The sequence below is a fragment of the Schistocerca cancellata genome, chromosome 9 (assembly GCF_023864275.1).
Source record: "Schistocerca cancellata isolate TAMUIC-IGC-003103 chromosome 9, iqSchCanc2.1, whole genome shotgun sequence".
NCBI lineage: Eukaryota > Metazoa > Arthropoda > Insecta > Orthoptera > Acrididae > Schistocerca > Schistocerca cancellata.
The window spans coordinates 70,626,784-70,770,962 of NC_064634.1; positions in this window are offsets into that span (position 1 = coordinate 70,626,784).

Consider the following 144,179-nt stretch of genomic DNA (forward strand, 5'->3'; position numbering starts at 1 on the left):
ATTCGAGTGTCCATAATAAAAATCCTATAGTAAGAGGAGTCGTCAGGAACCTAATCTAATCAGTTTAAACAAAGAAAAATAAAATAAAAACAATTGATGTATACATAACATAATAATGTAATATACAAAGCGGTATTACTACGAAGAACAATATCCAGTAGAGAAGAACTCCGATGCAGAGGCGCTGAGTCGAGCAGGTCGAGCCGCGAGCTGTATTACTGCATGAGCTGAGACCGCAGAGACCAGAGTGACACCTGAGTCGCTTTGCTCAACGCTCTGGCTAGAGTCGAGACGGTGGGGCGAGCGTTGACCGAGCGAGTTCCGAGGGTGGGGAGAGCGGTGAACTCACCCGCTCCGAGACAATTCGTCCGTTCCCTTGCGAGCAGGTTGTTGCAAGTAGTTCCTATGTTATCCGCTAGGTGGCTCTCTGTCCTGTTGCTCGCATCAACTGCCCAGAGGGCAGGACGTGCGACTGAAACGATCGCCGACAGAGTGCGATGCGAAGTTACGCTGCGCCAGACACTGCAGGCGGCAGACGACGCACAGAGACGGCACGGCATATGTGAAACACAAAATCCAATGGGGCACTGCACAATGCAGGCAGCCAAGGTAGAAGCAGGGAAGAGGCCAGCGCTGGCTGTGTTGTGTGGCGTGCACTGTGCTCTGACCAGCAGAGGCGCTGCTGATATGCTCCGTCTCTCTCTCTCTCTCTCTCTGCCGTGGGAAACGTTTGGAGCTACCGTTCTTTTTTTCTGAATCACTGATTGTTCACTCCTTTGAAAGATGCAACTCTATGCATTAGTTCAAGAGCGGATCTCCCATCTCTAGTTATTACAAATGATTGAAGCGATTTCACAGCTCTACAATAACTTTATTATTTGAGATATTTTCACAATGCTTTGCACACACATACAAAAACTCAAAAAGTTTTTTTAGGTATTCACAAATGTTCGATATGTGCCCCTTTAGTGATTCGGCAGACATCAAGCCGATAATCAAGTTCCTCCCACACTCGGCGCAGCATCAATGAGTTCGAAAGCATCGTTGATGCGAGCTCGCAGTTCTGGCACGTTTCTTGGTAGAGGAGGTTTAAACACTGAATCTTTCACATAACCCCACAGAAAGAAATCGCATGGGGTTAAGTCGGGAGAGCCTGGAGGCCATGACATGAATTGCTGTTCATGATCTCCACCACGACCGATCCATTGGTTTTCCAATCTCCTGTTTAAGAAATGCCAAACATCATGATGGAAGTGCGGTGGAGCACCATCCTGTGGTACGTTTAGCTCCCTGCTTGCTTTATTCGTCGACTTCCGCGGGCTACGCGTGAAACTTGCCCGCACGCATTCAACCGTTTCTTCGCTCACTGCAGGCCGACCCGTTGATTTCCCCTTACAGAGCTTTAAACTGCGCATACCATCGCCGAATGGAGTTAGCAGTTGGTGGATCTTTGTTGAACTTCGTCCTGAAGTGTCGTTGCACTGTTATGACTGACTGATGTGAGTGCATTTCAAGCACGACATACGCTTTCTCGGCTCCTGTCGCCATTTTGTCTCACTGCGCTCTCGAGCGCTCTGGCGGCAGAAACCTGAAGTGCGGCCTCAGCCGAACAAAACTTTATGAGTTTTTCTACGTATCTGTAGTGTGTCGTGACCATATGTCAATGAATGGAGCTACAGTGAATTTATGAAATCGCTTCAATCATTTGTAATAGCCCTGTATTTCGGCTGTGGTTGCACTACATATAAAGTAGCGTATAACGTGAGCGTAGCTCGGGGCAATACATGGGTTCTATTTCATCAAAATCGGATCACGAAATAAAAAATATCGTAACTTAAAATATATTACTGGGAAAGCGTGTTCTTCTGTTAAGTTTTCATTACTAAACCGGTAAACCAATTTCGATGGATTTTGGTACCGAGATACCTTGAATGCCGAGGAAGAACGCAGGCTGCTTTAGGAACTAGAAAAAAAAAAAAAAACAACAGAAATGTCGAAGGTTGAAGCGACGCGTCGCCAAATGTTGGGGCAATTGGAGTGGGGGCACATCGTGAGCTAAGCTTACTTTAACAGGCAGACAAGTGAGCGCAGCTGGCGTTATTGCACGTATAGCAACTTACTTACTCACAATCACTCACCATAACTAAACTATTGATGCGTGCGAGCAACCGCAGGTAACAGCTATTAATTAATAATATTTTGTCGCTCAGTGCCCGGGTGCAAGTCCTCCAATTGGATACCACATCGACGACTTACGGCTACCAGAGCTATCCAACTGGGAAAACAGAACCTGCGGTTTAACACAGACTCCTCTCATTTCTGACAGGTGAAAGCTAGATTAAAAGCAGACTGAAAATTTTCGTGTTCCCACCTAGATTCGATCCCGCGACTTCTCGGTTTCCAGGAATGCACTTTACGTATAGACCACCATGCCCGGCTTTGTATTACTTAGACATTCCACGTATCTGTCCCATCTCAATGTGACTGATTCCAATATTCTTCTAATAGGTGTATCTTTATTTATAATATACAGCTCATATTGTAAATCCTTCTGCACCTTTCTCTTTCACAGGTTGGGCCAACGATTCTTCCGAGGATCTCTCTCCCAAAAGCATCTTTTTTTATGTACATGACCAAGTTTTCGAATCATACGTAAGATCTCGTATTATTTTTAATAAATAGTTAACCTGCTGATACGAGTTAGAAACAGTTGTTATAAATCAGAATAGGCATCAGACGTAGCGACAGAAACTCTCCAGAGTGATTCTTATCACTGCGCATCTGCATTCCCTGTATGCGGTGTAAATCTTCGATAAGGTGCCTCTTGTTGAGACACCGTATTTGCCCGGATATAAGTCATACCTTTAATTCTGGGGGAGAGAAACTCAGCATATGCCATATTGCCGAATTTACAAGACACAGTTCGCCACTTTTAATTACATGTCTTTATGTTGCAATGCAGATAGTAACACTAAATGCAAGTAATCTGATGACAGTCTTGACTAAAGTCTCTGTTAACCTCACTACCCGTATTTCTTTCATCACTGGCATTGTTTTCGTCATTCTCCACTCCAAATTAGACAACAAAGGCTCAGTAATACTGAGGCCTGGTGACTATGGTGGTCAGGGGAGATTCCACGGTTCATCGTCGTGCTCAGAAAAAACCAGTCCTGAACCACACCAGCTGTGTGAGCAGGGGCACTGTCTTACTGCAACACAGCACCACCACTGGGGAACGTCCGCCACTCGTGGTCTCGCGGTAGCGTTCTCGCTTCCCGAGCACGGGGTCCCGGGTTCGATTCCCGGCGGGGTCAGGGATTTTCACCTGCTTCGAGATGACTGGGTGTTTGTGTTGTCCTCATCATTTCATCATCATCCAGGAAAGTGGCGAAATTGGACTCAGCAAAGATTGGGTAATTGTATGGGCGCTGATAACCACGCAGTTGAGCGCCCCACAAACCAAACATCATCATCATCACCACTGGGGAACAAATACTGAGCCAGGAGGTCCCCGATCAGCTAAAATGATCACATAATCATTAGAAAAAATGTCTATGAGCACTATGGGACTTAACATCTGAGGTCATCAGTCCCCTAGAACTTAGAACTACTTAAACCTAACTAACCTAAGGACATCACACACATCCATGCCCGAGGCAGGATTTGAACCTGCGACCGTAGCGGTCGCGCGGTTCCAGACTGAAGCGCCTAGAACCGCTCGGCCACCCCGGCCGGCAAATCCTTAGTAGTAAAGCGACCTTGCAGAGTAACCATTGGGCCCATACAATACTACGATATGTCTGCTCATATCATCTTCGATCCCCCGCCAGGTTTCACTCTTGGCACCAAGCAGTCTGCATCGCAGGCTAGGGCCGTCTTGTTTCTGCGCGAAGTTGGAAGTCTTTGAAACAAAACTATACAAGCAAATGGCTTTTTCCATTGCTCCACAGTCCACGTTTTATGGCTTCGGCACCACGTTTTCCTGTTCGGACACTTGCATCACTGATGACTGGTTTTGAAATTCCAGCCTGCCCTGCACTTCTACATCTACATCTACATCTACATGATCACTCTGCAATTCACATTTAAGTGCTTGGCAGAGGGTTCATCGAACCACAATCATACTATCTCTCTACCGTTCCACTCCCGAAAAGCGCGTGGGAAAAACGGACCCCTAAGCCTTTCTGTTCGAGCTCTGATTTCCCTTATTTTATTTTGATGATCATTCCTACCTATGTAGGTCGGGCTCAACAAAATATTTTCGCATTCGTAAGAGAAAGTTGGTGACTGAAATTTCCTAAATAGATCTCGCCGCGACGAAAAACGTCTTTGCTTTAATGACTTCCATCCCAACTCGCGTATCATATCTGCCACACTCTCTCCCCTATTACGTGATAATACAAAACGAGCTGCCCTGTTTTGCACCCTTTCGATGTCCTCCGTGAATCCCACCTGGTAAGGATCCCACACCGCGCAGCAATATTCTAACAGAGGACGAACGAGTGTAGTGTAAGCTGTCTCTTTAGTGGACTTGTTGCATCTTCTGAGTGTCCTGCCAATGAAAAGCAGCCTTTGGCTCGCCTTCCCCACAATATTATGTATGTGGTCTTTCCAACTAAAGTTGTTCGTAATTTTAACAGCCTTGAGAATTGTACTATTTATCGAGTAATCGAATTCGAACGGATTTCTTTTGGAATTCATGTGTATCACCTCACACTTTTCGTTATTTAGCGTCAACTGCCACCTGCCACCCCATACAGCAATCTTTTCTAAATCGCTTTGCAACTGATACTGGTCTTCGGATGACCTTACTAGACGGTAAATTACATCATCATCTGAACAAACCTAATAGAACTGCTCAGACTGCCACCCAGGTTATTTATATAGATCAGGAACAACAGAGGTCCCAGGACGCTTCCCTGGAGAACACCTGATATCACTTCAGTTTTACTCGATGATTAGCCGTCTATTACTACGAACTGCGACCTTCCTGACAGGAAATCACGAATCCAGACGATACCCCATAGGACCGCAGCTTGATTAGAAGACGCTAGTGAGGAACGGTGTCAAAAGCTTTCCGGCAAATCTAGAAATACGGAATCAACTTGAGATCCCCTGTCGATAGCTCCCTTCGTGTTGTTTAGGTGCTGAAGGTGTTCGCGAGTGGATAATCTGTTCTGCAGCGTCTTTTGCAACTGCCGTTCTCTTATTGTGCGTCATAGTCCTCTTCAATGACCGTCTCACACTATCACTCAAAACACTCTTATGTGCTCGTAGTGAGTGAGCGGAAGACGTTCTGCTGCTTTCCCTGTATGCCGTATAAATCTTCAAACGGTGCCTCTTGGAACCCCAAACACTTTGGTCACCTTGGTTCCACGATCACACACACCATACGAGCACCATCAATTTTCCCACGTCCAAATTCACATATTCCCCGTCGTTCGTGCTCAAATAGCATAGAGCAACCTGTAGGCTTGGCTAGCATCTGTTCGTATGTTCAAGCACGCATTTCTCTCTGTGTTTTCATACTTTTGTCCAACTCCTGTATGTTGTCCCAGTTACTATGCATGATGTTTGTAAACGTAGCATATCTTGCAGTGTATGTTCATAGACTCTGGTGACATTGAGCAGAAAGGGAAGAATCAATTTTGATTTCATAAGCAGTCTACCGAGCTGGGAAATTGCAACTTATTGTGAATAAAAAAAATCTAAGAATCAGTAAAGGAAACAAAAGAAAAGTTTGGAGTGGCCATTAAAATCCATGCAGAAGAAATAAAAACTTTGAGGTTCGCCGATGGCATCGTAATTCTGTCAGAGACAGCAAAGGACTTGGAACAGCAGTTGAACGGAATGGACAGTGTCTTGAAAGGAGGGTATAAGATGAATATCAAAAAAAGCAAAACGAGGATAATGGAATGTAGTCGAATTAAGTCGGGTGATGCTGAGGGAATTAGATTAGGAAATGAGACACTTAAAGTAGTAAAGGAGTTTTGCTATTTGGGGAGAAAATAACTAATGATGGTCGAAATAGAGAGGATATAAAATGTAGACTTGCAATGGAAAGGAAAGCGTTTCTGAGGAAGAGAAATTTGTTAACATCGAGTATTGATTTAAGTGTCAGGAAGTCGTTTCTCAAAGTATTTGTATGGAGTGTAGCTATGTATGGAAGTGAAACATGGACAAGAAGAGAATAGAAGCTTTCGAAATGTGGTGCTACAGAAGAATACTGTAGATTAGACTGGTAGATCACATAACTAATGAGGAGGTATTGAATAGAACTGGGGAGAAGAGGAGTTTGTGGCACAACTTGACTGGAAGAAGGGATCCGTTGGTAGGACTTGTTCTGAGGCATCAAGGGATCACAAATTTAGCATTGGAGGGCAGCGTGGAGGGTAAAAATCGTAGAGGGAGACCAAGAGATGAATACACTAAGCAGATTCAGAAGGATGTAGGCTGCAGTAGGTACTGGGAGATGAAGAAGCTTGCACAGGAGAAGCATGGAGAGCTGCATGAAACCAGTCTCAGGACTGAAGACCACAACAACAACAAAACATGAATCAAAGTTGCTGGGAACCACCGAACATATTGTATTTACCAAAGCACGTATTGTCAATGTGAATACACCAAGGTATGTACTTGTAAAATTAAACAGAAAATGTAGGAATGGAAATGCGTTAAAGCGCAAACATAAATGTGACGTGGTAATTATACGGAGTGAAATCAGAGACTTATTTATCAAAAAGAAATGATTAACTATGAGTTGTATAAGTTGTTTTTTAACTACTAACCTCTTTGACATTTGATATGTTATTTAGTGTTGTATGGGACTTTGTTAGCAGAACAGCTAACGCGACAAGGTTAAGACAAAAGAAAACTCTAGACCTTATAGGCCAACCAGAATTCGCTAATACGGGCAGCGAACAGATCATTGACTTCTATCCAAAAGTAGTTAATCTGATGAACATTGCGTTTAATGAACAGGAAAAAGCAGTGTTAGGTTTGAAGTAGAATGTGAATACAAAAACAGGAAAAGAGCTATCACGCACACACATGTGAATATAAAATATGCAACTGATACTCGAAGGGTTTTGATCCGAGTAAAATTTCTGCAGCAGTAAATAAAATCATTACGCATCAATACAAGAGGCCTACTTCCATTAAAGAAAAAACTTTTGTAGCCAACCATAACCTCAGATTTAACGGTGACGATGCTATAGTTACGAAGTCAGATAAAAGGACCTCGGTGGGGATAGTAGGCAATGTTGAAGACATCGCACAGCCTAAAAAGTTCTTCGATGAAAACAATATTGCAAGCAGAGATAGAGATCCGACATCAGAAGTACGTAAAAAACTAAATGATAAATTAAAAATATATAAAAAAAATCTTTTCGCCCAGAGAATTACTATACCTCAAACGTAATGAACCCACATACCCCAACACTTACAGCGCAGGTTTCAGTCTGTAAAGATTCTTTGTCAATCGCTGATGGTAAGAGGGCCCGTCCAATTAAGTTGTTAGGTAGTCTTTTAATTTCTCAAAGAAACATTATCACTGTAGTAGGCAATTTTCAATCAAAAATAGTTACGAATTGACCAAGAACATTAGTGGCATACAAATTGCAGGAAGTATGAAAGTGTATCTCTGAATATAGTGAACCCTCATACGTATTTAGAATATGCTGTATAATGAGGAAGTAAACGAAATTATTGATTTGTTGTCGCTAGTTTTGAAGGACTATTACTTTAAATTTAGTGGAGAAATGTGTCTTCAAAATGATGGGCTTAGCTTGGGAACCTCCACATTTGGCTTATTAGCAGACATATTCATTATCTAGCTTGAAAACAAGTTTTTTATTGAAAATCCAATTCTAGCAATAGTGTACCACTTTAGAAACGTTGACGACACTCTTCTGTTGTTTAATGGCAATGATGATGTACTCCATACATTAGTAGGTAAGTTCAGAAAACTACATAAAAAAATCAAGATCACCTGTGAAATGAAACCAAAGGTTCCGTTAATTTCTTAGACTTCAGTATCACAAAGAATAAAGGGAAATAAGAATTCGGAATTTTCAGAAAATTATATTTTTATTGACTACTATTCGGATCACTCAAATGAGCATAAGAGTTCTTTTTTCTTATTTTTCTATAAACAGTATTCTTAATCTCCTACTCTCTGTAGCTGAACGAGAAAAAGACTTAGGCACCATTCGATACGTTACTACCCCTTCCCCACCTCATTACGTAGATAAAATTTACAAAAGACTAAAAAAAAGTATCAGAGTGTAAAATAATCTGTAGGTAACAATGAAATGGAAGATACAAATGACAAAAATATTTGCTTGCCATACTTTGGCACCTTTAGCAAAAAAATAGGATCAGTTTTCTAATAACAAAACGTAAAGGTTTACTTTTCAACCACAAACAACCTTGGGCATATTTGAGCTACTGGCGTTGATAAAAGAAATGTGCACCACGAATCAGGTGTGTACAGGTTGGAATGCCCAAACTGTAATGCCTGTTACGTGAATAGGCATCACGTAGGCAGAAAAGGTCAGATCTGGTGAGTATGTAGCTTTGGACAGGTGGGATCTAGATGCGAGATCCAACTTCGTTGCCCACTTGGTTCAGAGTGGACCCACCGACCTCTTTCTGAGAACAGGTGTCGTTGCACAACGCGGAGAAGGAGAGATTCACAGGCCTGGAGGAGATGGAGAGATACTGCCATCTGAGGTCAACTTTATTGTTATTTCATCCCCCTTCTTCCATGTGGGCGGGGAGCGGGTATGTCAGCGGCACAGTCAACCCGCTCTTCAGCCAGTTGACAAGAAAATTTAAATGAGACGAAAGAATAATAAACAGAAGATGATATATTTCAACGAATTTAAAACTTTTATTAAGGTGAAAATATAATACAAGTTTTTATCTATAAGAGCCATGACTTCCTTCGCTTTTAGTTAAAAACAGTTGTAATAAAAAGGTACAAATCAGAAACATAATAAGACTGCATTTAAAAATACTGTTAAAAAACTGTGACACAGACCACTGATCTTAAAAAGGTGCACTTCACTGGCACTAAAGCCGGAAGGACCTGCCCTGTGGTAGGTAATGTGTTGTTGAAGGACAAAGTTTGGCCATTGAGAAGGGGATAAAGTAGGTGATATATGGATGGACGATTGGAGCAGATGTATCATTGCGTCAGGAGTGGCTTTTGGGATGCAAGAGGACTTTAGTAGATGTGGTATTAAAAAGGCTAAAATTTGATGAGGAAAAGGGGCTAGGCAAGGAAGGATGAAAGAGGAAGAAAATGGGGTTAGGAAAAATATTGGGGAAGGGAGGGAGAGGAAGCCCCAACGAGAGATGGAAGAAATGTTAGATGATCTAAACACAAAATTAGAAGAATATGGAATGAAGATTAACAAGAAGAAAACGAGAAGTATGGTAACTGGAGGAAAGGGGAGAAAATGCGGTGTGAAAATAGGGGGAGAGGTAATAGAGCAAGTGAATAACTTCAGTTACTTGGGAAGTGTAATAATGGGTGATGGATGATATATATTACTCAACAGAAATTAGGAAAAGAATTACAATGACAAAAAAAAGGATTCAAGAGGAAACAGAAATTACTTTGTGCACCACTAAACAAAGATCTGAGGAAAAGACTTGCCAAATGTTGCATCTGGAGCGTTGCACTATATGGTGCGGAGACCTGGACATTGAGGAAGGAAGATGAAAGAAGATTGGAGGCACTAGAGATGTGGATATGGAGAAGAATGGAAAAAGTGAAACGGGAAGACCGAGTAAGGAATGGAGAAGTATTAAGAAGAGTTGGAGAAGAAAGAAACATGCTGAAAGTCATCAGAAAGAGAAAACGGAACTGGATGGACATTGTTTGAGGAGGGACTGTTTATTGGAGGAAGGAATAGAAGGAATGGTGGAGGGAAAAAGGGGAAAAGGAAAAAGAAGATATCAAATGCTGGAATGCTGGACAATATCAAAGAGGCAAATATTCAGAAATGAAAAGACTGGCTATGGACAGACAAAAGTGGAAGAGGCTTAACCCATGACAAGACCTGCCGTAAGGCAGAATACCATTCTACTACTAATCTGAGTTGAAGCACCAGAAGCTGCAAATTTAATTTGCGAAACCGGTCGTGTTCTTCAATACGAAATTCCAGCAGTCACAGGGGCCTCGTTTATTCAAATCGTACGCTCAAGTTAACTGCGAAAACCTCATGAAGATTTGCCTAGTAGTTTTGGACATTGCTCAGATAGACAAACAGAGAGACACGACGGCCTTAGATAAAATTTTAAATTACGATATCTTTTGTTTCGTGATTCGATTTTGATGAAATAAAGCTTGTGTGTTGCCCCAAGCTACGCTGAAGTTACCTGTGGAAATCCCATGAAAATTTGTCTGGTGGTTTTGGAGATTAGCGTGTACAGACATACACAGCTACGGTTTTACATTTTTATTATTCGTATAGATTTTTCATAAGTTAGTATTTGAAGTGATATTAAATGGAAATCCAAGCATCAAAGAAAAGGGCATCGAATGAGAACCAGACAGGCAGACAGAGTCACAGAGAGCCGGCCGTTGTGGCCGAGCGGTTCTAGGCGCTTCAGTCCGGAACCGCGCTGCTGCTACGGTCGCAGATTCGAATCCTGCCTCGGGTATGAATGTGTGTGATGTCCTTAGGTTGGTTATGTTTAAGTAGTTCTAAGTGGATTGGGTTGGGGTGAATTGTTTGGGGGAAGAGTCCAACCAGCGAGGTCATCGGTCTCATAGGATTAGGGAAGGATGCGGAAGGAAGTCGGCCGTGCCCTTTCTTATTTATATAAATGATATGCCTTCTAGTATTACAGGTGATTCAAAAATATTTCTGTTTGCTGATGACACCAGCTTGGTAGTGAAGGACCTTGTGTGTAATATTGAAACATTATCAAATAATGTAGTTCATGAAATAAGTTCGTGGCCTGTGGAAAATAATTTGATGCTAAATCACAGTAAGACTCAGTTTTTACAGTTTCTAACTCACAATTCAACAAGAACTGATATTTTGATCAGACTGAATGGGCATATTATAAGGGAGACGGAACAGTTCAAGTTCCTAAGCGTTCAGATAGATAGTAAGCTGTTGTGGAAAGCCCATGTTCAAGATCTTGTTGAGAAACTAAATGCTGCTTCATTTACCATTAGAACAGTATCTGAAATAAGTGACAGTTCAACACGAAAAGTAATCTACTTCGCATATTTTCATACGCTTATGTCATATGGTATTATTTTTTGGGGCTATTCTTCTGATTCAAAAAGGGTATTTTTGGATCAAAAACGGGCTGTTCGAGCTATATGCGGTGTAAGTTCGAGAACCCCTTGTCGACCCCTATTCAATAGTCTGGGAATTCTGACATTGACCTCACAGTATATATTTTCTTTAATGTCGTATGTTGTTAGCAATATTAACTTATTCCCAAGAGTTAGCAGCTTTCACTCAGTTAATATTAGGCAGAAATCAAATCTGCATGTGGAATGCACTTCCTTGACTCTTGTGCAGAAAGGAGTGCACTATTCTGCTGCATCCATTTTCAATAAGCTACCACAAGAACTCAAAAATCTTAGCAGTAGCTCAAACGCTTTGAAGTCTAAACTGAAGAGTTTCCTCATGGCTCACTCCTTCTATTCTGTCGAGGAGCTCTTGGAAGAGCTGAAAAATTAAGCAAATTCCAGTGTTACGTTGTTGATTTTCTTTATTTAAACTTACGAATTGTCGCCTGAATACGTTTCTTGTATTTGATTTTATCTGTTTCTACTAGTGTGTTATAATTTCATGTAGTGGTTCAAATGGTTCAAATGGCTCTGAGCACTATGGGACTCAACTGCTGTGGTCACCAGTCCCCTAGAACTTAGAACTACTTAAACCTAACTAACCTAAGGACGTCACACACATCCATGCCCGAGGCAGGATTCGAACCTGCGACCGTAGCGGTCACGCGATTCCAGACTGAAGCGCCTAGAACCGCACGGCCACAACGGCCGGCCTTCATGTAGTGACTCGTTCCATGACCATGGAGACTTCTCCTTAATTTGGTCCCACGGAACAACAAATAAATAAATAAAATAAATAAAGGAACCATCCCGGCGTAGTTCTAAGTCTAGGGGACTGATGACCTCAGATGTTAAGTCCCATAGTGTTGAGAGCCATTTGCACCATTTTTGAGAGTCACGAAGAACCTGCAGAAAATGTGCTTTTGGGGGTTGGAGACTCGAGCATTAGATTGTGCAGAAAGGAGTGCACTATTCTGCTGCATCCATTTTCAATAAGCTACCACAAGAACTCAAAAATCTTAGCAGTAGCCCAAACGCTTTGAAGTCTAAACTGAAGAGTTTCCTCATGGCTCACTCCTTCTATTCTGTCGAGGAGCTACTGGAAGAGCTGAAAAATTAAGCAAATTCCAGTGTTACGTTGTTGGTTTTCTTTATTTAAACTTACGAATTGTCGCCTGAATACGTTTCTTGTATTTGATTTTATCTGTTTCTACTAGTGTGTTATAATTTCATGTAGTGGTTCAGATGGTTCAAATGGCTCTGAGCACTATGGGACTCAACTGCTGTGGTCACCAGTCCCCTAGAACTTAGAACTACTTAAACCTAACTAACCTAAGGACGTCACACACATCCATGCCCGAGGCAGGATTCGAACCTGCGACCGTAGCGGTCACGCGGTTCCAGACTGAAGCGCCTAGAACCGCACGGCCACAACGGCCGGCCTTCATGTAGTGACTCGTTCCATGACCATGGAGACTTCTCCTTAATTTGGTCCCACGGAACAACAAATAAATAAATAAAATAAATAAAGGAACCATCCCGGCGTAGTTCTAAGTCTAGGGGACTGATGACCTCAGATGTTAAGTCCCATAGTGTTGAGAGCCATTTGCACCATTTTTGAGAGTCACGAAGAACCTGCAGAAAATGTGCTTTTGGGGGTTGGAGACTCGAGCATTAGATTGTGCAGAAAGGAGTGCACTATTCTGCTGCATCCATTTTCAATAAGCTACCACAAGAACTCAAAAATCTTAGCAGTAGCCCAAACGCTTTGAAGTCTAAACTGAAGAGTTTCCTCATGGCTCACTCCTTCTATTCTGTCGAGGAGCTACTGGAAGAGCTGAAAAATTAAGCAAATTCCAGTGTTACGTTGTTGGTTTTCTTTATTTAAACTTACGAATTGTCGCCTGAATACGTTTCTTGTATTTGATTTTATCTGTTTCTACTAGTGTGTTATAATTTCATGTAGTGGTTCAGATGGTTCAAATGGCTCTGAGCACTATGGGACTCAACTGCTGTGGTCACCAGTCCCCTAGAACTTAGAACTACTTAAACCTAACTAACCTAAGGACGTCACACACATCCATGCCCGAGGCAGGATTCGAACCTGCGACCGTAGCGGTCACGCGGTTCCAGACTGAAGCGCCTAGAACCGCACGGCCACAACGGCCGGCCTTCATGTAGTGACTCGTTCCATGACCATGGAGACTTCTCCTTAATTTGGTCCCACGGAACAACAAATAAATAAATAAAATAAATAAAGGAACCATCCCGGCGTAGTTCTAAGTCTAGGGGACTGATGACCTCAGATGTTAAGTCCCATAGTGTTGAGAGCCATTTGCACCATTTTTGAGAGTCACGAAGAACCTGCAGAAAATGTGCTTTTGGGGGTTGGAGACTCGAGCATTCGATTGTGCAGAAAGGAGTGCACTATTCTGCTGCATCCATTTTCAATAAGCTACCACAAGAACTCAAAAATCTTAGCAGTAGCCCAAACGCTTTGAAGTCTAAACTGAAGAGTTTCCTCATGGCTCACTCCTTCTATTCTGTCGAGGAGCTACTGGAAGAGCTGAAAAATTAAGCAAATTCCAGTGTTACGTTGTTGGTTTTCTTTATTTAAACTTACGAATTGTCGCCTGAATACGTTTCTTGTATTTTATTTTATCTGTTTCTACTAGTGTGTTATAATTTCATGTAGTGGTTCAGATGGTTCAAATGGCTCTGAGCACTATGGGACTCAACTGCTGTGGTCACCAGTCCCCTAGAACTTAGAACTACTTAAACCTAACTAACCTAAGGACGTCACACACATCCATGCCCGAGGCAGGATTCGAACCTGCGACCGTAGCGGTCACGCGGTTCCAGACTGAAGCGCCTAGAACCGCACGGCCACAACGGCCGGCCTTCATGTAGTGACTCGTTCCATGACCATGGAGACTTCTCCTTAATTTGGTCCCACGGAACAACAAATAAATAAATAAAATAAATAAAGGAACCATCCCGGCGTAGTTCTAAGTCTAGGGGACGGATGGCCTCAGATGTTAAGTCCCATAGTGCTCAGAGCCATTTGCACCATTTTTGAGAGTCACGAAGAACCTGCAGAAAATGTGCTTTTGGGGGTTGGAGACTCGAGCATTAGATCGTGATAGTTGGTGGAGAGGTGCCGCCGAGGACAAGGTTTGCAGTGATCTCTAGAGCCACAGAAGAGGAAGAAGAAGAAGGTAGTTTGTCCTGCGGTTGTGGTGGTCCTAAATGGACGTGTGAGGACAAAGTAGTGTAGGGTGCCGTCGTCACAACGGCCGCAAGAGCAAGTCTGCCCGGTTTACACGCGCAGTAGGTGAGCGGTCCGGTACTGCGGACAGCGTCGATGGCGCGCAATCGCCGCGTACGATCGCGGCCGGAGCCGACGCACAGTAGCCAAGTTGGCCTCGGCGCCGTGGAGGAAGCGCCGGCCCCTGGCGGCGCTGATTAGCCGCGGAGGAGGCGAGGCGGTGTCGCGCGGCGGCCGAGATCAATAGCAGCAAGTGCCGGCCGCTATCTGGCCGCCAGCGCCACTCGTTTGCATACAAATCCGATTCCTCGAGCCGTCAGCGCTCCCAGCACGGCACACCGCGGGCTGCCCGTCTTATCGCCGGCTCGAGCGCGCGCCGTGCTGAGCTCCGCGCTCCGCCTGTCTTGCAACTAACCGCTGCCGCCGTGTAAGCCCGAGAGGAAGAGGTGGCTGCTACCACTGTGTAACACTGTTGCAAATCATACTTCTTTTTCTGAATGAGTGGCGCTCTACCATGTATGTAGTCCATCAACAAAGGAGGTGGCTTACAAAACACTCGTTCGACTTATACTTGAGTATTGCTCATCAGTGTGGGATCCGTACCAGGTGGGGTTGACTGAGGAGATAAAGAAGATCCAAAGAAGAGCGGCGCGTTTCCTCACAGGGTTATTTGGTAAGCGTGATAGCGTTGCGGAGATGTTTAGCAAACTCAAGTGGCAGACTCCGCAAGAGAGGCACTCTGCATCGCGGTGTAGCTTCAAAAATGGTTCAAATGGCTCTAAGCACTATGGGACTCAACTGCTGAGGTCATTAGTCCCCTAGAACTTAGAACTAGTTAAACCTAACTAACCTAAGGACATCACAAACATCCATGCCCGAGGCAGGATTCGAACCTGCGACCGTAGCGGTCTTGCGGTTCCAGACTGCAGCGCCTTTAACCGCACGGCCACTTCGGCCGGCTAGGTGTAGCTTCCTCGCCAGGTTTCGAGAGGGTGCGCTTCTGGATGAGGTGTCGAATATATTGCTTCCCCCTACTTATACCTCCCGAGGAGATCACGAATGTAAAATTAGAGAGATTCGAGCGCGCACGGAGGCTTTCCGTCAGTCGTTCTTCTCGCGAACCATACGCGACTGGAACGGGAAAGGGAGGTAATGACAGTGGCACGTAAAGTGCCCTCCGCCACACACCGTTGGGTGGCTTGCGGAGTATAAATGTAGATGTAGATGTAAATGTAGATATCCATGCATATGACAAAATGGATGTAGGTATATACATTACCAGAAAAAAAAATCACTCAAGATTTATTGTTGCAACTATGCATATGGAGTACATGAAATGAATACATTTTGTAAGGAGTCAGGCAAATCCAACACCTTCCATGAAAACCCTGACATGATAGCAAATCCGACAGTATGTCACATAGTTCTGAATAAATCCTGACATTAAATTAACTAAAGTAATCCGATCAACGAGTGACCAAATGGAATACCACAGACTAACACAAGAACCCCTAAATGCATGTCATACCTTCACACCGTGAAACAGTCGCAGTTCCGAGGGGAGAAACCAGAACAGAAGCCGAGAGCAGAGTCATGTAGACTAGGAGGCCCTACGATAAGAGACGGACACCCACGTCGCCAGCCGACCGCCAAGACAACCCCCCAACCCATGTTAAAAGATAGAGCCCTCCAGAAGAACAGTGTAGATCTTACAATAACACTAAAAGGGCCACACCAGCTGCACGTTTTAGCGTGAGACTTTTTCGCGTCTCTGTTACGTAGCAAACATTAAAAACACTGCCCCACCACTAAAAGTATAACGTTTCTCATTGGATAGACAGAATTTTTGTAGGTGGAGCTTAAGGTTAACATTGAGACCCTGATTGGTCAGTTGAAAACACAGCCAAATAGCTTTTCTTAAAACAGCTTCAGTAAATTGTAGTAAGGAGAAGTTAGAGGAGAGTTGCTTCCGAGACGGCGAGGTGTGTGGAGCTGCTCTGCCCGCCGCCCCCTGACGCTGCCTAACCAACGACAAGGTAATGAACGCACGCGATGCCGCCCGCATAAGGCTTCACTCAGAACTGCTGAAGTCTCATCTGTTACACCCCCTTTTTGCATAATACTAATGTCGATCGTCAATTAAAGCTCATGGTATTCACATTTGCTAATTGAAGTTAAAATCTGAAATGCGATGATTTTTCTGTTACATAATTATTGAGAAGCCACATCAGCCACTGTAATTTACGACAAGTTAAATAAGTAATTAAAGATAATTGAGGGTCACTGTAGACCATTTTGATAGTTTTCTCTTTTATGAAACTTAATTTAAACCTAGATTATAAATGTGATATGCCATAGGTCATCCTTCGATCCATTGTAGAACTTGGAAACCCATTCATGGAATATTCGTTCACATTTTTGTTGAACACAGTGGTTTTTATCATCCTGTATTAAAATATTTCCTTTTATCAATAGTGCAATTTATAAACAATGTTTTGTGAGTAGAATAAAATTTCCAATGGTAAACTTAACTGCTTTTTCGGCGTTGTTTTACCAGCTAACTAAAAATAGGAAAGCCTTGAACCCCTTGCACTAAATTTAGTTAGTATTAAGATTCTTTTACAGGGAGTGCAGTGGAGCTGACGCTGAAATCATTAAGTATTTGATTATATCATCGCTAGTGTCACTGAACTCTTCTGAACTCTACATGTCATGTGTGGTCTGGCGTCTCCTTACCAGCAGCAGGTCCCAGGTTCAAACTAGTCAATTCCCTAAAAAACACGCTCAGAGCGTCGTTGCGCGAAAGTGGTAGGGAGACACGACTTAGAACAAACAGCCACCACGCAGAATGTTAGAATTTGCAGATCAATAGCACAAGCGGTTCTGAGGTACCAGGTAACGACCCATGCTGAAACACCTGTATTAGTATGTGGTGTAACCTCCATATTAGTGAAGCAAAGATTCATATTAGTGAAGCAAAGATTTAAAAACCAAGTTAAGGACAGCAGATCATATCCAGGCTGTGATATGGAAAGTGACCACATACTCGTTATGATGACGACTGAACTAAAGTTCAAGAACATTAAAAGAAGAAGTACATGTAAATGGGATTTGACAAACCTGAAAAACGAAAATACACTGAAGCACTATCAACTAGAAACAGACAAGAAAACAAATACACAGGGCTGCAATGACATCCAAAGCAGCTGGGAAAAAATAAAAACTGGTATTTTAGAAGCAGCAGAAAAAGTAATAGGAAAAGAAAGGACAGAGAAAAGGAAGGAATGGATCACTAATGACCTACTAAACATGATGGAAGAAAGAAGGAAATTAAAAAATTCTGTGAAGAAGGAAGACCAAGAGAAATACAAGAGTCTGAAAAACAGAATCAACAGAGAGGCAAAACAAGCAAGAGAAAAATACCTTGTTGATCTCTGTATTTCAGTTGAGGACAACATGAGCAAGGGAAATATCGACAAGGCCTATAAATGTGTGAGACATTGCTTTGGAGACAGAAGAAACAAGTGTAGGGCTGTGATGGATGAAAATGGCAATATGTTGGATGACGATGATGAAGTTGCAAGAAGATGGAAACAATATATAGGAAAACTGTACAGCGGACCAGACCTGTCTGAAAATATCATGGAAGAAGAAACAGAAGTAGATGCACACAACATAGGTGAACCTATATTAAAGGTAGAGTTTGAACTAGCTCTGAAAAAATTGAAAAACAACAAATCGCCTGGTATAGACAATATCCCAGCCGATCTTCTGAAATCTGGAGGAACAAAACTGAATCAGGAGTTGTATAATCTTGTTTTCAACATGTACGAGCAGGGTAAAATTCCTACAGACTTTGAGAAAAACGTTATGATCCCCATTCCAAAGAAGGCAAATGCTACAAGATGTGAAAATTATAGGACACTCAGCCTAGTTACTCACGCCTCTAAAATATTAACCTCAATTATCCTAAAACGCATAGAACAAAAAGTCGAAGCTACACTCTCCGAAGACCAGTTTGGATTCCGGAAAGATAGAGGAACCAGAGAAGCAATATTTGCTCTAAAACTAATAATAGAGAAACGACTAGATAAGAACCTGAAAACATACATAGCTTTCGTAGATGTAGAGAAAGCCTTTGATAATGTTAAGTGGGATAAGATGTTTGAGGTACTCAAAAAAGTAGGACTAGACCATAAAGATAGAAAAATGATATGGAACCTGTACAAAAACGAGACAGCAGTTATCCGTGGACGGACAAAACAAGAAGAGGTGCAGATAAGGAAAGGTGTCCGACAAGGTTGCGCACTATCCCCTGTTATCTTTAACGTATACATTGAAGAGGCGCTGAAAAAAGTAAGGGAAAATTCACAGACAGGTGTAGTAATTCATGGCCAACGAATAGATATGATAAGATATGCCGATGATATAGCTGTCCTGGCTGAAAGTGAAGAAGATCTTGTAGTCCTACTGAATAGAATGGATAAAGTTATGGGTGAAGAATATAATATGAGAATTAATAAAGCAAAAACAAAAGTAATGGCATGCGACAAAGAAGATCAAGTGAAAGTCCAAGTTCATGTAGGCAATGAACTGCTTGAACAAGTTGATAAATTTACTTATCTGGGCAGTAATATTACCAGGGATGGAAGGAGCAAGGCAGAAGTGAGAAGTAGAATAGCTCAAGCAAAGGCTGCTTTTAACAAGAAGAAAAACATATTAACGTCTAAGAGCATCAGCCTTGAAACCAGGAAAAGATTTTTGATATCATATGTGTGGAGTGTGGCATGCTATGGGTGTGAAACATGGACTCTCGGGACAGAGGAACAGCAGAAGCTAAATTCTTTTGAAATGTGGTGCTATAGACGCATGCTCAAAATAAAATGGATTGACAAGGTCACCAACGAAGTGGTTCTGGAAAGAGCAGGTGAGAAGAGAAGCTTCTGGAGTTTCATTGTTAAAAGAAGAGTGCAATTTACAGGCCATCTATTACGACATAAAGGACTCCTGAACACAATCATAGAGGGATATGTCGAGGGAAAAAGACCAAGAGGAAGACCACGACTGAGGTACATGGATCAAATCGTGAAAGATGTGGGATGTGACACCTATAAAGAAATGAAGAGAAAAGCTGAAAGACGCACAGAATGGAGACAAGCTGCCATTGTAGCTGTTGCAAACCAATCCTTGGATTGACCACTACAGAAGAAGAAGAAGTAACCTCCATGGGCGGCAACGCAGGCGCTGACTATGACATGCAGCATATGGCGAATACTATCTTGGGATACGTTATGCTACGCCTGATCGACCTGTCCACGTAGATCTAGAAGGGTTGTTGGTTGACTTTCCACTTAGTTCTAGACGGGGTTATTGGTTGACGCGTCGCACGAGTCACTTCTCGTCGCATCATAACCCACACGTGCTCCATTTCAGACAAGTTCAGAGATCGTGCTGGCCAGAGAAGTTACTGCACGTCTTGCACAGAATCTTGAGTTTCACGGACAGTGCACGGGCAAGCATTAGCCTGTTGGAATAAACCATCACCTTCCCTTTGCAAGAACGGCAAAAGAGTGGGTCTAACAACATTCTGTACGTACCGAGTGCTGGTTGGCGTCCCCTCCAGAAGGTCCAAAGGTGAACGAGAGTTGTAGCTTATCGCACCCCAGACAATAAGATCTGGGATGGTGCCAGAGGGTCTTGGACGAATGCACTCAACAAGACAGCACTCATCAGGTCTATGTCGTATGCGCAGATGACCATAACTTGCATGCAGGCTGGATCTACTTTCATCGATGAAGACCGCGGCGCTCCATTCCATTTTCCAAGTGACCCTCTGACGGCACCACTCGAGCAGTACACGTCGATGCTGTGGCGTGAGAGGGAGATGGGTTAGAGGTGTGCGTGCCCGTAGTCCCACGACTAATAACCGGTTCGTGTTGACAAATCTGGGCTCAGAAGCGCTCTTATCCCTGCTGTGATAGATGTACGATATGGCACTATTGCTCTTAAAACACGATGATCCTACCGGCAGCTGTGGCCGAGCGGTTCTAGGCGCTTCAGTCTGCAACCGCGCGACCGCTACGCGTGCCTCGGGCATGGATGTGTGTGATGTCCTTAGGTTAGTTAGGTTTAAGTAGTTCTAAGTTCTAGGGGACTGATGACCTCAGATGTTAAGTACCATAGTGCTCAGAGCCATTTGAACCACAATGATCCTGGCGAGCGTCTGTGCTCCGCGGACGTCCAGAACGCCGTCTACGGGTGCGAGAATGTTCACGGGACCACTGATATCAATATCGTTGCACAACTGACGTAGCACGTCCAACTTGTGTGGCAGTTTTCCGAAAGGACCAGCCCACGACTCGAATCACCAGTGTTTGACTCCTTTGGAACTCGCTCAGTTTTCTGTAGGAAGCACGAGTGCGTCTCCGTGACGTGGTAGCCTGCATGCTTCACATGTTTGGACCACATTGAGCCTTCTGGCTGTGACCATTTCCTTTTAAAGGGTAGACACAGCAGGCACTCTGGTAGCACATAATAATTACATACGTTAAGGAAACTTCTCCTCGATGATAACCCCCCTCCCCCCATAAGGATGAAAGGAAAAAAAAATCACGTATTACTTTCATGCAGTAAAACTGCATCATCAGGCATAATGTTTTAATTTACTACTACTTTTTCACAGTGTTGTCACACACCACTGAATATACTTGCAGAACTATATCTTTTTGTCCGGCCCTTAGTTCAGGGAACATGGCTCCATATGCACTGAGATGTGTGAAAAACTGCCGCATCATGTATAACGTTTAAAATTATTACTTCTCTGTTGCTAACTGTATTGGCAACAAATTTCGCAGACACCTTCCGCACTTGCCGCTGAATATACATACAATATTTTATCATTGTACGAAACATACTTCAGAAAATATGAGACATAAACATTGAGAAGCGGAAGAAAGAGCCACATCATGTATAATGTTTTAATTTTGTTACGTCTTTACTGCTAACTCTATTCGCAACACATTTCAGAGGCATTGAAAATGTATGCTGAAAGTACCCGCAAAATTGTATCGTTGTATAAAACATTATTCACGTGATATGACATCATAGAGATTGAGTTGCCTGAAATTCAATCTGCAGGACGAAATTAGCTATAGATACAGATCAACACAAATTTGTGCGAAATGTGTTAAATATACGATGGTCACTCCAAAAAAAATGCACACTATTGTTTTTAAATCCATCTTTTACTCTACATATTTGAAAGTTTTACAGTGTGTACATACATCCTTTAGGAACAATATTTTCATTTCTCCACGTAATTTACATCCCTCTCAACTGCTTTACACCATCTTGGAACCAGTGCCTGTAAAATCATCAGTACGTAGCATCAACAGGTTAGTGTTCATCACGAACGTGGTTTTGCAGTCAGTGCAATGTTTACAAACGCGGAGTTGGCAGATGCCCATTTGATGTATGGATTAGCACGGGGGCAATAGCCGTGGTGCGGTACGTTTGTATCGAGACAGATTTCTAGAACAGAGGTGTCCCGACAGGAAGACGTTCGAAGCAATTGATCGGCGTCTTAGGGAGCACGGAACATTCCAGCCTATGACTCGCGACTGGGGAAGGCCTAGAACGACGAGGACACCTGCAATGGACGAGGCAATTCTTCGTGCAGTTGACGATAACCCTAATGTCAGCGTCAGAGAAGTTGCTGCTGTACAAGGTAACGTTGACCACGTCACTGTATGGAGAGTGCTACGGGAGAACCAGTTGTTTCCGTACCATGTACAGCGTGTGCAGGCACTATCAGCAGCTGATTGGCCTCCACGGGTACACTTCTGCGAATGGTTCATCCAACAATGTGTCAATCCTCATTTCAGTGCAAATGTTCTCTTTACGGATGAGGCTTCATTCCAACGTGATCAAATTGTAAATTTTCGCAATCAACATGTGTGGGCTGACGAGAATCCGCACGCAACTGTGCAATCACGTCATCAACACAGATTTTCTGTGAACTTTTGGGCAGGCATTGTTGGTGATGCCTTGATTGGGCCCCATGTTCTTCCACCTACGCTCAATGGAGCACGTTATCATGACTTCATACGGGATACTCTACCTGTACTGCTAGAACATGTCCCTTTACAAGTACGACACAACATGTGGTTCATGCACGATAGAGCTCCTGCACATTTCAGTCGAAGTGTTCGTACGCTTCTCAACAACAGATTCGGTGACCGATGGATTGGTAGAGGCGGACCAATTCCATGGCCTCCACGCTCTCCTGACCTCAACCCTCTTGACTTTCATTTATGGAGGCATTTGAAGGCTCTTGTCTACGCAACCCCGGTACCAAATGTAGAGACTCTTCGTGCTCGTATTGTGGACGGCTGTGATACAATACGCCATTCTCCGGGGCTGCATCAGCGCATCAGGGATTCCATGCGACGGAGGGTGGATGCATGTATCCTCGCTAACGGAGGACATTTTGAACATTTCTTGAAACAAAGTGTTTGAAGTCACGCTGGTACGTTCTGTTGCTGTGTGTTTCCATTCCATGATTAATGGCTACTCGCAAACTTCTGACGTGGATGACGCTGTGACGGCAGGCTACGTTAGCCAGGTGCCACGCTGGAACCTGCACGTCTTTCCAACGCCGTATCGTTCCTCCATACAGACAGAAGGATTTGCTCAGTATCGAACAATTTTACCAAGTTTCAGGTACCTGTTATACCACATAAATGTCACACCGGTCATCACACGCAACATTCTAATATGTCTCGATCATTGATCGAACTTTCACATTCAAACTTAATAGCTAAACCACGACTAACAACAGCATCACCTTCCAAAGTTAAGCTTTTACAGATTTCTGCCTCCACCACGAGCCTCAGAAAACCGAACTAGCACTATCCACCAGTGTTATACATCATATATCCACACACTACAAATGCTCGCCAACGACGATTTTCGGACGCGGATCCAAAACTTCTCGCACTTCCATCGCTGCAACGCATCTATTGGCGCAAGGCAGAGAAGTTTATGTCTTCTTCCAACGACCTGGAGGTCAATACTGAATACCTGTGACGTTAAAGAAGAAGGAAACGTATGTATATAAATTAAATACAGAGTATGACAGGTATAACTGTAGATATTCCTATGGGTGATTGAGGACGGTGTACTGAACAAGGTTACATCAATAGTTACGTCATTTGCAGACTAATGATAAAGAGCTATTAAAAGTCGTATGTTTTTAGGTTGGTTAGTACCTCGAAGTATGTCTCGCGAGCAAGCCATTAATGCTTATTTTCCTCTGGACAGTAGGTCAGCTGATGAAGTGTGGATTTATGGACCCAAAACGGATAATCTATACTGGCAAGCGTTGTCCACTTAGTAGTGGAGGTATGCAGAAAACATCAGGTCGTAAAGTTTGTGACGTATTTGTGGGAAGAATGTTCGATGCTGAGGAAGAGCAACCAACATACTGATGTGTGTACGTACTAAGGCAGCAAATATATTTACCCTTATACCTTCTACACTCTGTACATATAAAACAAGTCCAGTGTAAGAATACAGTCTCCTCCTGCCCTGTGAACAACAGTCAGTTGTGAGGTACCCGAATCCAAATGTCCATTATTTGCATTTGCAATTGAAAATATTCGCTTATAAACTTGTTGACATGTTCCTGTGATCGCTGACAGTAGAAATTCCCGTCAGTTTTGGAGGGGGCTGTGGGTGACAAGGCGCCATACTCATCTTCGGTCCCTCTCGATTGGGACTTTTCTGGGGCCACTGTTATAATACTCATTTACGTATCTGCGAACATTACACCATTTCTGCTAGAGACGTTGCACGGTTCGTACTGATGCACAAAAAGATCGGGAAATTTCATTAATTTTATCTTCGTTTTATTTTCATTCTGCAATTATGCACATTTTACGATCGAGCCAGCACGTAATTTCATGCGTGTAAATGCATTTGGGCTGCGCATTACAGTGTTAATTTTTAATTTCACGAAATATCGATGTATGATCGATTCTTACATTATCTCGGTGGTTACTGGATGGCGTCCTTTACACCCGCCAGCAATTACAACTTCTTTGGTCTATACAGAAATCGATGTAAAATGTTGTTTCCATAGTTACCAGGCTGGCGTCCCATCGTCTATGGCACGTGTAGAGGGCAACCGACGCTCACATGACAGGTATCATGGTTAACAAAGTTTTTATCCACATTTTAAATGTTATATATATTCGTCCTCAGTTAGCGAACTTTTATGTAATAATTGACGTTAGTGTATGTTGTTTATACACACGGTTATTATACTGGCAATGTACTCTACAATTTTATTGTATTTTAGCGCTGTGGTTATGCACATTTTATGACAGAGCCAGAATAAAATTTCATGCGTATAAACGCTTTTGGGAGCATATTGCAGTGTTATCTTTTAATTTCATAAATGATCGATGTGCGATCGATTCTTACGTCATCTCCATGGTTCCTGGATGGCGTTCTTTACACCAGCCAGCCTTCACATCTTTCGTCTATAGAGAAATCGATGTAAAATGTTGTTTCCATAGTTACTACTCTGACGTCCCATCATCTGTCTATCACCTGCAGAAGGCCGCCAAAGATCTCACTACGAAGTTTTTATCCATATTTTAACTATTGTACATCTAGTTTTAGTTTAAAATGGGAAATACAGAAGCGTCCGATCTTACCCGTCGGCTTTGACCCATGACGTCACAAATGTAGCGGAAACGACCATAAACAACAATTCCAATATGGCGGATATAAAAACATCGCATACGTATTATAAACACTGAAATACACAAGTTTCACAAAAAGCCTAATGACTCTAACGGGACAAGCGTGGGAAATTAGGGGTTTTTGGGTGGGGACAAACTAAATATACACAAATGTAGCCACCGACCGCCATACAAAACCACGCAATACAACGAAATAAATCAACATTACAAAACTGACCAAATACAAAAAAACACATTCCTATCCAGAATCGGACACTTCCCTTGACCTATATAGCTCAACAGAACCTACCGATCACATCCCCCAATACAAAACTAAAAAACCAACACTTCCCTTACACCTACATACATCTACAACAGCTCCCGATCACATAAATTACGATCGAACACTTCCGTTGACCTATGTAGCTCAACACAACCTACCGATCACATCCCCCAATACAAAACTTAAAAACCAACACTTCCCTTACACCTACATACATCTACAACAGCTCCCGATCACATAAATTACGATCGAACACTTCCATTGACCTATATAGCTCAACAGAACCTACCGATCACATCCCCCAACACCAACCTAAAAAACCAACACTTCCCTTACACCTACATACATCTACAACAGCTTGCGATCACATAAATTACGATCGAACAATTCCGTTGACCTGACCATAAACGACACAACGGTTTCACAAGAACAATCTGCTAACATTGATAGCAAACAAAGATAATAATAAACAAGTGGTACTCGAGGGCAGGCAGGGGGGGGCTGCGCCCCCCCGCCAAAAAAAAAACTCCCAACCTAACCTCGTATTCAGTGCTACGCTACAGATCAATGTGTAGGTCCCTAACGTCACGGGTCAAAGCCGACGCGTGAGATCAGATATTTCTGTTGACACAAAACATACATCAAAAACAAAAAAAAACGGAACTTACCTCAAAAAAGTTCCAGCCCCAGAAACTAGATTGGCCACCACAATCACACACAAATGCACCCTAACTAACCACTTTCGGCCTATACATTTTACCCACAGCCCTTAAAAAAACCCGAAAAATGCAATAGGCCTCTGGGACACTCTTCCGCCAACAGTACTCATCTAAATGAGACTGAAGGTTGGAAGAGCGCCTCTTCCCCCTCCCAAGAACTGACTTAACCGCCCCCCACATCCCCTCAATTGTGTTAGTGCAAGCCCCAGTATCATAATTCTTAAATTCTAGACTGTGGTTCACTACTAAATGATTAAATCCCCTGTCACCCAACCCCCTATAAGAAGAAAAAGCATCAGAAACTATTGTGGACCCGGGCTCTACATACTCCTCAATTAACCCCACTAATCCAGCCTTCGACCTCCCCTCCACAACCCTAAAAACACATTCAGTACCCCCACCCCCGTGAACAACAGCCCCCCACACCCAAAGACCAGCCACAGACTTCCCCCTCCCATACTTCCTTTTACCAAACTGCGACTCGTCCACCTCCACAAGCACCCCATGCCCACCCAACTTACCCCTGTACTTAATAAATTCCGAACACACTTCACGACAAAAGGAATACCAGTCTAAAACAGTCCTCTCACTCACACCAGTCTCAAACGCGCAAAAACTCTGTGGGCATCTATAACAAAAATAATATGTAATAAGCACAATCTCACGCATGCCCAATCTAGACTTCTCGAACCAGGTACCACGCCTTATAGAACGCCATACGCCATCTTTCCGGCAACACCACATGTATCCGTCGCTGGTCCGAGAGGCCGGAACTTTAACCAATTTCATCGCCTCAAGGCAAAGAGAACACTTAACAACTTCGGCGATTAAACCGAATAGTTGTAAGAACTTGATAAGTTCTAACGCTGTGTCGCCCATCATCGCCCTCAACCGAACACTATTAAGGCGGTCTTTCATATCCATTCCTAAACAAAAAACCACAACCAAATACACTCAATAACAAACTCACCCGACGTACAGCAATGAGCATTAAATTAAAACAAACGAAAACCATGAACACACCACCAGAGAGCACCACAAACAAAAACAAGACATCTACAAACACGCCACAATCGCAAAACAAACTCCGCGCCGTAATGACGTCACACACCACAACACGCTTACGTCACGGGTCAAAGCCGACGAGTAAGATCGAAGGTTTCTGTTGACCCCTAAAATGAATAACTATTCTCGTTATTTACTTTAGTAGACAAAATCAGTGTAATTTAGGAGAATTTTTTATTACTTTACTGGCTGGTAATGACGCCGTGCTGGGGGCAGGAGGCGGGGCTATAAGGAATTAACCATGAGCAGCTGGGCCACATTCAGCAATCGTCTACATCTCTCTAGAGCTGCCTGCTGAGCCAGTTCAGCTCCCCTCACCATAATGGTGAACTATCCGTAGTAAATATATTTTATAACTATTTCGCTTCATTTTTATAATGATTTTGTTACCTCTAAGTTGGTTTACTACTCCTTTTCCAGGGAACAAAGTCTCAAGCTGATCTAAGTACAATAGATCGAAACCAGTCGCCAGTGTAAATAAAATATTTCTGCGATCAAGACTGTTTTTAGCAAAATTTTGTTGATATACTTGAGATCGCTGTTTTCTAGAACAATGTCCTGCAAAATATTTTTTTTTTTTTCATTCGTATTGTGGTCATCGGAGACGTCCAGACACAAGAACTTTTTCCTGCCATTTTGCGTCGTCTCCATCACGACCTATTTTACGGTGGTGATTGTGTAAGGCCTATTCGTACATACGCACCATTTCACTGTCATAACTTGCGTAAGCATGGGAAGGTCCCATGAGCACCAGGTACCATTTCCATCTTCGGCTCTCCAAGGCGATCAGTGTGCTGTTTTAAAGGTGTGACGAATTATTAGTCTGGTGAGTTTATGTATATATTTATTCGCCTACTACACCCCATAGGCGACCTGTATCTTCAGTGAGACTAACCCATAACTCAACAGCCGCCGAATCATGTCAGAATGTTTGTGGAACTCTTGTTGGACAAGAGGGTAGTTATGTGGCCATCTGACCTGAGTCGTATTGACGGCATCTGGGACTAAAAGCAAGAGATGTGTGCGCCTTGTAACCAGAGCAGACCACTTTCTGAGTTGTAGGTGGCGGTTGAGAAGTTGTAGATCGTGAAGGATTCTCAAAAGCAATCGGAGTCTCGTAGGATGCATACCAAAAACCGTGTCACAAAAAAAGTAAGATTTAGTTGAGAAAGCGATGTTGATGCTAACAATGATTGTTAGAACGAGTCAGATCTTGCACCTTCGCAAACAGCGGGATCATTACACATGGTTTGTGCAGTCTGGTCACAATAATCATACAGTAGAATAATTTCCATATGTAGATGGATACTTGAGGTTTTGCTGATGGCAAATCTAGTATCCAGAAGGAACCATCCGCTGCGTGGAGGAATATAGATCACTGTACGTTAAGAAAATATCTATCACCTTTTCCCTAAAGTAGAAATGAAGTAAGAGGGCACTGAAATACAGCAAAAATGTCCTGATGAAAATGTTCTCTTTTATTTGTGAATGTTGAGCCATAAAAAATTCTATTACAACGCAGCCCGAATTCATTTCATGAATGACTTAGCATAGACAAACTTATTTCACGCAACAGTTAAATCAGGCGTCTAGATTATTTGATTCTGTACACTGCCTAAGTTTCCTATCATATAAACTAACACTTGCTCATATAAAAGTTTATGTTCTGCCTTAATGAAAAATCATGAGCTTTGAGCTTACTTGGCTCACGACTATACTTCAGAGCATTTTTCTGTAACTTAATAATATAGAATCTTCGTATAACATTGCGTGGAAGATGGCATAGCAACTATTGGTCCGAACGTGTTTGTGAAACAAACGAAACTGCACAGAAAGTTAAGTGAATGAAGAAGGTATCTACTCACCTCGGTTACGAGACTTACTTTATGGAATCCGGAAGAAATCTACTAAAAATGTTGGAAGCAATTTCAAGCGATCTAACTACCTTTGCCACTTGAAAACCAAATGTTATTGAAGAGCTAGCTGCGATGAAGGCAAAAGCGAGGGATAAGATACCATTATTGAAAAATGCACAAATCTATTGCCATACTGCACCTTGACAATAACCAATATACAGATTTGCAATTTAAGGATGGAACAGTGCACGGATAAATGCAAGAGATTTCATATCACTCGATAACTATCGAAACCCAAAAGAAACATTTACTGTACACGTTGCAAGAGGAACTTGGTAATTATGCCACTACATGACAAAGGCTTCATTTACAAAGTATTCGTGGAAAAAACGAAACTAAAAAGTAAGTTATACGAATGAAGAAAGGGATTTGCCCATCTCGGTTACGAATCAGATACGCCGTGTATAGAATACTAATCTCCGTACACAAATCACATGTACAACTCGGTCTGCAGTCATGCATCCCTCTCCTCCTTTCTCAATATAATTCAGGGCACACACATCGTAGCACCCACAAAAATCCAACTGAACGAAAACCAGTGCAGAATGGGCATTTTTGTTCACGTTCAGAATCACGGGCCATGCTTTCTACTCAGTCGATAACGTAGTTCCAGTCCGGCTGAGGCATGAGCGATTACACAGATATCGATTAGTGAGCACAGATATCATAGCAAAGACTGCTCTCGGCTATCAGATTCAAAACTTGGAAATTGACAAATACAACAGGAAACTTTCAGGTTCTGCTACAGAGCTGTCTATGGAACTGACGCAAACAACCACAGAACAAATAACAGAACAAAGAAGGATCACGGGAGGGGACCAAGAAACATATCAATGATATGCCGGTCTATCCCTTCTGAGACGAAGCAAGATAAAATCCAGGTCCGGAAGGTATCATGGCAGAGGTAGTGTGATTCCTTGCCTCTTCCCAGCTAGTTCCACCTCTTACCAAATTGTGTAACGAATTTCTCGGCGCTACAGTCCGGAACCGCTCGACCGCTACGGTCGCAGGTTCAAATCCTGCCTCGGGCATGGATGTGTGTGCTGTCCTTAGGTTATTTAGGTTTAAGTAGTTCTAAGTTGTAGGGACTGATGACCTCAGCAGTTAAGTCCCATAGTACAGATGTTGAGTCCCATAGTGCTCAGAGCCATTTTTTTAACCATTTTTTTGAATTTCTCGGAACTGGTAATTATCCTTGACTTGGTAGCCGGCAAATGGGGTAATTATCAAGAAAAGCCCAGATAAGGATCCAGCAGAAGCCAATCATATAGTTCGGCGTGTCTTCTGGACGCGTTAGGGAAACTGTTCGAAAAATTACTAGCCTACAGACTGGCGGCACACCGAGTGCTGTGCGGCATGAGTAACAGGCAATTCGACTTTCGGCCAGGGCGATGGGCCTGTGACGGAAATGCCCTTTCGGCTCAGGTCTGCGGCTCTGTCCCTCAGAAAAGACCGCAGTTGGCATCATAGCGGACACCAATGGTGCCATACCTCTGGTGACCTTCGCTGTTTTCGTACTTACGGGGGATGGAGTGCCCATGGCCGTTTTATGGTTGTCTCAGGAGCTAATGTGAGGGAGTCAGGGAAGGGAAGTCTGGCTGTCATACCCTAGCGGGGCTATCAGTGAAAGGGTTACAAAGGGGTGTCCACAGGGCTCTGTCCTGGAGCCGCTCTTTTGGAATCTTAACATGGAGCCGACGCTGGAGAACCTACAGAATAGTGAGGACGTGCTGGAGGTGATAGCTTAGACGGACGACCTCCACCTGCTTGCCTTGAGGATCTTGATCCTACACTAGAGAGGTTACTGATCCTACTTATTGAATGGTGCCAAAACACAGAAATGAACTTTGCTTCAAATAAGTCGACATAGTTGCTATTAAAATGTCAGCTCGTAAGGAATCTAACGCTCCGAACCTATGACTCGCCATTCCTTCGGCATCGTGAGACCCTGAGCGTCACTGTTGATGAGCGCTGCAACTTGGCAGCCATCGTAGATACAGTAACTCAGAGATCGCTCGAGGTATTACGTAATCTGATCTGGATTGGACGTAAGAGTTTCCAACTACCTCCAGGCTGTGGGTTACTGTTCTGGCGTTCCGGCACACAGGTTCATGAAGGTCATGCGTATCATGACTGAGGAGAGTGAAGCTCTGTTCGGGAATACAGAACATCTCCACAGGCTGGTTGGTATTGGGTCAAAAAGCGGAAACTGAGGAGGCGGCTGAAATTCTGTGGGTTCAGGCTGAGGATAAGATAACTATCAGGAGGCGGGAGAAAGAGGTTTGACAAGAAACTTGGGAAGCAGGGGAATGTGGGAGGAGGACCTTTGGATTGCTGCCAAACTTTAGGGAACGTTTGCGCCGCGCGGGATTAGCCTAGCAGTCTAAGGCTCTTGGAGTCATGGACTGTGCGGCTGGTACCGGCGGGCATGAGTGTGTGTGTTTGTCCTTAGGATGATTCAGGTTAAGTAGTGTGTAAGCTTAGGAACTGATGACCTTAGCACTTAAGTCCCATAAGATTTCACACACATTAGAACGTTTTTTTGAACGTTTGCAATTAAAGTAGTTTGAACCAAGTAGGAGCTTGCTGCATTTTCTCACAAAGCATAGACTTATCCGGGTTATTTACGTCGGTTCGGGACACAGGCTACACCTGTGTATGAATGTGGAGTGGCAGAAGTCACTCCCGACCACGTTGTCTACGAGTGGTCCACGTATGACGCTGTAGCAGCCAAACTTAGGCAACGAATTCCTCATCATGAAACGTATCACCTACTTAGACGAGAGAAAACCTTTCATATACTGAATAGCTTGACTAATGAAATCTCAGAGAAGATCTTGAGGGAATTCCTGCGGAAAACGAAAGATAGAAGACATAGCTAGGTCACACCCTTCCGTTGCCGCTGGTGCTTAGACTGGCCGCCGTTAATGATAAAATCCGCCACGTTTTGGAAGAGGAGGAAGGTGCGATTATTCGTATGAATTTGACAACAGCACATAGTCACATAGTCTAGTAGTAGTGCAGAATTAGATTTAAAGTAGGAACTACATTTTTTTTGAGAAGTTATCTTTTTCAGAAGACGTGCTCCCTGCCGCCGTTGGATAAGCAGCTGCGAACAGCAAGTCGTATACTCTTAGCTCACTTACTTGTTACATAGTTTAATTCTTAATTTCTTTGCGTGTTTTTGGGTACTTGCATTGTTTAATTCATAAATTCCGGGCGTATTATAGTATTTGAGAGTTGTAGCATCGCGCTTTAGTGTTTACTTCATAGACTCTAACTTAAATCGCGTGTGAGTTTCGTATAGGAGGTGTAATTTCGAGTTTTAGTTACTGTAATCGTAAATTCAGGCAGATTGTAACGCAGTCGTTAGGCATTTGTACAGCTTAGTTCATACATTCTTTGCGTGTTTCCGTTGCGTTATCTAGGCACGGACGCGTGTTTCAGTAACTGTTGTTCAACATCGATTAGAATGGACAGGGACTGTGATTGCTGTGTTCGGATGAGAGCTGAGTTGGCATCCCTTCGCTCACAGCTGCAAGCGGCGCTGACTTCGGTCGCACAGCTTGAGGCTGTTGCCAATGGGCACCACTGTGGGGAGCCGGTCTTGGGTATCACGGGGATGTCAACCTCGTCCCGTCTGTCCCCAGATCGGTTTGCCGCTATGGTTGCCCCGATTGCTACCCGCAGTGGGGCTGAGCTCTCGCCTGTGGTTAATTGGGAGGTCGTTCCAAGGCGTGGCAGGCAGCGAAAGACGTCCCCGGAGGCTGATCAGAAAGCCTCCCCGGTGCGTCTGACAAACAGGTTTCAGGCACTGTCTCAGGCTGAGCCAGATGCAGCTGCCTGCCCTGTTTCAGAGGATCATTCTCAGCCTTCAAGGTCCGGGCAATCGCAGAGGGTGGGCTTATTGGTAGTTGGGAGCTCCAATGTTAGGCGCGTAATGGGGCCCCTTAGGGATATGGCGGCTAAGGAGGGGAAGAAATCCAGTGTGCACTCCGTGTGCATTCCGAGGTGGAGTCATTCCTGGTGTGGAAAGGGTCCTTCCGGATTCCATGAGGAGCACAGGGTGCAGCCAGCTGCAGGTGGTGGCACATGTCGGCACTAATGACGTGTGTCGCTTTGGATCTGAGGAAATTCTCTCTGGATTCCAGCGGCTATCTGATTTGGCGAAGGCAGAGCTCACCATCTGCAGCATCGTTGACAGAACCGACTGCGGACCTTTGGTGCAGAGCCGGGTGGAGGGACTGAATTAGAGGCTTAGACGGTTTTGCGACCGTGTTGGCTGCAGATTCCTTGACTTGCGCCATAGGGTGGTGGGGTTTCGGGTTCCGCTGAATAGGTCAGGAGTTCATTACACTCAGCTGGCGGCTACACGGGTAGCGGAGGCTGTGTGGCGTGTACTGGGTGGTTTTTTAGGTTAGAAGGCCTCGGAAAAGTACGGGGTGGGCTGCAATCTCAAAGGGTGCATGGCAAATACCGGACGTGCTTGGATCAAGGAACAGTCGGAATTGTAGTTGTAAATTGTTGTAGTTGTGCTGGGAAAGTCCCTGAGCTACAAGCGCTAATAGAAAGCACAGAAGCTGAAATCGTTATAGGTACAGAAAGCTGTCTAAAGATTGAAATAAGTTCTGCAGAAATTTTTACGACGTCTCAGACGGTGTTCAGGAAAGATAGATTAGGCAAAATTGGTGGTGGAGTGTTTGTGTCTGTCAGTAGTAGTTTATCTTGTAGTGAAGTCGAAGTAGATACTCAGTGCGAATTGGTATGGGTGGAGGTTATACTTAACAGCCGAACTAAGTTAATAATTGGCTCCTTCTACCGACCCCCAGACTCGGATGATATAGTTGCTGAACAGTTCAGAGAAAATTTGAGTCTCGTAACAAATAAATACCCCACTCATACGGTTATAGTTGGTGGGGACTTCAACCTTCCCTCGATATGTTGGCAAAAATACTTGTTCAGAACCGGTGGTAGGCAGAAAACATCTTCCGAGATTGTCCTAAATGCTTTCTCCGAAAATTATTTCGAGCAGTTAGTCCACGAACCCACGCGAATTGTAAATGGTTGCGAAAACACACTTGACCTCTTAGCCACAAACAATCCAGAGCTAATAGACAGCATCATGACTGATACAGGGATTAGTGATCACAAGGTCGTTGTAGCTAGGCTCAATACCGTTTCTTCCAAATCCACCAGAAACAAACGCAAAATAATTTTATTTAAAAAAGCGGATAAAGTGTCACTAGAAGCCTTTCTAAGAGACAATCTCCATTCCTTCCGAACTAACTATGCAAATGTAGACGAGATTTGGCTCAAATTCAAAGATATAATAGCAACAGCAATTGAGAGATTCATACCTCATAAATTGGTAAGAGATGGAACTGATCCCCCCATCCCCCCCCCCCCCCCCCCCCATGGTACACAAAACAGGTCCGAACGCTGTTGCAGAGGCAACACGGAAAAAGCATGCGAGGTTCAGAAGAACGCGAAATCCCGAAGATTGGCTACAATTTACAGACGCGCGAAATTTGGCACGGACTTCAATGCGAGATGCCTTTAATAGGTTCCACAACGAAACATTGTCTCCAAATTTGGTAAAAGATCCGAAGAAATTCTGGTCGTATGTAAAGTACACAAGCGGCAAGACGCAGTCAATACCTTCGTTGCGCAGTGCCGATGGTACTGTTACCGACGACTGTGCCGCTAAAGCGGAGTTATTGAACGCAGTTTTCCGAAATTCCTTCACCAGGGAAGACGAATGGAATATTCCAGAATTTGAAATACGAACAGCTGCTAGCATGAGTTTCTTAGAAGTAGATACCTTAGGGGTTGCGAAGCAACTCAAATCGCTTGATACGGGGAAGTCTTCAGGTCCAGATTTTATACCGATTAGGTTCCTTTCAGATTACGCTGATACAATAGCTCCCTACTTAGCAATCATATACAACCGCTCGCTCACCGGTAGATCTGTACCAACAGATTGGAAAATTGCTCAGGTCGCACCAGTGTTTAAGAAGGGTAGTAGGAGTAATCCATCGAACTACAGACCTATATCATTGAAGTCGGTTTGCAGTAGGGTTTTGGAGCATATACTGTATTCAAACATAATGAATCACCTCGAAGGGAACGATCTATTGCTACGTAATCAGCATGGTTTCAGAAAACATCGTTCTTGTGCAACGCAGCTAGCTCTTTATTGGCACGAAGTAATTGCCGCTATCGACAGGGGATCTCATGTTGATTCCGCATTTCTGGATTTCCGGAAAACTTTTGACACCGTTCCTCACAAGCGACTTCTAATCAAGCTGTGGGCCTATGGGGTATCGTCTCAGTTGTGCGACTGGATTCGTGATTTCCTGTCAGGAAGGTCGCAGTTCGTAGTAATAGACGGGAAATCATCGAGTAAAACTGAAGTGATATCAGGTTTTCCCCTGGGAAGCGTCCTGGGACCTCTGCTGTTTCCTGATCTATATAAATGACCTGGGTGACAATCTGAGCAGTTTTCTTAGGTTGTTCGCAGATGATACTGTAATTTACCGTCTAGTAAGGTCATCCGAAGGCCAGTTTCAGTTGCAAAGCGATTTAGAAAAGATTGCTCTAAGGTGTGGCAGGAGGCAGTTGACGCTAAATAACGAAAAGTGTGAGGTGATCCACATGAGTTCCAAAAGAAATCCGTTGGAATTCGATTACTCGATAAATAGTACAATTCTCAAGGCTATCAATTCAAGTAAGTACCTGGGTGTTAAAATCACGAACAACTTCAGCTGGAAAGACCACATAGATAATGCTGTGTGGAAGGCGAGCGAAAGGTTGCGTTTCATTGTCAGGACACTTAGAAGATGCAACAAGTCCACTAAAGAGACAGCTTACACTACACTCGGTCATCCTCTGTTAGAATATTGGTGCGCGGTGTGGGATCCTTACCAGGTGGGATTGACGGAGGACATCGAAAGGGTGCAAAACAGGGCAGCTCGTTTTGTATTATCACGTAATAGGGGAGAGAGTGTGGCAGATATGATACGCGAGTTGGGATGGAAGTCATTAAAGCAAAGACGTTTTTCGTTGCGGCGAGATGTATTTACGAAATTTCAGTCACCAACTTTCTCTTCCGAATGCGAAAATATTTTGTTGAGCCCAACCTACATATGTAGGAATGATCATCAAAATAAAATAAGATAAATCAGAGCTCGAACAGAATGGCTTAGGTGTTCGTTTTTCCCGCGCGCTGTTCGGGAGTGGAATGGTAGAGAGATAGTATGATTATGGTTCGATGAACCCTCTGCCAAGCACTTAAATGTGAATTGCAGAGTACTCATGTAGATGTAGATGTAGATGTAGACTGCAGCGACTGATGAAGTTTTCTGGGCCATCCCAGCGCCAGGAAGATTTCCTCCCCGTGTAATGCTGGCAATCAGGCCTATGAAATGGTAAGTGTGATCTGTTATGGTGTTCAATAATAACAGACTGTTTCTAATTACGACATGTTTCTTTGTTTCCGGTATGTCCGACTGGTTTCTAAACTACATTCCGCATCTGCAGTGTGTCTCAAATCTTTTTGATCAGTTTGAAACAGATGATACTACGTCCAGAACTGCTTATATTGAGATAAGGAACCAATGATCGGAAATTCATATTTATTGCCTTATGGAAACACGTAGTGTACACCACATAACAACAACGTAGCTCGTAGTAAATGTTCGAAATGATGACAGAGAGTCTTAGTGCATGTACAGGGCTATTACAAATGATTGAAGCGATTTCATAAATTCACTGTAGCTCCGTTCATTGACATATGGTCACGATACACTACAGATACGTAGAAAAACTCATAAAGTTTTGTTCGGCTGAAGCCGCACTCCAGGTTTCTGCCGTCAGAGCCCTCGAGAGCGCAGTGAGACATAATGGCGACAGGAGCCGAGAAAGCGTATGTCGTGCTTGAAATGCACTCACATCAGTCAGTCATAACAGTGCAACGACACTTCAGGACGAAGTTCAACAAAGATCCACCAACTGCTAACTCCATTCGGCGATGGTATGCGCAGTTTAAAGTTTCTGGATGCCTCTGTAAGGGGAAATAAACGGGTCGGCCTGCAGTGAGCGAAGAAACGGTTGAACGCGTGCGGGCAAGTTTCACGCGTAGCCCGCGGAAAATTGGCTCATGCCACAACTGGAGACCGACAGCGCCGACTTCATCTTTCAACAGGATGGTGCTCCACCGCACTTCCATCATGATGTTCGGCATTTCATAAACAGGAGATTGGAAAACCGATGGATCGGTCGTGGTGGAGATCATGATCAGCAATTCATGTCATGGCCTCCACGCTCTCCCGACTTAACGCCATGCGATTTCTTTCTGTGGGGTTATGTGAAAGATTCAGTGTTTAAACCTCCTCTACGAAGAAACGTGCCAGAACTGCGAGCTCGCATCAACGATGCTTTCGAACTCATTGATGGGGACATGCTGCGCCGAGTGTGGGACGAACTTGATTATCGTCTTGATGTCTGCCGAATCACTAAAGGGGCACATATCGAACATTTGTGAATGCCTAAAAAAACTTTTTGAGTTTTTGTATGTGTGTGCAAAGCATTTTGAAAATATCTCAAATAATAAAGTTATTGTAGAGCTGTGAAATCGCTTCAATCATTTGTAATAACCCTGTATTACAACAGGGCATGCAGTTCTGCCGCACTCTCGCAGATGTCTCGGATGTCTGTTGTACACTGGAACAATCACCTGGTGATAAACAGCGTACGCCCCTGACTACCAAACAGACATACTGTACACAACTTAGCTCGTAGCACGTGTGACGCGTGTCGACCGCATGCATCAGACCGGCGAATTAACCTGTGCCGCACGCACACTACTAGCGCTGATGTCAGTTATCCATTGCATCTGATGGCTTGTGATGTGTCCATGGTGAGTAGTGGTACTGTGTTCAGTGCATGACGCATAGTCAAAGATAGAACGTTACTGGTCACGAGAGTTGGCAGACATGCATTTAATGTACGGTGCGGCAGGATGTAGTGCCTGTAAAGCAACACGATTGCACAGAAAGCCCTTTCCAAACCGACTTCATCCTAAGTGGAAGAAGTTTATCTCCACGGATACCAGCTTGCAAGGTCGTTCACGCCACAGAGAGCTGTCCAAGGTTCTCGCCAAAGGCATACCCGCACACCAGACTTTGAGGAGATGGTGTTGGATCGTGTGGCCACCACTCGTCAATAAGCACTCGTCAACTTTTCCGTGAAAAAGCATATTTCGAAGGATACGGTGTGGAGAGTCTTGATGGAACGGGCGTTATACTCTGTCATAAAGAACATATGCAATCATTGCGACCAACGGGTTTTGAGCCCCGCGACCACTTCTGTCAATGGATTATTATCGAATGGACTGCTGTAGGCCCGCATCTCGTGGTCGTGCGGTAGCGTTCTCGCTTCCCACGCCCGGGTTCCCGGGTTCGATTCCCGGCGGGGTCAGGGATTTTCTCTGCCTCGTGATGGCTGGGTGTTGTGTGCTGTCCTTAGGTTAGTTAGGTTTAAGTAGTTCTAAGTTCTAGGGGACTTATGACCACAGCAGTTGAGTCCCATAGTGCTCAGAGCCATTTGAACCATTTTTTGGACTGCTGTAGTGCCGAATTTCGTACAGTTTGTATTGTTCACGAATGAGGCCTCATTAACCAGTAACAAGTATAAACTAGACCCACTAATGCATTAGGTGGTGGGTTATATGTATCATGTACTTGAAGAATAAAGAATTTAAAAAAAATTAACCCGTGACGGTGTTTCTGACAGCTGCAACAGCCATGTCTGGACTGAGGACAATCCCCACGCCACCCACATGGGTGGCCACCAGCAACGATTCTGTCAGCGTATGGGCTTTCATTGTCCAAGATCACCTAACTGCTTATTTGCTACCTCCCTGTTTGAGTGCTCCACGTCACCTAGTGTTCCCGCGGGATTTGCTGCTACAGTTCTTGTAGACTGTATCCCTTGTTGTCCACGAAATGATATGGTTTCGACACGACAGTGCACCAGCTAACTTCGGCGAGCACCTAACAGCACGTACCCTCATGTTACTTTGGAAGGAGAGGTCCTGTCCCACGGCCAGCACCATCCCCGAATCTCACAACTATGGCCTTTCTCCTCTGGGCTTACGTCAAGACGTTGGTGGATGAAGCCCTCACAGAAACGGATGAAGACCTGCTTGCTAGCGTCTAAGCTGCCTTTCTCCTGGTACAACGGACACCAGGGATCTTTGAAAGAGTAGGGCACAATTTCATGGGCTGTTGTCAAGCTTGAATTGAAACTATCGGTATTCACTTTGAACAATACTGTGGGCTACCTTGTTGTTACGCAGTGTATGCTGTGTATGTCCATAACACAATAATTAGACATTTCCAACCATCGAACCTCCATATCAGTTTAATTGGTTGTGGACTCACTATCACTGTTTCAACTTGACCTGGAAGGTCTGAGACACTGTGTAGAACTACAGTCTGGGTTTTCAGTTTACACCGCCGGACGCTCATAGATTTGAAGGGTAAATATGGCCAGAATAATCTGGGATGCAAAAGGGGTTACTCTTACTGCCTCCGTTGAAAAGGAACGACTGGCGACTATTGAACAAGTCATCCGTACCAACTGCGTGAAGAAATTAAAAGAAAAAAATCGTCGTTCATAAAGGTAAATACCTCCCAATACAAATTTGCAATGGAAATATTGAGAGATTTAATGTGCGAATTGTTCCCATGATTTAGTACCCTCTGATTTCTGGTAGTTCCAACACCTAAGGATGATTGTAGCTGGAAAATAGTTTGATTCAAATGTACTGACGACAGAGGTAGAATAACACTTCAGGTGTGAAGAGGGAATAAATGGATTGACCCTAAGCGAGAATAAGTCAAAATGTGATTTCGTTGTTACTTACAATCTCCTTCTGTCACTGATCGACTGAGAACATTTCATGACTTCCTGGGGCACTGTAGAATTGCAGTACACGTAATTTCTGGCGCTTTAAAATGTTTGCCGAGGTCGAGCCCATCTGCCTCATTGTAACAGGAACAGGAGCACCATTTCAAATAGTATTATGTACAGAAAACAAAATTTTACAGGAGAAGCAAAAAACTGATTACTCCTAACTTGGGATTTTTTTTTTACAGATTTTCCAATATGAAGTTACAGTATTTGAGGCTTACTTCAAGAAACATGAAAAAGTGAAATGAATTTCCAATTGTGTTCTTCAGGTCTAATGAAAATGTATTGGTATTACTACTTTAAAAGCGATTAGTAACGTAAATTCATAACTAACCAATTATTTTTGTTGTTATTATAGAAGACATTTATCTTTTAATACAAAATTAAGTTTTTCACAATAAACATTTCTTGCTAACAACTGACTCTAATACCCTTTTATCAAATTAACATACGTTATTATTGAAAAGCGTATTATTACATAATAAAAATTCACATAAACCATTTTGGTATACAATTCTCATGGTGATTTTACTAAAATTCTCCAATGATGTGCTATAATATGTAAATGCTACTATGTGTGCTTATTAAACAAAACTGTTAAGGCAAAATCTTAATCTTATAGTTAAAAGTTCTGATTTATAAAATGTTCAAAATAGCCATCCTATTGGTTTCTCTTCAAATTTTGTTCACTTCTCCTTCTTCTTCGAAACAGTCTCAAGCTGACATATTAACTTCTTCCTCAGTGCCAGTTACCGTAGCAACTGAATCAATGATATTAGAATAGAAGTCTAAATCTTCTATCATCCTCCAATCAGCCCCAAAACGCTTACGTAGCAAATTATTCACACCAGACTTCTTTCAAAATGGCTCTAAGCACTATCACTATGGGCCTTAACAACTGAGGTCATCAGTCCCCTAGAACTTACAACTACTTAAACCTATCTAACCTAAGGACACCACACACATCCATGCCCGAGGCAGGATTCGAACCTGCGGCCGTAGCAGCAGAGCTGTCCCGTACTGAGGAGTCTAGAACCGCTCGGCCACAGCGGCCGGCTCAGACTCTTTGCTTCAATCAGTCTACTGTACGCTGATTTAAGTTAATGTGCGTGTTTGTTTTTCTTTTCCCCTCTTTTGGGTTCCTCTTGAATTGTTACCTGCAAAAATTTCTTCCTCCACAAACGAAAAAGCTGTTCCCTCACACACAGTGCATAAGTGAAAGATAACAATCTCTTTGAACACATAGCATTGTCGAAGAAAGCGCGCTCTCTGTCAGTGTTACCAGTAGAGAAAAGTAACTAATGAGCTTGATATAATGTTAATGTTGGACACGATACAATTTTAAACACACATCGTAGAGGATTGAATATGGTTTGAAACACAGCTAGTTTTCAGCAACTATTTGCACTGTTAGTGACTACGATCTGCTAAAATCTAACTTTACACACGAAAACTCGCTTCGAAAACTATACGAAAATGTAGCAAACTCAGTTTTGTCCATTGGCGGACATAATACGATTTGAAACGAGAATCCCCTGGTCTTCCTTCAAATGTGAGCCCCGTCAGCTGTTCTAATAGATCGATTGCCACCACATTTATCGACAAAATCATGCAAGTACATAGCTGTAACACGGCTTTATTTCCTAGAGACTGTTTTGCCATTACGTGCCGCATGCGGATGAAATATTTTCCATTTCCTGGGCACGGGAACATGATTTTATTAATGCAGGTTCCGCGTGAGACGACTCCACGGCAGAGGAACTGGAGGGCGGGAGGGAGGGGGGGAGGTGGATGATAAAAACACAACAGGTCCCGCCCCGAAAAGAGCGTCAGGCGCGCCCATTTCATTAGCCCGTATCAACTCCTGCGGCCGAGGCCTCCGACGATAATAAATAAACCTAATAAGCAGGAAAGACAATGCCCTTCACAACAATACCAACTTAGACAATCGCCGCTCCCGCGCAGCACGCAGAATGGCTCACGATAAAATTTTTTCGTTCCTAATTCCGGAAATACAACGTAATATGTGTAAGAACGCTGCAGGGCAGTATATCGCATTTTTGCCGACTGCGAAATAATTATTTTCCGTTTCATTGTCGACCGTTGCTTCCGAGAAATAAAAATAACAAAAAAAACGGAGAGATGAGTTGGAGCTGGGGTATAGCATGAGATTGGGGAGGAAGGGAAGCTGTGGCGAATTTACTTTTGTTCCCAGTTTCGTGAATACGTACTCACATGTTTTTCGCTCTGCATTATTGTTAGTAGTGCAGTATTTTTGCGGCGGCAGCGGAATGGTGCCTTCTTCGGGATATGTGGATGAAAATTCCGTGACCAGACATGCTTATTTCTTTTTTAATTATGCGCATTACGAACCATACGCTTCATCGTTAGGCACATGTACAGCGTAATTTTTTGTTTTGTTTTTGTTTGGCGAATAATATGTAAGCCTATTGCTGCAAACAACATTCACAAAAATGTAAGAAAAATGATGTCGTGCAATGGCAGGAAGGCATATACGAGAATTGTCGAAATGAGCCAACGTCCGTGCAAAAGAAATTACATTTGTCGTATGTGATAATAAAAGAAGCCCGATTCTGTCGTTACATGTACATCTACATTTACATAGACACTCCGAAAACCACCGTACGGTACGTGGTGGAGGGTACTCTGTATCACTAGCAGTCATTTTCTTTTCTATTCCACTTGCAAATACAATGAGGGAAAAACCACTATCTATGCACCTCCGTATGAGCAGTATTTTCTCGTGTCTTATCTTCGTGGTCCCTACACGCAGTATATGCTGGCGGCAGAAGTTTTTGTTTCCCATTATTGAAAACATATATTACGATGTTTGTACCTATATAAACAGAAATATATGCTTCCAACAGAGATAGAATCTTTCGATTTTGTTTGTGAATAGATCCCGAAACTAATCAACAGGAAGAAAGATAAATACTATTAATGCTTCGCCTTTTTCCTCCCATTTACATTTTGCAGTTATTTACTTCATGTCATTTGGTGCCACAATATATTAAAAGAATCAGCGTTATTTATAGCAGCACTAAACTTCAGAAATTTTGGTTCTATGAAAACTATAATTACGAGCGGCAGACATCGTTTTCATACTATTTTGTTCCATATTTTAGTGGTATTGGCGCTCTCAGACAGTTTTATTTAGTGCTCGAATCTAAATGTTCCATTCTTGTTTAGGCTACACTAACATCCGCTCTGTCTTATTTATGTAGTTCGTTTTCGTCACTGAAAACGTAAAGTAAAGTGAAAATTCCTTATTATGTCAAATAAAGTCTTATCTGTCTTTAACATTTCTGATACCTGCCGACTGCTACTATTACTTCCGGATAGTATATGATTAGCCAGAACAAACTTGATAATAGTGTATTATGATGCTGTTGGTATTTTTTAAGCAAATGCTTACACGAAATTCGAAGATAGACGCCACAATAAATTTCTGCATCATGAATACTTCATGTGTGTGAGTTGAACTGCGCCATAAAAATAATCCACACGACATCACTACGTCTGTGAATGAAAGTATGGACCATAAAGTAAATTTCTAATATCTTAGTCACCAAAATCAGAAATTACACGTAGAACAAAAGTTACCGAACACAAGTACTTTAGAAGATCTATAACATGTGGTTTCCAGTTCAAGTTCTGGTTAATACAAATGCACTCATAGAAATTTTGAACTATCAGTTTTACTAACTTTATTGTTATGTAGCCTCGTACCAAAATGTATGAAGTGTGGTTTTTTGTATGTTAAGTACAGAAGACCAATCTTATCACTTTCCAATATTTTTTTTTATTGCTCTTTCTCTTGTGGCGGCTCTGCTGAATTGCGTCATCAACAAAGATAACAGTTTCTTTCGTATCAGTGTATACACCAAAAACTACAGTGGTCCCAGAATTGAAACCTGTGGGCTTTCAGTAGCAATTTGTCCCGATTCCAAAGAAGATTCATCATGACAGCTGCAATAAACATCTAACATGTCAGGCTTTCTATCATTTAAATATGAAGTAAACTAATTACTAATAACAATTTAAAAGCCATAAACTTTCAACTTCTCCAAAAAAGATTTCACTTGCACAGCCAATTGCGTAGATACAGGGTAGATGACAAAAAGTTTTGGTATGTAAAATCTTATCATTCAGATAACTTTTCATACACATGTCAAAATGACAGATGGCGTGGTCAATGAAGAGGTCCTTTTGAAATTCAGTTGTGACCGACTAAATGTCTTACATTTACATAAACTGCAACTCGCTTAAAATATCTCTTCAAGGACTTTTGAGGATGAAGTTAATAGTGAAACTGGTTCATGGTTATTAAAATCTTTCTTAGTGAGGGGCCTGACAATGGCATACTTTAGTGTGTCTCGACAGGTATCTAGTGAATGTTTAGCATTAAATATGTGGCTATTACAGTAGCTGTATGAAAAGAATATGCTTTTAATATTTTTCTGGAAAAGTTATCAACCTCAAAAGGATTTTTACCTAAAAGAGAGTTCATTATGTTACTGCTTTCACCGGAAGAAGTTGGAGTGATTGCGAACTGATTGAATTATTGTGACACTGATTGTCGCTTATACTGCTATGCTTTGTGTTTTGAGGTGACTGTGTTCAGTCTCTCATTTACATTTCAAAAGTGATTAGTAAACAGGTTTGCTGTAAGTTTGGTGTCATGAAACATTTGGTCATTATTTTGGATTACTGACAGACTTTTCCAGTTACCTTCTGACTATGATACAGATTTTTTGATTTTATTTTCAGAATAATTAATCTCTGACAGTACACGCAACTCGTTTTTATTTTCTTGTAACTCATCACAATAAAGAACAATATATTTTATAATATGAAAGCAGTTGCACATCTGTGCTTATCTTGGCCAGTGAGTATAGTTCTCTCTTTCTGCTACACGATACTTTAACACCTTTTGTTGCCCCCAGTTCCTTTGATATACCATAGGTGTCATCTTTCACTGTCTTCATTCGGAAACAGATGTAAAAGATGGAGAGAAATTTGTTTAGGAATGCATTAAATTAGCATTTATATCCATTGCCTCATAAAATCCAATTCAGCCTTGCTTTGCGTGTTCCTCCTAAAGGTGTTTTTTCTGAGTTCATTAACTACGCTAATGGTTTGCGTAAGTAACACATTCTCTTCATTATTAGAAACATATAGCGGATGTTCCTGATAACTATGGCAGGGGATTGGGATGTAATAAGTATCCGCTAGGATATTATATTGAAAATGATGTGGAATGTGTTTGAGGGATGTAGGTGTTAGGACTTGAGTGTGATGCCAGTTGCACAAGTGAAGAGTGAGTTGGAGTCTTGTGAAAGGATATGGAGTGTTTTGACATAAAAGGAAAGTGAGATGTGTCGATAGATGTGTTGCTTATGCTGGGGAAGGCTACTGGGTGCTGGGACTCACCTTCACAGGAGATTTAGGAAAGGCGAACGTGTTCCTGTGTTTGAAGAGTTGTAGGAACTGCATGATCTGCTGCAGGATATGGATGGGAGAAAGTAATCGGATATGCAAAGTGGGGCAGAGTGTATGTATTCCAGGATTTCGAACTTGGGAAGGGAATCCAACCACAAAGCGAAAAATAGAAATAAATTTGTGAAATCATGAACAAGAGCAGACCACTCTTCACACTTAGTTTGATTCTGTTCAGTAGTCCTCTGTATAAGTAACCTGAAAATGGCTTCGTTTTCTTCTCTTAGTGTAAAGGATAAAATTTACTTCTTGAAACATTTAAACTTGGTCGTATAGTAGGTAGTAAAGATTCTGTAGCGAATTTGATCTCGGTGTTGCCTATAATCAGGGGCAGGCGCAATGACCTTTCACCTTCGACCTTGAATGCATTAAATAGCCTTTCCCCTCTCACCGCCATCCCTCCACCTCTCCCTCTCTAGCCAAACAAGGTATTAAAACGAGGCAGCCAAACAAATTGTAGTTTCAGTAAATATGTACATAAATAAAACATAAAGAAATACAGGATGGTGACTCTCTACATAACCACAACGTAGCATTAAAACTAGGCACCCAGTCGTTATGTAGTTTCCATAGATAAATAAAATAAATGTAAAAACATCCAGTATAGTGGAATAGCCCAGTCATGCTAATGAGAAAATAAACAAATGGAAGGTGGTGGTATTTGCCCATTTTAGGTTTGTAACTCCTCCTTTCTCTTCCAGTCAGAGACTAGTATTTTAATTTTCATTAAAATGAAATAGCTAATTATCTTGTAGCATTTTAGCAGCCATTAAAAAGAAGTCACAATGTAGATCCAGACACTGTATTCATTAACACTCTGAATTATTTGCCAAAATATTATGTTTAATACTTTCTCATCGAACATATGGGAGAGTCATACAGTACCGACCACCTTACAGTATCGACCATCGTTTCTAGTATTAGGTGGCAGCAGATACAAGGGATGAGCTGATAGATGCCATGATACCACTCATGATACGTCGGAAGGTGAATCTGCAGTGACCGCTGTCTCAAGAACCTATGGGTACGTCATAGAATTATGGTCCCTATTTTGACTCGACCAGAGGTGGGAATCTTCCTATACGTCGGTCAGGGGGCCTGAAGATGGTGTAATATATCACCGAAACTGGTTGGTCAATAAAACAACGATTTGGTAGTTTAGACGGCTGAAAGGTGTTTTGATTTGACGTCCTGTACTGAAGAGGTCCCGCAATCATCTGCAAAAAGATGGGCATACAGCGAATTTCAGTAGTTCATGCGAATGCTATGAAGATCATGTCATAGAGCGGGATAAGTGTGGCGCTCTGCGACGTAACGTTCGGGCTCTACGACGCTTCAAACAACAAGGTGTCGACACAATGGCAAGAAAGGCCAGGCCTCAGTCCACGTGACGTGTGAGGCGGGCTGATGACACCAAACATCACCGCAAATCTGCCCAACGCAACTGTAGCCGTGTCAGACGATGGGGAGGATTTCACACGGCATCGTGCCCACATTTCACGCCTACTTTTGACGCCTCAGCGATGGAGGTCAGGACGGCGACAACCAGCGTTTAAATCAGGCATTTTATTACAACTGGCCGAGTAAAGCATTTCAGACACCCGCCTCTCAGAATCTACAAGAAAAAAGCCTCAGGAGGTAGCGTAAATAGTGTCAGTGAAACGATCGTTTGCCTCGGGCGTTGATTGCCGCACATATCGCGGTCGAAAACGGAAGATGTCACGGCGATGTACAACAGGACGACGTTCCTGACAAACTTTGACGCCACTGACACCCCCGGATGTTTCATCCCCTCTCGAAAGACATTTCGTGGTCGCACCCCCACTGAATGCGATCGCACTCTTTCCGAGTGCAGCGCGACCGCAATTTCCGCTCTCGTGTATGGGTTGAAACCATTACGGACCGTTCAGAATCATTCGACGACATTTGAACGTAATCCAGGGAAGAAAAGCGTGATCCGCATTTTCAGCCCTCCTTTTTCGCGCCCTCCTGTGTGTGATCAGAGGGGGGGGGGGGGGAGGGGAAACTGTAACATCAACGCGTGTGAATTAAATGGCAAAGGATCCTCGTTTTAGACATCACCCTCCATGGCACCAGCCCAGCTTCATTGAATTAAAACTGTACCTTTAAAGAGACAGGCTGCGTTCATAGGTACAAGACAGGAGAAAACTCCTTGATACCCCTCCAATTCCAGGTGCCTGCCTGCAGGCATCTAGAACTACTGTGCAAGTTTTTCAGGAAAGACACATTATTAAATTACTCAAACGTGAGCGGGTGCCACCGAGGGTATTGTCAACCTCGAGGGGTGGTGGTCTCAGACGGACCCTTTGCCGTTTTGTTCACGCCAAACATGAGGCCCGAAGAAGCATAAGTCCCTTTGTTGCTTCGGGGCACGTTCAAATTTTGTCGAATATTTTTGAATACTCCCTAACGGTTCCACCCCTGTACTCTTTCCACTTTTATGTTTTCCTTTTTTTGCTTAGGACTGGTTTTCCATCTCAGCGCTTGATGTTCACGCAGATGGTTCTCTTTTCTCCAAAGGCCTCTTTCATTTTCCTGTAGGCAGTATCTACTTTACCCCTAGTGAAATTTGCTTTTGAATAGTTACATGTGTCCTCCAGGGTGAACACTAACGAAACCTACAAACTGAAGGGACGGGTTCCTGACTAGAAAAGGAAGAAAAAAGAGGTCCTACGAACATGTGCCCGGAAATGCATCGTTGCCACGGTAGATGGTGCTGACGAATGACTGTTCCTCTGACCATGTGCCGTGTATTTCCTGTGTGTTGCAGGCTGTGTGATTGACGTAGCGTACTGCAAGAATCCGAATGGTCCGGTATTCGTGTGCGAAACAAGCCTAGATGGTGTTTGTGTACGGCCAAGCAAATGGAAACGGTGGAGAGTGAGCAAGGCTATACCAGAACAAATTTCCTTACGGACACCAACCACATCATACAACATTTCAAGCCCTTTTTGAGCGTTTGTGTGATCATGGGTAGGAAAATTGAAAATTTGTGGTAAGTTCATATGGGACCATACTGCTAAGGTCATCGGTCCTTAGGCTTACACACTACCTAATTTAACAACACACACACCCATGCCCGAGGGAGGACTCGAACCTGCGACGGATGGAGCCGCGCCGGCTAGGGTGGCCGAGCGGTTCTAGACGCTTCAGTCTGGAACCGCGCGACCGCTACGGTCGCAGGTTCGTATCCTGCCTCGGGCATGGATGTGTGTGATGTCCTTAGGTTAGTTAGGTTTAGGTAGTTCTAAGTTCTAGGAGACTGATGACCACAGATGTTAAGTCCCATAGTGCTCAGAGCCATTTGAACCATTTGATGGAGCCGCGCGAACCGAGGCAAGGCCCCTGAGACCGCACGGCTACCCCGCGCGGCAGATCATGGGTCCTTTCAGACCAAGGAACGTGCAGAAAGGCGGCAGACTGTGCGTACATCAGATTTGGAGGACTTGGTTCTACAGGATATTGAAACGAAGCCTAGTACAAGCTGCAGGCAAGTGGCACGCCAACACGGTGTAAGCCAAAGTACGAATATGTGCATTCTGCATGACAATCGCTACTATCCCCATCACCTGCAACGGGTACTAGGATTATCAGTAGCGGATTTAACTCTACGGGAAGGATTTTGTCGATGGTTTTCGCACCAGACCATCACAATTACGGCATTTCTGTCGTCAGTCCACTTTACCGACGAAGCAACTTTTACCAGAACTGGCATAATTAAACTGCGTAATCGTCATCTGTAGGCTACAGACAATCCTAAGGAAATGCCTGAGGCACATCATCAGCATCGGTTCAGCATCAGTGTGTGGGCAGGGATTCTTGGCGACGACATATTTGGACTGGTAACTATTCCACAACGCCACCACGGAGGAACATACCCCGACTTCCTGCGAAATACTCTACCTGTGCTGCTTGAGAATATGTCTTTGGCAGTATGGCAGGTTTTGTGGCCCAGAATGATATTTTCACTCTGCAGCGGAGTGTGCGCTGATATGAAACTTCCTGGTAGATCAAAACTCTGTGCCGGACCGAGACTCGAACTCGAGACCTTTGCCTTTCGTGGGCAAGTGCTCTGTCATCTGAGCTACCCAAGCACGACTCACGCCCCGTCCTCACAGCTTTACTTCCGCCAGGCTGTGGCTAAGCCATGTCTCCGCAATATCCTTTCTTCCAGGAGTGCTAGTTCTGCAAGGTTCGCAGGAGAGCTTCTGTGAAGTCTGTAAAGTAGGAGACGAGGTACTGGCGGAAGTAAAGCTGTGTGATCGAGGTGTGAGTCGTGCTTGGGTAGCTCAGATGGTAGAGCACTTGTCCACGAAAGGCAAAGGTCTCGACCTCGAGTCTCGGTCCGGCACACAGTTCTGATCTGCCAGGAAGTTTCAGGTTATGTGGTTTGTGTATGACGGAGCACCACCCCACTTCTGCATTACAAAAAATGGCTCTGAGCACTATGGGACTGAACATCTGAGGTCATCAGTCCCCTAGAACTTAGAACTACTTAAACCTAACTAACCTAAGAACATCACACACATCCATGCTCGAGGCAGGATTCGAACCGGCGACCATAGCGGTCGCACGGTTCCAGACAGACGCCCCTAGAACCGCTCGGCCACACCGGCTGGCTTCCACATTACACTTTGGCAATACCTCAACATCTTCCCCGGACATTACATAGGACTTCGAGGCCTTTTAGCTTCGGCTTATTGTATCCTGAGTTCATGAAGAAGATCGCTACACCAATCTAAAGTCGACGCAGCTTACATACACAGTACACTGTTTACATTTGTCATCTGAGTTGCGCGCGGGGTAGCTGCGCGATCTGAGGCGCGTTGTCACGGTCCGTGCGACTTTCCTCGTCAGAGGTTCGATCCACCCTCGGGCATGGGTGTGTGTGTCGACCATAGCGTAAGTTAGTTTGAGTTAGATTTAGTAGTGTGTAGGCTTAGGCACCGATGACCTCAGCAGTTTGGTCGCATAAGGCCTTACCACAAATTTACAAATTTCCAAGAAAATCATCTGAGTTATCCCGTTGACATTTAAGATTCTTTTCCTTTGCCGTAAGGAAGAATATACTACTTAATACAGCACAATATAAAATCTTAGAATAATTACTTCGCCCCATTTCGCGCCAAAGTTTCCGCTCCCAGACTAGTACTTGTTAACCCAATAAGCTGACCCCGGAGGCTAAATATCTACGCAGTCTGCAGTCACGAAAATTTCACCTCCCTATCTTGCCGAATGCGCATCCCCGCGTCACTTGAGATCTTGTGTCCAGCAGATATGGATACCGGTAAAATTCGATACCTCGTAGCGGTAACTACGTCCGTATCCTTACAATCGAGACGCACAGGCACTTGTAGATCCTCTGGATACATAGTTTTTATATGCAAGCACTTCAGTGTACATTATACAATACAATGTTTTGAACCAGGAGTACACGGATATCTCGGAAACAATGTTGATGCAGCGACGGGAACATAGAGATCACTGTGCATGCACTATGTGAGTAAGAGTATCCGAAACTCTACTGCGTAATGCGGTGAAAGGGTCCTGTAGCCACCTTTCATTAGTTGTTTCTCTTTTCTCATAACTCTCATAGTGGTGTGATTGAATGAATGTCGTTGTGTGTCACGTTGCTAGACTGTGGCGTAGTCTGCTGCAGAAAGTCTGCGATAGTCATACAGATTCAGCAGCAGTTGTAAAGAGTAGCCAACTCTCGTAATGGTCAAGTAGGCAAAGTGGTTTGCGCTACTTGTGAGAAATCCACCTGCGTTAGGTTGGTGGCGGAAATGGTATCTTTGGGTTTTCCGGGCTACGAGGAGCGTGGGAGAGGCTGGAGAAGAAAGCGGGAGGCAGTCTGCCGCCGGTAGGGGAAGCGTCCACAGTTGTGCTCCAGTCGAAGAAGGGTGAGTTCGACTGACCGCGTGGCGCATTGTTACTTGGCCGGAGGAGTGCTGTTAGCTTTTGGTCTCGCTTTTCAGCTCTGAAAGATTGCTTTGCCTTGTTGCAGCAAGCAATGCAAAACTTTGGCAGATTTTTCATTTGGAAAATTTCTATAGTAGACTTGGATCCGCCGGAAGAGCACCACACAAAGGTGTAGATAAGAAGTGAGCACTCGCTCCTGTATGAATGTCTGTTTGCCTTCAGCTGTGCCTGTATGAGCTTTTATTTTCCTAAATATCAATAGCTTTGCCTTCTCGTAAATTTTTTTGCTTTATGTATCTTTCGTCCGTGGTGAGCCATCCACGTGGTTGAACTTTAGAGTTCGTTGTTCTACCGACATCACTAACTGTCCGATCTCATGTTTGTTTTAAAGAATGTTAACTGTTCATGATTGTGTGATGTGATATTGTTGCAACTTGGCCACGATACCTAGAAATTGCGTCTCCACAAACCACGTGGTCACGCGGGTGTACTGCGAAACGTGTACCGTTTCACAAGTTATTGCGATTAGTTATCAGGCAACAGCAGTTGTATGAACGATTCACACCAGTGATTTTAGGTGTAGATTATAACGGTGAATGTATCGATGCTTTTCTTTAATGTTTTAGGAATTAATGTTATCAGAACTTGTGTACATGCCTCATATCCATGTCTTAGGAATAAATGATTTTATCTACAATTTTCTCTTGTGTTCCGAGGTTACGTTTTTGCACCTAAGCCACTCACCTCGTAGCTTTCCCGTTAGCACATCCAACGCATTTCCTTACGCACAGGTTGAGTGATTAGTTTCCCCTTTTATTTTAAAACAAATGCTTTAGATTAAGTCTTATTTTCAGGTGTGTTGCTGGGAGCTGATCTTATGCACAGTGTTGATGCATTTTCTATTTTATTTTAAATGTTTGATTCTCGTCAACAGCGCACGGGCAATACATCGCATCCCCCATGAGCGATATCATGACGTATACATTTTTATAAGTTTTTGGACTGTGATCGAATTAATTTATTTTCAGACTCGGCCAAGCCTTTGATTAGTTGTATGGTTAGAGTCGGTGGCGACCCTAATCTTAACGTAATAACTTGTAGAAACAGATTAGTTACAGCGGAATGGCCCGTTAGGTACCACGAGAGGCAGATCCGCCTGTATAAAACAAGACAAGAGGATTTTTTGCTGTCGTTAGAGAAGCATTAACAACAGAATGTGTGGGTCAGGAGAGCTGAGTGACTTTGAACGTGGAGCAGTCGCTGGATGTCACCTCAGTTACAAGTCCATCACGAACATTCCAACCCTTATAAAGTTTCCCAAGTCGGCTGTTGCTGATGTGACGGTGACGTCCAAATGAGAAGGAGCTGCCACAGTTAAACCACGACTTGGCAGACCTCAGATACTGACGAATAGGGAGCGTCGGGCACTGTGGAGGGTGGTTGTAAGAAATCGCATGAAATCTACCGAAGGAATTACTCGTGAGTTTCGAAGCGTTACCAGCTGTCCAACTAGCACGATGACATGGACAAGGAGTTGAAAACAGTGGGGTACAATGGTCAAGCATCTCTTCGTTAGCCACATGTTTCAGTAGTCAATGCTAACCGATGTTTGAAGTGGTGTAAAGTGCGAGGCCACTGAACAGTGGACGGTTGTTGGCTTAGTGCTTTAGGTAGTTCCGGGGTCGTTCCTTGTAGTCCAACCTGAGTCAGAATACTTCATGAGATCTGTCACCCTACGTAATCTTTGAAGTATTTACCTTTTTATTTTTATCTGGTCTCCGTAGTTGATTCTCTTGAAGTAAAGGTCCTTCTGATAAGTGCCTCTGAAAACCCCTGTGTAACCGAGGAAAGGCTCGACTTCTTCACCTTCTGCAGCTGTTATTGAAGCAAAAGAAGAAAACTTCTGCTCGTATAACGAGAAAGTACGTCCTCTATTTTACTTTTACCAATATATACACTGCTGCGCCAAAGAAACTGGTATAGGCATGCGTATTCAAATACAGAGAAATGTAAACAAGCAGAATACGGCGCTGCGATCGGCAACGCCTATATAAGACAACAAGTGTCTGGCGCAGTTGTCTCCTTTCTCTCCCGCCGTCCTTCCTATGTCACCATCCATAACACAGATTCCTACACCTTTTTCCCCTCCGCCGGTGTGCCACAAGGCTCCGTCCTCTCCCCCCTTCTGTACCTTTTGTACACGGCGGACATGCCGCCGCCGTCAGCCCCCGTCCACCTTCTCCAGTTTGCCGATGACACCGCCTTCCTTGCCCTTGCCCCCACCCTACAGCTCTCCCAACACCTTCTCCAATCCCAACCGCTTGGTGCAACCAGTGGCTGCTCAAGGTCAATCCCTCCAAAACCCAGGCGATCATTGTAGGCAAAACCACCCCTTCCTTCCGCCTCCTTGATTTCTACATCACCATCTATGGCCGTCCTATCGCCCTCACTCCCACCCTTAAGTACCTTGGCGTCACCCTCGACCGTCGCCTCTCCTGGACTCCCCACCTCCGGACAATCCAAGCCAAGGCACGCTCCCGACTCAGTCTCCTCAAGCTCCTCTCCGGCCGTACGTGGGGTCTGGACCCCTCCACCATTCTCCACACCTGTAAATCCCTCATCCGCCCTATCCTTTGTTATGCCCATCCGGCTTTGATCTCCGCCCCCCCCCTACTTTTTACAAATCCCTCCAAATCCTTGAACGCCATGCTCTCTGCCTCGCCTATCGCATCCGTCTCCCCTCCCGTACGCGGCTCCTGTACGATCTCATCCCCTTCCCCCACCTCCTCCTTTTCCTTTAAAGGATACGGATCCTGTACACCTCCCGTAAACTCGATCCTCCTCACCTGCTCGTCTCCCCGATCCTCTCCCACCCCCGCCCGCTGCCGCGCCTGTATTCCCACGTCCCACCCGGTCTCCATCTCTCCACCCTCCTTACCCTCTCCCAAGGTGGCTTCCGCCAGCTCCCCCTCCCTGATGATGTCCTCCTCCCCTCCATCTACCCCTCCTACCAACTTTGATCCTCCCTCCCTCTTCCTGTATCTGTTCCTTTGGGCACCCTCCATCCCTCCTCCCCTTCTCCCCACTCCTCCCCCAGGCCTCCCCTCCCCTGTCCTTCTACTCCTCCTCCCATCTCCTCAGCCATTGGCATCTCTGTTCTCCCCTCTCCACCCTCTCCACCCACCCTCACCCTTCATCCCCTCTTGGCAGGTCCCCGGACTCGCACACGCTACGTGGACTTTCGCGCGCCGGAGATCATCGCCATCTGTGTCTCGTGTGTGTGACGTCGTTTTGTGTTTTTAGTGTCCGCCGTCCCGCTTCTACGTTCACTTGTGCCGTCGGATTCATCAGTGTTATGTGCGCCATGTCAACGTGTTTTCAGTGTTGTTATCGTCGCGTGTGAACGGCTCCGTGTTTTTTGTGTCTCTGTGACCCCTATTTTTTGCCCATCACTCTATTCATTTTAATTCTCCTTTCATGTACTGTTATTGTCAACACTATGGCTGAAGAGCGGCGTAGAATGCCGCTGCCAGCCTACCTGGTTGTTCAGGTGTTAAAATAACAATAAATTAAAAAAAATGGCGCAGTTGTTAGATCGGTTACTGCTGCTATAATGGAACGTTATCAAGATTTAATTGAGTTTGAACCAGAGATGGGACACAGCATCTCCGAGGTAGCGATGAAGTGGGGATTTTCCCGTACGACCATTTGACGAGTGTACCGTGAATATCAGGAATACGGTAAAACATCAAATTTCTGACATCGCTGCGGCCGGAAAAAGATTCTGCAAGTACGGGACCAACGACAACTGAAGACAGTCGTTCAACGTGACAGAAGTGCAACGCTTCAGCAAATTACCGCAGATTTCAATGCCGGGCCGCCAACAAGTCTCAGCGTGCGAACAGTTCAACTAAACATCATCGATATGGGCTTTCGGAGCCCAAGACCATCTCGTGTACCCTTGATGCCTACACGGCACAAAGCTTTACGCCTCGCCTGGGCCCGTCAACACCGACAGTGGACTGCTGATGACTGGAAACATGTTGCCTGGTCAGACGAGTCTCGTTTCAAATTGTATCGAGCGGATGGTCGTGTACGGGAATGGAGACAATCTAAAGAATCCATAGACCCTGCGTGTCAGCAGGCGACTATTGAAGCTGGTGGAGGCTCTGTAATGGTAGGGGGCATGTGCAGTTGGAGTGATATGGGACCCATGATACGCCTTGACACGATTCTGACAGGTGACACATACTCAAGCATCGTGTCTGATTATCTGCATCCACTCTCGACCGCTGTGGATTCCGACGGACTTGGGAAATTCCAGCAGGACAATGCGACACTACAGACGTCCAGAATTGCTACAGAGCGGCTACAGGAACACTCTTCTGAGTTTTCACTGGCCATGAGACTCACCAGAGTGAACATTATTGAACATATCTGGGATGTTTTGCAAGAGATCTCCATCCCGTTGTACTCTTACGGATTTATGGATAGCCCTGCAGGATTCATGGTGTCTGTTGCCTCTAGCACTACTTCAGACAATAGTCGAGTCCATGCCATGTCGCGTTGCGGCACCTCTGAGTGCTCGCTGGGGCCCTACACGATATAAAGCAGGTGTACCAGTTTTTTGGGTGGACAGATCACACTGCTCGACAAGGGTTCTATTTCTAATATTAAAGTGTGTGCTTCTAAACCAGTTGGACCATGGGAAATTCAAATATGTAAACAAAATATCGTTGTCAGGGATAATATATATGGCCGAGCGGTTCTAGACGCTTCAGTTTGGAACCGCGCGACCGCTACGGTCGCAGGTTCGAATCCTGCCTCGGGCATGGATGTGTGTGTCGTCCTTAGGTTAGTTAGGTTTAAGTAGTTCTAAGTTCTAGGGGACTGATGACCTCAGATGTTAAGTCCCATAGTGCTCAGAGCCATTTGAACCATTTGACAATATATATACAATTCATGGCAAACACAGGGACGTTATAGAGAAATACGGGTATGTTGACGCATCCAGCAGTGATGGAACGTGACAACTTTTCGTTCAACAGACATCACTGGATTATCCTCCGCCACAACTATGTCATTAAGACATTAACTCGAACGGCGACAGCCGGTTGCTCCCTCGGCAGTAAACCTTCGCTTCCCAGAGGCAGGAGCATCGAGTTTACAACAGTGGTGTTAGCGCTAATTTGTGTCAGTCTTAACGAGTGGGTGTTTTGGCTGACAAGTAACCGTCTCTGTCATATTTCCGAGCACAGTTGAACTTATAAGTTCCTGTGTTTAAATTGATTTAGTCTGGTGCACAAGGTAAATTGACTGCTTGCTTTTACATATCAGCGTTTCTCTAGTTCTCTAGTATTAATATAGTACAGGTGTGTTACTGAAGAGGTATTTTTAAATTTTCAGACATGTCACGTCGTCGTGGATGTCGATATAAGCCAGACAACTTCTGCCATATCTGTGGGAAGTTCACCTTTGTCAGAAATAGAAAGAAAATTTCAACAGACCTAAAGACAGCATATAAACATTACTTTGGAGTAGAAGTAGAATGGGCGTCACATTTCTGTTGTGCTATATGTTACTGCAAAATAATTCAGTGGTGGAAAGGTAAAGAGGAAGTGGTGTTGTTCGCGGTGCTCATGGTGTGGAGAGAGCCCGAGGACCACGTTACTGATTGTTATATCCGTCTAAAAAATTTCAGGGTTTTACAAACAAAAAATCGAAGGGGCACATTGTTTACCCCGATCTGCCTTCAGCGACAATGCCAGTGCAGCATTCTGACAGCCTTCCAGTACCTCAGGTCAAATTTGGAGTGACAGTGAAGTAAGTAGTATTGAAGGAATCACAGATGATGATCCTTTATGTCACTGCACAAGTGAGTCATCGCCACATTTGTTAAGACAAGCAGATTTAAATGTTTTAGTACGTGATCTAGGACTAAGTAAACAAAACGCGCAGCTGCTTGGTTCAAGATTGCTAGAGTATAATCTACTCCACCAAATTACTAAAATCATTGTCTTCAGGCACAGAGAACATTCCTTTATTTCCTATTTTGCAGCTGACATAGCACTAACATTTTGCAATGACGTTTCTGGCGTAATGAAAGTGCTGAACTTCACCTGTATTTTACAGGAGTGGAGACTTTTCATAGATGCCTCGAAAACAAGTCTCAAGGGTGATATGAAACTTCCTTTCGCAGGAGAGCTTCTGTAAAGTTTGGAAGGTAGGTGACGAGGTACTGGCGGAAGTAAAGCTGTGAGTACCGGGCGTGAGTCGTGCTTCGGTAGCTCAGATGGTAGAGCACTTGCCGGCGAAAGGCAAAGGTCCCGAGTTCGAGCCTCGGTCGGGCACACAGTTTTAATCTGCCAGGAAGTTTCATATCAGCGCACAGTCCGCTGCAGAGTGAAAATCTCATTCTGGAAGTCTCAAGGGTGTTTTGCTCCATAACGGAAATAAAATACCCTCTGTTACGCTAGCTTACGCCAGCTTGACCAAACAGAGTTACGAATTCGTACAAAATGATGCTAAATTCGTTACAATAAAATGAGTACAAATGGAAAATACGTGCAGATTTGAAAGTAATTGCTATGGTAGTGGGAATGCAACAAGGCTACACGAAGTGTGCCTGTTTTCTTTGCGAGTGAGATAGTCGAGATAGAAATTCTCATTGCGTGAAAAAGGAATGACTAGGCGGAGATGGAAAGTGGACGAAAAGAATGTACGACGTGAAAGTCTGCTCGCTCCTGAAGATATACTACATCCACCGCTTCACATCAGACATGGCTTAATGAAACAATTCGTAAAGGTCGTGGATCCAACAGGTAGTGTGTTTGCATATCTAACTACCAGATTCCCACGTCTTTCAGCTGCAAAACCAAAGGAAGGAGTATTTGTGGGCCCACATTTCAAGGAGCTGCAGAAAGATGCAAATTTGAAGCACGTTTAACTGGCAAAGAATAGACAGCATGGGACTGTTTCAAGATGGTGCAGCAAACTTCCTCGGAAGAACAAGAGCTACTAACTACAAAGCAACGGTAAATGACATGATCAAAGCTTATCAAGATCTGGGGTGCAACATGTGTATGAAGGTACATATGACGGACTCTCATCTGGACTATTTCACAGAGAGTTGTGGTGGCGTATCGGATGAACGTGGCGAAAGATTCCATAAAGACGTTTGTACCATAGAAAGGCGTTATGAAGGGAAGTGGGTACATTCTATGTTAGCAGATTATTACTGGAATATCATTCGAGAACAGAAAGATTCACAGTACAGGAGAAAAAAGTGATTTGCATTACAGTACACTGGCTCATTTTTTGTCAATTTTCTGTAATTTCTCATGTCAAATAAACGCTACGAAGCGTATACAAAAAGATTATTGTGTTTTATGTTAAATCTAACCTTCCATTAATGTGATGAAATTATAACATTATAATAACGTGGATTTGTTTATCGAATTTCATCTCAAGTTTGCTGCACTATATCAAAAACAGAAAGGACAAATAAAATTGCTTTTACTCATGAACTATCAGTGACAGAAAAAAACTAAAAACAGTTTTGAATTCAGAACTCGAAGTACAGCTAGGATCACAATGTATATTTTCAGAAATAGAGAAAAGTTTTTTTTTTGTAGAACAGTGATCATTAGTCTGATTCGTGAATTTGAGTAGAACACAACTATACATACGATATGCGCTTCGACAGCTCAAAATGACACTCACGATTACAATATATTTCGTTTTTCACAGGAGCACCTTTTGTTTTGTTTTCATTCTTGGGCAGCGTGGTTGCTCTTTCGCGGTCAAGCAACCGCTAAGCCGCGATGTCAAAACGTAAATGGCCCTCCCACAGCATGTGAAACAGTTTATTTGTCGTCACATCTTGCCGTTTTCTCGTATTTCATACCTCCCGTTTAATGTCTGCACATACGAAAACAAAGATCCACGCACAATATATGTTCCACAACTTGCTCCCTACTTAATATTATTCCGTCACGATCACCTTTCCTTATACTACACAAGGAGTGTGAAATATCGTTTGCCTAAACGGCATGAAACACTTCAACTGGAAACTGGAGGTCTGGAGCGATGAGTCGCGCTATACGCTGTGTCAATCCGATGGAAGGGTTTGGATTTGCCGAATGCCTTGAGTGTAGCGCCAATGTGATTCCCTTTTTGCTCTTAAGAAAATGTGAATTGCGGAAGGATATGAACAAGTTTTAGAGCACTATGTGCTGCTTACAGTACAGGAACAGTATAACACAGCGTGTTAGGAACCCTCCGAAGAACACCGTGAAGAGCGCGTGAGTAGAGGTGCATAACTGGAGACAAAGGATGACTCCAGGAGTAATTACTGAATATGAAATCAGGTGAGACATTCGGATTCTTCCGATGACGAACAAACTGCTGCTCTTTCCATAATTTGCATATCAATTTTATTTCGATTTTTTCAAATACTAAGCCATGAATTAAAGCATCAAAATAGTTACTGAAAGGAAAGAAACCGTGCAATAACATTTTCCTACACACAGAGGAACCGAATTTGTAAATAGATTTCGGCTGCTGCCGTGGTTTTGAGAGCAGTTAATGATTTGTTCAAGGTGGCGGCGACCGTAAAAAAGATACAAGTGCAAACGGAGCGTCTTCTTGGTCTTGAGATGCGCACAAACACAGAGAAGCCCACCGTCCCAACGGCCGTGTCTGCGCCAGGTTGGGAAACCTTTGATACAGAAAGGAAACGGCCAGTTCTATGATTAAGCAGGCGACAGCTAGCCGCTTGGTCACCCAAAAAGATGGCACCAGCAGCCGTAGGCACAGTAATGTGAGGTGCCGGCTAGTTAACGAAACCCCTGAGCACCGCTGCTCCAACACATTCTGCAACGTCTTCTTGGAAGGTCCACCAGGCGCCATCTCGCCCGCGACCGTCTCTTGTCTACAGATACGCTCCGCCATGCCACAGCAAAGTTTAAGGGTTCGCTACTTCGGCACGGATTCGATCGCCGTTCCGTTTGCTTGGCGATCACGAGAATTGCGCGATACTACGGGGTAGCAGCGGTGCCAGCCATGCAGTAAGATTCACCGAAGCCTTTTGTTGGCGTAACCTGCCTCTCATGGCTCAGTTTCCTTTTTCCGAAGTGTCCTCACTTAAACTAATGTAGCTACAGGTGAATGCTATTTCTGTATGTCTGTCTGTGAATTGGTCTACGTCAGTGAAGGCGACCCTCAAAATGGTTCAAGAAGCTCTAAGCACTATGGGATTTAACGTCTGAGGTCTCAGTCCCCTATACTTAGAACTACCTAAACCTGAATAACCTAAGGACATTACACACACCCATGCCCGAGGCAGGATTCGAACCTAAGCCCGTAGCGGTCGCGTGGTTCCAGAGTGAAGCGCCTAAAACCACTCGGCCACACCGGCCGGCGAAAACTGTAGCCAGCAGCTTAGGTGAGGTAGCGCAACAGTTCGTAGACGATGACTGCTTCAGCATGACAACGCATCCTGTCATGAACCAGCATCTGCAAAATAGTGATGAGGAAAACTAGATGGTTAAAGCCGACACCGGTATTTCTGTTTTGAATAACCGGTATTTTTCGGTATTTTTTTGCTCTCGGTTATAAAAGATGTTTAGTTTTTACTAATAACTGAATAAAAAACGAAACATTAATTAGTCATAGTAGCTGTGCTAAAATTTTTCGGTTTTAAGTAAACTTGTTTTCAAGATGGAGTAATTTTTATCCTTAAGATTGGCACTGAAATACTGAGTTATTATAGAAAAGGGGAAAGCGATCAATGCTATTTTAGTAACAATGCCGACGGAAACGAGCAACAAACACATGGCATAGGAATTTGTACAGCATTGCTGAGATAATAATGTTATTTTTGCTGTGTGTCGCAACTGAAGATACGAATTTACTTTCAGTGTGCAGGACTTGCATCAGCTGGTTTATAAGGCGGTTTCTCACTGTAATAGCCGGACAGCCGTTGTATTGCAGAATTGCACCAACCCTAGTTTGGAAATATTTTTAATGATGTGACGTACCAATGAAAGTACACTGCTTCATTTGCTTTAAGAGATTAAAGATTTGTCTGCCATTTATATGGAACAATAAAAAAGGAAGCAAATTATGGTAACAGATGCTGTTCACTCTATTCTTCAGTCCAAGGACTGGTTTGAGGCAGCTCTCCATGCTACTCTATCCTGTGCAAAACCTATTCATCTCCGAGTAACTTCTGCAGGCTACATCCTTGTGAATCTGCTTACTGTATTTATCTCTTGGTCTCCTTCCACTATTTTTAACCCCCACGCTTCCCTCCAGTACTAACTTGGTGATCCCTTGATGCCTCAGAATGTGCCTGCCAACCGGTTCCCTTTTCTAGTCAGGGTGTGTCACAAATTTCTTTTCCCTCCAATTCTATTTTCTTCTTGTCTAAATCGGTAATCCTCCATGTTTCACTTTCCTACATGTCTACACTCCATACAAATACATTAAGAAAAGGCTTTCAAACACTTAAATCTATATTCGGTGTTAACAAATTTCTCTTCTTCAGAAACGCTTTCCTTGCAATTGTCAGCCTACATTTTATATCCTCTCTACTTCGAACATCATCAGTTATTTTGCCACCCAAATAGCAAAACTCATTTACAACTTTAAGTGTTTTATTTCCTTATCTAATTCCCCCAGCATTATCTGACTTAATTCGACTGCACTCTATTACTACTGTTTTGCTTTTGTTGATGTTCACCTTATATCATTCTTTCAAGATACTGTCCATTCCGTTTCTCTAATCTTCCGAGTCCTTTGCTGTCTCTCACAGAGTTGCAATGTCATTGGCAAACCTCAAAGTTTTTCTTTTCACTGGACTTTAATTCCTACTCCAGGTTTTTCTTTTGTGTCCTTTACTGCTTGCTTAATGTACAGATTCAATAACATCAGGGATAGGCTTCTCAATAACTGCTTCCCTTTCGTGCCTCTCGACTATTATAACTGCCATCTGGTTTCTGTACAAATTGTAAATAGTCTATCGCTCCCTGAATTTTACCGCTGCCAGACAGTTTTCCAGTCAACATAGGCAAAAGCTTTCTCTAAGCCAACAAATACTATAAACGTAGGTTTGCCTTTCCTTAACGTATCTTCTGTGAGAAATCGTGGGGTCACTCGCGTGTTCCTACATTTCTCTGGAATCCAAACTGATCTTCCCCGAGGTCTGTTCCAACAAGTTTTCCATTCTTCTTTAAAGAATTCGTGTTAGTATGCTGCGATGGTGATTTATTACACTTACAGTTCGGTAATTTTCACACCTGTGAGCATCTGCTTCTCCTTTCGAATTGGAATTATTACCTTCTTCTTGAAGTCTGGGGGTATTTCTCGTATCCCATACACTGAAGTCCAGATAAACTGTTATAGGCATGCATATACAAACACAGTGATACGTAAACAGGCAGAGCACGGCGCTGCGGTCGGCAACGCCTGTGTAAGACAACAAGTGTTTCGCGCAATTGATAGATCGGTGACTGCTGCTATAATGGCAGGTTATCAAAATTTAAGTTAGTCTGAAGGTGGTGTTGTGGTCGGCGCAAGAGCGATGGGACATAGCATCTCCGAGGTAGCGATGAAGTGGGGATTTTTCCGTACAACCATTTTGCGAGTGTTTCGTGAATATCCTGAATCCGGTAAAACATCAAATCTCCGACATCCCTGCGACCGGAAAAAGATACTACAAGAACGGGACCAACGACGACTGAAGAGAATCGTTCAACTTGACGAAGTGCAATCCTGATTCAACGCAACATCATCGATATGGGCTTTCGGAGCCGAAGGCCCACTCGTGTACCCTTGATGACTGCATGACACAAAGAGTTACCCTTCGCCTGGGCCCGTCCACACAGACACGGGACTGATGATGACTGGAAACATGTTACCTGGTCGGACAAGTCTCGTTTCAAATTGTATCGAGCGGATGGACGTGTACGGGTATGAAGACATTCTCATGAATCTATGGAACCTGCGTGTCAGCAGGGGAATGTTCAAGGTGGTGGAGGCTCTGTAATGGTGGGGGGCGTGTGCAGTTGGAGTCATATGTGACCCTTGATACCTCTAGATACGACTCTGACAGGTGACACGTACGTAAGTAGCGCGTCTGCATCCATTCATGTCCATTGGGCATTAGGATGAACTTGGGCAATTCCTTCAGGACAATGCAACACCCCACACAGCCAGATTTTCTACAGAGTGGCCCCCGGAACTCTCTTCTGAGTTTAAACACTTCCGCTGGCCACGTAACTCCCCAGACATGAACATTATTGAGCATATCTGGGGTGCCTTGCAACGTGCTGTTTAGAAGGGATCTCCACCCCCTCGTACTGTTACGGATTTATGGTTTCAATTCCCACCATCACTACTTCAGACATTATTCGAGTCCATGCCACGTCGTGTTGCGCCACTTCTACGTGCTCACTGTGGCCCTACACCATATTAGGCAGGTGTACTAGTTCCTTTGGCTCTTCAATGTATATCTTGCTCGCCAGATGGCTCTCTTCTTCACACAGTATCATATCTCCTATCTGAGCTTCATCTACGTCCTCTTTGATTTCCATAATATTGTCCTCAAGTACAGCTCCCTTGTACAGACCCTCCATATACTCTTCCATCTTTTCGCTTTCTCTTCATTGCTTAGGACTGGTTTTTCCTCTGAGCTCTTGATAATCATACAGTTTCTATTTTCTCGAATGGTCTCTTTAATTACTCTATGAGCGGCATTTATCATACCCCTCCTGATATATGCTTCTACATTCTTACATTTGTCTCTAGCCAGTCCTACTTAGCCATTTTGCTCATCTTGTCTATCTCATTTTCTAGACGTTTGTACTCCCTTTCGCCTTGGACTGGAAACAGTAATAAATTGCAAACTTAACAACAATTCATTCGTAGTATATAATGAAAATAAAAAGTAGCTGGTATTCTGCCTGTGTCTACATAATATGCCTCTGTCTGCTTGAAGCCCTTGAAAACGGGCAAATTAACAAGAAAAACAGAGTTCTTCAACCTCAGTTTTCACCCTTTAGCGCTGTCTATTCGCAATACCCATTTTATGGTATGACTTCGAATAACAAGATGATTTTTGATCAGAAACAAAAAATTTGATTCAAGAGGAAGATACTGGTGATTTTTTTGTGGTATTTAACTATTTATCACTTTTCGAGAGAAGTAGCGAACGGCGAATGCACTAAGTTTTGTTTTATTTGCCTATTTGTTTAATATTTTGATTTGACGTATCTTGGAACTGAGAGAGTCTTAATTACAAGAAATGATAGGAAGAAACAGAAAATCGGTTACTTCAGAAACCGGTTATTTTGAGCGGTTTAACAGGCGGGTTAAACTGGGGTGGAAAAAAATCGATATAACCGAAAGCTGGTTGTTTCACTGATGATCACCATCTCTATTGTCACTGTAGCCATCGTACGTGGAGCTACAGGAATACCTATTGTTCCTGGACTTGAAAGTTTTGCCGATAGAGACATTATTGCCTATCGTACCTACCATATGACGGAACTTGCAAATAAAGACTTTGGTAAATCTGCTTATATATCGCCTTCTGCATTGTCTTTGTATACTCGTAATAAGAGAAAAATATCTGTAAATAAGTCTGTATTCATTTGGGTTAAAGGTAAACGAGTATGTGAATATGTAAAGTTTGTTGGTGACTGTACTTTCTATTTTCATAAATAAATTCATCTGCATGCTTTGTGGACAGTAACATTTCTGTAATGGACGCGACTGTGTAAGATCCTGATCTGAATCCAATGGAACCCGTTTTGGATGACCGAGCGAGGTGGCGCAGTGGTTAGTACACTGGACTCGCATTCGGGAGGACGACGGTTCAATCCCGGGTCCGGCCATGCTGATTCAGGTTTTCCGTGATTTCCCTAAATCGCTCCAGGCAAATGCCGGGATGGCTCCTTTGAAAGGGTACGGCCGACTTCCTTCCCTGTCCTTCCCTAGTCCGATGAGACCGATGACCTCGTAGTTTGGTCTCTTCCTCCAAACAACCCAACCCAACCCCCCTCCCCCGTTTTGGATGAATTAGATCGGTCCAGACTCCAGCGTAGAGGATCACTACCTTCTCTTGCTCTTGAGCAAGAAGGGCTTCCATTCCTCGACAGACACCTCACTGAAAGTGTCCTTTGGAGAGTTAAAGCCGTCATAAAGGCAAAGCGCGGGTACATCCGCTGTTACTGTCCTCTATGGGGTGTGAGGATGCTTTCGATCTGATAGCGTAAGCCGCCATATCGATATGCCGTTTTGTCTGTTCCTCGCTCGGTACGGTGTCGACCAAAAGTGCCAACCGTCGCTTATGTGACACAGTTTAACGTCGGAAGCGCCGGCAGCGCATCGGGAGTCCGTTCGCCCCCACCGGTTATTGCGCTCGTACGACGGGCCTCGGTAGTCGCCGGCACGAATTGAATTCACGGGAAGGAGCTGGGCGGATCGCCAGCGCTGACCGACGGCCGCCGGTCACGCACCTCTGACCTCCCCCCCCCACCCCCACCACCCCCACCCACCCTCTTTTTCCGCGTCCACTGCGCTGCGGCTCCGTTCGGATCCGGCCTGCGCTGGCGTTTCCGTGACCTGTTGGCCGCGCGATAAGGCGGGCCGCCTCCCGCCTTTGTTTCTGGCAATGAGTTGTGCGATCCCGGGAGCCGGAAGATGGCCGGCAGATATATTAGCAGCAGCTGATAATGGCCGACCGCGGCGCTTATCCGCGCCAGAAATTATGTAAATCCGCGCCCCCTATTTCATCCGCTCTGCCTCCGCCTTCCACCTTCCCTTTCTGATAGAGTAGGGACAGAGGGGCGCCCGATAAAGGAGTGGCGGGCGAACGAGCGACAAATGCCGAGGCCACGAGGAAAGTAGGATCATAAGGCTCCCACCCTGACACTGAAAGACTGCGTATATCACTGGTATTAAAAAGTTGCACTGTTTCTCACTGAAGTATATTTCGTGTCCATACTTTTCCTAGATGAATTATGGCTATTAAAATTGCTACATCACGAAGATGACGAGCTACAGACGCGAAATTTAACCGACAGGAAGAAGATGCTGTGATATGCAAATGATTAGCTTTTCAGAGAATTCACACAAGGTTGGCGCCGGTGGCAACACCAACAACGTGCTGACATGAGTAAAGTTTCCAACCGATTCCTCATACACAAACAGCAGTTTACCGACGTTGCCTGGTGAAACGTTGTTGTGATGCCTCGTGCAAGGAGGAGAAATGCGTACCATCACGTTTCCGACTTTGATAAAGGTCGGATTGTAGCCTATCGCGATTGCGGTACATCGTATCGCGACATTGCTGCTCGCGTTGGTCGAGATCCAATGACTGTTAGCAGAATCGGTGGGTTCAGGAGGATAATACGGAATGCCGTGCTGCATCTGAACGGCCTCGTATCACTAGCAGTCAAGATGACAGGCATCGTATCCGCATGGCTGTAACGGATCGTGCAGCCACGTCTCGATCCCTGAGTCAACAGATGGGGACGTTTGCTAGACAACAACCATCTGCACGAACAGTTCGATGACCTTTGCAGCAGCATGGACTATCAGCTTGGAGACTATGGCTGCGGTTTCCCTTGACGCTGCATCACAGACAGGATAGCCTGCGATGGTGTACACAACGACGAACCTGGGTGTATGAATGGCAAAAAGTCATTTTTTCGGATGAATCCAGGTTCTGTTTACAGCATCATGATGGTCGCATTCATGTTTAGCGACATCGCGGTGAACACACATTGGAAGCGTGTATTCGTCATCGCCATACTGGCGTATCGTCCGGCGTGATGGTATGGGGTGCCATTGGTTACGCGTCTCTGTCACGTTCGCATTAGCGGAACTTTGAACAGTGGACGTTACATTTCAGATGTGTTACGACCCGTGGCTCTACCCTTCATTCGATCCCTGCGAAACCCTACATTTCAGCAGGATAATGCACGACCGCATGTTGCAGGTCCTGTACGGGCCTTTCTGGATACAGAAAATGTTCGACTGCTGCCCTGGCCAGCACATTCTCCAGATCTCTCGCCAATTGAAAACGTGTGGTCAATGTTGGCTGAGCAACTGGCTCGTCACAATACGCCAGTCACTACTCTTGATGAACTGTGGTATCGTGTTGAAGCTGCATGGGCCTCTGTAAGTGTACACGCCATCTGAGCTCTGTTTGACTCAATGCCCAGGCGTATCAAGGCCGTTATTACGGCCAGAGGTGCTTGTTCTGGGTACTGATTTCTCAGGATCTATGCACCCAAATTGCGTGAATATATAATCACATGTCAGTTCTAGTATAATATGTTTGTCCAATGAATACCCGTTTATCATCTGCATTTGTTCTTGGTGTAGCAATTTTAATGGCCAGTAGTGTACTACATCCCTTCATCCTTTAGTCGACACCACCTTAAAATTTTGAGAGAAAAAAATAGGAAATTAGTGGTAAGGTATTTTGGGACCAAACTGTTAAGGTCATCGGTCCCTAAGTTTACACACTCCTTAATCTAACTTAAACTAATTTACTCTAAGGACGTCACACACACCCTTACCCGAGGGAGGACTCGAACCTCAGAACGGGCGAGCCGCTCAGAACGTGACAAGACGTCCGTGACCGCCCGCCTACCCCGCGAGGCTGAGAAAATTTATCTTACCGTGTTGTTCATTTCCCAGTTACTGGTGCTTCTTGATTGTAAGGCATTGTTTATATAACTTTATTTTACACTGAAGAGCCAAAGAAAGTGTTACTCTGCCTAATATACAGATACACACCCCCACGCGTAATCAGACGCCGCCGCTGCCGCAGCAGAAGGCTTCGCAATCGACACAGCTGCTGCTCTCCCAGCCAGAACAATCCAGTAAGGAAACCGTTGTACAAAACTTTCAATAAAAGTTATCTTATGTAAAAATGCTGTTTCATTCTACCTCATACCCGAGACAAGGAAGAACGCACCCTGCCCACATGTTCTTAAGAGAGAAAAAGTAATTTATTTAGTGTTTTTCACCGTGTCATAGTGCTTTAGAATCAAATGCCCTTTGCAGTAATGCTCATCCTGACAATTGACCAGCATCAAAAGAGAAAACCCAGTTACAGATAACACCTAAACTGGACAGAGGACTGTACTGGGCACCAATTCGACAGAGCCACAGGCCTAGACTACCACAGAATACACGTGTGATTTGGAAATGGAACTGTAGTCGTTTTAGTCATGAACGCGGCATGAGGTCGCTGCCACGAACGCTCACGCTGCTGCCAATGATATCCAAGCATCCCCTCTCCGGAGACCCAGCAGCGGTTCTACGTGAGCTCAAACATCGACATACAGAGCCCATTTGGTGTGTTTACCATTTCATAAAATTTCAGACTTTCATAGTGGTCGGGCCACGTCAGTCATTGTAGTGAAGAATGACTCAATTGTAAACGTTTGTATCAGTATATATCTCAACATTCAGTCCCACTGTTAGCAACTGACGCAGCAACTACAGGAAGCAAAGTTATGTATTACTTTTACTATCTGATATTAGAGTAGACTAAGTTGATATTAGAATTCTCTGTACACGAATGGCATCTGCTCCTCGCTGTTGTATCCACTAAAGAACCACAAAGCGTGCAAAGGAAGTTACAACATTTTCCAGGCAACTTTAGGAGCTGACTGCGCTCAGAACTGAAAAGAGTGACGTTAATCGATCGACAGGCATACTAGATACAAGGCCTAACACACTGTTAAAAGCTACTTCGAATTTTTCACTACTGTATCCACTTCCTGAATAGTCCTTAAGGCTTACCATTTCGGACTATGCAATGTACACTAACATGTCACAACCAGCCAACTTTCTATTTTTCACAGTTCAATTGCGAGTGAGGGACCCATTTCTCATAGGCTTTGTCACTCAATTTTTTATGAAACATACATGTTGTGGTTATTGTTGTTGTTATGGTCTTCAGTCCGAAGACTGGTTTGATGCAGCTCTCCATGCTGCTCTATCCTGTGCAAGCTTCTTAATTCCGAGTAACTACTGCAACCTACATCCCACTGAATCTGCTTAATGAGTTCATCTCTTGGTCTCCCTCTACGATTTTTACCGCCTACACTTCCATCCAGTATTAAATTAGTGATCCGTTGATGTCTCAGAAGGTCTCCTATGAACCGATACCTTCTTCTAATATGGCTGTGCCACAAATTTAGCCGGCCGTTGTGTCCGAGCGGTTCTAGGCGCTTCAGTCTGGAACCGCGCGACCGCTACGGTCGCAGGTTCGAATCCTGCCTCGGGCATGGATGTGTGCGATGTCCTTAGGTTAGTTTGCTTTAAGTAGTTCTAAGTTCTAGGGGACTTATGACCACAGATGTTAAGTCCCTTAGTGCTCAGAGCCATTTGAGCCACAAATTTCTTTTCCCTCCAATTCAATTCTCTTCTTGTCTAAACCGCTGATCATCCATGTTTCACTTTCCTACATGGCTACACCACGTGCAAATATTTTCAGAAAAGACTCCCTAACACTTAAATCTATATTCGATGTTAACAAATTTCTTATCTTAGGAAACGCTTTTCTTACCGTTGCCAGTCTACATATCCTCATTACTTCGGCCATCATCAGTCATTTTGCTATCCACACAGGAAAACACATCTACTACTTTAAGTGTCCGGTTTTTTAATCTAATTCCCTCAGCTTCACCTGCTTTAATTCGACTTCATTTCATTATCTTCGTTTTGCTGTTGTTGATGTTTCTCTTGTATCCTCTTTTAAAATTCTGTACATTTTATTCGTAAAAATAAAAGAGTTTTTTTAAGTCCTGAAAGGAATTAATTGCATGTAAGAAACACACTGTCGTTACGTGCATTGAAGTGCCAAAGAAACTGGTATAGGCATGCGTATTCAAATACCTTGGATGTGGCGTCCCAGTGTTTCTCTTCTCTAAGCGGCCGCGTGTGTTGTGCGTCGGCCAGCGGAGCGGCGCGGCGGGGGAAGGCCAGCGTCCCGGACTCGAACAACGGACTCCAGCTTGCCAGTCTTCGGCTGTCAGATCTTCATCACCAGCTCACAGGTGACAGCTGATGTGAGGCCGTCTCCTTCCCGTCCTCACGAGTCACCCGGGTAGGTGAAAATCAGTCTTCAAATACTTTCTAACTTCTGTCTTCTGGCGGCGAGGCTGCTGCTTGCTATTCCATTACAGCGGCGGACTTGATGCTTCTGTGTACGATGTAGTCTCTTCCTGCAGCTCCGAAAGTGAACTGAAAACTACTCTTGTCGGGCCCACTGGGTCTCGTGTATTTATTCACTTCAATTCACTGGAGGTGAACGACTTCACGGTCATTGCCTCTTCTGTCACGTTGAATAGCTTCTCGAAGAATATTCTTAACGTCGGTCATTAGCTCTTGGAGTGTAGGCGAGGGCCTTTGACCACATGTGACAATTGAGAAACACGTGAGCCGGTCGGGCGATGTCCTGACGGATGAATCGACAGCTTCTACTTATGTGGGGAGGGCGATGGCCTATTCTGTCACGTGGTGACTTGCAAGCGCCGGCTGTTGCCACTGCTGCTCTGTCCGCTGTTTGCCAGTGTCTAATTCTTCTAAACTAAACTAAGTTTTTCATTTATTTTCTAATTTCTACTTCACATTGATTTCACTAATTTATTTACCTTTCTTAAGTACCACCCAACATATGGAAGAGCAGAGGATCCTCTTAGAACAGGAGAGCTGCGATTACTGGGCCTGTAGCAACGACTGCGACTTGAACTTTAGAGCAGACTCTCTAGGACACTGCGCGGGATCACTCGCAGTAATACTCTGCCAGTTAAGCACGGAACGCGACTTATACCGTAGTGCACAGTGATACTAAAACTCCCCACCGTTTTTTGCACTCGATGCGTGACGTGGAATATAGTTCCGCGCTGTTAACCTCTGCAGACGGCTATTAGAATGTGCTAATGCGCTCGCTTCGCCTGGGAGGGTAGGCTGATCCGCTCACCTTGAGTTGCTAAGGGAAGTTATGTTATGCAGGATTGCGACTCGGGGACATAACGTCACCCTTCAATCTCCCAAAGCTTCATACTCAGCTTCTGTCACATTCCTCTCCACTTCGTTGCTTGATGCTCCCTTTAATACTCTCAATAACTTATAATTTTTCCAGTTTATCTAGATCCTAACTCCTTAATTTCTTAATTTCCTACTGTCGTGCAATTCCTTCGGTTTCTGTAATGTCACCCATCAATCTGGACGTATTCAAGTTACAGTACAAGAACTCTGACATAACACAGCGGTGTAAATTTGGTGGTTGGCTGTGAGGCATGGCTCTTTGTATTGCTCCTGTCTAGAGCCTGTGTATCGGGAGAATGACTCATGCGTGCACAGTGGCAGATGATCTGAAGCGGGTTCAGACTAGTACGTAGTTCTAATTTTCATCTTCTAGAGGACCGTAGCGGACAGGACTGAACAGAAAGAATTATAATGTAATTAAGAATGTTGACCGCAGAGTCCAGTAGTACTCAGATACATTCAAGAAACAGGTTCAAATGGTTCAAATGGCTCTGAGCACTATGGGACTCAACTTCTGAGGTCATTAGTCCCCTAGAACTTAGAAGTAGTTAAACCTAACTAACCTAAGGACATCACAAACATCCATGCCCGAGGCAGGATTCGAACCTGCGACCGTAGCGGTCTTGCGGTTCCAGACTGCAGCGCCTTTAACCGCACGGCCACTTCGGCCGGCAAAGAAACAGGTCAAGCGAACCTTTTTGTGAACTGTTCTGTTTATTTCTTGAAGGCTTTCCTGTTTACCTATGTTTGTACAGTTTTGTATATGTTTTTAGTAGTGTTAATGGTGCGTGAATGTGGTGAAAAGTAAATATGTAGCTCACTGTTCTACTGATAAACGCGCGACTGCTACGGTCGCAGGTTCGAATCCTGCCTCGGGCATGGATGTGTGTGATGTCCTTAGGTTAGTTAGGTTTAAGTAGTTCTAAGTTCTAGGGGACTGATGACCACAGATGTTAAGTCCCATAGTGGTCAGAGCCATTTGAACCATTTTTTTCTACTGATAAACGATGTACGAACTAGTGTGAGAAAGTTTTAAGACAGTGTGAATGCAGACGACAGGGAATTTTGTATCATAATATTTAAGTAAGTTTATGGTAAAAGGAAAGCTAATTCGAATGCAAATGAAAATAGTTAATAACGTAAAGTATAAACAAAATATTAGAATGTTAAATACTTATTTCGGGAAAAAGTACAGTTAGAAAGTGTGTTATTTGTTGATTGGTTAGCCATGAAAAGCGCGGAATAACGCGGGAGAATAATGTTTTTCTATTAGCCGCAAAGAAAAATGACAAATCAGAACGTCTTTTCTCTTGGAAATGGAGAATGCTGACAGCAGTCTAAGGCGTCGGAGCCCAGCCTTTCAATGGTGCGTTCGTGTGTAGTATGAGCGCCGAAGGAAGTTGTAATTTGCCGGTTTTAGTTGTGCTTCATGTTTCAAAAGTGTTTTTTTTAGAAAGTACGGATTTTTAAAGTAATTTTGTGTATGAAAAAAGACAGTAACTCCTCGTGGTATATTGAGCAGATCGGTGACTGAAAACTTGAGTGAATTAGACACTGATAAAGATAATAGTATGGCGAAGATTTTCATTTAAGAACGATCCGTGTTTATTAGCAGTACAGATTTCGGGAAATACGTTACCATAAACTTGCTAATGCGAATGAAAGGATTTGTGCACATGACTGTGTTAAGATTAGCATGGGCTTGGCAGTGAACGAGTACATCTCAAGGTTCAGAATATACCGACGTTTTGCCATTATCACCTTTCATTCAAAATTAAGACCTTTTTCCCGATTCTTAGAACAGTTACGCTGTATGCAGCCTAGTGCGAGTTGCAGTACGGTAGGTTTCTTCTTGGCTTTCCTACCGGTGATCTGCTGCAACGAGTTCACATGCAGGTGCAGGTAATGAACGAACGTAACCGCGCCGCCGTAGCTGGACTTCAAAATGGAAGAGATGAAACATAGGGTGCCTAAAACCGCCGTGACATACAAGGGCTGCTCGGAAAGTAAGACCAGATCAGTCGCGAAATGGAAATTACGCTGGAATCAAAAATGGTTTACAGTTAACTGCACCTTCCAGATACTTCTCTACGTACTCGCCGACCCGACTTAGGCTTTTGTCGTAACTTTGTACCAACTTTCGAAAACCCTCGTCCCAGAGGGCAGCCATGTACGCTTTCCGCCAATTCTCTGCGCTGGTCTACATCTCGTTGTCTGTGCCAACATGTTGTCTTCATAGTCAGCGGTTCGTGCTAGTGGAGATGATACTCAGGGGGAGCCAATTACGGGTTGTTTGGTGGATGATCAAACATTTAAATCGAACAAGCTGGAGGAGCACCTTCAACGCCCACTACCAGTGCGGTCGAGTATTATCATGAAGAAGGAAACGCAACAACGCATGACAGCTATGCTATGTGAGCTGCATGCGAAATCTCTCACCAAGCCTTCAGCCCTTGCCGGAGATACTATATTCTCCGGTATCGGCCGCCATCCGTTCGGCCACATTTTAAAATTTGCGCTCCGCCGGTCACGCCACCGCGTTTCATGCATAATGAGAGTGAAAAACGCAGGCAGGATGTACTGAGTTTGAGTGACGAAAAGAGAAAGTATAAAAGTTTACCAAACGAAGCAGGCGAGATGGGAAAACATCTGGCACTCATTGTCACTATCCTTCATGCTTCCCAATACAGTGTCATTATGCCTTAATTATGGTCACTTTGTGTTTTTAGCTCTTTCAAACGTTCATGATCAAACTATGTTTATGACAGACGCAATAGTCTGTAGACGACGCGGTGGAGATCTTATACACCTGGGTGGCCGAACATCTTGTCCAGTAGTCAAGACGAATACGGCTACTGCTTCTCCTCTCGGGCCACCAGGTACTAGTGAGTGTTCCAAGAGCTTCTGCTGATCTTTCCCTCACATGAAATTTTATTCTACCGTTTTATTTCTTTTTGAAATACACTCGTGCTCATAAATTAAGGATAATTGCAGAATGTGGTGCCACAAAACGTGGCCTACACAAAACTGGCGCTAATAGCATAGGCACATAGGGAAAACACACGACAGAGATCTGTAAGTCCACGGTATTGGCGATAAGTTGAGAAAACCGTCCCGAAACACATGTGCCACAAAACGTCCCTGTTTCCTGCGCGTGTACCCCGACTTCAATGTGGGATATGATCACCATGCACACGTACACAGGCCGCACAACAGGTTGGCGTACTCTGGATCAGGAGGTCGAGCAGCTGCTGGAGTATAGCATCCCATTCTTGCACCAGTGCCTGTCGGAGCTGCTGAAGTGTCGTAGGGGTTTGAAGACGTGCAGCGATACGTCGACCGAGAGGATTCTAGACGTGCTCGATGGGGTTTGGGTCTGGAGAATAGGCAGGCCACTCCATTCGCCTGATATCTTCTGTTTCAAGGTACTCCTCCACGATGGCAGCTCGGTGGGGCCGTGCATTATCATCGATCAGGAGGAAGGTGGGACCCACTGCACCCCTGAAAAGGTGGACATACTGGTGCAAAATGACATTCCAATACACCTGACCCGCTACAGTTCCTCTGTCAAAGACATGCAGGGGTGTAGGTACACCAATTATAATCCCACACTACACCATCAAACCACGACCTCCAGACAGGTTCCTTTCAAGGACATTAAGGGGTTGGTATCTGGTTCCTGGTTCACGCCAGATGAAAACCCGGCGAGAATCACTGTTCAGACTATACCTGGACTCATCGTGAACATAACCTGGGACCACTGTTCCAATGACCATGTACTGTGTTCTTGACACCAGGCTTTACGGGCTCTCCTGTGACCAAGGATCAGTGGAATGCACCTTGCAGGTCTCCGGGCGAATAAACAGTGTCTGTTCAGTCGTCTGTAGACTGTGTGTCTGGAGACAACTGTTCCAATGCCTGCGGTAGGGTCCAGAGCAAGGCTACCTGCAGTACTCCATTGCCCTCTGCGGGCACTGATGGTGAGATATCGGTCTTCTTGTGGTGTTGTACACTGTGGACGTCACGTACCGTAGCGCATGGACAGGTTTCCTGTCTGCTGGAATCGTTGCCATGATCTTGAGATCACACTTTTTGGTACACGGAGGGCCCGTGCTACGACTTGCTGTGTTTGACTAGCCTCCAGTCACCATACTATTCTACTCCTCATAACGTCATCAATATGAGTTCTTTTAGCCATTTTCAACACACAGTCACCATTAACATGGCTGAAAACGTCTGCACACTTACTCGCTGCACCCTACTCTGACATGCACCAACACACCCCTACGTATGTGGACTGCTGCCAGCGCCACCGTGAGACGACCGCAGGTCAAATGCACCACATGGTCATACCCCGAGGTGATTTAAACCCGCAAACCGCCCACCAGAACGTTGTTTCACCATGTATCAGCATTATCCTTAATTTATAAGCATGAGTGTAGTTAATAGTGTGCTTCACTGCATAGTGTGTCATTTTAGTTTAATTTTTTGGTTAAAATCTGGTTTTTCTTTACCATCCAAGCCACAGTGAGATGGTATTCACTGCAATGTAACTATCATCTTCTCAGTTGCAGTAATCTTGGACTTCTTTAACTTAACCCATAGAGAAAAGAAGAACAGTTGAATAAATATCAGATGCTCAGAAGGCAAGCCATATTAAGTGAAGAAGAAAAAGCTGAAATCAGAAAAGAATATATAGATACAGGGAATAAGAACTTCAAGACATTATTATAAAAAAGAATGGGACAGTATATGATGATGACATGGGAATTTGACAGAGCACTGAAAGACTTAAACTAAAGCAAGGCACCTGGAGCAGACGATACTCCCTCAAAACTATTGACATTCCTGTGAGAACATATGATAACAAAATTATTCCATCTTCTATGCAATATATATGAGACAGCCGAGATACTGTGGGAGGTCCAGAAAAATCTAATAATATTAAGTCCAAAGACATCAGGTGTTGACAAGTGTGAGTATTAGTAATGTAACAGTCTGACAAGACACATTTGCAGAATAATGACATTAGTTATTTATAGAAGATTTGGAGAAGGTCAGTTTGGATTCCAGAGAAATCTAGGAACACACGAAGCAGTACTGACTTCACGATTTATCTTAGAAGAAAGGTTTGTTGGAGTGCAGAATTATTTACTAGGAACAGCCGAGTGAAACTGAGGCACTTGCCACGGCTGATGCAAGAGGTCGCTGGAATAGGTCAGACCAGAGCCAACCAGACGCTGTTACATCGGGGGCCGCCTGCTTATACAGCGAGGCCAACTGAGGGGCCAGGGTTGTAATATCAGCGCGATGCAGCAGAAGGGCAGAGCAACTGCAGCGGTGGTAACCTGATTCACATCCAAGCCTGGTTTTATTGTGGCTTACACGATAGAAACTGCTCTTGTAGCAAATCAAAGACGAGGCAAGTCCTTGCAAATACTCGTCATTTTTCGTCAAAACGATAACTGTCAGCCAGCCACCAGTCCCAAGGAGGGGCCTATAACGATATAATACTCTACGAGCCTACGTAGATCAATCGCTGAGCACCCTGTTGCTGCTGTCTGCGACTCTGCTGCTTGCATAAAGCCGGTGCTGCGGACAAAGTGCTCTCCAACCACGGGGCCACCTGTGGGCTACCCCAGCTGCTGCCAGCCTCCTACACTGGAGGTCAAGAAGTAAGAGCTTTTTTATATTTTTGTAGGGCATGGATAGATGCTGATGCTTTCATGAAAATTGTAGTTACGTGTGGCCGGCCGATGTGGCCGAGCGGTTCTAGGCGCTACAGTCGGGAACCGTGTGACCGCTACGGGCCGAGCGGTTCTAGGCGCTACAGACTGGAACCCCGTGATCGCTACGGTCGCAGGTTCGAATCCTGCCTCGGGCATGGATGTGTGTGATGTCCTTAGGTTAGTTAGGTTTAAGTAGTTCTAAGTTTTAGGGGACTGATGACCTCAGATGTTAAGTCCCATAGTGCTCAGAGCCATTTGAACCATTTGACCGCTACGGTCGCAGGTTCGAATCCTGCCTCGGGCATGGATCTGTGTGATGTCCTTAGGTTAGTTAGGTTTAAGTAGTTCTAAGTTTTAGGGGACTGATGACCTCAGATGTTAAGTCCCGTAGTGCTCAGAGCCATTTGAACCATTTGTAGTTACGTGCTCAGTCCAGTTTATACACTCCTGGAAATGGAAAAAAGAACACATTGACACCGGTGTGTCAGACCCACCATACTTGCTCCGGACACTGCGAGAGGGCTGTACAAGCAATGATCACACGCACGGCACAGCGGACACACCAGGAACCGCGGTGTTGGCCGTCGAATGGCGCTAGCTGCGCAGCATTTGTGCACCGCCGCCGTCAGTGTCAGCCAGTTTGCCGTGGCATACGGAGCTCCATCGCAGTCTTTAACACTGGTAGCATGCCGCGACAGCATGGACGTGAACCGTATGAGCAGTTGACGGACTTTGAGCGAGGGCGTATAGTGGGCATGCGGGAGGCCGGGTGGACGTACCGCCGAATTGCTCAACACGTGGGGCGTGAGGTCTCCACAGTACATCGATGTTGTCGCCAGTGGTCGGCGGAAGGTGCACGTGCCCGTCGACCTGGGACCGGACCGCAGCGACGCACGGATGCACGCCAAGACCGTAGGATCCTACGCAGTGCCGTAGGGGACCGCACCGCCACTTCCCAGCAAATTAGGGACACTGTTGCTCCTGGGGTATCGGCGAGGACCATTCGCAACCGTCTCCATGAAGCTGGGCTACGGTCCCGCACACCGTTAGGCCGTCTTCCGCTCACGCCCCAACATCGTGCAGCCCGCCTCCAGTGGTGTCGCGACAGGCGTGAATGGAGGGACGAATGGAGACGTGTCGTCTTCAGCGATGAGAGTCACTTCTGCCTTGGTGCCAATGATGGTCGTATGCGTGTTTGGCGCCGTGCAGGTGACTGCCACAATCAGGACTGCATACGACCGAGGCACACAGGGCCAACACCCAGCATCATGGTGTAGGGAGCGATCTCCTACACTGGCCGTACACCACTGGTGATCGTCGAGGGGACACTGAATAGTGCACGGTACATCCAAACCGTCATCGAACCCATCGTTCTACCATTCCTAGACCGGCAAGGGAACTTGCTGTTCCAACAGGACAATGCACGTCCGCATGTATCCCGTGCCACCCAACGTGCTCTAGAAGGTGTAAGTCAACTACCCTGGCCAGCAAGATCTCCGGATCTGTCCCCCATTGAGCATGTTTGGGACTGGATGAAGCGTCGTCTCACGCGATCTGCACGTCCAGCACGAACGCTGGTCCAACTGAGGCGCCAGGTGGAAATGGCATGGCAAGCCGTTCCACAGGACTACATCCAGCATCTCTACGATCGTCTCCATGGGAGAATAGCAGCCTGCATTGCTGCGAAAGGTGGATATACACTGTACTAGTGACGACACTGTGCATGCTCTGTTGCCTGTGTCTATGTGCCTGTGGTTCTGTCAGTGTGATCATGTGATGTATCTGACCCCAGGAATGTGTCAATAAAGTTTCCTCTTCCTGGGACAATGAATTCACGGTGTTCCTATTTCAATTTCCAGGAGTGTATTTTCATCCATTACGCTTAAAGATGGTAGGGGTTTCCGATGTTTTGGGGTTAATGGGTCTAGAATGACCAACCAGTACCACCTGGTTTTTGGGTGGTTTGAGCTTTAACCTGATATCCTGTGCCCATTTTCATATTTAAAGTAGGTCAGTATAGAGACTCTAGATAGCAGTGTTCAGGTTAATTGGTTTTGCCCTTAGATACAACTGGAGATCATAAGCGTAAAAGTGCTATTTGCAATGCGACAAAGCTACTGACAACATCACTGAAGTACAGTGGAAAGAATACAGGACCTAATTTCGAACCTTGGGGGGACGCCTGATACTACCTGCCAATTGCGACTTCAATGGTACCGGACATGACGCTTAGCCGGCGAAATGTAAGGTATGAGCGAAACCATTGCAGTGCACTCGGCGGGAAATGTAGCCTTCTAAGTTGGGCAAGTAAAATGTCGAAGCTGACAGCGTCAAAGACCTTGCTGAATTCTAGGAAACACACGATTGTCACCTCTTGCGGATCCATGGCAAGCATCAGGTCATCTGTCACCTTCATGAAGGTAAAAGTTGTGCTACGATGTTTACGTAAGCCTGATTGGTATTCGTCTATTAAGCTGTTTTTAGTTAGGTAGTTTGTTAGCTGACTGTGGAGTAAGGCCTTGGAGAGCGCAAAAAGAGTGCAAGTAGATTGGTAATAAGAGGGTGCCATTGCAACGTCCTTTTTAGGCTGTGGCTTAACTAGTCCCTGTTTCCAAGCCTCAGAGAAAGCACTTGTGGTTAATTTATAGTGGCCACTAGACGGTAATAATAAGCTTCGATATCAGATGCTGATAGGATAGGCATGACAGCTTTTCTGGCATTGAAGCAAATGGACACATAAGCTACTGACTTGCCACAAAGCTCCGTTAACGTAAAGAAGGAGTGATGTTTCCGTCCGTTTACTCTGAAACAGTCGAACAACGATACAGTCTTAACGCGTCGGCGAGCGTCTGCTGATGCCACTATAATATTTTCTTCCAACAGGTACGGAGGAGGGGGGATGGGAGGGATGTAGACGGAATCACTCCGCTAATCTGTATCGGAAATCAATGCTTGTCCCATCACGGCGCAGAGCGAATCACCAGCGCAGCGGCTCACCGCCGCCCTAAGGGCCCGAGACGCCGCGAGAAGAAAGAAGGGCCGGGAAGGGCCGCGCGCCCTCCCCCTCCCGCGCCTGCGGCCTTCGTGCCAGTCGGCTATTACCGGCAAATACAAAAATTTTAATTCGGCCCCGCACCGCGCCGGGCGCTCCGACGAATAATGGGCCCGCGATTTAGCACTCACGACCCGATAAATCACTCCTAATCTGATTTCTTTAATTTTCCTATCAGAATGAAATTAGTCTGCGCGTGACATATTAAAATACTGGCCATTTATTCCAAATAAATCCGGCGCGCTCTTAATTCGCGCCGGCTGCGGCGTTCCTAATGATTCCTTCCTCCGTCCGCTGCGCCCGTATCGGGCCGCCGGCCGTCTCAGCCCTTTCGCCGCTAATGCCGACCGAAGGGACCAAAGGGTGAGTGGCCGACTGGCGTTCGCTAATTTTAAGACGACTGCAAATTTACCCGTCCGAATAACTGAGATATAGGCAATGCTGAGCACGTCAGCGCCGAATAATTCTGTTATACCATACACAGACATAAAGTGACTATTTTTAGGTTTCCGTACCTCAATAGATAAACACGGAACCTTATAGGATCACTTTGTGGAGTGTCTGACAGTTTGAATGTCTGACAGCTGAGGCACGTTTTTCTCATGAAGGGGTGGAGGTGACAATGTGAAATTTACGGCACATGCTAAGGTGTGCGGTCTCTCGCCGATACGAAAAATTTTAAGCTTCTTCGTCAGAGCAATCAAAGGATACGGCGATTTACGTCAAATATTTCGATACTCGCAAACTCACTCATCAAAACCTTTAACGTACTTTACGTTTACCTTGTATCATGAAATTTGGCAAGAAGAAGATTCAAATGGTTCAAATAGCTCTGAGCACTATGGGACTTAACATCTGAGGTCATCAGTCCCCTAGAAGTTAGAACTACTTAAACCTAACTAACCTAATGACATCACACACTTCCATGCCCGAGGCAGGATTCGAACCTGCGACCGTACCGGTCGCGCGGTTCCAGACTGAAGCGCCTCAACCGCTCGGCCACAGCGGTCTGCCAAGAAGAAGGTTTCACAGTAAGAGAAAAGAAAAATATCCGAAAATTGTTAATGTGTAATTATGCCACACAAAAAAATAATTTTTCGCCGTTTGTCGTCCGTCTGTGTCTCTGTTCGTTTGTCAATATTTTTTCCTCAGGAAGGTATAAAGTTGAAATTTATGTCACATGCTAATGTCTACAGTCCCTTCTGGCGTGAAAAATTTAAGGAATCAAAAGATACGGCCATTTGTGCCACTTATTTCGACAGCCACTCATCAAAACCTGAATGGTACTTCCTCTTGACCTAGAGTCATGAAATTTGATAAGAAGCAAGGTTTCATAGTAAAAGTAAAAGAAAAAAATACGAGAATTGTTAATTTGGAAAGGTACCAGTTAGTTGAATGTAGTTAATTACAGTCATTGGAAAAGGAATGGACCATGTACAGGGACACAGTACTAGAAGTGGCTAAAGAATGTCTTGGAACAGTAGTGTGTAAAAGTAGGATGAAGCAAACAGCTTGGTGAAATGATACAGTCAAGGCAGCCTGTAAAAGGAAAAAGAAGGCGTATCAAAAATGGCTACATACCAGAACCCAGGTAGACAGAGAAAGTTATGTTGAAGAAAGAAACAAAGCCAAACAGATAATTGCAGCATCCAAGAAGAAATCGTGGGAAGACTTTGGAAACAGGTTGGAGACTATGGGTCAAGCTGCTGGAAAACCATTCTGGAGTGTAATTAGCAGTCTTCGAAAGGGAGGTAAGAAGGAAATGACAAGTATTTTGGACAGGTCAGGAAAACTGCTGGTGAATCCTGTGGATGCCTTGGGCAGATGGAGGGAATATTTTGAAGAGTTGCTCAATGTAGGTGAAAATGCGATCAGTAATGTTTCAGATGTCGAGGTAGAATGGGATAGGAATGATGATGGAAATAGGATCACATTTGGGGAAGTGTAAAAAATGGTCAATAGATTGCAGTGCAATAAAGCGGCTGGGGTGGATGAAATTAAGTCTGAACTCATCAAATACAGTGGAATGTCAGGTCTTAAATGGCTACACAGGATAATTGAAATGGCCTGGGAGTCGGGACAGGTTCCAACAGACTGGACAAAAGCAGTAATCACACCAATCTTTAAACATGTAAACAGAAAAGATTGTAACAACTACAGAGGTATCTCTTTAATCAGCGTTGTGGGTAAAATCTTCTCAGGTATTGTTGAAAGGAAAGTGCGAGTATTAGTTGAGGACCAATTGGATGAAAATCAGTGTGGGTTTAGGCCTCTTAGAGGTTGTCAGGACCAGATCTTTAGCTTACGGCAAATAATGGAGAAGTGCTATGAGTGGAGCAGGGAATTATATCTATGCTTTATAGATCTAGAAAAGGCATATGACCGGGTTCCTAGGAGGAAGTTATTGTCTGTTCTACAAGATTATGGAGTAGGAGGCAAACTTTTGCAAGCAATTAAAGGTCTTTACATGGATAGTCAGGCAGCAGTTAGAGTTGACAGTAAATTGAGTTCATGGTTCAGAGTAGTTTCAGGGGTAAGACAAGGCTGCAACCTGTCTCCACTGATGTTCATATTATTTATGGATCATATGTTGAAAACAATAGACTGGCTGGGTGAGATTAAGATATGTGAACACAAAATAAGCAGTCTTGCATATGCGGATGACTTAGTTGTGATGGCAGATTCGATTGAAAGTTTGCAAAGTAATATTTCAGAGCTAGATCAGAAATGTAAGGACTATTGTATGAAGATTAGCATCTCCAAAACGAAAGTAATGTCAGTGGGAAAGAAATATAAACGGATTGAGTGCCAAATAGGAGGAACAAAGTTAGAACAGGTGGACGGTTTCAAGTACTTAGGATGCATATTCTCACAGGATGGCAACATAGCGAAAGAACTGGAAGCGAGGTGTAGCAAAGCTAATGCAGTGAGCGCTCAGCTACGATCTACTCTCTTCTGCAAGAAGGAAGTCAGTACCAACACTAAGTTATCTGTGCACCGTTCAATCTTTCGACCAACTTTGTTGTATGGGAGCGAAAGCTGGGTGGATTCAGGTTACCTTATCAACAAGGTTGAGGTTACGGATATGAAAGTAGCTAGGATGATTGCAGGTACTAGTAGATGGGAACAATGGCAGGAGGGTGTCCACAATGAGGAAATCAAAGAAAAGCTGGGAATGAACTCTATAGATATAGCAGTCAGGGCGAACAGGCTTAGATGGTGGGGTCATGTTACACGCATGGGAGAAGCAAGGTTACCCAAGAGACTCATGGATTCAGCAGTAGAGGGTAGGAGGAGTCGGGCCAGACCGAGGAGAAGGTACCTGGATTCGGTTAAGAATGATTTTGAAGTAATAGGTTTAACATCAGAAGAGGCACCAATGTTAGCACTGAATAGGGGATCATGGAGGAACTGTATAAGGGGGGCTATGCTCCAGACTGAACGCTGAAAGGCATAATCAGTCTTAAATGATGATGATGATGATGATGTTAATTTGGAGTTATATCACAAAAAATATTTTTTTGTCTTTTATTGTTCGCCTGTCGTCCATTTTTCTCAGGAACATGTGGAGGTATCAAATTGAAATGTATGTCAAATATTAATAGTAGCTATAGTATATTAGGTATGTAAATAATTTAAGCTTCTAGGTAAATTTTGGAAATTTGTGATAAGATCCTAAGGGACCAAACTGCTGAGGTCATCGGTCCCTAAGCTTACAGACTAGTTAATCTAACTTAAACTAACTCACGTTAAGGGCAGCACACACACTCATGCCCGAGGGAGGACTCGAACGTCCGACGGGGATAGCCACGCGGACCGTGACAAGGTGCCCAAGACCTCGTGCAAGCTTCTAGGTTAGTGCAATAAGAAGATGCGGCAATGTTAATGTTGTGATCTTCAGTCCGAAGGCTGGTTTGACGCAGCTCTCTACGCTACTGTATCCTGTGCAAGCCTCTTCATCTCCGAATAACTGCTCTAACTTACACTCTTCTGAATCTGCTTAATATAAGTCTCCCTCTATGACTGTTAATGTGGTGTCACCGCCAGACACCACATTTGCTAGGTGGTAGCCTTTAAATCGGCCGCGGTCCGCTAGTATACGTCGGACCCGCGTGTCGCCACTGTCAGTGATTGCAGACCGAGCGCCGCCACACGGCATGTCTAGTGAGACGTCCTAGCACTCGCCCCAGTTGTACAGACGACTTTGCTAGCGATGCTACACTGACAACTACGCTCTCATTTGCCGAGACGATAGTTAGCATAGCCTTCAGCTACGTCATTTGCTACGACCTAGCAAGGCGCCATTACCAGTTTATATTGAGATTATATAATGTATCAACAAGAGCGATGTTCTCCAATTATGGATTAAAGTTAAGTATTCTACCAGTTACCTCCTTTTTTTACTAGACTCAACTCCTATAACTGTTCCAGACCTCACGCCAGCCTGCGTGAGCTTAAACGCTTGAATTTCGGCCTCCTCTAGCTATACGGTGTTGGCTCTTCTGCCAACACATCAGTTAACCCACAACACCTCCCCCCAAAACGAAATTCGTGATCCCTTGATGTCTCAGAATGTGTCCTATCGGCCGATTCCTTCTTTTCGTCAAACTGTGCCACAACTTTCTTCTCTCCCCAATATTCAGTAGCTTCTCAGTACTTTCGTGATCTAGGCACCTACCACTCGGTAATATACGTCACATAATTCGATGCTCGCAAACTCAGTGGTAGGAAAGCTATAGATGAACTATCTACATACAGGTCGGTCCTAGGAATCTCGCTGTAAAACGCGTGCTTTTAAACCGAGAGGTTGCGGGGTCGAATCTCGGTCGGATCACGGTTTCTTCAGTATTCATTTTAACCTAGTCTTCACTCCTCAACTACGTGAGGAGTTGCAAGAACAACACGTGTTTCTTATTCCACAATGAACTGCAGATCCCGTTTCCGTTGTTGGATCGCTGGATTAGGTTAGGGACATCCATGTTACCGAAGTGGCGTCCAATAAAAACACTTGCACCAGGCCATTGAGCCACACGAAATTATTATTATGTATATACTTCATTAAATTTGCACGTAACCCTCACACAGCGAGTCATACTCGCACTTGCCAGTTTTTTTATTTTTTAAATGCAGTGTGTATCAGAAACAATCATCCTATATCATATGAATGAAGGTGAAAATTTGGGGTGTGTTTACCTTCGCCCCGGCTGTAAGTTGTTGGTTCACGTGGCTGCCAGTACCGGTCTCCCTCGTTGAGTTAAGTGGCTCGCTGACGCGTTCATTATCAATTTTGCTTATTGATGAATGCACCCAAATGAAAGTGGGTTTCGTCGCTAAAACAAGCCATACAGCGCATACTAATCATGCCCCGCAGCCAACCACGCAGTTCGAAAGTCTTAACGAAAACCATTCAGTAGTAATTCAATAACAATTCTCACCCTGTAAAAAGACGTGACTGTGACAAGCAGGACACTACTAATACTGAATCCGAACATATTTCTGTTGTTCATCCGCATCAACTTACGTTTTTCTAAATTTCGAACCAGCTGCACTCGTCGCACCATCTGGAGTTTTGTTAATCTTTTATCCTCCCACAGTCACTCAACTTCAAAACCTTCCCGTAGACTACAGCCTCATCAGCAAACAGCTGCAGATTGCTGCCTCCCCTGCCCGCCAGATCGTGTATGTATACAGAAAATAATAGCGGTCCTGTCACACTTCCCTTGGCACTGCTGACGATACCCCTGTCTCTGAAGAACACTCCCCGTCGAGGACAACTTGCTGGGTTCCAGCAAGTCTTCAGCGCCATGGCACTATGGAAACCAAAGTCAAAGTGCAACCCCTCAACAGCTCGAACACCTGATTGACCAAACATACTGAATAAATGCATGTAGTATTTTTTTTCTCAATGACATACACTCCTGGAAATTGAAATAAGAACACCGTGAATTCATTGTCCCAGGAAGGGGAAACTTTATTGACACATTCCTGGGGTCAGATACATCACATGATCACACTGACAGAACCACAGGCACATAGACACAGGCAACAGAGCATGCACAATGTCGGCACTAGTACAGTGTATATCCACCTTTCGCAGCAATGCAGGCTGCTATTCTCCCATGGAGACGATCGTAGAGATGCTGGATGTAGTCCTGTGGAACGGCTTGCCATGCCATTTCCACCTGGCGCCTCAGTTGGACCAGCGTTCGTGCTGGACGTGCAGACCGCGTGAGACGACGCTTCATCCAGTCCCAAACATGCTCAATGGGGGACAGATCCGGAGATCTTGCTGGCCAGGGTAGTTGACTTACACCTTCTAGAGCACGTTGGGTGGCACGGGATACATGCGGACGTGCATTGTCGTGTTGGAACAGCAATTTCCCTTGCCGGTCTAGGAATGGTAGAACGATGGGTTCGATGACGGTTTGGATGTACCGTGCACTATTCAGTGTCCCCTTGACGATCACCAGTGGTGTACGGCCAGTGTAGGAGATCGCTCCCCACACCATGATGCCGGGTGTTGGCCCTGTGTGCCTCGGTCGTATGCAGTTCTGATTGTGGCGCTCACCTGCACGGCGCCAAACACGCATACGACCATCATTGGCACCAAGACAGAAGCGACTCTCATCGCTGAAGACGACACGTCTCCATTCGTCCCTCCATTCACGCCTGTCGCGACACCACTGGAGGCGGGCTGCACGATGTTGGGGCGTGAGCGGAAGACGGCCTAACGGTGTGCGGGACCGTAGCCCAGCTTCATGGAGACGGTTGCGAATGGTCCTCGCCGATACCCCAGGAGCAACAGTGTCCCTAATTTGCTGGGAAGTGGCGGTGCGGTCCCCTACGGCACTGCGTAGGATCCTACGGTCTTGGCGTGCATCCGTGCGTCGCTGCGGTCCGGTCCCAGGTCGACGGGCACGTGCACCTTCCGCCGACCACTGGCGACAACATCGATGTACTGTGGAGACCTCACGCCCCACGTGTTGATCAATTCGGCGGTACGTCCACCCGGCCTCCCGCATGCCCACTATACGCCCTCGCTCAAAGTCCGTCAACTGCACATACGGTTCACGTCCACGCTGTCGCGGCATGCTACCAGTGTTAAAGACTGCGATGGAGCTCCGTATGCCACGGCAAACTGGCTGACACTGACGGCGGCGGTGCACAAATGCTGCGGAGCTAGCGCCATTCGACGGCCAACACCGCGGTTCCTGGTGTGTCCGCTGTGCCGTGTGTGTGATCATTGCTTGTACAGCCCTCTCGCAGTGTCCGGAGCAAGTATGGTGGGTCTGACACACCGGTGTCAATGTGTTTTTTTTTCCATTTCCAGGAGTGTATTTTAAAATTTTAATTCGCAATTGGTTTTGGTTGTTTTCTGACACAGTTTGATTAAAACAAGGGATAGGTTTACAGGACACATACTGAGGCGTCAGTGAATAGTTAACATGGTAATGGAAGGACGAAGTGGGAGCTCAACATTCTTGAGGAAGATTATGGCTAGAGTGCGGTAAGCAGGTCCAGATGGATGTGGTTAGGAGAAGTTGTCAGAGATCATGAAACATGCACAGGATACGCAACAGTGGAGAATTACTTCAGTCTAGTCATTGCGTTGTAGTCTACAACAACAATAACGTAGTTTGTGATTGATTTCACAGAACTATGTCTTCTACATAAAACAAGATAGAAACTTGGGATGATTTTTAACTTATATGACAACAACAATTTTATTCTGAAAAGAACTATCCGTCTTTACGAACATATTTTTTTGCTTGCAGGGACGTACAATATTTTTTACAATTACACTTAGGATCAACGTTTTCGTTTACCTCTACAAATGTTCAACTTTCCCTCCACCAGACCATATACAAACTCGTCCAGTACTTTTGCGAGCACGTCTGGAGTTCGTAATCTATATAAACCATAATGAGATTTTCACTCTGCAGCGGAGTGTGCGCTGATATGAAACTTCCTGGCAGATTAAAACTGTGTGTCCGACCGAGACTCGAACTCGGGACCTTTGCCTTTCGTGGGCAAGTGCTCTACCAACTGAGCTACCGAAGCACGACTCACGTCCGGTACTCACAGCCTTACTTCTGCCAGTACCTCGTCTCCTACCTTCCAAACTTTACAGAAGCTCTCCTGCGAACCTTGCAGAACTAGCACTCCTGAAAGAAAGGATATTGCGGAGACATGGCTTAGCCACAGCCTGGGGGATGTTTCCAGAATGAGATTTTCACTCTGCAGCGGAGTGTGCGCTGATATGAAACTTCCTGGCAGATTAAAACTGTGTGTCCGACCGAGACTCGAACTCGGGACCTTTGCCTTTCGTGGGCAAGTGCTCTACCAACTGAGCTACCGAAGCACGACTCACGCCCGGTACTCACAGCCTTACTTCTGCCAGTACCTCGTCTCCTACCTTCCAAACTTTACAGAAGCTCTCCTGCGAACCTTGCAGAACTAGCACTCCTGAAAGAAAGGATATTGCGGAGACATGGCTTAGCCACAGCCTGGGGGATGTTTCCAGAATGAGATTTTCACTCTGCAGCGGAGTGTGCGCTGATATGAAACTTCCTGGCAGATTAAAACTGTGTGTCCGACCGAGACTCGAACTCGGGACCTTTGCCTTTCGTGGGCAAGTGCTCTACCAACTGAGCTACCGAAGCACGACTCACGCCCGGTACTCACAGCCTTACTTCTGCCAGTACCTCGTCTCCTACCTTCCAAACTTTACAGAAGCTCTCCTGCGAACCTTGCAGAACTAGCACTCCTGAAAGAAAGGATATTGCGGAGACATGGCTTAGCCACAGCCTGGGGGATGTTTCCAGAATGAGATTTTCACTCTGCAGCGGAGTGTGCGCTGATATGAAACTTCCTGGCAGATTAAAACTGTGTGTCCGACCGAGACTCGAACTCGGGACCTTTGCCTTTCGTGGGCAAGTGCTCTACCAACTGAGCTACCGAAGCACGACTCACGCCCGGTACTCACAGCCTTACTTCTGCCAGTACCTCGTCTCCTACCTTCCAAACTTTACAGAAGCTCTCCTGCGAACCTTGCAGAACTAGCACTCCTGAAAGAAAGGATATTGCGGAGACATGGCTTAGCCACAGCCTGGGGGATGTTTCCAGAATGAGATTTTCACTCTGCAGCGGAGTGTGCGCTGATATGAAACTTCCTGGCAGAGTCGTGCTTCGGTAGCTCAGTTGGTAGAGCACTTGCCCACGAAAGGCAAAGGTCCCGAGTTCGAGTCTCGGTCGGACACACAGTTTTAATCTGCCAGGAAGTTTCATATCAGCGCACACTCCGCTGCAGAGTGAAAATCTCATTCTGGAAACATCCCCCAGGCTGTGGCTAAGCCATGTCTCCGCAATATCCTTTCTTTCAGGAGTGCTAGTTCTGCAAGGTTCGCAGGAGAGCTTCTGTAAAGTTTGGAAGGTAGGAGACGAGGTACTGGCAGAAGTAAGGCTGTGAGTACCGGGCGTGAGTCGTGCTTCGGTAGCTCAGTTGGTAGAGCACTTGCCCACGAAAGGCAAAGGTCCCGAGTTCGAGTCTCGGTCGGACACACAGTTTTAATCTGCCAGGAAGTTTCATATCAGCGCACAGTCCGCTGCAGAGTGAAAATCTCATTCTGGAAACATCCCCCAGGCTGTGGCTAAGCCATGTCTCCGCAATATCCTTTCTTTCAGGAGTGCTAGTTCTGCAAGGTTCGCAGGAGAGCTTCTGTAAAGTTTGGAAGGTAGGAGACGAGGTACTGGCAGAAGTAAGGCTGTGAGTACCGGGCGTGAGTCGTGCTTCGGTAGCTCAGTTGGTAGAGCACTTGCCCACGAAAGGCGAAGGTCCCGAGTTCGAGTCTCGGTCGGACACACAGTTTTAATCTGCCAGGAAGTTTCATATCAGCGCACACTCCGCTGCAGAGTGAAAATCTCATTCTGGAAACATCCCCCAGGCTGTGGCTAAGCCATGTCTCCGCAATATCCTTTCTTTCAGGAGTGCTAGTTCTGCAAGGTTCGCAGGAGAGCTTCTGTAAAGTTTGGAAGGTAGGAGACGAGGTACTGGCAGAAGTAAGGCTGTGAGTACCGGGCGTGAGTCGTGCTTCGGTAGCTCAGTTGGTAGAGCACTTGCCCACGAAAGGCAAAGGTCCCGAGTTCGAGTCTCGGTCGGACACACAGTTTTAATCTGCCAGGAAGTTTCATATCAGCGCACACTCCGCTGCAGAGTGAAAATCTCATTCTGGAAACATCCCCCAGGCTGTGGCTAAGCCATGTCTCCGCAATATCCTTTCTTTCAGGAGTGCTAGTTCTGCAAGGTTCGCAGGAGAGCTTCTGTAAAGTTTGGAAGGTAGGAGACGAGGTACTGGCAGAAGTAAGGCTGTGAGTACCGGGCGTGAGTCGTGCTTCGGTAGCTCAGTTGGTAGAGCACTTGCCCACGAAAGGCAAAGGTCCCGAGTTCGAGTCTCGGTCGGACACACAGTTTTAATCTGCCAGGAAGTTTCATATCAGCGCACACTCCGCTGCAGAGTGAAAATCTCATTCTGGAAACATCCCCCAGGCTGTGGCTAAGCCATGTCTCCGCAATATCCTTTCTTTCAGGAGTGCTAGTTCTGCAAGGTTCGCAGGAGAGCTTCTGTAAAGTTTGGAAGGTAGGAGACGAGGTACTGGCAGAAGTAAGGCTGTGAGTACCGGGCGTGAGTCGTGCTTCGGTAGCTCAGTTGGTAGAGCACTTGCCCACGAAAGGCAAAGGTCCCGAGTTCGAGTCTCGGTCGGACACACAGTTTTAATCTGCCAGGAAGTTTCATATCAGCGCACACTCCGCTGCAGAGTGAAAATCTCATTCTGGAAACATCCCCCAGGCTGTGGCTAAGCCATGTCTCCGCAATATCCTTTCTTTCAGGAGTGCTAGTTCTGCAAGGTTCGCAGGAGAGCTTCTGTAAAGTTTGGAAGGTAGGAGACGAGGTACTGGCAGAAGTAAGGCTGTGAGTACCGGGCGTGAGTCGTGCTTCGGTAGCTCAGTTGGTAGAGCACTTGCCCACGAAAGGCAAAGGTCCCGAGTTCGAGTCTCGGTCGGACACACAGTTTTAATCTGCCAGGAAGTTTATATAAACCATATAGGAGTCAATCTGAGCAGTCCTCTTAGACTGTTTGCAGACGATGCTGTCGTTTGTCGCCTACTGAAATCATCAGAAAATCAAAACCAATTTAAAATTACTTAGACTGGTTTTCTGTAACGTGCAAATGTGGAAAGAGCAATCAGAGCTCATAAAGAAGGAGTTAAGTGCTAATTTTCACCAAGTGCTGTTCGAATCTGGAACTGTAGAGAAATAATCTGAAGGTAGTTGGAAAGACTCTCTGCCAGGCACTTAAGTGTGAATTGCAGAGTATTCATGCACAAGATGTAGTGAATTTACTGCTGTTGCTATGCGGCGTCGCAGTGCGCCGGAAGTTGTTGCAAGGAGAGGCGCACAGACGGAATCTTTCGCAACCCCATACATGAAGAGAATCTTCTGGTGACGTTGGAGTTCAACGGTGCAATGCTATATCCTACTCCTGTTAAGCCGCTTGATAGTGAGGCCCTACTGCACATGATAGCCACAATTTGTCAACTATATATGACAGTAGTATCTGTTCCCGAAAGAGCAGTTACCGTGGATGACCATGCAGCTTTGCTAGAAATCAAATGATAATTAAATGGACACCCTAGCTGCAAACAGGCGTTGATGTACTTCATTGGGGACATGTTGAAAATGTGTGCCCCGACCGGGACTCGAACCCGGGATCTCCTGCTTACATAACAGACGCTCTATCCATCCGAGCCACCGCGGACACAGAGGATAGTGCGTGTGCAGGGACTTATCCCTTGCACGCTCCCCGTGAGATCCACATTCCCAACACGTCCACACCACTACATTCGTAGTGCGCCTAATAGATGTTTGCCCATCATACTCATTACTCGTGGCAGATTAATCTATCAAGTCCCGTACGAGTTCGGGCATAGCGTGTGCGTTCGCACAAGAAGGTCAATGGTCGGGAAGCCATATTTTTTAACTGGCTCAGATGGATAGAGCGTCTGGCATGTAAGCAGGAGATCCCGTGTTCGAGTCCCGGTCGGGGCACACATTTTCAACATGTCCCCAATGAAGTACATCAACGCCTGTTTGCAGCTATGGTGTCCATTTAATTATCATTTGATTTCTAGCAAAGCTGCATGGTCATCCACGGTAACTGTTCTTTCGGGAACAGATACTACCGTCATATATAGTTAAAAAATATGGCTTCCCGGCCATTGACCCTCTTGTGCGAACGCACACGCTATGCCCGAACTCGTACGGGACTTGGTAGATTAATCTGCCACGAGTAATGAGTATGATGGGCAACCATCTATTAGGCGCACTACGAATGTAGTGGTGTGGACATGTTGGGAATGTGGATCTCACGGGGAGCGTGCAAGGGATAAGTCCCTGCAGACGCACTATCCTCCGTGCCCATTTAATTATCATTTCACAATTTGTCAGTTGTAACGGAATTTCATCTGCTGGATTGGAGAACAGAAAGTTTTCTGTTGCTGCGCGTCGCCGTAGCCATGTCGACTCGACCTGCGTCCCTGGAGGAAAGGCGATATTCTTTTCGACAAACACAAATGAAAAAAATTAGAAAACCGGCGTTTGAAGCTCAGTGCAAAATGATTCTACTGCCCCCAATATATATTTCGCTTAAGGAGCACGAATATGGGAAACGCTAGGGCTCATACGGTGGCATATAGATAGTCGTTTTTCCATCGCTGTCTTTGCGAGTGGAACAGGAAAGGAAATGACTAGATGCACACACCGTATGCGGGCTCGCGGAATAGTCTATGTATGTAGATGTGGAGATAGATGAAGACAAATTTCGCCAGTGAAAAAGGTATTAATTTTACGGCCGCAGCTACAGGTGAACGTGTATATCTCATCCAGAACCGCAGGAACTGTGAAAGTGAGAGAAAAATTTGAGCTCGTGAGCATGTAAATCAGAGGGACCTATCTAGTTGCGCGTAGCATCACCTTTCCTCGTGGCGTGGACTCCACGAGACAAAGGCTGGAGAATAATTTGGAACCATCACACGGAGACCATCGGTCGTTGGTCGGTTCACGGTGCTCGGGTCTCACTCGATGGCGAACCACGTGACCTATGGGGACACACGAGCACTATCACGTTTTAATATTGTCAGGGGTATCGATCTGTTCATCACAATATTTCGAGACAGGAAGGTATCTGTTTGTTCATCTATTTATTGGGACGGGGGATATCGGTCAGTCCATTTATAATTTTGGAGAGGCGAGACATTACGTATTCCTTAGTTGAGTGTAGTTATGTCAAATTCAAGCGAGTTTTGTGACATAAACTGCAAATGATAATTGTTTACAACGTACCACAGTGGAGTTGAGGAGGTAGAGACGAATAATTTGATAGAGTTGACGTTAAATTGAGTTCATGGTTCAGAGTAGTTTCAGGGGTAAGACAAGGCTGCAACCTGTCTCCACTGTTGTTCATATTATTTATGGATGATATGTTGAAAACAATAGACTGGTTGGGTGAGATTAAGATAAGTGAACACAAAATAAGCAGTCTTGCATATGCGGATGACTTAGTTGTGATGGCAGATCCGATTGAAAGTTTGCAAAGTAATATTTCAGAGCTAGATCAGAAATGTAAGGACTATGGTATGAAGATCAGAATCTCCAAAACGAAAGTAATGTCAGTGGGAAAGAAATATAAACGGATTGAGTGTCAAATAGGAGGAACAAAGTTAGAACAGGTGGACGGTTTCAAGTACTTAGGATGCATATTCTCACAGGATGGCAACATAGTGAAAGAACTGGAAGCGAGGTGTAGCTAAGCTAATGCAGTGAGCGCTCAGCTACGATCTACTCTCTTCTGCAAGAAGGAAGTCAGTACCAAGACTAAGTTATCTGTGCACCGTTCAATCTTTCGACCAACTTTGTTTTATGGGAGCGAAAGCTGGGTGGATTCAGGTTACCTTATCAACAAGGTTGAGGTTATGGATGTGAAAGTAGCTAGGATGATTGCAGGTACTAGTAGATGGGAACAGTGGTAGGAGGGTGTACACAATGAGGAAATCAAAGAAAAACTGGGAATGAACTCTATAGATGTAGCAGTCAGGGCGAACAGGCTTAGATGGTGGGGTCATGTTACACGCATGGGAGAAGCAAGGTTACCCAAGAGACTCATGGATTCAGCAGTAGAGGGTAGGAGGAGTCGGGGCAGACCGAGGAGAAGGTACCTGGATTCGGTTAAGAATGATTTTGAAGTAATAGATTTAACATCAGAAGAGGCACCAATGTTAGCACTGAATAGGGGATCATGGAGGAACTGTATAAGGGGGGCTATGCTCCAGACTGAACGCTGAAAGGCATAATCAGTCTTAAATGATGATGATGATGATGACGGTGACTTGTGGCCCTCAAGTCGGGAAACCTACTAGAAACTGGCCTATAGAAACCACCTAAGCTACAGCGCATGCGCGGTGCGCGAGATTTTCAGTATTATCTGTGTCTCTGCGCACCAACTACTGGTACTAAAGAGAAAACCAGTAGCACCTGTTTAGTAGTGAATTGTATGTTGTTTTTGTACTGGGCTACGATTTCGCTACAGGCCTCGCTTTTAGAGTTATTCAAGAAAAATGTACAAAGGTGGCCATCAAACGGTGGCGGCCCCACACTTAAATGCAACCTGTCAGGATTTTTAATGTGTTATTCATGGCACTCCCCCCTGTCACCGTACAAAATTTTGCAACTACATGAGGTGTTCCCCATAATCAAAATTTTTTCATCTTCATTGACTGCATTATTATGCCACCATCTGCCACCACTGGGCTATTTCGTTAACATTGTTAATTTAAACATACCCGTGAGGGTGTTGAAAGAAGAAAAGTCTTTTCTAAACGTGTGTATAAACTAAGTACGTTTGCCAGACAAAAAAAAGATTTAATTGTTTTTTATGCTTTTAAAAATTACAAAATTGTGAGGTAAAGTTCATAGGAACGTCTGTTTTACAATTTATGAGTGGACAATGAAGTTGGTGCGTAATAACAGCCTTGAAAATGAAGACCAAAAAAGGTGAATATGGGAAATATTTCGTGCAGTCGCAAATTTTTGGATAGCGATAGGAAGGTGTGTCATGAAAAACGTACTAATAGCTCTGACATGTGGCGGTAAACATCCTATAAAAAAGGTCCTATTCATGTTTTTCTCTAGGACCAATACTTTTATGTTCAGAGAGCGACAGAATAATGAAAATCTCGCGTACCGCGCATGCGCGTAGCTTAAGTATTTGTCGTAGGCCAATTTGAGGAATTTTTCCGACTTGATGGACCACGTGTGTCGTATATCTAATTGTTCGTCTTGACTTCTCCTACACCAGTGTCGAAGTTGTAAACAATTATGGTTTACACCCCATAAATCTTTGTCGAATAGTAATTCATTAAAATACATAAATTTAATGGACTACTTTCTTCTGTAACATCATATATTTGACGGAATTTTTTCTATTTATTACATAAAATTTGAAAATGTACGTTTTAGATCGGAGTTGTAAATGTTATTTCTGCTTTAACGCTAACTTTGGCAGACGCTTGCTTTGTACAGTTACGTTTCAGAATTCAAGCAGAGTAGAAGCGGTATGTGAGATGTCATCTGGAGATCTTTTATATCCGTAAATAAAAAAGTCATCAATGAAAAATATGTTAGAGAAAAAGCTATTAATTGAAATACCTGATGGATCTTCAAAAAATGTATGTCACACTGGATGACTTCAAAAAATATCAATTTTTTTCTGGTGCTCCCGATTTCCTTAGCTAATATCATTTATTCAAAGTGCTGTAAATCCGTTTAACTCGCGAATACAGCAAAAAAATTCATTACTGGAGCACTGACTGCAAACTGGGAAATTTCGATTGCCGTGCAGCGATACATAAAGCATTATCACAGTATTCTGAGACGATTGAGCGATGCATTATCTTTCAGAAGGGGCATGCCACCAGTGGGTTTCTGTAGATTAACAAACGGATGAACAAGATACGACTTCAGTTGAATTGAAATAAATCGAATGTATTGTTACAGTAATATAGTCTACAATGCTTAGAGTTATGGTGTCTTGCTTAGAATAGTCTGCAGTTTAAAAACTACTGTAGATCGCATTTTTCTAAATACGTAATTGAATTTTCAATAAAACGTGACCCGCTGTTTGTTGCCTGGTAGCAGTTCTCTTATTCTCTTTCCCAGATGCCCTACCTTTTCACTTTCAGGAAACAATATTCCTTGGCCCAAAGAGTTTTTTCTGACGTCAACATGTTGGGTGATTCTCATACTTAATGTACAAAATAGGTAGAAAACCAGATGAAATATATAATTAAAATGTTAAATTAATATGTAAATTAAAAAAGAAATATGATCTAGTAGCACTGCCAGTACTAAATGACCGCCGATATTTCAGTATAAAAGGAAAGCAAAGATATTTTCCAGTCTTCCAGTTTTCCATACGTGATTATGTAACATTTCAGTTTGTTAAGAATCCAAGGAATGGAGGTAAACCCCCAAGGGAAAGTTGTGATAAGAATATTATAAATTTAATTTCAGTTTTTACATTTCTTGCTGAGTAAATTTGATTTATCAATTACCCCCTGTCTTGCAGGCTGTGTTCGTTTCCGGCTCACAGAAAGCAAAATCCAGGAAACACATCCATGCGCAGATGGGCTAATATCGTTTTCTTCCACATCTCTTCGGTCAGGTTCTGTGCGTAGAGCTTCAGGACACGTCCCACGCCGTCTCCGTGTTGGCGTTCTATAATTACGTCAGTAGCGTAGCTTTTTCTTCTACTTCAACTTCCTGAGCTCTTCATCGTTTTTGTGTGAACAGCTTCAACACGGTAAATGCAATGTTTTTTCGGAGGCTGCTCCAATTTATCTTTCCTTCTGGTAGATTTATAATACCTTCAAGGAAAAATTATTAGTCATTTCCTTAAGCCAACAGTGTTCTTTCCTCAATAGCATAGAAACTGCTTTATTCTGAAATAAATTTCTATCATCATCTGTCAGAACTGTCTGTCCATTACGTTTACAAACCACGTGATCCAGTATTCCTTCGTAGTTTTAGCTTAGCTATAGCGATTTGTGAAACTATGAAATTCAGTAAAATTTACTTTCGCAAAACCTATATATCATACTATAATTAACTAGTTTGTCCGACTAATACAAAATATAAAATTAAACTTTAATGAGTTTAATATCAAAATTCCTTCCCTAGGGCAAAAACGATCCTGCCGTATGAAAGCTAGGTATCAAAAACATTTTGTCGTTATACATTAGCACACACCGTACGCAGCCACCACTGCTAGTAAAAGGAATAGGTCGTATTGTAAGTAGTTTTCTGGTTTTTATGCTGTGCTGCTGTTTTGCAGTATTCTGAATGAGCAACGTTGAAACATCAGTAGTCGCACAGCGATAATTAAAGACAAGAAAGTAGCGAATCATTAAATAAGTGGTACCCTGAGAGCGCTATTAAGGAACGAAGAGTGATGTCACATTCGCAGCTCCAAAGCCTTGTACCAAATTCCTTGAGTTGGTGTAACATGGGAAATAAAATTTTACATGATCAAATCAAAAGAGGTATTCAGCTTTCAGTTAAAGTGAAAAGTTAGTTATAAATTGTTGGACGGTTACTCTGAAAGCTACTTTTGCGAAATGTGAGCCCAGCATTTTTACCGGTGTGTGGTACTTCTTGGTCTGGCCAAAGGCGCTAAGCGTAGAGATGAAGACAGTAGACTTTCTCTAGGATGTCTGGCGTAAAAAAATCGCAGTCGTCCAAGTGGTTTTTCTTTAAAAAGTGACACATCGTGCAGTTACGATCGGACCTGAAGATGACAGCATAGTCTGTTGAAACCGACTGTCTTGAACTAAAAGAATATTTTACGCGTTCTGGGCTGTTGAATGTTTTTTTTATGTCGGTATGAATGACAGTATATTTAGACGTGTTCTGTAATAAGAAGATTAATAAAACTAATCATTAAACATTGTCTTCTAGTGCAGAAGTCACACGGTTTCTTCATTTACCCAGCGTGATATGTTTGTGTCGCCTTTCGGAAGGTCCAATTACTTGTGAAATAAACGAACTGTTGTATTTCGAAGAAGGAGGCGGAGCTTACAATGTGACAACACGAGAAGGTCATAGATAAGAAACGCTGCAGAGGCGGACAAAGATCAGAAACAATAAAACGGTAGAAGAGGTAGATGACGGCATGAAAGTAACGGACTGACTAATGACATAACAAAAAAAAAAAAAATTGAAGCAACTGTCAAATTTAAAGAACCAACAGGCTGACACTTGCTGAAGTTCCAGCTCTGTCTCAAAATGTATGCAAATGCATTACCTGAAGTCCTTACTCCTTTATTTATCTGTACTAATTAGAGAGCAAAGGTACACATATTATTGTTACACGATGTGCTGATTTCGGCCAAATTAACCATTTTCATGAGATCCTAAAAAAAAGAAAAAATACACTCCTGGAAATGGAAAAAAGAACACACTGACACCGGTGTGTCAGACCCACCATACTTGCTCCGGACACTGCGAGAGGGCTGTACAAGCAATGATCACACGCACGGCACAGCGGACACACCAGGAACCGCGGTGTTGGCCGTCGAATGGCGCTAGCTGCACAGCATTTGTGCACCGCCGCCGTCAGTGTCAGCCAGTTTGCCGTGGCATACGGAGCTCCATCGCAGTCTTTAACACTGGTAGCATGCCGCGACAGCGTGGACGTGAACCGTATGTGCAGTTGACGGACTTTGAGCGAGGGCGTATAGTGGGCATGCGGGAGGCCGAGTGGACGTACCGCCGAATTGCTCAACACGTGGGGCGTGAGGTCTCCACAGTACATCGATGTTGTCGCCAGTGGTCGGCGGAAGGTGCACGTGCCCGTCGACCTGGGACCGGACCGCAGCGACGCACGGATGCACGCCAAGACCGTAGGATCCTACGCAGTGCCGTAGGGGACCGCACCGCCACTTCCCAGCAAATTAGGGACACTGTTGCTCCTGGGGTATCGGCGAGGACCATTCGCAACCGTCTCCATGAAGCTGGGCTACGGTCCCGCACACCGTTAGGCCGTCTTCCGCTCACGCCCCAACATCATGCAGCCCGCCTCCAGTGATGTCGCGACAGGCGTGAATGGAGGGACGTATGGAGACGTGTCGTCTTCAGCGATGAGAGTCGCTTCTGCCTTGGTGCCAATGATGGTCGTATGCGTGTTTGGCGCCGTGCAGGTGAGCGCCACAATCAGGACTGCATACGACCGAGACACACAGGGCCAACACCCGGCATCATGGTGTGGGGAGCGATCTCCTACACTGGCCGTACACCACTGGTGATCGTCGAGGGGACACTGAATAGTGCACGGTACATCCAAACCGTCATCGAACCCATCGTTCTACCTTTCCTAGACTGGCAAGGGAACTTGCTGTCCCAACAGGACAATGCACGTCCGCATGTATCCCGTGCCACCCAACGTGCTCTAGAAGGTGTAAGTCAACTACCCTGGCCAGCAAGATCTCCGGATCTGTCCCCCATTGAGCATGTTTGGGACTGGATGAAGCGTCGTCTCACGCGGTCTGCACGTCCAGCACGAACGCTGGTCCAACTGAGGCGCCAGGTGGAAATGGCATGGCAAGCCGTTCCACAGGACTACATCCAGCATCTCAACGATCGTCTCCATGGGAGAATAGCAGCCTGCATTGCTGCGAAAGGTGGATATAAACTGTACTAGTGCCGACATTGTGCATGCTCTGTTGCCTGTGTCTATGTGCCTGTGGTTCTGTCAGTGTGATCATGTGATGTATCTGACCCCAGGAATGTGTCAATAAAGTTTCTCCTTCCTGGGACAATGAATTCACGGTGTTCTTATTTCAATTTCCAGGAGTGTAGTTACTAACGCTTAAGCATGGTTTTATTACCATGTCATTGAGAAGGATGTCAAAGATTTTAACCGTTTGCCTACAATAGATGAATTTATTTCACGAATATGCACATAATATACAAATTTCATGTGCATCTGCACACAAAAATTTTAGCTGATCTTGCAAGACTTGCAGACTTCTTGCTAGTTAATAAAGAGAAGGAAAGGAACACCTAATCAGTTAATATTTCTATTTGGAATCTCTACTTTCGGTTATAGTGTGGCTGCAAGCGAGGGCAGAGAAGAGTGCAAATGACCGCCCGAGAGTGAAGTATTTCTGACATTTAATAAAACAAAATATTTTTTTTCATTATCGAATGCTACAATAATGCGTTCGCTACGCTAGTCAAGATAGGCACGGAGCCCACGCCCACCACACTAGTAGAAATTTATATGCCAACCAGCTACGTAGATGCCGGCCAGGGTGGCCGAACGGTTCTAGGCGCTACATTCTGGAACCACGCGACCGCTACGGTCGCAGGTTCGAATCCTGCCTAGGGCGTGGATGTGTGTGATGCCCTTAGGTTAGTTAGGTTTAAGTAGTTCTAAGTTCTAGGGGACTGATGACCTCCGAAGTTAAGTCCCATAGTGCTCAGAGCCATTTGAGCCAGCTACGTAGATGATGAAGACATTGAGGAAATGTACGACGAGATAAAAATTATTCAGATAGTTAAGGGAAACAAAAATTTAGTAGTGATGTGGGTTTTGAATTCGACAGTAGGAAAGGGAAGAGAAAGAAAATAGTAGTTGAAAATGGATTAGGGGAAAGGAATGAAAGAGGAAGCCTCCTGGTAGAGTTCTGCACAGAGAATAATTTACGTGGAAGAGACCTGGAGACACCAGAAAGTTTCAGACTGATTATATATTGGTAAGACAGAGATTTAAGAACCAGATTTTAAATTGTAAGTCATTTCCAGGGGCAGACGTAGACCCTGACCACGGTTTACTGGTTATAAACTGAGAACTATAACTGAAGAAATTGGAAAAGGGTGGTAAAGTAAGGAGATGGGATCTGGATAAGTGAACCGGAGATTGCTGAGAGTTTCAGTGAGAGCATTAGGCAACGGTTGACAAGAACGGGGGAAAAATACAGTAGAAGAAGAATGGGTAATTTTGCGAGATGAAACAATGAAGGCAGCAGGAGTAAATGAAGTAGGTAAAAGGACGAGGGCTAGTAGAAATCTTTGGGTAACACAAGAGATAGTGAGTTAAATTTATGAAAGGAAGAAATATAAAAATGCAGTAAATGATGCAGGTGAAAGGGAATACAAACGTTTAAAAAATGAAATTGAAAGGCTATGCAAAATTGCTAAGCAGGAATGGATAGTGGGCAAATAAAATGATTTAGAGGTATATTTCACTAGGGGAAAGATAGATACCGCCAAAAGGAAAATTAAAGAGGCCTTTGGGGGAAAAGAGAAGCAGCTGTATGAATATTGGGAGCTCATATGGTAAGCCAGTCCAGACAAAGAAGGGAAAACAGGAAGGTGGTAGGAGTATATAGAGGGTCTATACAAGGGAGATGAACTAAAAGCAAAATTATGGAAGGGAAAATGGACGTAGATGAAGAGGAGATGGGAGATATGATACCGAGAGAAAAATTTGACAAAGCACTGAAAGATCTAATTCCAGACAAGGCCCCGGCAGTAGACGATATTCCGTCAGACAGATAGTCCTCGGACAGACACCCATGAGAAAGGTGAAATACCCTAAGGCTTCGAGAAGAATGTAGTAATACCAATTCCAAAGAAAACAGTTGTTGACAGGCGTGTAAATTACCGAACTATCAGTTCAACAAGTCACGGTTGCATAATACTAACACGAATTCTTTACAGGAGAACGGAAAAACTAGTAGAAGCCGACCCCGGGGAAGATCAGTTTGGATTCCAGAGAAATGCAATAACATGCGAGGCAATACTAACCCTACAACTTATCTTACAAGAAAGGTGAAAGAAAGGCAAACCTATGTTTATGCATTTGTAGATTTGGAGAAGGTTTTGACATTGTCGACTGGAATACTCTCTTTGAAATTCTGAAGACAGCAGGGGACAAATACAGTGAACGAAATGCTATTTACAGCTTGTACAGAAACCACACGCAGTTATAAGAGTCGAGGGGCATGAATGGATAGCAGTGGTTGAGAAGGGATTGAGACAGGGTTGTAGCCTACTCCCGATGTTATTCAATCTGTACATTTAACAAGCAGTAGAGGAAACCAAAGAAAAGTTTGGAGTTGGAACTAAAGTCCAGGGAGAAGAAATAAAAACTCTGAGGTCTGTCGAAGACATTGTAATTCTGTCAGAGACAGCCAAGGACTTGGAAGAGAACTTGAACGGAATTGACACTGTTTTGAGAGGAGGATATAAGGTGAACATCAAAGAAAGCAAAACAAGAATAATGGAATGTAGAATAATTAAACCAGTCGATGCTGATGGAGTTACATTAGGAAACGAGACACTTAGAATAGTAGATCAGTTTTGCTATTTGGCCAGAAAAATAACTGATGATGGCCGAAGTAGAGGGGATATAAGATGTAGACTAGCAACGGTAAGAAAATTATATCTGAAGAAGAGAAATTTACGAACATCGAATATAGATTTAAGTATTAGGAAGTCTTTCCTGGAAGTATTTGTCTGGAATGTAGGCATGTTTGAAAGTGAAGTATGCGAGATAAACAATTTAGACAAGAAGAGAATAGAAGATTTAGGAATGTGGTGCTAGAGAAGAATGTTGAAAATCGGCTGTGTAGATCACGTGACTAATAGGGAGGTACTGATTAGAATCGGGGAGACAAGAAATCTGTGTCACAGATTGAGCAAAAGAAGGGATCGGTTGAGAGGACACATTCTCAGAAACAAGGGATGACGAATTTAGTATTGAAGGGAAATGTGGGGGGTAAAAATAGTCTAGGGAGACAACGAGATGAATACCGTAAGTAGTCTCAGAAGGATGTAGGTTGCAGTAGTTATTCGGAGACGAAGAGGCTCGCACAAGATAGGGTAGCGTGTACAACTGCATCAAACCAGCCTTCGGACTGAAGACCACAACAACACATCAACAACAATTATCAAATGGTCTTGTGTCAAACAGGTAACAGAAACGTTCAGAGGTACCTGTAGTTTTATTTGCGAATGCATCTTCGTCAGTACGGGTAACTCAGACAACGTGCTTTGTATGTGCGGCGACGTCGATAATAGCTAACGTCGGAGGTTTCTCTGACGAGATTAACGAACAGGCAGAATTCGGCGAGGACATACGCTAGCTTCCAGGAAGCTGCTTGGAGGGGATCATGGCAACACCGTGCCGGTTACCCTCTGCGTGCTGCATGAGCTGAAGTGTGCGGATGCTTCTGTGCGAGCCACGATCTTCAATATTTTTTAATATGATTAGGGTGGAATAATAAGATTCCGAATTACTCTTGTAATATCAGATCGATGATTAGAAAATCATAGGTGTGGTAGTCGCTTCATGATAGACACGTGTCCATAAGCGTTAAGCTGGATAAGTCTGTTTGTACCTGTAGCTCGATCACATGGGAGAGCTTATCATGATAATTATTACGAGGTAGTCAGACTTTCATTCAAAGCGCACAGTCAATGATGCAATTCGTCGTGTTCAAATAATGACCACACACTAAGTATTTACACTGACGTAACAAAAGTCATGGCATAGCTATGTACACATATACAGATAGCGATAGTATCGAATAGCAAGGTATAAAAGGCCAGTGCATTGGCCGAACTGTCATTTGCACTCCGGTGTGTCACGTGAAAAGATTTCCTATATGATTGGAACCGCGCGACAGGAATTAACAGACTTTGAACTCGGAATAGTAGTTGGAGATAGACGCGTGGGTCATTCCATTTCGGAAATCGTTGGGCAGTATTATGAGATCTACACTGTCGTCACATCAGTTGGTCTGTAGACAACTGGACTACCGTAACCTGGTTAGATGAGGCCCGATTCCAATTGGCAAGAGCTGATGGTAGGGTCAGAGCATGGCTCAGACGCTCCGAGGCCGTGGAACCAAGTTGTCAACAAGGCACTGTGCAAACTGGAGGTGACTCCATAATGGTTTGGACTGTGTTTATACTGACTAGGTTCTCTGGGCCAACTAAACCGATCATTGAGAGGAAATGGTTATGTTAGGCTACTTAGAGGCCCTTTGCAGGCATTCAACAACGAAATATTCATGGATGACGATGCACAATGTCACCGGGCCATAATTGTCCGTGGTTCGTTTGAAGAACATTCTGGACAATTCGAGTGAATGGTTTGGCTACCCGAACATTTATGGAAGATAATCGAGAGGTCAGTTCGTACACAAAATCATGCACCGTCATAACTTTTGCAATTGTGGACGGCTGTAGAGGCAGCGTGGCTCAATATTTCTGCCGGGGACTCATAACGATTTGTTGAGTCCACGCCACGTTGAGTTGCTGCACCAGAGAGGGCGAAAGGAGTTCCGACACGATATTAGGAGTTATACCACGACTTTGGGGCCGGCCGGAGTGGCCGAGCGGTTCTAGGCGCTTCAGTGTGGAACCGCGCGACCGCTACGGTCGCAGGTTCGAATCCTGCCTCGGGCATGGATGTGTGTGATATCCTTAGGTTAGTTAAGTTTAAGTAGCTCTAAGTTATAGAGGACTGATGACCTCAGATGTTAAGTCCCATAGTGCTCAGAGCCATTTGAACCATTTTGAACGAATTTCGACACCTCAGTATAACGTCATCTAAGTCAACTGATGGCCAATGATTTCTCGCCACGAATGTTACCAGGAAGTAGTTGTCTCATCTTCTTACTTCTGAAACAGTAAACGTAAGTCACGTAGGAATTTTTAGACGAATATGTGTGTTGTTGTACCGGCTGGTTTTAATTAAACTGCGGCTACTCACTGAGATCTAGTGTGAGCCGTAATTATCGTATGACAGCGAAACCTGTTAAATATGACAACGCATTAATGTGGAACAAATGTATGCTAAAAATGGTTCCAGTTTTGGCCTCTGGGTGCAAATATGGCGCTTGATGATTTCGTCGACATCTGCGCTGCTCTGTTGAACAAAATGTGAAAGTGGCAGTCGATAATAATATCGACATTATTCCTGTCTGACTTGTTTGAACTTTTCTGCCCATGTTACTTTCCTAATGCGTTACATATGGAAACATTTCTATAGGCCTTTGTTACATTCACAGTCCCACATTTGCAGCTGTGGCCGAAATTTGAACTAATGTTTTTCCAGCGGGAATCAGTTCCGCGTTGCATATCTATCAAGTTCCGCTGCCATACGATAGTTACAACCCACACTGGAACTCCTTGAGCTGCTGCACTTTAATTATAACCATCTGGCATTACCATGGTTTCTGTATTCCAGGCTTGCCTCACGTAGTCGAAGCTTGTCTAAAGAGCCATGCGTTTGAGACTTAAAATGTAACTGGGTCCCGTTAACGACGTTTTTGCTTCCTGTATTCAGCTTAAATGTTGTGATGAAGTAATCATTACTTCACATTAATTTAGGACTTCACACTCCCAGTTTACTACTGGAAAGCCACCTTGCACAAATAAGCGCAATAGATTGCACAGAAGCGTGAATTATTTCAGATACAGCTGCAGGCGATTATATTTCAGGTACTGTTGCAGAGCGGATCTTCCACCGCGCAGGCAATATCTTCAATTTAAGGGCCAAGAGGAGCATTTTCTTTTGTGTGTTTTAAGGTGGGAGAAGATACATTAAGTTCTTCGTAAGTTTGAAGTTGAATCATTAACTGTTCGACGCTTGGATTAATTTACGACGCAGATTTTCGATATGTTGAGGGTTTGACCCACAGTGTTACATAATTTTAAGATGAAGAAAGTTACAAACGAAATTTTAGCGTAAAAACATCTGCTCTGAAAGTTTCAGCGTTCATAACAATTTTATTACAAAAGCGTGTTCAAAATGGTTCAAATGGCTCTGAGCACTATGCGACTTAACTTCTGAGGTCATCAGTCATCTAGAACTTAGAACTAATTAAACCTAACTAACCTAAGGACATCACACACATCCATGCCCGAGGCAGGATTCGAACCTGTGACCGTAGCGGTCGCTCGGTTCCAGACTGTAGCGCCTAGAACCGCACGGCCACCCCGGCCGGCTACAAAAGCGTGTAATCGCCAACATTTTCCCAAGGAAGAGATTGATGGCAACAGCAAAGCAGGCGAAAGACTAACCAATTCATAAATGAAACACACACAAAAAAAACTTGTCCACCGCTCGTGGTCTCGCGGTAGCGTTCTCGCTTCCCGAGCACGGGGTCCCGGGTTCGATTCCCGGCGTGGTCAGGGATTTTCACCTGCCTCGAGATGACTGGGTGTTTGTGTTGTCCTCATCATTTCATCATCATCCAGGAAAGTGGCGAAATTGGACTGAGCAAAGATTGGATAATTGTACGGGCGCTGATAACCACGCAGTTGAGCGCCCCCCAAACCAAACATCATCATCATCATCACACAAAAAAACTTGTTTGAGATTACTCTCTCAGGCACGAAAAGCGTTCAGGATCGTTGGGAGCGTGTTAGTTCATTTTTAAACAAGCACTCAGACCATGCCGGAAGTGCGATTTCGGGTCCGCAGCTCGTGGTCGTGCGGTAGCGTTCTCGCTTCCCGCGCCCGGGTTCGATTCCCGGCGGGGTCAGGGATTTTCTCTGCCTCGTGATGACTAGGTGTTGTGTGATGTCCTTAGGTTAGTTACGTTTAAGTAGTTCTAAGTTCGAGGTGACTGATGAACATAGATGTTAAGTGCCCTAGTGCTCAGAGCCATTTGAACCATTTTGCGATTTGGGACGAGAAATACTGTTGATGTTTATCGTTGTTCAAAAGATGCAGAGACGACATCTGCGATTACAACAAAATGTAGGCTTAACATTAAATATCATAGCGTTTAATTCCAAGGGAAGACTGTCCACTACTAACAATGAATTTGTTCCCCATCTTCCTGGAGGAAATATCAGGAAAGCGTCTTGGAGTTTACGCAGTTCGTATGGCAGCGTGGCACTGATTGGTGTGTAGAAAACAGGCCGATATCCCCGTTTACAGCGTAACTTAAACAGACGTTGCCATCAGTGGAGATGCGAGGCGCGCTCCAGCTGGGATAGAAAGAGAGAGCGAAGGCGGGAGAGATGGAGAGAGAGAGAGAGAGGGAGAGAGAGAGAGTGAGGGAAGAGGGAGAGGAGAAGGAGGTGGGGAGGCTGAGAATAGTGGAGCAAGGCGAGCGACGGGGAATCATCTTGTTGATCGCGTAGCGACGGAGCGCGTATCGACAGCTGTGTGCTGTCCCACGCATTAGTAACGGTCGCGACGTGACGACCAACTTCGATAGATCGATACGCCTTTCAGCGGGGCTCCCCCGCCTCAGGTCATTACAACCGCCGCCGGCGCCGGCGCCGCCGCAGCTGCCGCAGACATCCATTTCCATCATTGCCGAGGATCGGAGAGCACTCGGTCGTCGCCCGCCATTGTCGCTGGAGAACGCGTGATTGAAAGGCTCCAGCCGGTAGCTCCAGCTTCAGGTATGCGATTGTCAACTGCACGCGTCTGCCGCGTCTTCCTTTCCGGGGGCTGTACATCGATGCGTGCGTCAAAGGCTCCGGAGTGGGAATACACGCTCGCACGTGCTTTCTTTCTCCAGCGCTACCTGTCACGGCGCGCGCTTTGCCGGCACTGGAGGGGTCCGGGCATTCAGACATCGGTCCCCGCGTCCTGTGCGGGCGGTCCTCGGTGGATTTTACTCCATTACCGTTTATTACAGTTTTCCATTTGGAGCCGAGCGAGCGGCGAAAAACCTAGGAGGGTGTCCGCTTAGCGGAAGACAGTCCTTACGAACAAAAAGGTATTGATATTGTATCCAAGGGTGAGAAAGGAGAGATGTGAAAAAAAACGAAGAAAAGAAAAAGCGAAGCAGGGACAGTTCTCTCGGAGCTCTAAGCAACTCCTGAGCAAAAAAAGTAATCACTTCTTCGACGGAAGTAACTCATCTGATGAGAAGAACTGTCGTTTGAAACACGCCGTATTTTGTCAAACTAGCGTTCCGTAAGAGAAGTGCATTACCAGAAGGGATTAGGAGCGGAAACGCAACGAGTGTAGCTCTGCGTTACGTTAGACAACATTTCTTTACACAGATCCTACGTATGCAGATATTTCGTCCTTCTTTCTTCCATGCTGATGAAGAAAGTGGTGCATTAATTGCTTTTTGTGGATAAAAATACTTTTAGCTGTATTTACTGATGTTAAATTTACATACAATTGCGAAGGCGGCCGGAGTGGCCGTGCAGTTCTAGGCGCTACAGTCTGGAGCCGAGTATCCGCTACGGTCACAGGTTCGAATCCTGCCTCGGGCATGGGTGTGTGTGATATCCTTAGGTCAGTTAGGTTTAATTAGTTCTAAGTTCTAGGTGACTAATGACCTCAGAAGTTAAGTCACATAGTGCTCAGAGCCATTTGAGACATTTTGAACAATTGCGAAGCTCAAGCGCTTTATCGTCAGCAGGCACTTTTATTTGACTAAATCGACACCCGCTCTCGTGAGCAGCCTGTATACGTGGACATGCAATTCAATCCTATTTACGTCCCCAACTGACATACTGTACGGAGCCACATTACCCGACATCGGATGTTGTGCAACTCTCGACTTAACCCAGCAAAAGTGGCTCACGATGAAGCATATTTGCTTCTAAATCGATTACATATAATATATTTACATCATTAAATATTTAGATCCTCTGTTTCCAACCTCATAGCCTCATTACTCGATTCTTCAGTATTTTAAAATTATTTTAAATCGAGGTTTAGCATTTGCAGACGCGCCGGACGCGTTATGTTGAGGATCATTACGGGTAAGTAGGCGCATCTTGAAAAATATAGTCAGAACACCTTGTATTAATCTATATAACGAGAAACACTCCAGACAGTCATTGCTTTTCGTTTAAAAGATGCAAATGCGGCAACTACGGTTACAACAACGCTTATGATCTGCTTTAAAATGGTTCAAACGGCTCTGAGCACTATGGGACTTAACATCTGAGGTCATCAGTCCCCTAGAACTTAGAACTACTTAAACTTAACTAACCTAAGGACATCACACACATCCATGCCGGAGGCAGGATTCGAACCTGCGACCGTAGCGGGCACGCGGTTCCAGACTGAAGCGCCTAGAACCGCACGGCCACACCGGCCGGATGATCTGCTTTAAATACCATCACAACTTTCATCTTTGTCAGAAGATGTTCGGTTGCTGATCTACTGAATGTAATCACAATCTTCGTCAAAAACTTTCGAATTGTTATTGCCGAGATTCTGAGCGAATTGAGCTGACGCGGACTCTGTTGTTCATTCATATCGGGTTTGCGCTCGAGGTGTAACGCAAGACGATTCTTACAGTCGCCTAGATAGGATATTATCACGATCGCTGTCAGTTAAAAAATTTTATGCGCGTTATAGTGCAGTTTGATCCATTTCGTGCCGTAATAACTGCACAAAGTGTCTATCGGTTACTGAATTAATGCGCAGTGACACGTCAGATCTACGAGGCGTGCTTTTTAAGTAAATTAAAAAAAGACGTTCTAAGATATCTCAATAATTTTATTTTTACATGAAAGCCTGTACCTTAATCTACTTTTCCACATAATTTCCGTCAATATTGAGGCACTTGTCATGACGTTGTACCAGTCTTTGAGTACTGTCCTCCTAGAAGTCTGCCGCCTGACTTGTTAACCACTGCATCACCACTGTTTTGACTTCGTCATCGTCTTGAAGACGCTGACCACCCAGGTTTTCTTCAAGTGCAGGAACAGATGGTAGTCACTGGGCGCAAAATCGGGGCTGACCTAGAGTTTCCCATCGAAAAGATGTGATGAGATCTTTGGTCTGATTCGCCACATGCGGACGGGCATTGTCTTGCAGCAAAACGATGCCCTTCCTCAACTTCCATGGACTGTTGCTTTGATTCTGGTGTGACGTAGGCCACCCATGTTCCATCGCCCATAACAATTTGGCTTAAGAAATCATCACCGAAGTTGTCGTATCGCTCAAGGAAAGTCAATGCACTGTCTAAACGTTTGGATTTGTACACATCCGTCAAAATTTTCGGTACCCAACGTGCGCACAATTTTCGGTAATTCAAGTGCTCGGTCACAATGCCATATAAAACACTACGAGAAACATTAGGAAAGTCATCCCGCAAGGAGGAAATCCTAAAGCGTCTGTTTTCTCTCACCTTATTGTTCATTTCCTGCACCAAACTTTCATTAACGACCGAAGGACGCCCACTCCGTTGTTCATCATGCACATTTGTGCGGCCATCTTTAAATGCTCTCACCCACTTTCTTATCATTACATCACTCATAATGTTTTCTCCGTAAACTGCACAGATCTCACGATGAATATCAATCGTTTTTAGGCCTTTAACACTAAGAAATCTTATAACAGCCCGTACTTCACAGTCGGCGGGACTCACGATTATCGCAGGCACCTTAAACACTCAGTACACAACGTAAACAAGGATGAATCAAACTGTAATGGCCCCAGTGCGTAGATTAAGGTACAGGCTTTCATGTAAAAATAAAATTATTGAGATATCTTAGCACGTCTTTTTTTAATTTCAATTTCAAAACGGCACTTAAAAAACACCCCTCGTACTTCACCTTTCTAGGAAGGTATGTGGAGCCCCCATGAATGTAAATTTTAGATAGACAAATACATGGCTTTCATGCATTTAGTAGTTACCTTTTAATTCTTCAAGCTCGTTTTCGTGAAGATTTCATGTCTTTGGTTTCTCTTCAGGTTTTGAGGTTTTTTGGTTACTTTGTCCAACCAATAAAATTATAGACAAACATTGTGTAAAATGTTTTACCGTCTCCAAACGACAATATTAGATTCCACTGACATACAACGTAAAATTCAATGTGGCTGAGACCTGTGTTGCCACATAAAATTAGTGGCATACGAACACTTTGACAGTAACTCATACGTGTGTCTATACCTGCGCCTTACACACAACGCTTGGTTTTAGCTGAGGTACGTTTTTATGGCCAGTGACTCGTGACATCAATGTCTGAGCGTCAAGCGAGATAGATCTTGCAATGACGACGCGGTGAGGCGGTTGTATGTGCAACCATATCATGTTTATGAGCTAACGACTGAAGAAGCAGGTAGCGCTAGACACGTAAACAAACAAAAGTTGTTTAACATAGCCAAAAATAAAAACTGAATGGTAAGTAATCTTCTCACATATCAAACGATATCATTTGAGATAAAGAACAGGAATCTGCAATCAGATTTGGTCTAGACAATTTTTATGAAAAAATCAATGTTTTAAATAATTCATGATAATTAAAATTCCATCTTGTGCCTTGTGTCTTAACCAGACGATTTTCAGCTTCTACTTTGATCGATATAGCCCAGTAACTTCAAAAATCTGTTTCCAAAAGGTATGAAAACCAAATGTTGCGCTGCCCTCGCATAAAGGTTTGTGGTATTAACTCAAGGAAGGTATCCTCCGCAAAATCTATATGTGAGTGCAAAGGAATTTAAAAAAAATGAAGGGGAGGCCCAAGAAATATACTGACTTTGTCCTCTGATGGATCACGAACCGTAGTTGGACTAGCTGTCTAAAGGCATTTAGGCCGGTAAAGACGATAGAAACATGTTTTTTGCGTCTAGGACAGAAAATAAAGCTATTTTACAACAGTAAAAACTCAAATATTGGTGTGGTTTATGAAAACAGCTCGTACCGCAGGGCAGACGACCGTATTTGATTGTAATTTCAGAGTTAGTATGGGTTTTCCAGAACTTCATAGGCAGTTTTCTAGGTCCCCTTTGCGTTTAAAAAAAAATGGCTCTGAGTACTATGGGACTTAACAGCTGTGGTCATCAGTCCCCTAGAACTTAGAACTACTTAAACCTAACTAACCTAAGGACATCACACACATCCATGCCCGAGGCAGGATTCGAACCTGCGACCGTAGTAGTCGCGCTCCTTTGCGTCTAAATTATGTAACATAAGTCTGAAGTTTACATATGAGCTATTAGTAAATTCCCCTGCTTTCTTATTAGACGGAAACGAGTGTCGTATTTTTCTGCCCGCCTTTCTATTAGGCAGGCAATGGCCTTGTCGTAGTGGTAACACCGGTTTCCGTTAGATCACTGAAGTTAAGCGCTGTCGGACTTGGTTAACAGTTGGATGGATGACCGTCCGTGTCCGCCGAGAGCCGTTGGCTAACGGAGTGTACTCAGGAACTACTTGATTGAGAAGTCGCGACAAATGCTCCAGGAGGAACCCGGGTACTGTGCGAACAAGTACAGCCAGGGCAGGACTAGGCGGCCCAGCAGGATAAGTCAACAGCCACACTGCTATGCACGGAGAACGCCGACCGCCAACTCTCACACCAAGAAAACAGTGCTCAGGCAGTGCTGAACCAATTGCTCTCCAGGAAGTCCCTACTTTCCACCGGACGCACCCATTTCCAACTGCTCCATTGCGTTTTGCACAGTCCACTTTGAAATATTTCTGGCTTAGTCACCCATCATATTAGGCTCCAAGAAGCTGTTCCCAGAGCAGTGCAGATGCAAGAAGAATAAAGATGACGAAATGTGGTGTGACGTACCTGTGACAGATGTTAGATTCGGTACCATTCCCGTGAGAAAGACCGCCTGCATAATGCTACTGCTCTGTGATTGGCTGCTGTGTTCGGAGCAAGGGCGCCAAAACGCTAAAGTATAGTTATTATTATTAATTAAACTACTCATTGGAATGACTTCAGTTTTTAATACAAATGTCTCTCAACAGCTGACTATCAATTAGTCATTTTAGAATTATTAAAAACAATTTAAATCAAAAACAAAAGACTGATGAAAGCGCAGACGTAGCACTTCGGAAGCGTTCGGGTCACGCCTTTTCTGGTGTGGCGCGCGAAGTGTTTCGGGCTGTTCGTCACTCTGGATTAGGCAGTCGAGATGTAAAGTCGTGTTGTCTGTGGCAGGATGTGTTTTCCAGTATTCAGTATTAAAAGATTCACTCCGGTAGTCATGAGGCAAAGACATGTGCCACAAATAGTGTAAAGATACATTTTCGTAAACATTGTGTTTGATCATGTACTTTGATGTATCAGAAGGTGTTGTATTAACATTATGTAGTCCTCTCGTGTGGCTATATTAAAATATGCGAGTGGCATCCCAAAGAAGTGATACATTATTTCAGAACAGAACCTCGCAAAAAGTCAGATTCAGCCTCAAGATACAGAACCTACGACCTGCGTCCTGTTTTATGGGCTGGGGACATCAACTTGAAGACAGCAGGTTAGTGAACTGTAACAGAACCTTCGTATTCCACACAGTGCAGTGGAAACAACTAGGCGCCTCACGTGTACTGCATGCACAGAACAAATGTGCTCAGTGGCACGTCACCTGCAGTAATGCAGAGGAGGTAAAGGAGGATGATCGTTATTAACACCAACAATAAATTCATTCTTCCTTTCTTGCCGTAACTTCCTCTCTTCCACCAGAGAGAAAAACCAAAGACCATCCGACCGGAAAAGACAGTGCTCAACTCTCCGAGATTAGAACTCGGCGAGCGACTCATCACTCACAGACATGTATCACTGTGTAAGAACAGTGGCCGTAATAGTAGAAGTGTGTCACGTCTTCACAGTGGCAGTCAGATTCAAAGCCAGAGGAATTGCTTCTGTCAGTGAATGGACATCCATCTCAACTCTTTACCTAGCGAATATGGAGAAGAAACTGTCTGCAGCGAACGTTAGGGGATTGGACATCTCGCGAAACGCCATTGCCAACCGCGGCACGTTTAGCTGCGCTGCTTTAGTGGGCCAAACAACGCAGAAAATTCGCAGCAACTGAATGGAAGCCTGCAGTGTAGTTGCACGAGTTGTTATTTTGCTCCTTTTTTAAACGACGTGACGTGTCGAGTGCAGCAACGTCCCAATAAGGCGTTTCATTCTCAGTGTGGGGCTGCTGCAGTTCAAACCGGATGTAATTATGTGACGTGTTGGGTTCAAATGGTACAAATGGCTCTGAGCACTATGGGACTTAACTTCTGAGGTCATCAGTCCCCTAGAACTTAGAACTACTTAAACCTAACTAACCTAAGGACATCACACACGTGCCCGAGGCAGGATTCGAACCTGCGACCGTAGCGGTCGCGCGGTTCCAGACTGTAGCGCCTAGAACCGCTCGGCCACTTCGGCCGGCCCCTTATCAGGAAAAGTCTACAGAGAGAGAGATGCACCAGTACAGTGATAATCTACAGCTACATGGATACTCTGCAAATCACATTTTAGTGCCTGGATGAGGGTTCATCGAACCAGCCTCAAAATTCTCTATTATTCCAATCTAGTATAGCGCGCGGAAAGAACGAACACCTACATCTTTCCGTACGAGCTATGATTTCCCTTATTCTATCGTGGTGATCGTTCCTCCCTATGTAGATCGGTGACAGCAAAATATCTGCGCATTCGGAGGAGAAAGTTTGTGATTGTAATTTCGTGAGAAGATTCCGTCGCAACGAAAAACGCCTTTCTTTTAATGATTTCCAGGCCGAGTCCTGTATCGTTTCTATGACACTCTCTGTCATATTTCACGATAATACAAATAATAGGCCGGCCGGAGTGACCGCGCGGTTCTAGGCGCTACAGTCTGGAACCGAGCGACCGCTACGGTCGCGCGTTCGAATCCTGCCTCGGGCATGGATGTGTGTGATGTCCTTAGGTTAGTTAGGTTTAATTAGTTCTAAGTTCTAGGCGACTGATGACTTCAGAAATTAAGTCGCATAGTGCTCAGAGCCAGCCACAAATAATAGAGATAATACAAACAATAGAGATAGTGTTTGATACTGCTGCGCGCAGGGACATAATCAACTCAGGGAAGAAATACGGACCTCACTGTCCCCACCACCGATCGCAAAAATCACTGTGTTGCTCTCTGTCGCTGCAGACATTCCAATACAGTGCCAGACATCCGGATAACTTCGGGCGCCGCTGGATACGTAATAATTCATTCGGAGTCTTCTTCTAAAAATACAATGAAGTATTGCGTTTTGATTATTGAACGGGAGCAGGACACAAAAGCGGCGTCTCAATATCGGTACGGAGTGGAATATTCACTTTTTTTCCCCATTCTTTCGTTTTTTTCATTTTTTATTTTGCTTTTTTTTCTCGCTGCTGGCGTTGTCGCAGTGCTCCGACTCCCGGCCAACTTCCTCCCCCCGCCCTCCAATTCTAAAGAGGAGTAATGTGTCCCGATATTTGCGACTCCCTTTCTGTAACTTATAAATAGAAATATCGCAAGTGGAAGTCCCTGAGGTTTATTGAAATATTGCTGCGGGCTGAGGTGTGGGGCGGCGGCGGCGGCGGCGACGGCTGCGACCAGCTCTTGGGGGAAATACCTTAATGTTCCGGCGCGGCCCAATAGCGCGGGCGGCGGGCGACGGGAATTCCAATATCCAAATGTTTATTCATTGGCGGCCGCCGATAGCTGCGCGCATTGTCGGGGCGAGAGGGATATGACGGGTCTCCAGGTGCGGCTGCCGAGTCTGGAGTCTCTGATGAGCGCTCGCTGGAGCGATGGCGGCTCCAGGAGGGGGGCGGAGGGGGAACGCCAGTAATATTTCTCACCTGAGTTTCCAGCATTCTCGCTGATGTGACACGAGGCGTGAGGGCAGCTACTGCCGAAGTAGATCACTGCCAAGCCCTTTCTGTTGGCAGTGCGTCCCGACAGCAAGTTCTCCCAATTGTTTTAAGCCAAAAGGTGCAGCTGTCTGTTAAGAGATCTGTCAATACTGTCTCGTGCGAGATGAACTAAGTCGATAGGACTGCGACTGTTAATTAAAGTGGAGAAAATAATTAAAATTCTCCTTCAGACGCAGAATTCCTCCTTCATCGCCCAAGCCTTTCGCTGGTTAAATCAGCAATAGGTAGAATACTTTTTTTTACATAGTTGTGTTTAGAGGCAAGAAGTGACGATTTCTTTCAACAGCATGTCAGATAGCCATGCGGTTAGGTTGCGTCTTGCAAGAGAAAGAAAATTACGTTCTTTGCATCACATCATACTTAACACCCCCATAATACGTGGTGAACAGTATTTAAACCGACAAACTCTGGGAGGTTGTATGGGACATCAAAACAAATATTTTTCCCTAATGTCATTTTTGCCTATGAAGAGTATTCAAACCAGTAGAGGAAGATTTCTCTGGCGGCAAATCAATTAAACCAACAAACACTTTTCCATTTATACTGTTTCATGCGAGATGAACTAAGTCCATAGGACTGCGACTGTTAATTGAAGTGTAAAAAAGAATTAAAATTCTGCTTCAGACGCAGAATTCCTACTTCATCGCCTAAGCCTTTCGCTGGTTAAATCAGCAATAGGTAGAAGACTTTTTTTTACATAGTTGTGTTTAGAGGCAAGAAGTGACGATTTCTTTCAACAGCATGTCAGATAGCCATGAGGTTAGCTTGCGTCTTGCAAGGGAAAGAACATTACGTTCTTTGCATCACATCATATTTAACACCCCCATAATACGTGGTGAAAAGTATTTAAACCGACAAACTCTGGGAGGTTGTATGGGACATCAAAACAAATATTTTTCCCTAATGTCATTTTTTCCTATGAGGAGTATTCAAACCAGTAGAGGAAGATTTCTCCGGCGGCAAATTAATTAAACCAAAAAACACTTTTCCATTTTTTTATGACCAAGAGACAACAGATTAACACAACCCTCTTTCAATTACAGTAGATTTTCAAAAATGCCTCCATTGACACGTAAACAAAGGTTACACCGCCGGATCACGTTCTGTCTGACACGGGCAAAAACCCCAGGAGTATCCTGAATTGTTCCTGCTGCTGCTACTATCCGGGCAACCGGATCCTCTTCTGATGCAACAGGAGTTGCAGAAACAAGATTGTGCCTCTCTCCTCACGCAAAGAAGTCCAGAGGGGACATATCTGGGGATCGAGCATGGTACAGGACCACTCCTGGCAATCCATGTTTCTGGGAACCGTCGGTCCAGGAATCGACGCACACGACGGCTGAAATGTGCCGGCGCCCCGTCATGTTGGAACGACATGCGTTGTCTTATAGGGAGCGGGACGTCTTCCAGAAATTCTGGCAATGCTCTGGCGAGAAAATTGTAATAGTGCCTGCCATTTAATGGCCTAGGTAGCAGATACGGCCCAATTAAGCAGTCCCCAGCAACACCGACCCACACATTAACGAAGAACCGCACTTGATGAGCGCAAGTAACTCCAAACATGCGAATGTGAATGTTGAAGACTCCATCACGCCCGAACGTTGCTTCATCGGTAAACAACACAGAGGATGGAAATGTAGGATGAATTTCGCACTGTTCCAGGTACCACTGCGAAAACTGTGCTCTGGGTGGATAATCAAGTGGTTCCAGGTTGTGGGCACGCTGTAAGTGAAATGGACGTAACAATTGCTCTCGAAGGACTGTTCTTACATTCGTTTGATTCGTCCCCATGTTGCGTGCAATTTTACGAATGCTGATTGAAGGCTCCGCTCCACATGTTGGAAGGCAGCTTCCTCAAATCGCAGCGTTCTTACCGTGCGACGGCGCCCCTGTCCAGGTAATCTGCTAAATGACCCGGTCTCACGCAGACATTGGTACACAGCAGCAAAGGTCGTATGATGCGGGATACCGTGATTAGGATATTGTTGTTGATAAACCCGCTGTGCAGCTCGTCCGTTGTGGTGCGCTACGTAGTATGCACCAACCATATAAGTGTACTCACTCGAGGTGTATCGCTCCATTAGTAAACAGAGACAATGCACTACTACACTGGTGGACAACAGTTGCCTACAACTGAAGAGCGTAATACGGCCTCTAACAACTGAAGAGCGTAATACGGCCTCCACCGGTTTAAATAATCCTCAAAAAATGACATCAGGGAAAAATATTTGTTTTGATGTCCCCTACAACCTCCCAGAGTTTGTCGGTTTAAATACTTTTCACCCTGTACGTAATGTTCTTCCTCACTTATGTAACGCATCATTAGTTCTAGATATTTTCCAAGGCAGATTAAAATATGTCATTGTTAAGTATCTGCATGTGAAGGGAGATTCCACAGACATCAGTAATTACTGTAGTGTGACCTTTACATCATTTTCTAAAATTTTCGAAACGGTAGTGAACTCCAGGTTTTCACCCACCTGTTTAGTACCGGGATACTACTTCAATCATATCTGCGACTCCAGCTGTGATTTAGCAAAGGAGTTTAATTGCGTCAGTCATAATATTCTATTACAGATGATACGGTTTTATGGGAAACTAATTCAGCAGATGTACGGTTTAGTTCTTATTTAAGGAACAGTGTGCAGAAAATTGCCCTAGACGGACGGCACATTATCTGTGGGGGGAGAAATTGCAAAGGAAGTCCCACAGTGTTCGATCTGCTATTTTATTTGAGTCAGAAAGAAGAATTAGTTCTGCTTGCAGATGATTTGGACATTGTTTTGGATCTGAGAAAAAAAGCATCAACGGAGAAAATATTAAATCACGTTTTCGTCAAAGTTACTGTTTTTTCATAGATGAGCTAACTTTAAATTTTGAAATAAAAACGCAGCTGATCCAGAGTTGTGCTGTCAAAAATATCCCACCTCCTCTTGAACTGGTATGCCGATATAAATAATAAAGAGTCTAGTAAGTTCTAAGTTTTTAGGTGTGCGCTTTGGTGAATTAAACTGCAAAGTCACGTAACGGACCTGCTGAAACATTTATGTTTGGCTACTTTTGTTATGAGATTAATTTCCAACTTGGTGAATATAGAAGTCAGTTACTAAACATATTTTGTATATTTTCATTCACTGGTGTCTTACGGAATAATATTATGATGTAAGTCTTCCTTTAGGCAAAAAGTATTCATTGCACGAAAGAAAACGCTTCTTGCGAACGTCTCTTTAAACTGCAGTAAATATTAACCACGGCCTTACGGTACATTTACTCACTAGTGAAATTTGTTATCGACAATTCATCTGAGTTTGAGAAAGACGGAGATATTCACAAGTACAACATTAAAAGGAAAAATTGTCTTCATTACCGCTTAAAGAAACTAATTCACTGACACCCTACCCATGGAAATAAAATGCCTGACAGATAGAGGAAGAAGTCATTTCAACTACAGATCGAAGATGTGTCCCAATGACCATTCTTTCTACGTTATCGAGGGATTCTTGGTTCAGATGGTTCAAATGGCTCTGAGCACTATGGAACTTAACATCTGAGGTCATCAGTCCCCTAGAACTTAGAACTACTTAAACCTAACTAACCTAAGGACATCACACACATCCATGCCCGAGGCCAGATTCGAACCTGCGACCGTAGCGATCGAGCGGTTCCAGACTGAAGCGCGGAGAACCGCTCGGCCACACCGGCTGGCTAAGGAATTCTTGAACTTAAATAAAAAAATGCAGGAAAAATCTATAAATGGCTATTTATTTTATTTTTCTCAAAATTTGTGTTCTGTGTTTGTAAATCTGTCACGATTCACATCTTTTCCTAACTTTTATAATGAATATGAAGCATGTGGCTTGTTTAGGGAAAGCCAGATACCTATTCGTCTACAATGGCAGAGGAAACAGAAGGTGATGGTGTCACGACAGTAAGTAGAAATGTTCATTTTATTTGTGGCAGTTTTCAGAAACGGCAAATAAGATCAGGTCAGCTGCCCAGTGAGCGCAGAGGTTTCTTTCTTTCAATATCTGTCACTGCGGAGATATAAGAGCATGTAAGCTTTCGGACTGAAATCGGTAAATAACTGTTTTATTTAGTTTGCAACTGTCTTACAGCAGAAAAATACATGTAAAACAGGACACACACACGATAAATTACATAGTTAACTTATTTAATTTGTAATTAGTTGATATAGTTTGCGAACCTACGTTACTGTGAATGAGCACCTGTCACATTTAAATATTTACTGGAACGACATGATTATTAGAGTAGATTCACCTAATAGCTGTTTGTAATAAGTAGTCTTTGGTTAAGACAGATGTTTCGGCCTTATCGCCATTTTGAAGTACCTGCAATTACAACTTTGGTCCGCAGCTCGTGGTCGTGTGGTAGCGTTCTCGCTGCCCGCGCCCGGGTTTCCGGGTTCGATTCCCGGCGGCGTCAGGGATTTTCTCTGCCTCGTGATGACTGGGTGTTGTGTGATGTCCTTAGGTTAGTTAGGTTTAAGTAGTTCTAAGTTCTAGGGGACTGATGACCATAGATGTCATGTCCCATAGTGCTCAGAGCCATTTGAACCATTTGAACAACTTTGGTGAGAACAGATATGAATGTCAATGCCATTTATATTAAAATAACTGTGTTGTACTTACGTCGAGTTTGATATTACGACCATATTACGTCTTTAGTGGAGTGTTTTATAGCTGTCACAGCTTTAATAAGACGGTAAATGATCTCAAGATGTTTAAAATAAAATCTTAATTACGACGTGACAGCTCTTTGACAGTTCCATTCTTTCGACGCTATATATTTACAAAGATTTTGCAGATGACCGGCGATATTATTTAGCTGACTAAAATTTGTTGCGATTGTCTTTGTTTGTTGCATATGTTACTTTCGATTTGTTCATTTTCTTATTGTAAAAGTTCAATCAGGTTTTTAAGGCAGTGTGTGTGTGTATTGCGTAGTGAACCGGGGACCTAGAAACGACGGAGAGGCTTCACGCCGCCGTAGCCCTCAGTGGTTCACAGCTCCACAACAGGCTACTGCAGTCCACCCACCTCACCTCCGCTCCACACCGAACCCAGGGTTATCGTGCGTTCGGTTCCCAGTGGACCCCCCCCCCCCTACCCCCACCCCGCTCCCACCACCCCGGTAACGTCTCATACCAGACGAGTGTAACCCCAATGTCTGCGTGGTAGAGTAATTATGGTGTAGGCGTACGTGGAGACAGTGTTTGCGCGTCAATCGCCGACATAGTGTAACTGAGGCGGAATAAAGGGAACCAGCCAGTATTCGCCGAGGTAAATGGAAAACCGCCTTAAAGACCATCCATCAGCTGGCCGGCACACCGGACCTCGACACTAATTCGCCCTCGGATTCGTGCCGGGGACCGGCACGCCTTCCCGCTCGGGAAGCAGCGCGTTAGACCTGGCGGATATCCGGGCCGCCTTTTTACGGTAGTACTTGTGTCTAAATTCTGTATGTATACCCAGAAAAAATACACTACTGGCCATTAAAATTGCTACACCAAGAAGAAATGTAGATGATAAACAGGTATTCATTGGACGAATATATTATATTAGAACTGACATGTGATTACATTTTCACGCAATTTGGGTGCATAGATCCTGAGAAATCAGTACCCAGAACAACCACCTCTGGCCGTAATAACGGCCTTGATACGCCTGCGCATTGAGTCAAACAGAGCTTGGGTGGCGTGTACAGGTACAGCAGCCCATGCAGCTTCAACACGATACCACAGTTCATCAAGAGTAGTGACTGGCATATTGTGACGAACCAGTTGCTCGCCAGAAAGGTCCGTACAGGACCTGCAATATGCGGTCGTGCATTATCCTGTTAAAATGTAGGGTTTCGCAGGGATCGAATGAAGGATAGAGCCACGGGTCGTAACACATCTAAAATGTAGCGTCCACTGTTCAAAGTGCCGTCAATGCGAACAAGAGCTGACCGAGACGTGTAGCCAATGGTACCACATACCATCACGCCGGGTGATAAGCCAGTATGGCGATGACGAATACACGCTTCCAATGTGCGTTCACCGCGATGTCTCCAAACACGGATGCGACCATCGTGATCCTGTAAACAGAACCTGGATTCATCCGAAAAAATGCCGTTTTGCCATTCGTGCACCCAGGTTCGTCGTCAAGTACACCATCGCAGGCGCTCCTGTCTGTGATGCAGCTTCAAGGGTGGCCGCAACCACAGTCTCCTAGCTGATACTCCATGCTGCTGCAAACGTAGTCGAACTATTCGTGGAGATGGTTGTTGTCTTGCAAACGTCCCCATCTGTTGACTCAGGGATCGAGGCGTGGCTGCACTATCTGTTACAGCCATGCGGATAAGATGTCTGTCATCTCGATTGCTAGTGATACGAGCCCGTTGGGATCGAGCACGGCGTTCCGTATTACCCTCCTGAACCCACCGATTCCATATTCCGTTATCAGTCATTGGATCTCGACCAACGTGAGCAGCAATGTCGCGATACAATAAACCGCATTCGCGATAGGCTACAACCCGACCTTTATCAAAGTCGGAAACGTGATGGTACGCATTTCTCCTCCTTACACGAGGCATCACAACAACGTTTCACCAGGCTACGCCGGTCCATTGCTGTTTGTGAATGAGAAATCGGTTGGAAACTTTCCTCGTGTCAGCACGTTGTAGGTGTCGCCACCGGCGCCAACCTTGTGTGAATGCTCTGAAAAGCTAATCATTTGCATATCACAGCACCTTCTTCCTGTCGATTAAATTTCGCTTCTGTAGCACGTCATCTTCGTGGTGTAGTAATTTTAATGGCCAGTAGTGTATGAAACGAACATACAGAATTTAGACACAAGTACGACCTTAAAAACTTTACTGAACTTTTAGAACACGAAAATGGATAAATCGGAAGTAAGATTTTACTCGAAAACTCGCCCTACTGCGTGTACCACTTAGCAACATCGGCTGCGATCTGTTGCAGTGCGGCCAGTGATTATAGCATGTAGAATATCTAAAGGTGAGTGATGTGTTATGGTTAGCCATTAACGAACATATGTCCACCTCGCACAACTTTAAATTCCTAATGTGTCCTGTAAGGATACAGGCAACACGACTAGTACTCTGGCGTGAGATAGTTGGTTGCTTGCGCTGCTTTGCGCAGTTAGCCCTTAAATTATTTTCAGATTTATTCACGAGAGATATTTTTGGACTGCACTTCATCTTATCAACGTTACTTTCTTTGTTCTATTTCACACATCTATGCAGTAACTCGTGGGAATCAATATCCTTTTTCTACTCAGTCGTACAAGTGTGCTAGTAGTTTATAAATTTGTTTTTACACTCATTAAAATCTGTCATGGGCGTTAACATGAATATGGGACAGTTTTCTGGATTTTGTAAATGTGTGGTGGTTTCAAGTTATTTTGGCTTACTTACGTCGATCCTCCTGTCATTATTAAGTTGCGCTGTGAGAAAGTTTCTGCTGACTGCAGAGTGTTCGGTAAAAGGTTAGTCAGGTCATGTTGGTCAGATTTAATTTAAAGTAGAATGTTTCGGGAAATGAAAACCGGAGTCATTATATCTTATGAACTCATAGATTAAAATTTTTGGTAACATTTTTGGGAAGCAGCGATCTTGTAAGCTACATAAGGTCAGTGAAAAAACAATCTGGATCGCGATGGTTATTGTATGAGAGTGACCGGTTTCGGCTTAATCTTAGGCCATCTTCAGAACAGCACCGTCAGCTGAAGTTGATGACGATGTCCAGAAAAGTCAGAAGACCTCAGTAGCTGAAACTGCTCGTAGGCAGTGACCGACTTTCATCCTGAAGTAATCGCCGGGGAAAGTCAGTAACTTCTGTCCACCACATCATATAAGATTCAGCCCATATGGTAAGGAATTTCTCAAAAGCCACACTACTCTTGACGCTCAAGTTAACTGAAGCAGTAAATTAGATTTCACACGATTTTAATTTTGTTTCATTGATCAATTACGGATAGAGCAATCCCTTCTTTTCCTTAGGAAAAGTGCTCCTGTCGGCCATATCCAATCTGTGACACCCAAATTACAGATTTTTCGCTCTGTATTGTATCCTGGCACCCAGAAAGTCACAGCTAATGTGTCACATGCGGATGTCTGTGAGACCTCTAGAGAGATCGTTTAAAGCTGAACTGCATGTTAAATATTAGTTGTAAGTTTTATTTGATTTCATTTGTAAATCACGTTACTACAATTCGTATCATGTCCGTTCGTTACCCCAACAATACTTTACAAGAAATTATTAACTTTTGTCATCTTTAATTCTTTATTTCTTGTGCATCTAAATACTGTATAAATGTTGTAGATATGAGATAAATGTGTCTACTTTATTAGACCTTAAGAAGCTGGAGTCTAGGTTGAAAATAAAAAAGGAACATTTATATTTTCTTCTTTTACAGATTTATAGAAGAGAAAAAATAGCGAAAGAGCATTAAAACATTCTCACTTTCCATGAGGATAAACCCGTTAAGTGAAGCACAGAACTGTGACGACAGTTTCGGTACTTACAATTCCATTTTGACGCGAATTAAGTGCCAGCCGCTGTGGCCGAGCGGTTCTAGGCGCTTCAATCTGGAACCGCGCGACTGCTACGCTCGCAGGCTCGAATCCTGCCTCGGGCATGGATGTGTGTGATGTCCTTAGGTTAGTTAGGTTTAAGTAATTCTAAGTTCTAGGGGACTGATGACCTCAGATGTTAAGTATCATAGTGCTCAGAGCCATTTGAACCATTTTTTGTGAATTAAGGTATTTAAATGCATTTGGTGAAGCCATTCTGACCACGCTACTAGGATAGGACTCCGATAGCAGTGACGTGTGATTCATATCAATTGCTTACATGGACCTTGCATACAGCAAAGGACTTTGATTGTTTGCATGTCGACCATCGCTTGCAACACCATTGTAAATTCAGAGTTAAGTATTGTCTATCTTCTTTATTGTAATAAAACTATTAATGCGATTTTCTTGAACTGTTGTATAGCATTACGAGAACGCAACATCCTTTAGGCACCTTACACGAGACGAGTGGGCAGCACCCCTCATAGGAACCATCGGTACAACAGTTGTAAATTATCGCAGCCGTGTTGGGGAAGTACCAGAGTGACAAGCGCTAATAGAAAGCACTGATGCTCAAATCATTATAGACACTGAAAGCTGGAGATAAGTTCAGACAAAATTTTTGCGAAGAATCTAACGGTGTTCCGAAAGGATAGGCTAAACACAGCTGTGGCATGTTTGTTGCTGTCAGAAGTAGTTAACCTTGTCGCGAAATCGAAGTAGATAGTTCCTGTCATTTACTATGGGCAGAGGTCATTCTTGGCAACCGCAACCCTCGATATGTTGGCGAAAATACACGTTTATTTCCGGAGATACGCATAAAACATCATCCGAAATTGTGATAAACGTATTCTCTGAAACTTATTTCGGGCAGTTAGTTCATGAGCCCACACGAATAGTAAACAGTTGTGAAAACACACTTGACCTCTTAGCAGCATTGTAATCCTGAGCTGCGCTAATAGCAAGCATCAAAACTGATACAGGGATTAGTGAACACAGGGCTGTCGTAGTGAGATATAACATTGTAACTCCCAAATCCTCCAAAAATGAACGAAAAATATACCTATTCAAAAAAGCAGATAAAAATTCACTTGACGCCTTCATGAGAGACAATCGCCACTCCTTCCAAATTAACAGGGTAAGTATAGACCAGATGTGGCTTGAATTCAGAGAAATAGTATCGGCAGCAATCGAGAGATTTATACTAAATAAATTAACAAACGACGGAGCTGATCCCCCTTAGTATACAAAACGGGTCAGAACACTGTTGCGGAAAACAACGAGACAAACATGCCAAATTTAAACCCACTCAAAATCTCCAAGGTCTTTTACAGAAGCTCGAAATTTAGCGCGAAATTCAATTCGAGATTCTTATAACAGTTTCCACAACGAAACTTTGTCTCGAAACCTGGCAGAAAATCCTAAGAGATTCTGGTCGTATCTGAAGTATGAGAACGGCAAGACACAATTAATGCCGTTTCTGGGCAATAGCAATGGAGATACTATTGAAGACAGTGCTACAAAAGCTGCGTTACTAAACACAGCCTTCCGACGTTCCTTCACCAAAGAAGAAGTAAATATTCCAGAATTCGAATCACGAACAGCTGCCAACATGAGTAACAGAGAAGTAGATATCCTCGGAGCAGTGAAGCAACTTAAATCACTAAACAAAACCAAGTCTTTCGGTCCGGATTGTATACCAATTAGGTGCCTTTCAGAGTATGTTGGTACAGTAACTCCATATTCAATAATCATATACAACAGTTCGCTCGAAGAAAGATCCGTACGTAATGACTGGAAAGTTCCACAGGTCACACCAATATTCAAGAAAGGTAGTAGGAGTAATCCACCAAACTACAGGCCCACATCGTCAACATAGATATGCAGCAGGATTTTGGAACATATATTGTGTTCAAACATTATGAATTACCTCGAAGAAAACAGTCTATTGACACAAAGTCAACACGAATCTAGGAAACATCGTTCTCGTGAAACACAACTAACTCTTTACTGGCATGAAGTGCTGAGTGCTATTGACAAGGGATTTCAAATTGATTTCGTATTTCTGCATTTCCGGAAGGCTTTTGACACTGTACCACATAAGCGGCTTGTAGTGAAATTGCATGCTTATGGAATATCGTCTCAGTTATGTGACTGGATTCGAGATTTTCTGTCAGAGAGGTCACAGTTCTTAGTAATTGACGGAAAGTCATCGAGTAAAACAGAAGTGATTCCTGGCGTTCCCAGAAGTATTGTTGTAGGCCCCTTGCTGTTCCTTATCTATATAAACGATTTGGGAGACAATCTGAGCAGCCATCTTAGGTTGTTTGCAGATGACTCTGTCGTTTCCCGATTAATAAAATCATCGGAGGATTAAAAAAAAATTGCCAAACGATTTAGAAAAGATATTTGACTGGTGCGAAAATTGGTTCAAAAAATGGTTCAAATGGCTCTGAGCACTATGGGTCTTAACATCTGAGGTCATCAGTCCCCTAGAACTTAGAACTACTTAAACCTAACTAACCTAAGTACATCACACACATCCATGCCCGAGGCAGAATTCGAACCTGCGACCGTAGCGGTCGCGCGGTTCCAGACTGAAGCGCCTAGAACCGCTCAGCTACACCGGCCGGCGCGAAAATTGGTAATCGGCATTAAATGACGAAAAGTGTGGGTCATCCATATGAGTGCTAAAAGGAATCCGTTAAACTTCGGTTACATGATAAATCAGTCAAATCTAAAGGCAGTAAATTCAACGAAATGCGTAGGAATTACAATTACGAACAACTTAAATTGGAACAGAGACATAGAAAATGTTGTGAGGAAGGCTAAGCAAAGACTGCGGTTTATTGGCAGGTCACTTAGGAAATATAACAGATCTACTAAGGAGACTGCATACACTACGCTTGTCCGTTCCCTTTTAGGATACTGCTGCACAGTGTGGGATCTTTACCAGATGGGATTGACGGAGTACATCGAAAAAAAGTCCAAAGAATGGCTGCACGTTGCGTACTATCGCGAAATCTGGGAGACAGTGCCACTGAATTGAAAAAGGATTTGGGGTGGACATCATCAAAACAAAGTCGTTTTTCGTAGCGGCGGAATTTTCTCACGAAATTACAATCACCAACTTTCTCCTCCGAATGCGAAAATATTTTGTTGACAGCGACCTACATAGGGAGAAACGATCACTATGATAAAATAAGGGAAATGAGAGCTCGTTCTGAAAGATTTAGGTGTTCGTTCTTTCCGCGCGCTATACGAGATTGGAATAATAGAGAATTGAACCCTCTGCCAGGCACTTAAATGTATCCAGGTAGATGTAGATGTAGATGTACATAGATACTCCGCAAGCCACCGTACCATGCCTTGGGGTACAACGTATCAGTACTTGTCATTTCCTTTCCTGTTGCTTTCGTAAATCGAGCGACGGAAAACGAATGTCTATATGCTTCTGTATGATCCATAATTTCTCGTACCTTATCTTCGTGGTCCTTACGAGTCCTGTATGTTGGCGGCAGTAGAATCATTTGGCTGTCAGCTTCAAATGCTGCTTCTTTAAATTTTCTCAATATTGCTCCTTTAAAAAAAAAAAGGCGCCTTCCCTACAGGCACTGCCGTTCGAATTGCCGATGTATCTCCGAAACACTAACGTGTCGTTCGAACCTAGCGTTAACTAATCTAGCAGCCCGCCTCTGAATTGCTTCGACCTGGTACGGATCTCAAGCACTCGAGCAGTATTCAAGAATAGGTCGCACCGGTATCCTATATGCGGTCCCCTTTACAGATGTACCACCCTTCTTTAAATTTCTCCCAATAAATTGAAGTCGACAATTTGCCCTCACTACCAAGTCTTCACATGCTCGTCCCGTTTCAGATCGCTCTGCAACGTTACGCCCAGATATTTAAATGACATTACTGTGTCAGTCAGTACACTAATAATGCTGTTTCAGAACATTACAGGTTTGTTTTTCCTACTCATCCGAATTAACTTACATGTTCTCACATTTAGAACCAGCTGTCACTCTTCACCCTACTAAGAAATCTTGTCTAAGTCATCTTGCATCTTCCCACAGTCACTCAAATTCGCCACGTTACCGTACACCACAGTGTCATCAGCAAGCAACGGCAGATTGCTGCCCACCCCGTCTTCCAAGTCATTTGTGTATACAGAGAACAACAGCGATTCTATCGCACTTCCCTGGGGCACTCCGGACGGTACCTTTGTCTCTGATGAACACTCGCCGTTGAGGACAACATTCCAGGTTCTATTATTTAAGAAGTCTCATAGCCACTCGCAAATCTGTGAACTTATTCTATATGCTCGTACCTTCGTTAACAGTCTGTAATGGGACCCCCTGTCAAATGCTGTCCGGAAATCTAGAAGTATGTGATCTGCCTCTTGCCCTTCAACCATAGTTCTCAGTATACCATGTGAGAAAAGGGCAAGCTGTTTCGCGCGAACGGCGCTTTCTAAAACCATAATACCTGGACATAAGCCTCTCATTCTTGAAAACATTTATTACATTCGGACTGAGAACATGGTCAAGGATTCTGCAGCAAACTGAAGTAATGGATATTGGTCTGTAATTTTGCGGATCCGTTGTTTTACCCTTCTCATATACAAGAGTCACATGCACCTTTTTTCCAATACCACGGGACTTTGTGCTGGGCGAGAGATTCGCGATAAATGGAAACTTGGTAAGTGGCCAATGCCGTAGAGTATTCTCTGTAAAACCGAATTGGGATTCCATGCGGACCTTGTGACTTATTTTCTTCCAAATCTTCCAGTTGTTTCTCTACTCCAGCGACGCTTATTACTGTGTCATACATACGGGAGTCTGGTCGATGGTCAAATGACGGTATGTTTGTACTATTCTCCTGCCCGAACGATTTATTGAACGCGAAATTTGAATCTTCGGCTTTCGCTTAGCTCTCTTCAACTGCCACACCAGACTGGTTAACAGGGGACTGAATGGAAGGCTTAGTCCCGCTTAGCAGTTTTTCACAGTACCAGAATTTTCTCGAGTTCTCTGCCAGATTTTTAGTTGAGGTATGACGGTGGTAGTTTTTGTATGCTTCTCGCATAGATCTTTTCACAGACGCACAAATCTTTAACAGTCTTTGCTTGCCATCATTTGTGCGTTCTCTTTTGAATCGGGGTTGCAGCAGCTTCTACTTCCTCAGAACTTTCCGGATGTCGTTATTAAAGAATGCTGGGTCTTTTCCATCCTTTATCCACCTACTAGGCACGTAACTCTCCAGATCAGTCTTGGCTAAAGCGGGGATGAGTGACAGCCGATAGTGCTATCGATGTATTGATTCTTTTAATCCATCTATGGCATTGTTAACTGTTGAGATTGTGTATCCCGTTTTCGTCGTATGATTGAAAATCAAAATCTCTTTCAATTTCACTACAAGCAACAAGGTCGAATGTAACTTCATTTATGTGATAGAGGGCTCCCCCCGTCCCCCCCTTTCCCTTTGCCTACGTACTCGTTCGTTGTCTCGGTTTATCTGCAATTAAAGCATAGTTACTTGCATCAAGAATGAAGTAAGAATAGTATCAAGCTTTTTGCATCAACACCAAAAAGAACTTGAGTATTTATTTTCTAAACAGGTGGATCTCGTTTTCTATGATAATGTCGATTCTTTGATGGACTCGCTGAGAATTGAACATAAACCTGAAGGTTGGTGTTTGTTCATTGACTCCTCGAAAACCAGTTTGATAGACATCTTGGTACATAATGGAAACAAGTTTCAATTAATTCGTACAGCTCGCACAGTTGGTATGAGGGAAACATCTCTTGCCAGTACCCGATATGATAATTATTCATAGTGTATTTGTACAGATTTTAAAGTGATACCTATTACACTTGGATGACAACTTGATTATACAAAATTTTGCTGCTTCTTGTCCATGTAAGATAACAGAGATAGAATTAAACATTAAATTAATAAAAGCTGGCCAAAGAGAGAGTCATTTCATCCAGGACAGGTTACTGTACCTCATCAATGATTTGTAAGTGCTTATTGCCTACATTACACATCAAACTAGATCTAATTAAGAATTTTGTGAAGTGAATGGATCGTGACAGGAGCGCATTTCTATTCCTAAAAACCAAGTTCCACAGGATCAAGTTAGGGAAATTATGAAAGATTCATTGTTTGAAAGCCTGTTAAGTGAGGCTACACGGTTCTCTTTCGAAAACATTGTCATAACCTTTCTAGAAAACTACAGATCTGATCATTATAGAGAAATGGTTAGTGAGTTGATTGAAAACTGCAAGCTCATGGAACGCAGCATGTCGCTGAAAATAGACATGTGTGATTCCCACTTTGATTTCTTCCTTGAGAACCTCGGAGCTGTCAGCGATAAACGTGGCGAGTGTTTCGTCCAGCCATCGCTGAAATGGAAAAACGCTATCATGGATAATCGACTCCAAATATACTGGCAGAATAAGAAAAGAAAAAAAGGAAATAACTGGGAGTAATATGAAGAGAAATTGAGGGACGGGGATATAGGGGAGGGAGGGACACAGAATCATCCCTCACAGACCACAATTACCAGTAAAGTTACTAATAAACTGTTGATGATGGAAGCGTTCTGTACGAAGATTTGAAATCGGTACAAAAAACTCAGAAAGAATCACCCATTATACTTCTGTTTACATTGAAAAACTTAAATTTTGTTGACTAGTGTTGTTGATCAGTATGAAAATGACCAACAAAACGTTGTTTCCATTTTAAGTAAAATAGCCAGAGAATATCTGCAGTGGCGTATTTAGGACACTAGACCTTGTGAGTTGAGATCGAAATTAGCAAGCAAATCATAGGGCAAATTAATACATTTAAATATTTGGTATATTTCATATTAGGCATATTATGGAATAAAACTAAGTTGACCTATTCAAGTATTTTTGTGGGACTCTATGCAGAAAGAAAGTCCACAGAGATCCACTATTGTAGTTCTGTAAGATTACGACTACACCTGTGCTGCTCTGTGGGTGCAAAAACTGAACCTTTAGGAAGCGAGATGACTAGAGAAATGAACTTCCTTAGACACGTGGTTGGATATACTTTAATGAATCAAAAGAGAAATGACGATATTCGAGCTAAATGGTACATGCAAAAAGTAACTGACACAATAACACAATACCAGATAAGATGGAAAGAAAGCATAAACGGAACAATAGACGTGAGAATCTCTAAAGCAATAAAACAATATAATTAGAGGGGAATAAGGTCTTTAGGAAGACGAATGAAAAGATGGCTTGTCCAATTATGAAGGAGACGGAACGGACCAAAAGATCAAACCCATGATGAAGAAGATGATGATGATGACTCTTACAACTGCTACAGTTAATTTACCATGGTGTTTAAATCCGTCACTGAGGCAGCTTTTTTTCGGCAATCTCAGTGTCATCCATCTTCTTCCGCCCCCCCCCCCTTTTTTTGTCAACACCACAGTTTCCCATTGGTTACTGAAAAAATCTGTCACCAATCCGAATGTTGTTTTGGTCACCACCCTGATATACGTAAACAATTTATCAGATGTCATCAGCAGCACGATCCTACTGATCTCTTGAGAGGGAGCAGTTTATTCCATCTCATTACAATTAGCTTGTTTCGCCGCGTTATATTGAATACCGGTACTATAGACGTTTGTGATACTTTCATCATTTTTCCAAATTTACGAAATGTTATAACTCGAGTGAAGAAATGTTTATTTAATTTATAATTACATAAATGCACTTCCTTTCCTTAATGCCTCTACGTTGTCTTGGGTTAATTAACTTTGAGTTTGTATTAAGAGTTCATCTGGTGGTAGTTGCAAAGCAGAGATGTGGTCATTCTGTATGTTGGTTAGTGCCACCATAAATTTGGGGCAAAGGCAGCGATGATGCACCTGTTTCCCCAGGGGTAGTTTGGGGTTGGTAACAGGTTCCCCTCCCCTCCAGGGCGGAGGAGAACGACCGGTGAGGGCCGCCGTGACAGGGACACTCTGGGGGAAGCTGCTGAACCGAGCGGACTGAACCGAGGGCGCTCTCCGTCTTTGCAGAGATAAAGAAACAGGTAATATTTACTAGGGATGCGACCATAACTGGCGACATCTAACACTAACGTCGCAGCCACACTTGACGACGATCGTCCGTTACGGCTGCATTAACAGTTGCAACAGCACGGAACAACACGAATGTGTGAAACAGACTTGAGAGATAAATATTCTGGAGTTTAGTTGAGGGATGATTCTGCGCCCCCCCCCCCTCCTGTATCCCCGTCCATCAAATTCTCTTCAAATTACTCCCATTTATTTACTTTTTTCTTTACATATTCAGAAATACACTATGAATGAGCTTCTACTTGTGATCTAAACGAGAAGCAGTATTAAGTGAAAAAATTCGGACACTTCCGCCAATTTTGTTTCTACATTTAACAAATTTAAGAGGAAATCTTTCGATAGCTAAACTTATTTCCAAACTCAACTGAACTATTTCAATTACAAACGAATTTATTTCTTCTGGCATGGGCTTCTCATCCCGCCCCCTTCCCCTCCCCAAGGTTTGAGACCTCCGTGAGTCATGGAAGAAATAAATTGTTAGTTGATTTGTAGCTTCTATTCATTTCAGATGAAACTCCTGCCAAAGGAAAAGAAAATCAATAAGGTGTTTTACTCCATTTTATTACCCTCATGCAACTTGTACTTGCGAGAACGAAGCTTAAAGGGGCGGAGAGATGGTGTCATTTGCGTAAATTTTGGGTTCGAACACTTCTTGGAGAAGTACAGTAAATGCGAACCATTGTAGTTGAACCAGTATTTTAACTTTAGCTCCACTCATACATTCTTCTCATATTCCAACTAGTGTGTGAGTAATAAGTAACAGTAGCAAAAGTGCGAAGGTGGGCCATCGGGAAACGTGGCTCGGCCACTCAGCAGATAAATGTCAGATGCCAAACCCAATGGTTGGTGATTAAGTTTTCATTTATTTTCTAACTACTCCAGACGCTACAACAGTTTACAATTGGTCGCACTAGCGTCTTGTGCGTAAGTTACTTCACAGATTTACTAAACCCTTACATTCACATTTCATAAAATTATTTAAGATGATAGTTCTCTTTAATATCGCATCTTGTACGATGTGACGTGCTCAAGATGCTCTTCACAAAGCTCATAAAGTGGCACTATACGGTTCTTTCTCTTTGTAATAAGTACCGTCTCGCATTTATCAAGATTTAAAGCGAGCAGCTTTTCATTACAAAGTGTGTAAATTTCGTTCAAGTCTTTCTGCATTTCCTAATTTTCGTCCTGCTATGATATCTACATCTACATTATATCTACATAGATACTCTGCAAATCACATTTAAGTGCATGGCAGAGGGTTCATCGAACCACCTTCACAGTCCTCTATTATTCCAATCTCGTATAGCGCGCGGAAAGAACGAACATCTATATCTTTCAGAACGAGCTCTCATTTCCCTTATTTTATCATAGTGATCGTTTCTCCCTATGTAGGTCGCTGTCAACAAAATATTTTCGCATTCGGAGGAGAAAGTTGGTGATTGTAATTTCGTGAGAAAATTCCGCCGCTACGAAAAACGACTTTGTTTTGATAATGTCCACCCCAAATCCTTTTTCAATTCAGTGGCACTCTCTCCCCGACTTCGCGATAGTACAAAACGTGCAGCCATTCTTTGGACTTTTTTTCGATGTACTCCGTCAATCCCACCTGGTAAAGATCCCACACTGTGCAGCAGTATCCTAAAAGGGAACGGACAAGCGTAGTGTATGCAGTCTCCTTAGTAGATCTGTTATATTTCCTAAGTGACCTGCCAATAAACCGCAGTCTTTGCTTAGCCTTCCTCACAACATTTTCTGTACGTTCCTTCCAATTTAAGTTGTTCGTAATTGTAATACCTAGGTATTTAGTTGAATTTACGGCTTTTAGATTAGACTGATTTATCGTGTAACCGAAGTTTAACGAATTCCTTTCACCAATCATGTGGATGACCTCACACTTCTCGTTATTTAGGGTCAACTGCCAATTTTCGCACCATTCAGATATCTTTTCTAAATCGTTTTGCAATTTGTTTTGATCTTCTGATAACTTTATTAGTCGATAAACGATAGCGTCATCTGCAAACAACCTAAGACGGCTGCTAAGATTGTCTCACAAATCGTTTATATAGATAAGGAACAGCAAAGGGCCCATAACATTACTTTGGGGAGCGCCAGAAATCAATTCTGTTTCACTCGATGACTTTCCGTCAATTACTACGATCTGTGACCTCTCTGACAGGAAATCACAAATCTAATCACATAACTGAGACGATATTCCATAAGCATGCAATTTCACTAGAAGTAGATGTACATTACTGGGATTACTTACCCTTAGTAGCCTTAATGTCAGTACACTATACTCTTCCTCTTACAGCATGTGATGTCTTAAATGTCATGCCATGAGAAGGGAAACGTAGATGTTTGCTATGGTTATCAGATCTAGCTCTGTGGTACTTACAAGTGAATATAAGCTAATGTAATGTTGTTTAAGAAATTTTATGAGAAATTTCAATTACAGTAAACATATTTTTAAATAATTAATTATCTAAGAAGTCTATCTTTCAAGTTAAACAAATTGTCGCTTAGTTGATAGATTCTCATAATCTTCGTCAAGAGACTGATTTTATGCGACATGGATAGTGTAAGGAAATGATACTTTCGTTTAGTTGTACTACATTAAAATTTCTGAGGCTAAACTGGTTAGCTCTCAATATAAATTGCCTGTTGCTATCATGTAAAGATAATTGATACAGAAGACATTCAAATAACGATTTGTGTTGCTAGACTATAGATTGAATATTACTTTAATCCATCTACAATTATTCAATTTAATTGTTTTTACTCATATTCTCCTGCTTTGTAGTTTTTATTTTTTTTCAGATGTTCTATTCTTATCTCCAAACTGTAACGTTTAGCAGTTGTGGAAAAAATGTTAGGAAAAATAATTTTTTCGTCACTTTTGTGGCAACGCTTATCTGATTTGGGGAATATTAATTTATTTCTCGGGCAAACAGTATTTTATTTTAATGTTAGTTTGCTTAATATTTCGACAATATGCCAAGTTCAGCAATATATTGAAAGGAAGTTAGCGATCGTCAGTTTGTACTGTGTATTTGTGCATGAAGTTGGCTTGCTTGTGGAACAGTGTTATGTCATGATTTCAGCTTTTACTGCAAGAACGATATTCTATTGTGAAATATCTTATTCTTAATATCCTTTAACATTGAATCCAACCATCACATCTCTAATGTAAATGTAAATAAACGTCATACAAACAACAACGTATGCCGTACGTCATAGGGGAACCTATTAGCATCAAAGACTGCATTGTACACATTATCGCGGATAAATGCAAACTAATTTATAAGGTCGCATATTTATGAAATCTAGCTGAAACCGATGCGTGAATCAATGTCAAGATTCCAAAAGTGTAGCTCATAGTATTTGTGAATTCCATTTTGCTCTATAAATTTGGTTGCTATAGTTTCAAGATGACTGTTGAAGTAACAAATAAAAAAAACTTCTTCATTACTTAAGGAAACAGAAGAATTTTAATTAAATGAAGAAACTTTAATAAAATACTTTGAATGCTTTGATGCTCTGCAGGAATACTGACTTGGTTTCATATAAGCTTGGTTTCAGATTTAGATGCATTATTGTAGTAGGAGAAAGATAGCTATTGTGAAAAGAAATTTGAGCACGTTTTCCTTTATTCAACCCAGCGTTAAGATTCTTCTGCTCTGCGAAGCGAACTTTATATGGAAGACGGAGCTGTGTTTTATTACCAAAGAGGCACTCATGATATTAGAATTGTAACTCGATAAAGTTGTCATTCTGCCAAATAAATAAATATTTAGCAGCGCATTTGTGTGCTTCTCAGATACATATTGCTAAATCTGTTTTGATAATAAATGGCAAAATGCTGGCTATGTACTTATCACGAACCGGTTAGAGCATCCCGTGTAGAAAGTGAGGTTCACTTGTAGTAACTCCTTCCACAAAATCTGGGTCTCTCTGTTGTTGTAAGTTACTATTGTCATCAACGCTTTTGAAAATTTTATCATATTTGTGTCATCCGGTGGCGTTGGTATGGGAAGGCCTGGTCCATGAGACACTTGTTACTCCTGACGTCACAGACCACAGTCGCCTAAAGCACTTACGTCAATTATTGACTCGTGTAAACAAACGTATATTCCTTTAATCACAGCGTTTAGGATCCTACCCTAATAAAGCTGAAATCATTCTTTTCTAATATTACAAAAAGCTGGTGGGTAATGGAACATTCGTGACTTCATTTTTGATTAGGAAGATGTAAATACATAAGAATCAGCTCACATTATTTATTTAATATGTTCATTGTTGACCAGTTCAATTACATGTTCGGCAGCAAAAAGCAATGTATTAACATCCACACTATTTTAACATGTGTTATTGTCAGTACCCAAATACATCATTATTGAGTTGGAAAGGGGATATCACTGTCTAACAACTTGGTTTAGTTCAGCCTTAATATATGCATCCGCTATTTTTATTTGTATCTTGTTGTTCAAACGGCAACCCTTATAACATTCCTGAGTTTCTTAATATTTACCACAGTTTATTTCGGTTTACTTTATCAAATGTCTTTTGGTAGTCAATGAAGGGAAGGAGAGTTGGTATTTTCAGGGTGTTTTTCAATTAGTTGTATCATAGTGAAGAAACAATCTGAGCGTAATCCTCCGTTTTCGAAAACCAGAAAGCCATGCTGGGAATCTGCTACTGACGATAGTCGCTGTATTAGATTTCTAGCGTACACTTTATAACATGTGGTTAGACAAGTATTTCTGACATTCATGTCTATTTCCTTTATTTTATTATATTTGGGCTGTACTGAATTCTTCTGGTACGTAACCACTTTGCGAGCACATATTCATGAAATTGAGTATTCTTATTTCCGATATATTTATGAACTCTACATTGGAGTTATCCTGTTCTTACTACACACAGTACTGCCAACATTATGAAGTCTATGGTCCTATCTACTTCAACTAGAACCATCTGTGTATTTTGCACATCTGTCCAGAGTGTTCTATACTATTGTAACCAATTACTTTCAGATACTGTGTTTATTTTTAGACTGTTCTTATCTTCTTTGTTCAGGTGTACATGTGAACTGAGAAACCAATTGTTTTATTGCCAACTTTTTACTGTTGATACCGGGTAACAGTAGCGGCTCGGAAGCGGAAAATTCGCCGTGAGATGAAGCGAGTGTCTCTCCCCAGCTGCTCCCTCCCCCGCTGCCCGAAGTCTCTGGCTCTCCCCCCCCCCCACCCTCCAGCCTCTCCCTCCCTCAGGTCACGACCTACCGCACTCCAGTGAATATTTAATGTTTCATTACGTGCCCTATGTGAATGCCTTTTGAAATGGCTCCAATAGCTTGGCGTGGCGTGTTTGATCGCTCCAGTGTCATTGATACGAAGCAGTGGTGGGGAGGGCTCAACCTCCGTACACTCGACTTCTCCTCAAAAATTCCATACACTTCGTCGTCCTCCTCCTTCTCATTCGCCTCACTGGCAGCTATTCACCCTGCGATTGGCTCAGGCGCGTCAGGAATAGGTAATAAGAACAACGTAAATAAAGGAAATAATAACAGTTTCCAACTCTAAGGGAATATCACACAAAGGTCTGTTTGTATAATACACAGAAAATCGATAGGTACAGCAAACAAACCAAAAAGGCGGCAAGAATTTCAGAATGACTAAGAAAATTGGATAAAATTATTGACAACCGAGAAAAGCTTGACTAATCATATTCAATGGCTACTTTTAAATTCTTTCCGCCCCTTGAGCACACCGGGAAGATAATCAGTCATCCGCAGAAGTCATCACGATAATAGCATGTAACACCGCCTGTAACCTTGATAATTTTTTATAAGATCCCGCAGAGCTACTAAACTGAAGGGGTAGGCGGGGTAACTGATAGTTCCAATCCACCCACTTCAGCGGCGCTCAGGTACCAGAAAAAAATTTAAAACACAAAAAAGAACTCTTGCAATACTTAAGCCGCTGACCGAAAGACGACCCCTCAAGCTTTCTTCCAATTGCTATTCTCAGTGTCTGTTATAAACTTCTAGAACGGTTCATTTACAACGGAATGTACCCGAAAAATTGACTGTAAAGTGGCTTCGTACCAAGCAGGCTTCAGGCAAAACCCAGCTGCTCTGAGCAAGTACTGGCACTCACTTCTTAAATCGAAGCTGGTTTCCAGAAGGGACTACAAATTTCAGTAGCGTTTGTAGATCTAACTGCTGCTCACGACACGGTCTGGCTGGATGGACTAATGCTAAAGCAAAAGCAAACAGTATCTTGCATTAGACTAACAACGCTATTGTCCAACACGTTGAAAAACCGGTATTTCCGAGACTGCCTTCATGTCAAAATGAGTAAGTCATATACGATCAAGAACGGTCTACCACAAGCATCTGTCCAGACCCCACTGGTATTCAACCGGTATAGAAGTGACATTCCAGAAACTGTACGCTGGAATTTCTTCTGCGCAGGTGGCACTGCCTTTGCATTTCAAAGCTAACACGTAGAGGATGGAGAAAATATCTCACATAAGATCTAAGAGTACTTGGTGACTATTACAGCCGTTGGAGCTTGTGCCCTAACCCTTCTACATCTACATCTACATCTACATTTATACTCCGCAAGCCACCCAACGGTGTGTGGCGGAGGGCACTTTACGTGCCACTGTCATTACCTCCCTTTCCTGTTCCAGTCGCGTATGGTTCGCGGGAAGAACGGCTGTCTGAAAGCCTCTGTGCGCGCTTTAATCTCTCTAATTTTACATTCGTGATCTCCTCGGGAGGTATAAGTAGGGGGAAGCAATATATTCGATACCTCATCCAGAAACGCACCCTCTCGAAACCTGGCGAGCAAGCTACACCGCGATGCAGAGCGCCTCTCTTGCAGAGTCTGCCACTTGAGTTTGTTAAACGTCTCCGTAACGCTATCACGGTTACCAAACAACCCTGTGACGAAACGCGCCGCTCTTCTTTGGATCTTCTCTATCTCCTCCGTCAACCCGATCTGGTGCGAATCCCACACTGATGAGCAATACTCAAGTATAGGTCGAACGAGTGTTTTGTAAGCCACCTCCTTTGTTGATGGACTACATTTTCTAAGGACTCTCCCAATGAATCTCAACCTGGTACCCACCTTACCAACAATTAATTTTATATGATCATTCCACTTCAAATCGTTCCGCACGCATACTCCCAGATATTTTACAGAAGTAACTGCTACCAGTGTTTGTTCCGCTATCATATAATCATACAATAAAGGATTCTTCTCTCTATATATTCGTAATACATCACATTTGTCTATGTTAAGGGTCAGTTGCCACTCCTTGCACCAAGTGCCTATCCGCTGCAGATCTTCCTGCATTTCGCTATAATTTTCTAATGCTGCAACTTCTCTGTATACTACAGCATCATCCGCGAAAGGCCGCATGGAACTTCCGACACTATCTTCTAGGTCATTTATATATATTGTGAAAAGCAATGGTCCCATAACACTCCCCTGTGGCACGCCGGAGGTTACTTTAACGTCTGTAGACGTCTCTCCGTTGATAACAACATGCTGTGTTCTGTTTGCTAAAAACTCTTCAATCCAACCACACAGCTGGTCTGATTTCCGTAGGCTCTTACTTTGTTTATCAGGCGACAGTGCGGAACTGTATCGAACGCCTTCCGGAAGTCAAGAAAAATAGCATCTACCTGGGAGCCTGTATCTAATATTTTCTGGGTCTCATGAACAAATAAAGCGAGTTGGGTCTCACACGATCGCTGTTTGCGGAATCCATGTTGATTCCTACATAGTAGATTCTGAGTTTCCAAAAACGACATGATACTCGAGCAAAAAACATGTTCTAAAATTATACAACAGATCGACGTCAGAGATATAGGTTTATAGTTTTGCGCATCTGCTCGACGACCCTTCTTGAAGACTGGGACTACCTGCGCTCTTTTCCAATCATTTGGAACCTTCCGTTCCTCTAGAGACTTGCGGTACACGGCTGTTAGAAGGAGGGCAAGTTCTTTCGCGTACTCTGTGTAGAATCGAATTGGTATCCCGTCAGGTCCAGTGGACTTTCCTCTGTTGAGTGATTCCAGTTGCTTTTCTATTCCTTGGACACTTATTTTTTCAAAAACTCAAGTGACAGCTTTCCATTTCTAGAACTGCCTAGTAAACTAGCCGCTAAGATTCAACTTCTATAACAAAACAGTTAACGATAACGTTCACCCAAACTGTCTCGGGATCACACTGGATCGTTCGCTATCATTCAGGATTCACCTCACGTCACTTGCAGAAGAATTAAAGACTAGGAGCAACATTATCGGGAAACTGGTTGGAGTCTCTCAGAGGGGCTGAAGCTGACATTCTCCGTACAGCGGCATTGTCTCTTGTACATCGTGTGGCTGAATATCTGTATTGTACAAGAGTGTGCATGTCAGTAAGATGGAGGTTCATTTGAGCAATACCATAAGAATCGAAACGGAAACCTTAAGATCAGCTCATCTACCTTGGCTCTCTGCTCTCCGTAGCACTGCTCCAACACATTTGAGACGAACAGAAGCAGTGACCCTTGAAAACGGCAAAGATTAATAACTTACAGTGTAAGTAGGCCGTTTAGGTTCTTATATTGGTAACGCCGCCGCCACGTAGCGCTCTCTGTATGAAAATCACTGGCTGTGCTGTGTGCAGTCTGTAGCTAGTTTGCATTGTTGTCTGCCATTGTAGTGTTGGGCAGTTGGATGTGAACAGCGCGTAGCGTTGCGCAGTTGGAAGTGAGCCGCCAGCAGTGGTGGATGTGGGAAATGAGATGGCGGATTTTTGAGTACAGAATGGATGTCATGAACTGCTATATATATTATGACTATTAAGGTAAATACATTGTTTGTTCTCTATTAAAATCTTTCATTTGCTAACTATGCCTATCAGTAGTTAGTGCCTTCAGTAGTTTGAATCTTTTATTTAGCTGCCAGTAGTGGCGCTCGCCGTATAGCAGTAGTCCGAGTAACGAAGATTTTTGTGAGGTAAGTGATTTGTGAAAGGTATAGGTTAATGTTAGTCAGGGCCATTCTTTTGTAGGTATTATTGAAAGTCAGATTGCGTTGCGCTAAAAAATATTGTGTGTCAGTTTAAGCACAGTCATGTATAATTTTTCGAAGGGGACGTTTCAACAGCTTCCTGTCCACGAAACGGTGTTCAGGCCACCCAGCACGCGTCTCAAATCAAGGAAACCATCCTGGACAGCTCGTGACATCCAGCATCTCAAGATTTAAGATGTGTCGAAGGACACTTGAAGAAGCAACACCAGCTTATGAAGTCATGGCCTCGGAGACCCCCCCCCCCCCCCCCCACGTGTATCAGGCTTGCAATTGCCTAAAAGAACCTGCTTCAACTAAGCAGAATCCGATGTGGACACGTAAGAACTAAATCCTTCATGCACAAATGGAGACCCTCGGACTTCCTACTGTGTGACTGTGAAGATTCAGGGCAGGCATCTGACGACATCGTAGAGGAATGTTTCAGAAGAGACTGGAAGGGTGCCTCTCCAACAACTGAATTGAATTATTGTCTTGACATCGCTCTGTAAAGTCGATTGAGATCAGAGATCTTGCATATTCCTTTCGTACTTCATTATGCAAAAACTTTTATGAACCTTACATGTATATCCACACGATAAATAAATAGAAAGTAACCCCTTACTACAAACAGTTCCAGACATTTTATATGAAATTAAAGTCCGGTTTACCGGGACAGGCGAAGTGCATTATGGTGTTTGAGTGGTCGTCAAACCTTTATTGTTCTCTTGGTATTGTTCAAATGAGCAAATACCTTACTGACATGCTCACTCTTGAACAGTATTCAGCCACTGAACATGCAAGAGGCAAGACTGCTGTACGGAGAATGTAAGCTACAGCTCCCCCGAAAGTTCCAGATACTTTCCGTATAATGTTGTTATGTTGTTCCTGGTCTTTAACTTTTCTACGGTTGATTTTACGTGAATCCTGAATGATAGCGAACGATCCAGTTTGATTGCGAGATACTTAGGGCCGTTTTGTTAACAAAAAAGGCCGGCCGAAGTGGCCGTGCGGTTAAAGGCGCTGCAGTCTGGAACCGCAAGACCGCTACGGTCGCAGGTTCGAATCCTGCCTCGGGCATGGATGTTTGTGATGTCCTTAGGTTAGTTAGGTTTAACTAGTTCTAAGTTCTAGGGGACTAATGACATCAGCAGTTGAGTCCCATAGTGCTCAGAGCCGTTTGAACCATTTGTTAACAAAAAGGTTCAAGCACTACGGGACTTAACATCTGAAGCCATCAGTCCCCTAGACTTAGAACTAATTAAACCTAACTAACCTAAGGAAATCACACACATCCATGCCCGAGGCAGGATTCGAACCTGCGACCGTAGCAGCAGCGCGGTTCCAGACTGAAGTGCCTAGAACCGCTCGGCTACAGCGGCCGGCGCGTTTTGTTACAGAAAGTTAATCTTACCCTACAGCCCTGTGAGCATGACTGTTATCATCTTGCTAGAGGGGAATCCTCATAGCATGCTCATGATGAAGATGGACGAGAAAGGGGGCTTTGACTCAGAGCGTTCAGGTAAACATTGTGGTTCATGTTCGTGGTAACCTTAATGGGTGGGCCCATCTGGTTCGGAAACACCCCCAAAATATCACAGAACCATCTTTGTGATATGGTGCTGCCCCCCCCCCCCCGCCCCCAACATGCTGCGGATTAAACGTAATGATCCATCAGTGCATGCGACTCCGTTTATCATTTGAAGAGAGGCAAAATCAAGACTCGTCAGAACACTTGTTACGTTTGCAGTCAGTTGATGTCCAGTATCTGTGTAGTTCGACCCAGTGAAAGCACATCGTTTTATGTGCCTCTCTGAGAATGGGCCTTTTGCGCGATACGCGACTTCAATGCATCCATTCCGTGCAATTCCCTTCGCGATATTAGTTCGGAAACTGGATGAAATGGATCTGCGTTCGCTGACAGTAACAGTTCCTGTTGAATGTGAAGCCGACTGTACTGTCATTGGCAAGACGTGGCGCTTGGCTGTGGTCTCTGTCACTAGCGATCTTTTCACGATCGGTGTTCTTGCTGCGTGTAATATGG